The following is a 107407-nucleotide window of genomic DNA, read 5'->3' as shown; positions in this document are numbered from 1 at the left end:
AGCATGGTTATGTGATGTCCATGCTTCACAACTGCATTCCTTGCAATGGAAATACTGATCCCAATTAACGTTGTTCAGTGATTTATATGATAATTTGTGTAACTTGGGACACTTTTTACTAAAGATTTGGAAATGGAGAGATCTTGATATGCAAATGCTGATGGAAAGATAGGAGATAGTATTATACCATAGATTAATAGAAAGAATATTTATAGAAAAAAGTGAAAATGCCTTTATACTGGAAATCAGGGGTCACAAACTCAAGGTCTGCGGTGTGGATCTGGCCCGTAGGGTGCTTAAATCTGACTCGCGGAGGGGTCTGTGCGGCCCGTTTTTGGCCGGTGGAGTGCTGATGGAGGCCGTTTTGGCTGGCCTTTGATATTAGAGCTGGTCCTCGGGTCAGATTTAAGCACCCCACGACCCTTGTTTAATTTAATGGGTCTGAAGGTAGGATAATTTGAACCAGGTCATTTCTGCTTCTGGATTGATTTGCTCAATAATCCATATTTTTTAAATGTCCATGGTATTCTCAGGTGTCTTCTCTAACACTAAAGTTTGAGTGTCAATACTTTTCCAATCCTGCTTCTTCAAAATCCAACTTTAGCTTCCAGCTAGAATCAAAGGTAAATAGCTTTGCTTTCAGAGTTCTGGTCTTTGTAGGTATAAAGACATGTCATATGAATACAGGGTAGGTCTTGATTAGTACAGATAATGAATCCCATGAAAGGGTAGCGTTAGATACCAGAAACATTGGCAATGGTTTACACCAGCGGTTCTCAAATAGTGGGGCGCGCCCCCCTGGGGGGGCGCGAGGCTCCGTAAAGGGGGGCACGAAGGCTCCCTTTCCATCTGGGTGCAACGGTGGCGGCGGCGTGGGCGAGGCATAATATATCCCGCCTGGAAGTGGCAGCACTTCGGACTGTGGATTTTCATTGGAGCCGCGGGCTGGAGCTGTGCAAGAAGCCTGCTCAGGCGGGGGTGGGAGGGAGGGAAGCATGGCTGTCCCAGGCTTCCCTCCCTTCCCCCCCCCAGCCCAAGCAGACTTTTTGCACAGCTCCAGCCCGCGGCTCTGATGAGTCTCTCAGCAGTCCCCAGCGCTGCAACTTCAAGCCGGGATATATTCTGCCATGCCCTTGGCGGCGTCTTTATGCAGGTAGCTCGCCTCCCCGCCAGCAGCTCCACCGCCAGCATTCTGTCTGGAAGCGGAAGCGCAACAGCCGCTGTTGGGGAAGGGACAAAGGGGCGGCGGTCGCCCGATCTTGCCACCGCCACCCCTTCACCCCTGGTAACGGCGACTGTTGTGCTGCTGCTTCCAGCTGGGATGCTGGAGGAGCTGCTGGCAGGGAGGGAGGGAAGAAAGGGAGGAGGGAGTAAGGATAGACAAGCAAGAGGGAAAGAGGAAAGAAGGCAAGCAGGCAGGAAGGAGGCAGAAGGAAGGAGGGAAGAATGGAACTGGAAGGGAGGCAGGGAAGGAGGGAGGGAGAAAGGAAGGATAGGAGGATAGGGAAAGAGGAAAGAAGGCAGGCAGGCAGGGGGAAAGAGGAAGGAGGGAACTGGAAGGGAGGCAGGAAGGAAGGGAAGGAGGAAGGGAGGGTGGAAGGAAGGATAGACAAGTAAGAGGGAAAGAGGAAAGAAAGCATGTGACTACGGTGGGAGACGAGGAAAGACCGGTGTGCTATGTTATGCAGAGGTGTACTTATAACAATTTTATAGACAAATTATACTATTTACAGTCGCGCGGGGGGGGGGGCGCGAAATGTTTTCTTCTTCCGGGGGGGGCATGACAGAAAATAATTGAGAAGCACTGGTTTACACCAAGGTCTTTTGTTCCGGCGGGAACAGAGATTCAATCTGATTGGTCGAAGGGTCTGACAGCTCCCTATAAAAGGGCTGCTGTCAGACTGGACCTTCGCTGGGTTGTACATAGTTGACTTGTGCTAATAAAGAGCTGTTTGTTACTCTGAAGCCTGAGTGTACCTTCACTCATCCGATCTAACAGGTAGCATTATTCAAATCTGTACCAAGTGATATTTCTATGGAAAGTATGGTAATTGGTTCCAGCTTGACATAAATAGGCAATGAAAAATTGTAAACATAAATTTTATACATATATGAATAAAATATGACAGTAAGGAATAAAAGGAATATGTGTTTAATTTAAATTCATGGTTTACAAAATCACAGTGTAGTTATAGAAAGCAAAATAAAAATTTAAAAAATCTACCATGGATTCAGGCATTCCAACATCTCGTCCTATTTTCGTGTTGCTATGACCACGTTCAACTTGTTCAATTGCATCAAATTTTTGCTCTAATGTAATAAGCCTCTTCTTTTTTTTAAAAAAAACTTCTATTCTTTTTGCCTGATGGGAGTCTGCCGTTTCTCCATTTTGTTCAGTAAAAGATTAGCAGTGTCTAAAACCCCAAGATCAACTGTGGATGCCCTAGCCTCAATTGCACATGTAGAAGCCTCGCATCCATTGAATCCGGGTTGCGTTAAATGAAACTTGGCTTCAATTTACAATTCATATTAAATCAAATTCAGGTGCTCGACCTATGACCATAATTGGGCCTGCAATAAGTTGTGATGGTTGTAAAGCGGGTCATCAAGTGACCAATCCAATTTTATAACCTTTTTTGGGATGGTTGTTAAATGAATGCGATGGCTGTAAAGCAAACACAGTGATGGTTGTTAAATGAATGCGATGGTTGTAAAGCAAACACAGTGATTGTTAAATGAAGCCATTGTTCATAATGGGTGGTTTTTGCTGGAAACTAGAAATAAACATTGGTTTCCAGCAAAAATGTCATAAATCACAGTCACGAGATTGTAGGACACTGCAAAAAGGTGGACCAGTTGCTAAACACCGAAAATGTGATCATGTGACTACTGGGGGTGGAGTGGGTGGCCATCAGAACTTCAGAACCAAGTCGTAATTACTTTGGGAGAGGGAGTCTGTTGTAATCCTCGCTAAGCAACTGGTCCTAAATTGAGGATTACCTATATCACATTACTTGAACTAACACCAATCACAAGCATCATGTATCTTTTCCAATATCTTTGTGGATACTCTGACAAGTGCTGATCTGCCAATTTCTTGACTGATTCTTCCTTTACTCTTTGTCACGATGTTAAAAAGTTTGCTAGGCCTGAACTGCCTGAATTGACACTCAAGAGTTAAACTAAGAAAGCTTTATTGCGCAGGTCATAAAACAAAAAAGGGTTCTTATCTGAAAGTGATTTATTGCGCACGCGTTACACATTCCAAATTCCTCTCTTCTTTGTTCGGCAGCCAACTTTGGCAAACGTAGCTTTCATTATCAAAATGTAACCAATTAGTTATTTCTGTTTTCATTTACTTTATTTTATTATTAAAGTTTGTTTATTAATTAGAATACTTTTAAAGAGTATTTCTTTTCTAAATATCTCAAAAGATATGCGGAAGGGAATCAGCCACGGTCCATCGATCTCCAACAGGGTGTTTTTTCCCCTGACAACTTGGTAGCAGAGTTTTGGCTTTTGATGATACAAGCTGAGATGACTACAATTTATGGCTGTATTTTCTCTTCGCGCTATCTTAAGATAACCGACTAAGCCTAATTAGCAATGTCGAAGAAGAGAAAGAAAAAGAAAGATGGGGCGAACACAGATGAATCAGCTTCCTCTGACAAAGAGGCTCCCTCGGACACAGAGAAGCAAGATCAAAACGTATTCCAGGAGCAACAAGGTGCCGAGCCAGAAATGGGGGAAGGAGTTACAGAAGGCAAGATCTACGGACTGAGGTCAGTAAATGTCCCTCATTATCAAGATACAATTAATGAACGGCAAAAGTCTAAACGGCAACTGCCGGCACAGGAAAAATCCTCCCACGCAGAAAGCAGATTTTATGAAATTCCCCCAGATGGTGAGCAAGAAATGCAAAGCTATCTTGATCAAATAGAACGTTTAGAAAGATATGCTAAGGAGGCGAGAGTGTGTTTTGAGGAGATAAGGCGAAGTAGAAGAAGCTCCCCCACTCCCAAAATGTCTGAGGACGCCATCTTGTCTTCTTCAAAACAACAGCCTAAGACACACCCCACAGAGTTCATTGGTCAATTAGAACAAAGAGACATGTACACGTCACCGAGGTCACGTGGTCCCTTTGAGCCCATTGAACTTCCGCATATGTATAGAGGGCTGCAGTCAAGAAGTGAAGCTGCACTGCCATCTGCTGGCGGAGAAAAATTATTACAGCAAAAGATTAAGCAATTGGACCAGATTTTCAGAGATATGTCTATGAGTTTTACAGAAGCCCAAACTTTGCCATCAAAGGTTAAGTCTTCAACACCCCCTGGCGGCGTTGAATCCTCCCTAGATGAAAAAAGGCAAAGCCAAAGGCGAATTCGAGGAAGCCAATTTGATGTTGCCACGCAAAGGCCAATGATGCAACCCCAGCATCCCCTGGTTCAACAACCAGCTTTGCAACCAGAGCAACAAATTGTTCCTCAGCAGGTATTCACAGTCACCCCCTTGACTGGTGAGTCCAAATTAAAGGAGTCAGGAGAGAATTATAAAGCCTGGGTCAGTGAAATTGCGCTCTTGCTTCGAAGAGAAGGCACATATTCCATGGTTTTTAATCCTCCTCCTCCACCGTGGACGCCTGCAATAAGAAACCTCGAAAACAGAGCTATCACGACTTTACTCATGTCAATGGAAATTGAGATCCAAGGTATCTTTCCACCTGATGCAACTGCCCAAGAAATATGGGCTATTTTGGAAGATTGCTACAGGCCCGTTTCAATTGAATCTTCATGTTTGCTCATGTCTGAGTTCCATGGTTCGAAGTTGAAACCTGGTGAACGAATTGGTGGACATTTGACCAAACTGAAAAGAATGAGAAGTGAATTGAGACAAAATGGCCATGTAATCGATGATATCCAAATGATTAGCATCATCATTAACTCATTGAATTATGAATGGAAAGATGCTGTTGCAAAGATTAACTACGTGCCTATTGCTCAACGCACAGTTAACCACGTTTGCAGACTTTTAGTGGAAGACGAAGCTATCAGGTTAGCTACCCCACATCTGCAACGGCCTCCAGCACCAAAGGCTCCAGCCAGACGTCCCTTCCGAGGAAGAGGCTACGCTCCAAGGATGCCAAAATGCTACACCTGCAACCGTGTGGGACATGACACCCGGGATTGTCCCCAACGAGTTCCAGCTCCCGCCACGTACCAGCCCAGAGGAACAGATTCCAGAGGCAGAGGTAGAGGCGGAAGACAAGGTCGTCGTGGTCCAAGGCGTGATTCACAAGCTCCGCTTGCAACACTGGCCATAACTAACGTTCCACAACCTGATCCAAAGTTCGACAGACGTCTTTTGTGGACTTTAGATAGTGGAGCAGCTGTGCACGTTACCCACAGAAGGGAACTTTTCACAGAGATGGGCGAACCAGAGCCCGAGTATCGAGAACTGTATTCCTTCACCAACCACACTTGCAAGGTTATGGGAAAAGGAACTGTTTACATTGAAGAGCTCGATACACACATCCCTGATGTTTATTACATACCTTCAGCAACCAGTAATTTGCTTAGTCAAAGTCACTTGTCTAGAGATTTAAAGTTCCAGGTTCACCACCTCGAAAAAGCAAGTTACTTAGTTAAAGATGGTGATATTGTTGCTGAAACTATGCTGATTGGTGGTGTTTATTACTTAAAGCCAAAGCCTAAAGGGCAAGCACAGGCAAGTATGCAAACTCCAAAAAGGCACAACGCAGACCCAGAGAGAGTTGTCCCAGAGAGAGAAAGCGTTACTGTGCCAAAGGCTCCTAAAGCCAACAAACAAAGAAAACAGAAACAGATTGCTCAGAGTAAGCCTGAGGGTCCTCATGAAACTGTTAATGTTGAGAATTCACTAACTGGTAAACCTTTGCATTCCAGGTGTATTCACAAGTGGCACAGAAGATTGGGGCATGCCAGTTTCCGTGTTCTTAGAAAGATGCCGGAGTTCGCAAAAGGTTTGGATCTAAAGGGGTGTGAGGTGTTTTTGGATTGTGCGGTTTGCAAAAAGGCTAAATCCAAGGCGGCTGCAATTCCCAAACACGCTACACGCCGGTCAACACGCATTTTTGATTTGGTACACACTGACATAGTGGGTCCTTTCCCACCAACACTTGGTGGCAGAAAGTATTTTTTAACAATTGTAGATAATCATTCTAGATATGGATTTGTATATCCTATGAGAGAGAAATCTGAGACCTTTCAGATCTTTAAAGACTTTGCAGCGTTTGTTTCTACACAATACCAAGTTCGCATCGCTAGAATCCAGAGTGACCGTGGTGCAGAATTCATGTCTCAGCGTTTCCAGGACTGGATGCGTAAGAATGGAATTCTTCATCAGACATCTGCTCCATATACACCGGCTCATAACGGAGTCGTAGAAAGAAGACAAGGGGTTCTACAAACCATGATGCGTTGTCTTCTAGAAGATGCCAATCTCAGTAACGCATACTGGGGTGAAGCAATCAAATATGCAAATTACATTGTCAACCGTACTTGGAGCAGTGTAATCAATCAAACTCCTTTCTACATGCTGTATGGCTACAAGCCTGATCTCAAGAACCTCCATATTTTTGGTTCATATGCTATGGTGAACACTCCTATAACTCAAGGACCAAAGAGACTAAGATTTATGGGTATTGATGATAATTCAAAATGGTACAAATTCATTGATACTAAACATGTGATTGTCATTTCACAATCTGCTAATTTTGAGGAAGACATTGGCTGGTCCAGGATTCATTCCAATGATCCTGAAGTTTATTTTCCTAGAGATGGTGTTCCAGATGCCACGCAGCCTGATGACAATTCGCAGGCAGATATTCCTTCTACCAGTTCTTCACAACCTGATGTTCCGTCTTCTCAAGCCGCGGATGCTGATGCTAGCGACGAACGTGAGGACGAGGATGATGATGAAGAAGAAGAAGAAGACTGGTCTGTTGTTCCTAGACGCTCCAAGAGGGCCACAAAAGGAATCCCTCCACAACGTTATTCATGGCTACTGACAAAAACACCAGTACCTTTGATTTGCAACGTTACTCTTCCTCCAGAGACATTCACACAAATCAAACAGCTTCCTGATTCAGAACAAGACAAATGGTATGATGCAATGCAGGATGAAATGGACAGTTTGAAGAAACTTAATGTATTCACACCTGCAAAACCTCCAGCAAACAAGAAAGTCATTGGCACCCGATGGGTCTACAGAATCAAGAAGAAACCAAATGGTGAGTCTTTATACAAAGCCAGACTGGTAGCTCAGGGTTTCGCTCAACGTTATCCTGAGGACTACACAAATACTTACTCACCAACAGTCAGAACTGAAAGTGTAAAAATTGCCTTAACCACTGCAACTATTCTTGGTTTAGAAGTTTTTCAATTTGATGTGGACACAGCTTATCTACATGCAGACCTAGATGAAGAGATCTACGTGAGAAGCCCTCCAGGATTCCGAAAGCAAGAAGGGGATACCTGGTTCCTGAACAAAAGTCTTTATGGTCTGAAACAGTCAGGTTTAATGTGGTATTAATGCGGTTGAAGCTAAAAGAACAGATGCATAAAAATAATAATGAATCAAATAGGAGAAGACTTTCATGGTGGCATGAAAGAGACTGGTGGGAAGAAAAGGCAATGCATAAATCAACGTACAGATATTTTGAAAGCAAAGTTGGTCAGAAAGGTATGGAGATATATATATAGTCCAGTGATGGCGAACCTATGGCATACGTGCCACAGGTGGCACACAGAGCCATTTTGTCAGGGCATACGAGGCGCTGCCCTCTCAGCTGGCCAGCACGCTTGTGCGCACTGGCCAGCTGAGTTCACCCTTTTTAAAAGCCATTTTTCGCCCTCCCCAGAGCCTTTATAGGAGCCTGGGGAGGGCGAAAAGGGCCTCCCCTGCCCCCCCGGAGGCCCTCCGGAGGCTTCATGAGCTTCCCTGAAGCCTCCCGAGCGCAAAAAACTGGCCCTATGGGTAAACCGGAAGTTCAGGAACAGACTTCTGGTTTGCTCGGAGGGTGGTTTTGACTGCTCCGGAGGCTTCAGGGAAGCGTCCTGAAGGTCTCTCAAGCCTTTCAGAGCACTCAAAACGACCCTCCGAGCAAACAGGAAGTGATTTCTGGTTTTCTTGGAGGTTCGTTTTGACTGCTCCGGAGGCTTCAGGGAAGCGTCCTGAAAGTCCCTCAAGCGTTCGGAGTGCTCAAAACGACTCTCCGAGGAAACCGGAAATGACTTCCAGTTTGCTCTGAGAGTCGTTTTGACTGCTCTGGAGGCTTCAGGGAAGCGTCCTGAAGGTCTCTCAAGCCTTTCAGAGGACTCAAAACGACCCTCCGAGCAAACAGGAAGTGATTTCTGGTTTTCTTGGAGGTTCGTTTTGACTGCTCCGGAGGCTTCAGGGAAGCGTCCTGAAAGTCCCTCAAGCGTTCGGAGTGCTCAAAACGACTCTCCGAGGAAACCGGAAATGACTTCCAGTTTGCTCTGAGAGTCGTTTTGACTGCTCTGGAGGCTTCAGGGAAGCGTCCTGAAGGTCTCTCAAGCCTTTCAGAGGACTCAAAACGACCCTCCGAGCAAACAGGAAGTGATTTCTGGTTTTCTTGGAGGTTCGTTTTGACTGCTCCGGAGGCTTCAGGGAAGCGTCCTGAAGGTCCCGCAAGCGTTCGGAGTGCTCAAAACGACTCTCCGAGGAAACCGGAAATGACTTCCAGTTTGCTCGGAGAGTCGTTTTGACTGCTCTGGAGGCTTCAGGAAAGTGTCCTGAAGGTCCCCCAAGCCTCCGGAGGGCTTCCGGGCGGGGCGGGGGAGTCTGTTTTTGCCCTTCACAGGCTCCTATAAAGCCTCTGGAGCCTGGGGAGGGCAAAAAAAGCACGCAAAAAATGGGGGGTCGCGCCTGTAGTGAGTGCATGCGCACTGGGGGGGTTGCACATTGCATTATGGGTATGGCACCCTTGCACACACTACCTCCCTGCGCTCCCCCCACTTATGGCACGCGAGCCAAAAATGTTTCGCCATCGCTGATATAGTCCCTAATGTTAAATACTTTTAACTATTTCTTTCTTCCCACTAACACTTCCTAATCTCAAAACAGACATCCATGTAATTAGAATACATTCTAAGAAATTGCAAGAGAGAGCCAATTTTGTGTAGCATTTAAGGTCCCAAGTTAGAAACTGGGAGATTGTGAATTCCAGTCCAGCTTTACCCAGCAAAGCTCACTGGGTGACCCTGAGCAAGTTGCTCTTTCTCCAAGGTATGGGAAGGCGCCAAGGGCTAATCACTTTTGAAATCATGCTGAGAAAACTTCAGGTAGTAACACAAGGAGTAAAAAAAAGAACTGCCGGGGGGGGGGGGGGACCAACCTCAACCAATAAGAATGTAAATGGCAATCATGCCAAAATTCAATGAAAATCTTTTATGATAAATCCTCCTTTTTCAGAATTCCCTATTTAAATGAAAACTGGCTTCAGGAGGTAAGCAAACGCTAATGCAAAATATTTAGGCAGCCCAATGTCAATTCAAAATATTTGTTAATAAAGGCTACTTTTTGGGAAGGAGGACTACTTGAAGAAAAATACGGAGAACAGAGTTTTTTTTTACAGTGGAGCGTGATAGATAAAAACTACAAGAGCTCCAAGCTAAGGTGTGAACAGCTTTGAGGAGAGCATTAAAATTACTGGTTTATCTGTACTGCAGTATTGAGCAATATTGGTTGGATGTATACATTGTGCAAAACTAACTAAGCAAATAAGATTATGGCTAGTTAAACAGATATTTTGGCTTACTATTGTAGTTTATTCATGGTTAGATAAAACACAGCTAAACAAGAACTGAATCTATCCAGCACTTACTTGGGATTCAATTTGGTCAGGACAATAGCTTTCCTATTATCAACTTTATTTATAAATATGTTTACATACACATACGCATCTCTGTGTTTCTTGTACACGTTTCTTGGATGTCACAGAAAATCCTGTCTCGCAGGGATAAAACAAAAACAAGAATCCCTCAAACTGATTCCCCAACCACCAATCCTACAGACTTGTCTGAATTCAGTTTCAATCTGTTAACAAGACTAAATTCAGAGAAGACTACAGCAGTGGTGAGTTTCATTTTTTTTTACTACCGGTTCTGTGGGTGTGGCTTATTTTGTGGGTGTGATTTGGCAGTCATGTGATCAGGTGGGAGTGGTTTAGCAGTGATATTACTGGGTGGGCATGGGCAATTTAGCCATCCATTTTGCCAATTTAGCAGTCTATTAAGCAATACACAGCAGCCCCCTTTTCTATTCTTTTTAATACTGCATGAAGTTTTTGCTCTAGGTTTTTTTTTTACTAGGGAGGAGAGGTTGGCAATGCCTGGGAATTTCTCCTCTGTGTTAGAGGCACTAAAATAACCAAGATGATATAAGGTCTGCTGCTGCAGCAGGAGATTAGACTAGATGACCTCTGAGGTCCTTCCCAGCCCTGGATTGCTATGCTGTTTCAAAGCAGCCTCTGAAGCTGCATCTAATGCCAGGTTTGTGGTCCTTCCTTCCTCTCCTTTTTTTCTCTCTCCCTCCCCTCCCTCCATATCACATTCACTTTCCCTTCTCTTTTTCTCCCTCCCTCCCTCCCTTCCACTATTGATTAGCTTAGCCCAGTGGTGGGCAACCTTTTTTTTCAACTGAGCCAAATCTCGCCAAAACCACGATTGAAATTTATTTTGAGAGCCACATTTTTAAAACTGAAAATACATAGGATGGTACACTGTTTTTAGTTTCAATAAACTCTGGCATTTGAAGCACGCAAGTCTTAAAGCTGTCAAGTTACAAGATCCTTGCATCCCTAACCCTTTAGGAAAAAAACCCCAAGGGGTCTTCAAACCTGACAGCTTGAAGACTTGTGGACTTCAACTCCCAGAATTCCTTCTCCAGTCATGTTGGCTCAGGAACTCTGGCATTGAAGCATGCAAGTCTTAAAGCTGTCAAGTTGCAAGACCCTCGCACCCCCAACCCTTTAGAAAAAAAAACCCAGGGTCTTCAAACCTGACAGCTTGAAGACTTGTGGACTTCAACTCCCAGAATTCTGAGAGTTGAAGTCCACCAAGGGCATCAATCATATTAGCCCAGGCAGGGATCTGCAAAATTGGCTCTTAAGACTGGTGGACTTCAACTCCCAGAATTCTGAGAATTGAAGTCCACCAGTCTTAAAACAGCCACCTTTGCAGACCTCTGTGTTAGCCCAAAGCCTGGCGCTGGGCGGGCCTTGCTCCTCCATTGGTGGAGCCCCAAGAAGCGAGGAGGGAGAAAAAGAGACGGAGGCCAAGGAGCTTCCCCCGCCCCCCCGCAAAAATCTTATCAGGGAGCCGGCGGGCAGTAGCAAATCAGCTGATCACGCGGCGTGATCGGCTAATTTGCTACTGCCCGCCCGGCTCCCCGGTTAGATTTTTGCTGGGAGGAGGCGGGGGGAAGCTCCTTAGCCTCCGTTTCTTTTTCTGCCTCCTTTCCCTTTTTTCTTTTCAAGCACCCCTTTCCCTTTTTTCTTTTCGACCCACAATGATTAGGGAGGATCCTGAAGCGAGGAGGGAGAAAAAGAAACGGAGGCTAAGGAGCTTCCCCCCCCTCCTCCCAGCAAAAATCTAACCGGGGAGCCAGGCGGGCAGTAGCAAATTAGCCGATCACGCCGCGTGATCAGCTAATTTGCTACTGCCCGCCGACTCCCTGATAAGATTTTTGCGGGGGGGGGGAGAAGCTCCTTGGCCTCCGTCTCTTTTTCTCCCTCCTCGCTTCAGGATCCCCCCTAATCATTGTGGGTCGAAAAGAAAAAAGGGAAAGGGGCGCTTGTTTTGAAGTGCCCGAGAGGAGGGAGGGGAGCGGGCGCCCGGCACACAGAAGAGCCACATTAAAGTGTGTAAAGAGCCGCATGTGGCTCGCGAGCCGCGGCTTGCCGACCACTGGCTTAGCCTGAGCAAGGATAGCTAGCCGTACTTTCAATAAGCTCTCAACTCCATGTCAGAGGTCTAGAAACTTGGCAACTTTAAGACTTGTGGACTTAAACTTCCAGATTCTCCAGCCAGCAGAGCTGAATTCTGCGAGTTGAAGTCCACAAGTCTTAAAGTTGCCAAGTTTCCAGACCTCTGTTCCATGCCAGTGGTGGGTTCCGGATCCCGTTGCAACCGGTATGGTGCAAAGGGCACCCGCCGTCCACCACATGAACGTGTGCAGCATGCGCATGTGTCCTTACCTGTTGCGATGCTTCTGCAAGCTTCCGTGACACTCCAGCTGATCGGCGGAGCATTGCGCAGGTGCCGTGCGCTCCATACCCGTGCACAGAAGCACCGAAGAGCTCAAATACAGGAAAGGAGCTCAGGCGGGTGGGTGGGCCCTCCGAACCACCGTACCAGAACGGTACCCATACCAGGGCGTACCGTCTGCAACCCACCACTGCTCCATGCACTTAAGGATCCCCAAAAGGTGAGGATTTCTTTCTCTCTTGAAGCCCCCCCTGCTTTTGCTCCGGGGGGGGGCTGCAGGGAAGCTTGCTAGCCCCCCCCGCTCTATTTTGGGCCTAGCAGGCCTCCCTGAAGCCTGCTGGGAGCCAAATTGGGTGCACGTTCCTTCTGCCCCTCCATGCTCTACTTTGGGCTTAGTAGGCCTCCCTAAAGCCCGCTGGGAGCCAAAATGGGGCTGGTGGGGATTCTGGAAGGGGCGTAGGAAGGGAAGGTTGTGAGCCCTGTGGTGATGGTGGGGTGGTGGTGCAGCAAGCTTCGGGGAGACTTACCTGTAGGCAGGAGGAGGCAGCTCAGTTGGGGCGCAGGGCAGGCACCACGTGGCAGCTTAGGCAGGGAAGCCACCTGGAAGGTGAGGAGTGACTGGGTGGGGCGGCATTTGCAATTAAAATGATCTGCGCATGTGCACAACAGTAAAAAAGGGAATAATTACATTTTTCCATGAAGATTGTTCTGTGCATGTATAGAACAGAAAACCAAGATGGCGCCGCCACCGAGGATAGTACCGGTACGGTCACGTGTCTGTTGGAGTTACTACCTATTCGCCTGTACTGGACTGAATAGGTAGGAACCCACCTCTGGACTACAGATGAGTCCAGGCAGGAAGAAATGTGGGAGTTAAGTAGACCTGTTGGAAGGATGGAAAAGGGAAGCAACCATGCATTGCTTGGTAACAGGATAATATTCCGCTTCCCTATCACTGACATCCTCCCTCCGCAATCAGCTGCATAGCTGGACCGCTCAGAAAATGTTCAGCAAACAGCTTGAGGAGCTTCACATTAAATCAGTCAAGTTGCCAGATTGGAGAGAGCCAACAGCTGTTTGGCAGGCGGAGGGAAGGGGGGCTGCCAAAGTTTTGAGACAGTGGACTCGCCTGCCTTATCACTCAGCTCCTTGTTTCAACTGGCGCATGCTCCTGTTTAATGTGCTCTGTAAAGTGGGCCAGATGACCCGCCTGTCAGAACTGACCATCTCCCCAAGCCTCCTTCCTGTACCTACATCACTGTTGTAATTGGTGGCAGATGGTTTCCGACGGGCTGGTGACATTCCTAATGAGGACAGCAAAACCACCAGCTTTGCTTGACACTCTCCTTCACGTATAAACTCAGGACACCACCATTTGGTGGCAAGCCAAAACAGCGACAATGGAGACGGCACACACATTATGCCGATAGTTTCCCCCCAAACCAAGAACAGGTTTGTATGTTTACTCAGCAGCAGAAATAGGCAGGCCCTAGGAGTCTTGAGTGCATGTACTTGAGTGAGGAAGAGGTTGATTTTCACAATTATCTTGGAGCCTTAAGACTTCTTGCTTCTTCTGGAGAGCTATATTACCAATCTCCCCCACCTCACAACCATTTTTCCACCTGTAGGTCATCCTTTCATGAAACACCTGAAAAATTACTGCTAGGAACACCGCTCTTAAATAGAAGATGGAGGACACCACTAGAATCTTGATTGGAGTGGAGATGTCGACCTGACATAAGCATATTTAATTGAGAGCGATTTCAGAAGCCTGTTGTCTTCTCTCTCCTCGGTTTCAATACCACGCGAAATGTCTTTTTATAAGCATTGCTGGCTTGTCTGCCTGCTTGAATTCTCTCTCTCAAGCGCATGATGTCCAGTCTGGATGCAGTGGAAAATCTATGCCAGTTACGAGTTTGAGAAGTATGTGCATTTGGCCCACTAAAATGGACTGTGAGCAAAGGAATCAAATGAATACTTCCTATACAGATAGTAATGGATAAATGATGGAACTGTTGAGGTCTTTGTTTGCATGCGTTTTATAGTACTTTTTTTAAATTCAAATTTCTGATGTTTTTCTAGCATTATGTTGTAATTAAAAAATAATAAATTTTATTTTCTAACAGCAGCTAAAATATTAATATTTCAAAAGCTTTTTTGAGCTTTTCTGTAACATTTTTGGCTATTGATCTGAAGATGATTTCTGAAATGCAAAATTTTGGGATCTTCGATACTGAAGTTAGTTATTTGGGCTTTTCATTTCAGAAACAATCTGGATTAGTGCATATACCACATTGTCACAATAGAATTTGCTTGGTTTATGGCTTGATTTATATGTTAACTCAACTAATATGATTTAATCAGTAAATCGTAAATATGGCTTTTTTCTTCATGCAGCTTTGAGCAACGGTTTAATAAGTGTCTATCCTGCAATAAAACTGTCCTTTAAATGCTATATGGCTTAATTTTGTCTGTGTATGTACATTTGAATATTACTGTTTTTTCAAAAATTACAGAAAATAGTGCATTAAGGAAAGCATACAGTGACTAAATATCCATCTATATATCTAAATCTTATCATTAAAGGATGTGGAATAGACAGTGATATTCCAATTCTAATTCATAATGCTAAGACAGCCTTTGTCACATTGGTTGTGAAATAAGACTTGTTAATCATTTAGTTTGAATTCCAAAAAGGTGCTTCAGAGTACAGGGAGGTGTTTTGTTCACACCTTTCACACTTTAAAGTACCTTTTCAGAACTGAATTCAAACTAATGCCTTGATCTATTGTGCACCTATTAGTTTCTTTCCAGTTCAAGGAAGTAGATAATCTACAACAGTTTCTAGCTCTTTGGTAAAATAAAGCCTAGCTAGTATGTATGACTTTGGTCCAGGTTAGTGGTGGGATTCAAATAACTTAACAACCAGTTCTTTGCCCTAATGATTTCATCCAACAACCAGTTCAGCAAACTGCTCAGAAAATTAACAACTAGTTCTCCCGAAGTGGTGCGAACTGGCTGAATCCCACCACTGGTCCAGGTGTTGCAGAGGAAGAGTCCTGGCCTACTTCTTTTTTCCATTTCCACGAAGAAAGGTAGTAAGGTACTATATATTCTGAGACCTCTTAGGAGAAATGGCAAATGAAACAGAGTTTATAGTTGTATTTACTGCTCATGTTTTCATTTAGTAAGAGATATTTTGGAAACATCTTTAGTAACTCATTTATCTTTCAGGCTATAATAAGCCCGTGCAAAGGAAATATCATTTTTCTCAACACACACAGTGAGGATGAGTTTAATATCTATTAGCTGTGATAAAACAAAAAGCACCATTCAGATCAAGCACAATACATGTGGTATTTGGTATTCTCTGTTTTAAAAGCAATTTGTGTAAATGCACACTGGATTTTCCTAGGTATATCTAAATGCTGGCTTTGAGGTGGCCTCTGGGCAACGATGGCTTATAAAATGGTGGTAGAAGTAATGTTTCCTTCAGCAGCTGCTACTGCTGAATAACTTTTTTGTGATTCTTATTTACAGATAAGGGCAATAACAAGTAAGTGCAAAGGATAAAATAGTTGTAAAATATTTGCAGCTTGTAAACAGAGTAATGCTTTATATTCTCTGTTCCTGGGTCAATGAGGGAATTGATTGGTCAACAAAGAGAGAGGGTTGCTGGAGTAAGATCTATGGATTTCTTGGTCAAAGTGAAAGGGGGTTTAAAAAGAGGTTTAATTAGCTCGATTTATGAATATTAGAAAAACACCATTAAAAGTATGTCTATAGGAGGGTTAAAAGAGCTAGGACAGGGGCCTCCAACCCGCCCCCCCTTGGGTCCATAGCCTGGCACTGGTCCGTAACATGCCAGAACCCAGCCACTCAAAAGATGCAAAGTGAAGCCCCATCCATGGGATGCAGGCAGCACACGAAAGCAGCCCCGGTCTGGTCTGCGGAAAAACCTCTCCACAGAACCGGTTGGAGATCACTGAGCTAGGAGACCGTATACAGCTAATAATATCAGCAGAGACTGCTCTGTTGAGGCCATTGACTGATGAAACCAATTGGTTGATTTCCCTCATTATTCTGCCATATCAGAGTTTTGCTGTGAAAAGCACCAGTAGGCTTTAACAAGATCCCTGATTAAGTAAGTTCCTATAAAATTCCTTTTTCTGAACTATCAGTGATTCTGATCCGTGTTCACACTTCCTTATCTAAATGTTATTTGCGATCTTAAAAGTTTGTAAGTTCTTTAGCAGTGAAGCCTATCTTCTAGATAAGAAAGCCTAAATTCTGCAGTTTATCCAAGTATTACTAAGGCAGAAAAATGACAAGATGGGTTTCAAAACTGTTTCTTCTGATTGTGGAAATGGTATAAGAGGTATTTTATTTTTATCCTGCTTTTGTTATTATTTTTATAAGTAACTTAAGGTGACAAACATACCTAATATTCTGTTGTTGCCTGCCAGCGGCCAGCAGAGCTAGCAGCAGATTCAGACAGTGAGGAGGTTGGAGAGAAACATGGCCCAGTCCTAGAATGTGCGGAAGGCTCTAATAAGGGTTCTGTGTCGGAGGCAGAGAGGAGACGAGAGCTGTATGCCAGTTATCAGATGCCTTCAGTTAGACACCAGTGAGGCAGATGAACAGCTGGAGCCTGTTCCCAGTGTGTGCATGTGCAGAGTTGCCAGACGAAAACAGCTAAACAGGGATCATCTTGGGAGTAAGGTCACAAGTGGATGATGAATGGCACCTCGGCCTGGCAGCTCTCTATGCCAGATAAGGTCTGTGACTATAAATCCCCCTTAAAACTTTGCTGTATGTCAATGAGCAGAATTCACAGTAAATTAATAAAAGGAGTTTGCTTCATGCTCTTGGGAAGCCTAGGTCAGAACATATTCTTTCTTTTCCCCCACAATAGCAAACTGTGATTCTGTGCATGGCAAGCCTTTGGCCTTTCATGTCTTCATGTATATCATGGTAGCTATTAATAATTAGAACTAGAGCTTAATTACAACATATGCCTGTGTGGATTAAAGGTGAAATTCACAAGACTCTATCTACAGTATATCTGTTGTCTTTTTTGTGCCCTATGTAAAGGTTTCCTTCTGCTTCTTTTGAAAACTGTGTTTCTTTGAGAGCAGTGTTGATTAAAACTTTCATTATTGCATGAAAAGTTCCCAAGACTTTAAGCAGGAAAACATTGAGGGAATATCATTTTGGACCAGGCTCAACCCGAAGATTTTCCAAACCCACAAGATTGGAATCTTCTTACTGGACCCAGAGAATCTTCTTAAATTTAGATTGGAGACCAAGATTTTAAAAATATTTAACAGATTTGTATTTGCAATAGTGGAAAATATCTGTAGTTCGGGTATAGGATGTGGGTGAAGGTTTGTTCTCTGAGCTTGTGGGCTGGTTTTCGGAAGTTTAAACTCTGCTGAAGATGTTACGTAGTTTGGTAAAGAAACGTTTGGAAACCAACCCACAAGCTTAGAGAATGAACCCTCATCCTCAGCTTCCTATTTCCCAATTTAATTATGAGTCACGCAGGCCTACTGTAGAAACCACAGCATAGAACAGTGACACATTTATATAAACATTAAACCATACATGGTAAATAAGCTGATTATATTTTATGTAAACGATCTACAATACTCATACATGAGCATTTGCATTTGTGGGGCCAAATGGAGTTGAATATCTTCCTTGCAATCTAAATTAAGCCATAGGAATTTTTTATACAAGTGATAATGGAATTCACCCCTTCTAAATTCTTTTACTGGACTGGGAAATCTAGGTTATGGGAAGTCATGTATGTCTGCAGTGGCAGATGCTCTCCCCAGGAGTCTGCATTCAGGGAAGATTGAAACTGAAGTAACCTCTATTTTGAACCACCAAGGAGAGAGGGATTTGAAAACATCTAATAAATGATTCTAAAGTCACTCTGAAAAGTATTAATCTGAGTAGAAATTGTTTGCTAAGATTGTTATGGTGAATTCCTGAAAGTTGCTGCTGTGGAGAGGAGTGGGGATTGGTGTCCTTTATGCCTAATGGTGCTTACCTGAGAGGTACAGGGATGGGTGGATGTAATTAGATCTTAATTTCAACTAATAAAACACTCCTTGGGATATTAATCATTGGATGTGGAATAGCTATGCCTGTTGTGCAAATTTATACTGGAGCTTTTGAAATGGAAAACATCTTAGCAGATTTTGAGAACTCTAATTAAAAATACAGATCATTATCTCTATGATGGGCGGTTTTGGCTGATTGTATTATATCATTCATCCACTTAGAATGATTCTGGGAAAACAAAGCTCTCTGCTACCGTGAAGCCTATGTATTATTTGGGGGCATTTTCCTCCCTCAAGGAAACCATACAACTATACTAGTTTTTCATTCTGTGGAATGCTTTTAAAAAAAATATGTGTCAAGTGTTGTGTCTTTTTTGAGGTCTAAACCATATTGACTAGTGTCAGTACTCAGTGACAGCAAAGTAGTTTGTTGATTACCCTTCTCCCCTTAAGCTTTATTTGTAAGCAATTATATGCTACACATTTGCAGGTTGTAAGTGGTTTATAAATCATAAAATTACAAAACCAAACCACCCTAATAAATATTAATAAAGCTATTAATACATTTTGTTATCTCCATTTGTCTTTCTGATTTTGCAAAATGTCATCGCAGTTGGGAAACATCTGACTTGGGATGAAGCTGTTCTAAAGTGAACAGACTACTACTTTATATTCAGTCTTTTACCCAGATGCCTAGTTATCCCACACACAATTATGATTTCATTTTGACTTGTGGGGATATGGTTCAAATGCACAAGGCATTTCAGAGCAACTGAAGTTCATAGTGCAAATAACAATATATAGTTTTACGTATTAGAGGTTATCTTATCTGTCAAGTGTGACTCTTATATAGTCCAAAGTGCATTATTCACAAAGCAGAACAAGGCTATTGAATAGTGCCTAACTATTTCAAACTGCAAGTCTTTGTTGCATGTTCTAAACACAGTAAAGATGATTGCGATATTTTAATCCATCACATTACATTACCACGCATCACATTAACCGATAATATATTTTATTTGGTTTTGAATTATTGTGCTCTGTGATCTCTGTCATTCTGGTTTATGAACCAGTTTCTGGCTTAGCATGATTTGTTAAGCAGACCATTCCTACTTATTTAAACTTACTTAAGAAATATGAGAATCAATTATGGCTTAGTATGTTGTTTATTTTTAAAGTGACAGAAACATCTTATTTTTGCTACAATGGAATTACACTTTTATCTCCCTACAGAAGGGGTGCATCACTTGTGGCTCTTTAGGGAACGCTAATAATGCCTACTCAGCAGGGCAAATGGCGGTGAATTTTTCATGCTGGGCCACAGGTTAAAACTAGACCTTGTTCTACAGCAGGGGTATCAAACTCACATCGTCACGGCAGCATCACATGACATATTGGGAGTTTTTTTTCCCTTTCACTAAACTGGAGTGGGCATGGTCAGTGAGTGACACATTCAGCCCATGGGCCGGGAATTTGACAGCCCTGTTCTAGATCTTCAGATTATGTCACATGTTGACAGCATTCACACTACATACAGTAGATATTTACCCAATGAACATTTATCATTCCCTTGTTTTTGGATAATGCTCAGTATCTTTTTGGGTCTGCCTGCCTACCATTTCCTTTAAAAAAAAAACACAAAAATAACAAATGGTAGCAAAATATACACAAAGTAGGATACGCCAAAATATATTCTGTCTCCATCTGAGGAGTGAAGAGGAATTAATATCCCATTTGGAAATGGATGCTGTAGGAGACTCAGAGTTAAAACAACTTAATCTACAACAAATCTTTGTTAATATATGTAATCTGAAGTCAAATCTGAGTTTAGGTGATATACTAAGCCAAACCATAATATTGTATAACTTAATCCCAGTGTAGTGTCAGTGCAGCTATTACTTTTAATTATATCTATTTGGTCAGTGTGCTGTTTGCAGATAGATCCATTTATGTTGAGAGGCGCCTCATTTTGGAGTGAGACAATGTTTGTGCAATCTGAAGCCATTTGTGGGAGGAAGCTCTCTTGCATTTCATGAGTCTTACTTCTAAGTCAATATGCATCAGAATGTATTAGTATTGAAACTGTCACTGGATGAATTTACAGACATTCATATCTATTGCATTATGCCAAATAGAATCTTAAGAGTGAAAAACCTCTGTACCAAAAACTTTTGAGAACACTGCAAAAATTGAAAACTCTGTTCCTGACTAAGGAGATTAATACTGAATAATTAATTCTGTATATATTCACTAAGCATACTTGCCAATCTTTCCCAGTCTATATGAATAAACAGTCTTGTTCTATATTTGTTTGTATATTGCACAGATTAGTACCTCTTCCAGTCTAAGTCATTCGGTGGCTATTTCATCTGCACTCCTTTTTCTATTCAACAGCCGATCCAGGGCCTCTCATACTGTACCTCATTTTCTAGTGGCATCAGGCTCCTGAACATATTCTTGCTACAAATGATTCTGTCCTTATAGAATGACATTTGCAAAGGAATCAGTTAGTAGTACCTGTCAATCACCTTAATCCTCATTTGCTTTTGTAGATCTCTTCAATATCTGCACTTCCATATTCCTATTATAACTCTAAATTTTCCTGTGACTTACCTGATGTTTTAAAAGCATCTTTCCTTATTTTTCACTGTGTTGTAACATTCTTAAAGGATTTTTTGTCCTTTCTTGCTTGATAGTTTGGCTGTCATATTTCCTTGCACAGGAGTTTTACCCTACCTGAAAGTCACTGTAATTTTTTTTTATTTTTTGCTGAACTTCATTTTTTCTTTTTCTAATTCTTATCATGTAGTTAATTTGAATTTGATCTCATCTGTCAAATAATGTTTGCCTGTGCAATTTGTGAAAAAGTGCTAAAAATAAACAAATTTTCCTGCAAAACTAATCAACCATTGCAATTACCCAATCCAAATTTTCTGGTAATTCCAGGTTTTATCTTTCAAACTTTCACCTTTCTTCCCCATAACCCATTACTTACCCTTTCTGAGCTTTGGATTGAGAAACTTCAATGTAATTCATGTACATGTAACACATATATAATTAATATGACAATTTCACTTATTCCATTATAAAGTGGGACAGATCCTTAACAATATCCTGTTCTTAATATTACTGCTATTGCAGTTCTTGATGTGGTTTTATGCCATAAATCATTTCTCAACTAACTCAACCTGCTCAAACTATCCAAGTTATCTTATTCCTAACCATCCAATTTATAATGGTTTATTTTATTTTGACAATTTTAGGTTTTCCTTGGTTCATTGCTACATTGTGCAGTGTAGATAAATGCTTCTCATATTTCATTCCCCAGTTGTACTGGTCCTCATAAAATAAGGGTATGCCCTTTCAATATGAACGCTGCGTACATGTCCTTGTAGCTTCAGTTTGACCACATCAACTTCCAGGTATAACTATGAAAGTTCAACATTTCCCCTCCCATCCCAAATAAACCTTAAAATATTCCAAGTTTACAGGGAAGGATGACTTGACTAGGAGCTCATAGTCTTGCCAGCATCATTCTCAATGAAGATACTAGGTCCTCTCAAAATTGTAGATTTTAACACATAGTTTCATTGCAGAGGTTGGTTGAAGATAGTCGCCTGTTTGGATAAATTTTATAGAATAACAAAAAAAAAAAAAAAACCCAACTGCGCTTAACTATAGTTACTCATCCTTCAGCACAATTCCACATTGCAACATACTAAAATAGCGGAGGGAGCAACAATTCTTTCGCCCGGGGAGGAAAACAAGAGTTCATGCCCGAGATGGGCGAATCTTTCCCGCCTCTCCCTGCAGGTCTCCGTATATTTACTTGCGCGGGTGCCTTATAATCCCCGTGTCCCACAGAGCCTCCGAGGACCGTCCCGCTGACCGCACCTCGGTTATGGTTGCCATGACGTCGCCCTGCTAACACCCCCTCGGTAGGCTTTGGCTCCGCTGGTGCCGCGTGCAGCTCGCTCGGACGCGCCCAAGCACGACTGCGCGAGACGGCCGTGGGCTTCGGCTAATTGTAGTGGCGGACGCGGTCACGTGCTGCAGCGCTCGGGGCCGCGCCTCTCCTCCTCCCCCCCCAGTTGGCCCCAGCCAGGCTCGTGCGCGCGCGCTCAGGTCCGAATGTTGTGAATAAAATGCGCTGTTTGTTACACCCCGGCGGCGCAGGGAGCTCTTAAAGGACCAGAGACCCGGGGTCGCCGGCGCCTTCTTGGACCTCCCCGGCTCTGGGGGCAACTCTGAGGAGGCTGCAGCTCCTCTGCAAGCGTGAAGGAAAACAAAGAAGCGACCGGAAACAGCCGTGGGGGGCGCGGGCACGGGGCTCGGAGCCGGCGCCCAGGAACCACGGCAGAAAGGACGGCTTATGTGGGGTGCAGCTGCACCCAGAGAAGGGGAGCCAGCAGGCAGGTAGGCAGATAGGGGCGAAGAGGGCTCTCCTTGTATGCATCCACAGCTGCGAGCTGGAGATGCACGGGGAGGGAGGGGCGCGCCGCTTGGACTGGGAAGCTTAAACGGTCCTCCGGATGGTTAAGGCCCTTTTTAGCCATAATTAAAACCGCTTTTAAAAAATGCAATCTGGGTGGTGTTCGGTTTCTGCTAAAGATAGTTATGCGAGTGATGCTGCTGGGTCAAATGGGCGGGCACTGCAAACTGCGGCTTCCCAACAACAAAAATGCAGTTCGGGGCATTTCCTTCCTCCTCCTCCTCCTCGATTGTCGTTTGCACCTGCATCGCCTTGGATCCCCTCGCCTGACCTTTGAGAGCAAAAAGCCGAGAGAAATCCCCAGAAAACCGCCTTCTTCTCTTAGAGCAGAGTGGGATGGGAAAGGAAATTGCGGGCGACCCCCGGGTGAAGATGAACGGCCACTGCCTGACCGAAATCAGGTCCGGCGTTTTGCAGCAAACGCAGAGCAGCTGTGTGTCAATTTATTCCGTTTGTGATTGGCGGGCAATGACAGATTTCGAGACGGGGGGCTCCGAGTCGCTGGTTTGTGTTGGGAAACAAATTTCTGAAGGTGACTTGTGAATGCAAAGGACATGTGGAGGCAACAGGAACCAGAGTGGTAGCTCTTGGGGGAGGGCTCTTGGTTGCAAGTAGCTTGCCTCCTTTTCTCTCTTATACAGAGGGGATGTCTTTTTTGAGCGTTTATGGCCCTGGTGGTTTCCTGTCATGAGCTCCTCTAAAGCTGCTAGCGCTTTTCCTTTGCTGCTGCTCTCCAGATGTCTATGACTTGAACTTCATGAAATCCTGATAGTATGACATGGGGAGGGGGAATTGTGGGAGGCGTGTTCCGAATGATGGAGCCTGCATGTGGCAGATGCAACCTTATAGGTGTTTTATTTCAAGATGCCAGTTCTATGAAGAGCCACCTCTTGAACAGAGCCCGTCTCCTTTTTGATTCTCCCCAAGTTTGCGAAGCTCTCTTACTACCTGGAAATACTGGAAACATACTGCAGCTTTTTCCATGAGAGCGAAACATTTTCCTTCCTTGGTTTCTCCAAATGGATACAGAACTGAACGGTTTGAATTGAAATGGAGGAGAGACACAGGAAGTGAAAGCAAAGTAATTGGTTATTAGGTTTGGTTTTAGAAATGAGAGCAAATAAAATGGGAAATTTCTACAAAAGGAGAAAAATCTTAATATTGCTTTGAAGAGTTGTTGGCGCTGGGGCTGTTGTTATTCTAAAATAATTAAAAGAGAATATGAGTAGAAATCAAAATTGCTATTTAATTTTGTGACATAGTAACTGGTCTACCAATAATTTCTGATTGATCTATCAGTCAGAAAAATATAGCTCCTCGATGAATTCATCTGTCTTGGATTTTGCATAGCTTGTTATATCTTGGGACCCATTTTTCTTCCTTCCTATCTGTCTTGTTTCTCTGTTTAACTTGAAGCATGTGGTATTGACATGCTTCACAAGGAATGTGCAATATTAATGTGATAGTACTGCAATTAAAAATGTGAAATACTGCAATATTAATGCAGTATCAGGGGTTTTCAATTCAATTGTGTAGAATGTGAAGAATGTGTTTTGTTTTATTTTTTATTTTTTTCTTATGTATGATGTACACTAAAGATGGCATTTAATTTTGTTGTACGAGGTGCAATGACAAAGTAAACTTAACTTAATGTAGAGAGATGGGGCTGGCACACTCTGAGCTTTCCCCAGTATCTGTACTGCCATGATGATTTGGTACATTTTTCCATTTAAAACTAGTGTTTTATAGGAAGCACAATATTATTTTCTGTGTCATGTCTGGTGAGGCCTGAAGGCAAATATGCATTATATATGTTAGCTGATTGCCACTCTGTACAGTTAGAGGTCACAGAACTCATGAGATTTAACATAATGGAACAGCTAGAAGGCTTGGATGATGTCTGAGAAGATACTTGGCTTAGGTGCGGGAAGATTTCCCCAATCTGTATTTGGATTTCAGTTCCCACAATTCCCAGATAGCTTTCTTTTGAGAATCAGGATCCCAGAGTATCTGGAGGGTCCCACGTTGAAGAAAGCTGTTCCACTAGATGCCCTATTATGTTATTCTGAAGTTTTTTCTCAGTTGACATAGCAGTGCAGATCAGTGAAAATAATTGCTTTATTGTGTCAGTTAACTCCACTTGAAATGGAAAGGTTTTATAGCAATGGCTAGCCAAGGAATGATTAGATGAATTGACACATTGTGAGTTGCCAGACAGTTTTTATTTGCCACTAGTAGATATGCAGTAGAGTTAATAGTTATGATGAAAAGAGTACCTTCTCCTAACCTTTAGGTCTCCTGCTGAGTGTCCAATAATAACATTATTTGAGTCAGGGGCGGTGTGATTGCCATTCCACTCTAAGTGGGAAAGTACCTTGGGCCTGTTCTGATCTTTTATTTTGCATTTATATGTGAAATTTAATGTAGAAAAAAGTAAAGTCTTACACTTTAGGCAGGAAAAACCAAATATAGATTGGGAGAAACCAGGTTTAATAGCAGTAACTGTGAGAAGGATTTTGGAGTCTTAGTGGACAACCAATTAAATATGAGCCAACAGGGTGTAGCAGCCACCAAAAAGCCAATGCAATCCTAAATTGCATTAACAAGATTCAATCAAGATCACATGAGGTACTAGTACTGCATCCAGTTTTGGTCACCACACTATAAAAAAGATGTTGAGACTCTAGACAAAGTGCAGAGAAGAGCAACAAAGATGATTAGGGGACCCGAGGCTAAAACATGAAGAACGGTTACAGGAACTGGTCATGGCTAGTCTAGTGAAGAGAAGGACCAAGGGAGACATAGCATTGTTCCAATACTTGAGGGGCTGTAACAGAGAAGAGAGGGTCAACCTATTTTCCAAAGCATGTGAAGGTCAGACAAGAAATAATGGGTGGAAACTGATCAAGCAGAGATTCAAGGTAGAAATAAGGACACTTGTCTGACAGTGAGAACAGTCAACCAATTGAACCCCAATTCAGAGGTTGTGGGAGCTTCATCACAGAAGCTTCATCACTTATATACATTTAAGGAATTTAAATTGAAACTGCTGGATTTTTCATTCAAAAAATGCCAATTTTTCTTTAACATAACCATCTGTTTTTGGAACCAAATTGTTTTTAGCTTCATCATCTGTTCTTCAGGTCTAGAAAAGTGTCGTTTTAAAAAGTAATTAGGAGCAATAAAGGAAATTATGAGCTAGTTAGATTATAATCTCTATGTGTATGCCTTCAAATCAGTGTTGACTCCCAGTGATTGTCTGAATAAGTCCTTGTAGTTTTCTTGGCAAGATTTTTCATAGTAGTTTGTTTTTCCTCCTTCCTAGGGTTGAAAGGCTGAGTGCTCATGGTCACCCAGCTGACTTTGTAAATAAGATGGCACTAGAACTCACAGTCTCCCAATGTCTAGGTTGTTGCCTTAACAACTACACCAGATTGGCTCTCCAGATTATTATCTCATTTGTTGGATATGGTTGAAAATATTAGAGAAAAATAGGTGAATACATAGCCGTGCAGAAAATTGTCTTGGCTTCTACCAAGATGTTTTCTTAAGAATATTCTATCCTTTTTTGGTGAGTATCATACCACCTTTATAATACGGTAGATGCTACCTACTTGGATGTTCAGAAATCCAATGTTGAACAAAAATTATCTCACCCAAACCCCTGAGGATAGGTGTTCTCATAGAGTGGCAGCTAGCTACAAAAAAAGGAAATAAGATAACAGATAATTCTCATATTGGCAAGATGTGCAAAGTGGGTTTCATGTTTGGACCTGTTTTTTTAAACTTGTGTCTAAAATATCTCAAGAGGATGATTAAATTACGAACTCATCATCTTTGCCTATGATACCAAAAAAAAAAGGGGGGGGGGATTGAGAAGAGTTCCTAAAGGCTGCTTCTAATTGTGTGGATGGGCTTCAAAACATCAAATGTGCTTCAAGATCAACAAATGCAAAGTGGTGCTTGCTGACATAAAAGATACAAGTTTCACCTACACTTTAACGTGGTCTGGACAAACAGTAACTGGCCAGAAAGAGATTTTGGAGTCATGAAAAACAGTTTGAGGTAACTATCAATCCTCTATGCAGGTGCTTTTTAAAAAAGGACAAATTTTATGGTTGGAATCATTAATTTGAAAATAAAACTGCCAATATTCTTTCACAAATCTTAAATGAGGCTACAGTTGGAATATTACGTATGGGTCTGATCATCACATATTATGAAAAGATGCAAAAAAGGCAAATAATTTATTAAGATGAAGACTGTCTCCTCTACAGGAAAATCTGTAGCAAAGAGTGTCTCAGTCTTTTGATCATAGTTGTAGAATTTGAGGTCATCCAGTGAATAAATGCAGGATAATTCAGGAGTCACAGAATTAAATGGGTTTCTTTTTACACAGTTAAACTATGGAATTCACTGCTAGCAGTTGTAATGGTTTGAATTCTAATTTGAATGGTTTTTAAAGAAATGTTAGTATATTCTTAGGTTTTTAAAATGAGACTCTGGATGTAGCTTAATATATACTTCATCCAGATGGTGGAGTTAATAATGGGTGTGTTTATCATTGCAGGATTTGTATGACTTTCTTTGCTAATTTCATTGTATGGTCAAACATGATCTATTAATTCTTTGTTGGATCTAGATATTAAAAGTTTAAATCTCTTTCAGCCACAGGCTTTCTTGGCCTATTTGCTGTCTTATATCGTTAAGTTATGTGTCTTGGTTGTCCTGTGGATTAAGCTGGAGTGCTCTGAGCTTCTTAAAAGAAAGGAAGAGATAAAATTGGATTCACAACTAGATTTAATTAAAAGTGGTAGAAGAGAATGAAAGATAGGAAGCAGAAAAGGCATAGAAATGAACAAGCAAGTCAGAATTACTACGTTAGATATTCAGGGAGAACTTTTAAATGGAGACCACGTAATATGAAGAAAGTCTTAGTCTATCACTGAATATGTGGGAATTTTTTCACCTCTTGCTGTTGTGTTTCGGCCTACCAGTGATGTCCCAGTAGCATAACTCTTCTAGAGATTGTTCTGATTTAACACTTAAAACCCTTTTTATTACAGAGCTTGTGTTCAATAGCTGTTTCACCACTTTTTGCAGATCCCAAAGAACCAGTGAGGAACTGTGTTTGGCGTGTGAGATCCAGCATCACCTTTTGCCTTGTGAACATCCCCAATGCGACCATGGGAACTGGCAGTGAATAGGTGGCCTCCTGTCCCATTTGACCAGCAACAATTCCCAGGGGAGAGCTGTGGCAGCCCAGCACACCTCAGGAGAAGGTACAGTGCTTCCTCTTTTAACTAATGTTGATAATCAGTGCAAACCAGCACTCTTCCTTTGGGCTTGAGGGGATTCAGAGGCTTGATGTGCCTCCTTAAAACATGTCACAGGGATTGTGCTGCAGGGCTACAGATGACACCTCTGGTTTTTAAAGAATTCATATGTGGTTTAAAATAGCAGCACTCCATTCCATATTAAAATAAATGTAAATTTTGCCTCAATTCTTGACCACTTAGTGTCCATATTAGCTTCTCAGCAACATCATGGAAGTGATTTTTCACTTTCTCTTCTGAGATTTGTTTGGATTATCCAGTCGAGTCAGTGGCTCTTATATTTCTTCACAATCCCACATGTCGTATTGGGCAGGTCCTCTCTCCAGTTGTTTCGAAATAATCTCGGTTCAACTAGGAACTCTCACTTGCTGTGACTGCCTTCTATAAGGAAGCCAATATAGCCAAGAAAACGTGTTCAGTTTCTTGGTGAACTTTATAGAGCTTCAACAATAAATCTTTTATAAGCTTATGGACAGGTTTATTACGGTCACATTACTATTGATGTGGGACAGATATCAGAAATGGTTGGAAATAAATTTTTACTCCATGGTATAACATTCATAGTAAGTTTCTGTTTGATGACCATATCTACTTATAGATTAGAGGTATCAAACTCAATTTCATTGAGCGCTGCATCATCATTGTGGTTACTCTCGGGGGGGGAGTGGCAGGGATGGTCGTGGCTGGGTGGTAGCAATCGACGGGATGGGCGTGGCCAGGGTACTGTGGCCAGCTCAACGTCGGTGGCTGCCTGTGGAGGGGCTGGATAGGCCTGGGGAAATTTCAGGTGCCTCCGGTGAAGGGAGGCAGGATCAGGGCTGGTATCAAGCCTGATCCACTTTAGGAGCAAAGACAGAGGTGGGATCATGGCAGGGCAACCCAGCTGGTCGCTGTCACTGCCATGCCACAGCCCCTGCATGCTCGGTCCTCACTGGCCAACCTCATCTTCCAGCTCTACCACACACATGGGATGAGCCTTCCACCCACTGCCCCACCAATGATGGCCCCAGTGAATGGGAAGGGTGGGAATCCCTGTCCCCAAAAGGTAGTCGGGACTCTGCAACCCATGCAGCACAAGTGGGTCTGAGCTTCGAAATTGCCGGGTCGACCCTCCAAAGAATAGGTGGAGGCAGAGACGCAGTAGAGGAAGACTGTGATCCGGTCTGCCAGATGTGCCGGGCAGCTGTGTGGCCACTGGCTCCATCTGAGCTGTAATGGCCGCAGGCAAACAAGACAGACAATGGGATGGAGCAGGTAGACAGGCAGCTGTCTGGTGGGTCAGATAATGTGCCTCCCCCCTCCCCCTGTACCACTTCCTCTGTCTGTTGCTTTGAAGGGCTGGCCCAGCAGTCAGTGCCCTGTCCCCAGCTGTGCTGTGGAAACTGAGGAGCCCCAGAGTGCGCTGGCTGGTGGTTTGCTGCTGCTGCCAGACACCGTCAGCCCCCACGCATTCACTGCCTCCTGTGTGCATATCTGAAGAACCCTGTGCTTCTCATCTCTGCTCTAATACTCTATAAACTACATTTCTTTCACACAAATATGTTTCTGGCCTTGCTACTAGAAATGTGTTGACTGATACTGATTAGTCTCCTTGCTGGCTGGCATCATCTTTCAGCAAGTTGGCAGCATACAGTTGTTGTACACTGGATTATGAATGTGTGTTGGTTTAGCTCAGAGGTGGTATTCAGCAGGTTCTGACCAGTTCTGGAGAACCAATTGCGGAAATTTTGAGTAGTTCAGAGAACCGGTAAATACCATCTCTGACTGGCCCCGCCCCTATCTATTTTCTGCCTCCGGAGTCCCAGCTGATTGGAAGGGAATGGGGATTTTGCAGTAACCTTCCCCTGGAGTGGGGAGAGAATGGGGATTTTGTAGTATCCTTCCCCTGCCACGCCCACCATGCCTCGTATGCCACGCCCACCAAGCCATGCCCACTGAACAGGTAGTAAAAAAATTTGAATCCTACCACTGGTTTAGCGACATTAAACTCCCAACAACATCAAACATTTTTTTAAAAAAAATAGATATTGTTTCTGTAGCAGTCTCTAGGCCAGTAGTGTGCTTGACAAGAGTTTATCTTCCAACAACACACAGGAAAAGATTTAACACTTTTTAGACTATGCAGTTAAAGTTCCATCATAAAAACATTTTAGATTAATGGAATAAAATGTTTTCAAGAAAAAGAGAAGAATAATTCTAGGTTGTGCTGCTGTTTGCTTTTGAGCCTAGTGTTTCTGAAATATAAAGCTTTCATAGGCATTGTCTATACATAAAAGGAAACTGAATAAGTGACTATCTAACCAGTCTATAAGAAATAAAGATAAAAAGTACTGCTTTCAGGACAGGCAACAAAGCATCCTGGAGATGGATTGTTATTGGTTTAGTGAAAATGCAGGATAGACAATTTACAATTTACAGGGTCCAGTCAATCTTGCTGGATCTTGAAAAAAAAACTAAGTGGAATTGGACCTGATTAATACTTGGATGGAAGACCTTCAAAAAGATATACTATAGAATAGAATAAGTTATTTTTGAAAAGGTCCAAGGTCCAGAAGTGGTAAATCACTTTTAAGTTTTTTGCCAAAATATTTTTAAAAAACCTCTTTAGGTATATAGGTAGTCACTGGGGACTTTGCTCATCTTTACATATAGCTATGTGACTTCTCAATTCTTCTGTTCACACCATTATGCATTAGTGTGTGGCACTGCAATGTTATCTATGATAAAATCAATTACGTAATTGGAAAGAGTATGAAATACCAATCCAGACATTTTAATGGAGAATTTTTAAAAAACATCTTTAAAAAAGCAAAAGAAAGACAACATGGTCATTTAACTGCACCTTAAAACAGTTATTGAATTGGACAATATTCCTTTTCCACATAAATTATTAAGGCGTTTTAATTAGAAGCAGCTGAGTAACAAGTTGCTTGTGCAATAAATGTCTGAATGACTTACATATAGCGACATCTTGGCATAGGAAATACCAGTCTTAACACGCTGAACATTAGTTTTATGAAGTTGATTCCACCCATTGTCTGCAGCCATGACAGATATACCCAAAGTCCTTTCTTTGCTCTGAAGGGACAGCTAAAGGGATGGCAACATAAAGTTGCTGTTTATGTTGAACTATTGGGTTGTGTTCACAGATGCTGCATAAAAGACAGTCAGCTGAAATTATGATTACTTCTCCATGAGCAGAAGATAATCCCCACCCACACATACCATCAATCTTCTATCTTCCTTCATCTGAATTTCTTCATATCTCCTGCCATAGTTCTTCATATTTCCCAACACTCTATAAACTAAGTCTAGTGGACTTAATGCTACCCTTAATGGGAGGTCCAGAACAATCATGGTCTAGTCTTAGCAAGTAAGACCGTGGAAAATGTACAGTTCCATCAACCTCCCTTCACTTTCTTCAAAAGAAGTTGAATACCAAGATGCTTTCCTGATTTATTGTATCTTTACTTCAATGTAAATCCTATATTTCTCCATGAGCAATTGTAGTGCTGGTTGTAATTATCACTTGAGGATGTTCTCCCATACAATGCCAAGCCTCAGTAATGTCTCAGCAGACATGAACAGGCATAGAGGTGTGGGAGGAATTTTTCTACAGAAAATCTTACCTAATGTCAGAAATAGAGGGGAAATTACCCATGAAAGCCACAGCATCCTGCTGAGGCAAGATCTGCAAATACAACAGAAAGGAAGGATTAATTATCTTGAAAATAAAACTGCTCACCCTGCGCAGGGCCTGGTTGTTTGTAAGATCACATTTATTGCTAAGAAAGTTGTCCTTGGAAAGCAGGAACCGTGTACCTTTAAAAAATTTATCACAATGAAAAGGCAACAATTGTGTGCTATGTAGATTTACTCATATGCCATGTTTTATGGCTTTATTATGCCTCTCAAGTATTATATAAAAAAATATGTTTCTGAGTGTAGTGGCTAGATAAATGCTAAATTACATAAGCAACAAAAAATTGCTGTCCTATCTAAAGGAGTGGTGTAAAAGGGAAGGCTTTGGTTTTATTAGTCATGATGTCTGCAGCTGGTCCATGAAAAATTATACAAAAGTGATGGTTTGCATCCATCAAAGAAAGGGACCAAGTTCTACTTCCGGTTTCTGTGGACGACGGACACAGAAACCGCTCGCCATCCTGGTGGGGCCAGGAAGACTCACGGGGGGGCACAGGAAGCCTTGTAGGGGCGTCCTGCCGAGGGGGCGGCTTGCTGGAGCCCCCTGGAGCGGCGGCGGCTGCAGGGGGGCTGCCAGTTTTGCCCTAGGCATCGGGAGGCTTTTGGGGGGTGCCATGTGCACCTTCGTACTGAGGAGATCGGAAGAAAACGCTCCATGTGAAGGCAACAGCAGAAATGCGGTGAGCTGGGGATTCCCCCGGGGTCTTTTTCCTACCCCTTTGAACAACTGAGTAAACAAGGATTAGCAGCTCTCTTAAGACTCTTTGATCTTGGTAAAGTGTTGAGATTGGAGAGGGGGGTTTCCCCCCCCTCTCGGAAAAGCGGCTTTAAACGACTTCTCACTCTCTTGGAGGAGAGAGAGAAAACTGGGAAAAAAATCTTTGATATTCACTTCTTTCAAGCAATGGGCTAATGGCTTTCCTGAACAATTGCGAAAGAAAGAAAGTTAACTGAAAGAAAGTTAACTATGAATGGAAACTTTCTGAATGATTGTCCTCCGATCTCCTGAGAGCTGAGCCAAAATGGCATCCCCCCCCCCCCCCCGTCTTTGCTGCCGTTACAAATGAACTGTTGTCTTTGAAAAATCTCCTGGGTTGGAATTATAAAACCCTGGTGAACCCTAGAGGGATCTCTTTATATAATCTTACTTGGATTGGGGAAAATTGACTACAACCAGAGGGGAGCTGTATTGAAGACTGATATCCCACACTGGATTTTGTGTGCCTTTAGACCCCGCCCAACAGCGCGCTCCTGTAGACGCCATCTTTTCTGTCCAGACTTATAAACTTTCTCTGAACTTCACAATGCCTGCGAAAAAGGCTCCTATTCCTAAACCAGCATCGGCTCCATCTTCTTGTGTTTCAAGTCCTGTTCCACAACAAACACAGCTATCTTCCTTTTTACAACCAAAGGCCCCGGAGGGGGAACAGCAATCTCAAGAAATGTTTCAACAAATGTTCCAGTCAATTTTAAAGGGACAGGATGAAATAAAAAAACAGCTGGCTGACTTAAGGGAAGAACTCAGAGAGAATAAACAACAGACTTTACAAAATAGCCAGAAAATAGAGGCTCTGGAGGAGGGGGCTGTGGGGGTGGGAGAAGAAATGAAGGCTTTACAAAAAAAAATGTTGGAATTGAGAATTATATGGAAAAAATGGAATTTGAAAGAATGTCTCTTTTTCTTAGATTTCAAAACATACCTGAAATGGAGGGTGAAGACTTAAGGGAGATTATGATAACAATGCTAGCCAATTATACTAAAAGAGATAAGCAACAGCTAGGGTGGGATATGGATTTGACATACAGAATCAATTCAGCATATGCTAGAACACACAATGTTCCAAGGGAAGTTCATGTTAAATTTTTTAGAAAGACTACAAGAGATGAGATTCTAGGAGTTCAAAGGGGGGAACCTTTAAGATATAAGGACAAAGAAATAACCATTCTGAAACAGATACCAAAAAGAATAAGAGATAAGAGGAAGAAAGCGTCCCGAGATGAGGAGATTGTCGGGCTTCCTGGGGAGTTCACACCCTTCACGCCACAGAATTACTTCTGGGGCCGCTGGGGAACTCTACCCTATTCCAGACAGCTCACCTTCCCCTCTTTTCCCGAGGGGGGTTTTCAAACTGCTGGACAGCTGATTTATGCTGTCCTAGCAGCTTGTTACTCAAACACGGGGCTGGCGTTCCCGAAGGAGCGTCCTCCAAGGCTAGCGGCGCCACCGGAAGTCACCGCCCCGAGTCCCTTTTTGGGAGAGGGGGCGGTCTAAAAATCTAAGAAATAAATAAATAAATAAATAAATAAATAAATAAATAAAATGTTTATATATCAATGCACAGAGTATGAGGAATAAACAGGGTGAATTAGAAATTCAAGTAAATGAGGGCAGATATGATATTGTTGCCATTATAGAAACTTGGTGGGATGAAACCCACAAATGGAACATACAGCTAGAAGGATTTAAATTATTTAAAATAAATAGACCAAATAAAAGAGGAGGTGAAGGTGCACTATATAAAAGAAATAACTATATCCCTATAGAAATAGAGCACAACAATGATGGAAATTATCTTGAATGCATTTGGATCAATGTTAAAGGGGGGGGGGGGATGACATTGCCATAAGTCTATACTATAGGCCACCCAACCAAACAGAGGAAATAGATGAACTTTTTGCTAGTAAGCTAACTAAGGCATGTAGGAAGCACACCACAATAATAATGGTGGATTTTAACTAGTCTGACATCAACTGGGAGACAAACTCTGCACTAAGTGGAAGATCCAACAGTTTCCTAACAAACCTAGCAGACAACCTTGTTTTCCAAAAAGTAGAGAAGGGAACAAGGGGATCAGCCATATTGGACTTAATTCTCACTAACAGAGATGAAACTTTTAGCTACGCCCCTGGTGCTGACCAGTCTCCAGTTTTTTTCAATTCAGTCAGCCCAGTGGACTTCAAGCTTCAAGTTTCTCTTCAATCCTAGTACATTGCTTGGACTCTCCATTGTTTCTTTTAACTATTTTTTTTCTTATTCTAGAGAGCAGACTTGGTGAGATTTCTTTCTTTTGCCTCGTTGGGTTTTCTTTTGTTTTTGTTTTTCCCTTCCTCACTCTTCCTAGTCTCTCTGGTGTCCTGGGCTTGCCCGGGTGCTGCGGGGCTACAGGCAGCTGTCAGCGGAGGTGCGTGGGTCAGCGTTCCGACGCCCGCGTGATCGCAGCAATCCCCGCTGTGATTGGTCTCCACGCTGTGGTCTTTGCGCTTGCCTAGAGGAGTAGGCGGCTGGCACGGAGCCTCAGGGAATCTCAAATTGAGTTCCGGCAGCCATTTTGAGGAGGTCGGAAGTGACGGCCACCATTTTGGTTGCTCATTTTCCTGTGCGAATCTCTGCAGCTGCCTGGTCGCCTGGCTCTCTGCAGGTCGTCACTCGGAGCTCTCCTGTCCGGCCCTCCCGCGAGTCTGCCTCTCTTTGTGACTTGTGATTCAGCAATAGTGGCAGAGGAGGTTTTGTTGGCCATCCTGAGTCATACTCCTATACAATCGACCTGCGTGGGTGCTGCTGAGGCTCGCACCGAAGGTTCTTTGACCTGATTTTACCACATCTTGCTCCTGCTGCCCTCAGTGCCTCTCATTCAGAGTGCTACGGCCAAGTCCTTCACAGCTGTGAAGGTGGTGAGTGGAGGCTTTCCCTGACTTGATCAATTACTCCTGAACAACATCAGTCATGGTAGATCGGGCCCCTGAGGATCCAGCACAGCCGGGCCCCTCCACCGGCAGGACCTATTCTAGATGAGCTAGCAAGGCAGCCTGGGAGGTCATTAAAGGGAGCAAGCCCTATTCCCGGCAGGGGCAGAAGCAGTGCTCAGGCCTAGCCAGGGACGCCATCCGGCACCAGAAGGCCTTAGAAAAGCAGTTCAGCATAGCCCAGCAGCAGGCCCAGGCCTCCAGGCAGGTCTCCCCTAGGGAGCCTTCACCCAAGGCCCAGCCTAGTCAGGGGCATCCTGCATCTGATAGTGAGGAGGAAGGGCAGGAGTTTTCCCCTACTGCTTCCCTCACCATGGCAAATTCTCCAGGGCCTTTGATGGCTGACCAGGCCACCCTCTTTGCATGCCCTTCGGAGCCGGAGGAGGAGTTAGCGCCTGTGGGTCCCCTAGCACCCCAACAGCCGATCGTTCAGCCCCCCCATCAGGGCCTGGCCTGTGGAGGATCGGGGGCCCGGTCTCTCTGCAGAGATGCAGGAGGTCATTGCCAGGCCATTTCCCAAGGGATAGCAACAGGCATGCAGCAGCAGGCCAAATGCCCACCAGGTCCCGCCCTGATGCACCCCACGAGGCCCCTCAGGACCAATGCCCTTTTTCTCCACATTCCTCACTGGCCTGGGAGGATTCATCCTGGGAGGAGGACATCCCTCCTGACCCAGAACCTGAATTCTTGGGGGACGAAGGGGCTCTCCCTGACAAACCTGCGTTTACTGGTTTCTTTAAGCAAGCTCACTTCAAGACTATTTTAAATAAGGCTAAGGCCTTGACCCGTTTGGGTTCTTCTCCCCCAGATCAGACAGCCCCAGATCCCAGGGACCTTAGTAAGGGTCCCTTTGAGGAACCGGTTCAGCACAGGAAATTGTTCCTATTCCAAAATTGTTCCTCAACATTGTGCAGAAGCAATGGGCACAACCAGGCACCCTTGCCACCTCCAATGGTAGCGACAGGAAGTTATACACGGTGGATGTGAGTCTGGAGGACTTGCTGAAGTTGCCTCTTGTGGACACGCCCGTGGTGGCACTCACCTCTTCCTCAGTCCTTCCCCCTGACCTCCTGGAGGGGCTCAAAGCAGAGGACAAAAGAGCAGAAAAAGCCTGCCATAAGACTCATCAGGCGGCGGCTTGGGTGGTTAAGATGTCTACCTCTGCGTCCTTCCTCTTCAGGGCCTCTCTCCTGTGATTGAGGCAGCTGCTCGCCAAACTCCCGGCCGGGGATACCAAATTGAGGCAGGATGTCAACAAGATCATTGCGGCAACAGAGTACATGGCTGACGCCACCCTGAACGCCGCTATGTTTACGTCTAGGGCTTTAGCCTCCAACGTCACCACCCGTCGTCTCATGGCTTCGACACTGGAATGTGGACATGAGGTCAAAATGGAAGCTTGCTTCTGCACCCTTTAAAGGGGGCAAGCTCTTTGGGGACGCCCTAGATCCGGTCCTTATTGAAAATAAGGACAAAAAGAAGGTCATGCCTTCAGTCACTAAAAATTCTGATCATAAGCGTCCAAACTTCCACAGAAGGCAGCCCTTTCAGAACACGGAGCCTTCCTGCAGCTCCAGTTCCTTCCAGCACCCATACTCTCAGGGCATGGACAGGTCTCAGAACCGTCAGCCCTTTTGTGACGGGGGGCCAGCAGAACTTTTCCAAATGTCCCTTTTGCGGGGTGGTGGTGCTGGCTCCAGGCCCTTCAGGCGGTATAAATGACCATCAACGGAGGGCGTCTTCAACTGTTCCACGCCCAGTGGGAGCGGATCACATCGGACCAGTGGGTCCTCCAAACAATTCACATAGATCTGACCTTAGAGTTCCTATCCCCTCCTTGCCATTTCATTTGGTGCCCTACCCCCTCTTGTCCTGTCAAGAATGTTTTTATGGAGCAGGAAATCCTTCATCTCAGGGACATAGAACCGGTTCCACCCGGTCAGGAAGGGACAGGGTTTTATTCCATACTCTTCCTTATCCCAAAGAACTCAGGTGGATAGAGGGGAATATTATATTTAAAAAAGCTAAACCATCACATAGCATACAAAAGATTCAAGATGCAGTCCCTCCAGTTAATCCTGGGCTGCATCAGGCCAGGAGATCTTCTAACATCAATAGAGCTCAAAGAGGCTTCATGTCCCCATTCGTGAGGCTCACCGCAGGTTCCTGAGGTTTTTTTATGCAGGCAGCCACTACCACTACAGGGCCCTTCCGTTTGGCCTGTCATTGGCCCTAAGGACGTTTATGAAGATCCTCGCAGCGGTAGCAGTCTTCCTCAGATCTCGTCCAGTGTGGCTTCAATGCTACCTAGACGACATTCTCATCCAGTCATCGGCCCGCCAACAGGTGGAGCAAGACCTGCAGTACACAATGAGAATCCTCCAGGACCACGGGTTCTTGGTCAATCTAGAAAAAAGTCATCTAGAGCCGACCACCAGGCTGCAGCACCTCGGCTCCATAATCAACACTGTTTGCTGCCAGGTCTACCTCTCACCGGAGCGGATAGCGAGCATCAGGGACCGGATTCAACAGGTACAGTTGTCTCCTCAAGCCATCATTGTGCAATTGTCCCAGCCCTTAGGCAAAATGATATCTTGCCTGTCCATCGTGCCTTGGGCGAGGCTCCATTCCTGGCGGCTCCAATGGCATCTCTTACCTTATCAACGGGCCAACGAGAGCAATTCTCCAGCATTGATCCCGGTCTCTTCTCAGGTGCGTCAATCCTTCAAGTGGTGGCTGTCCCCCACCCTAGCGAAGGGCACCTTCTTCAAGGAGCTGGACGGTATAACTGTCACGACGGACGCCAGCCTCTTCAGCTGGGGAGCCCACCTACACAGCCAAATCGCGGAAGGCAGGTGGTCGACTGCCGAGGCAACACACAGCATCAATTGGCTGGAGTTGAGGGCGGTGAGACTCGCCCTTATTCAATTCCACAACAGCATCCAGGGGCACCATGTGATGGTTCTTACAGACAATGTGGTGACAAAGGTGCACATAAACTGCCAGGGGGGCATGCGATCCAGATCTCTGATGGCGGAAGCCGAATGCCTGGGAAAGTGGGCAGAAAGACACCTGTGCTCGATTCAGGTGGAGCACATATCCGGGGTAAACAACATCCAAGCAGATTGGCTTAGCAGGGCCACAGCGACCACTTGGAGTGGCGCTTGCATCCGGACTTGTTCCACCAACTGTCTCAGAGTTTGGCCGGCCGCTAGTTGACCTATTCACTACCTTAGAGAACACACACCTTCCCAGGTTCTTTGCCAGGTTTCAAACCCTGCAAGCTGAGGGGATCAATTCTCTTCAATGTATGTGGCTATCAGGACTCCTATAGCGTTCCCGCCATTGCCTCTTCTCCCCGGGGTACTTCAGAAGATCCTGTCGGAGGGAGCGGAGGTCCTGCTCATGGCACCTTTCTGACCCAGAAGAACCTGGCTCGACAACCTGGTGAGTCTCTCCATCAACCCTTCTTGGCGGATTTCCCAACATGAGATCTCTCTCAGCCAGGGGGTGCTTCAACATCTAGAGCCCCAGTGGCTACAACTAGCCGCCTGAGAGACACTTGAGAGGGACCTCCTGAGTAGGGGCAGACTCTCCACCAAGGTCATTCACACTATTCAGGTGTCCAGATGGCCTTCCATGACCAGGATATACGACGCCACCTGAAGGTCTTTCAACAACTGGTGCAGAGTTCATGGCGTGACGGCAATCTTGGCTCCAGTTCCACAAATATTGGACTATTTGCAAGACGGACTGGACCAGGGCCTGGTGCCTAATACACTCAGGCATTAGGTGGCTGCCTTGTCCATGATTCTAGCCCCTGAAGAGCCTTCGTCTCTTGGTCGTCATCCCATCATCCCTAGTTTCCTGCAAGGAGCAACCAACTTGAGACCTCTGGTTGTCCACAGATATCTGTGGTGGGATCTCAATGTCGTGTTACGGGCCCTAATTGGCCTGCCATTTGAGCCACTATGGTCCACCAGTCTTAAGCATTTGACATTTAAGACCGCCTTCTTGATTGCCATCACTTCTGCGCAGCATATTTGGAGTTGGCAGCCCTGTCGGTTTGGGAGGATTTGTGTCTGATACAACTGGACAGGGTTGTCCTTTGACTGGACCTGACATTTATTCCAAAGATAGACTCCTGGGCCCATGAGGTCATCTTCCCGGATTTTTGTTCGCAACCCAAACATCCTAAAGGGAAAAGATGGCACATGCTCAATGTTCGTAGGGCGCTCTGTAAGTACATCAAGTGCACGGCTGCATTCTGGCGTTCCAAATCGCTCTTCGTATCTTTTCAACTGACATCCCAAGGCCGCAAAGTTTCCTCTCCTACCATTGGGCATTGGCTGCGGGCATGCATTACCTTTGCCATGTTCTCCAGTCCAAGCCGGTGCCATGCCATATCACCGCACATTCTACGAGAAGCGCCGCCACAGCGGCCTGGGCAACCCAGGCATCATCAGAGGAGATTTGCAGGGCGGCAACTTGGACTTCCTTGTCTCCATTTTTTCGGAACTACAAATTGGAGAAATTTGCTTCTGTGGAGGGGGCATTTGGGAGACAGGTTCTTCAGGCATTTATACCAGCGGAGAGACCCTGGACTCGACAGTTTTCTGCCCTAGTGACATTTAGCTTGGGTATGTCCCATGCTTGGACTCTCCAAGCAGCGCCCAGGAAAATGACCATTGGCTTACCTGAAGGGTTGTTTTCTGGGCGCTGCGAAGAGCCCATCCTGGGATCTATCTCCGTTATTCGTTGCAGACTTTTCAGACTGGACATATGGACATAGTTGCAGACTTGTTTTGGATTTATCATATGGACTTCGTTCTTTGACTTCTCAGCGCACAACAGTTCCACTCCTTCATTGAAAAAAACTGGAGACTGGTCAGCACCAGAGGCGTGGCTAAAAGTTTCAATTCAGTCCTGGGCAGATTGGCTGTATTTAACCACACTTGGACTCTCCTTCGTAGTGCCTAGAAAACAACCCTTCAAATAAGCCAATGGTCATTCTCATTCTTTTTAATTAAGATTTTAATTAATAACTGCAAGCAAATTTCAAATATGGATTAGGAAAAATAATGGCTTGAGATTGGGTACAATACGTTAGTGTTAATTTAATGTCAATTATAATAGCTGTCATGGGAAAATAGTTTTCTCACAATATACTAAAGTGAGAAATCAATAAGTAAATGGAAACAAAAAAGTTAGTCATGCAAACTACAAAATATTTAATAAAACAGAATAGAAAATTCAATTTTTCTAAAAATTAAGATATAATACTGCATATTTTTCCTGGAAAGAGTCTACATGGTGAAATCTAAATTCACAAAAATATGACTTGGATTTTTATCAATTACTAGAATGACAGGGCCTGGGAAAGTACAAAGGGTTCAGATCCAAGAAAACCACAATTCTGCTGTGAAACCACATTTTATCCCTGACCTGTGCCTTTCCTGGAAGAAAGCTCCTGATAGTGTTTTACTTTCTCTACAGTTAGACAAACTGAAGGATTGTTTGGCTCCTAGGAAGATAATATGAAGACTGAAGGATTAATTTACATAGGGACCATAAATCAAACAATAATCAAATGAATCAGAACAAGTCCAAGCATCAAAACAATAATAGAAATATATAAATAGGAATAGAAAACAAATGATGTAAGAATGCCATTGGAACAGGCTAAGGGTCTTTTCTGGTCTAGTGCTATTTTCAGATGGGATCAATTTCCCTAAGAATAAATGGGAGGTGATATAATTGTCACTTCTTGTTGTTTACCTTCAACATTTATTGATCACGGATATAAATTACCTGAGATCAAGGCAGCTTCATTTGTCCATAGGCTTATCTTCTACAAAGAAGCTTCGGTATTTTAAAACAATCACTTAAGCTGGTAGCCATCATATTTTTTGTTTCATAACAAATTATTGTGTTTAGAAAATACTAAATTTGTCCAAAGTGAATTTCATTAAAGTACATAATTATTAAAATACATAAAGATCAAATGCTATAAGGTGGGATGTGGGGATGGAGAAGAGAGATACAACCTGGCACCTTCTACACCTGTGCTAGGTAATATAATCTAAGACATAGAAATATTAGCTATTCTGTTGGAAGAGAGACACAGAATTATTCTATGGCTACTATAGGGCTGCCTGGTGTCATTCTCGCCCCACTTTCTCCAGGCACAGCTCTGAGGGATAACTGTCTACAGAGCCCCGTGGCTTTAACAGCCTTACCGTGGCTTCAAAGCTTTGCCGCAGCTTCCAACAACCTTGCTGCAGCTTCAAAGTCCTGCCGCGACCCCAAGTGCCTTGCTGCGGCCTCGAAAACCCCGCCGCAGCTTCAAAGCTCTGCTGCGGCTTCAAGAGAGCCGCGTAATTAATTGAAGAACCTGCCGCAGCTCGGAAACAGCACTCTGCGGCTTGAGAGGGCAGCTGCGGCTTTAGAAGGCCTTTCAGAGAGCAGGGGACTTGGCTCGCCGTGAGGCCATTGCCTCAGAGCCAACTTCTCCAGGCGGCCTCTTCTTTTTGCCACAAGGTGCGGTGGCCATTTTGGAGCGACCTCATGGAGGTGGCCATTTTCTGCAGCAGAGGCCTGCATCGCGGCCATTAATCGAGGCTGGCAGGCAGCTATCCAGTGCCTTACGTCCACAGCGCAGCCATTAATTGAGGCCGGCGGTCCCATGAACAGTCTACCACCAGACTTGAGACAAGTGAGTGAGGCATAGCCTCCACAATTCCCGAGTCAGCGCAGGCCCCAGTGGGGACCCACAATGAGATGGCAGAGGAACCCCAGGGCAGAATGAGAACCAGGGCAGCGGCTACCAGACCATCTGCTGACCCGGGCCCCTCTACAGCTGCTGTGAGGGATGAGCTAAGAAGTCAGAGGGCCTTGGAAAAACAAGTAGCCAGGGCAGAAAGACAAGCTCAGGCTGCCAGGCCCAATTCTCCTGACAGATCCAGATCCCCAGTAAGGCCCAGTTCTCACCACTCTGCCTCACCTCCCAGAGGCTTCAGCCCTTCCTCTCCTTCTGTCTCCCCTGCTAGGCCTCGCAGACAGGTGGCCTCACCTTCCCCCCCATCTCTCCGAGATCGTATAGGGAAGGGGTTAGGGATCCATTGGAAGGGGGGTCTAGAGATTATCTCCCGGTCTCACACCTGGCACCCCAAGGTCATGCAGCCCTTAGGCCCTCGGAGGAGGAACTGGAAGATTTTGAGCTCCTACCTGAAAGCATCAGGACACTCATTTCCTCTGCAATCTCCAAGGGTATTACCTCAGGTCTTTCCCAGAGAGAGCGTTCTCCACAAGGGGTGGCAAGACCTCATTCTGACTCCAGGCACCCTAGGTCTCCTTCCTCTTCCCATGGTCAGGGTCCACCTAGGGCCTCTTCTCCATCAGTGGTCAGCGAGGGCTCAGTACTAGAGGAGGGGGCACAACCAGGGGTTTTCTGTGGACGAGGACACCATCCCTCCTGATCCCCCAGCCTTTCCTGGTCTCTGCGCCCCCGGCATTTAAGCCTCTTCTGCATAAGGCAAAGAAGACTACTCAGATTGGTACTGGGGTCCACCTGTTTCCCAACATAGGGATCCCAACCTCGCTATGTTTATCAATCTCAATATGGATAAGGAACAGGTTCCAGCCCCTCCTCTCTTTCTGGAAGTGGTTAAGAACCAGTGGGCTCGAACTTCCTCCTTGCCCAATCCTGGGAGTAATGACTGCTGCTTCTATAATATGGAGCAGGCTTTCTCCTAGGCCCTCCAATTGCCGACAGTGGACGCTCCCATTACCCTTCTCGCTAACGCTTCTACCATGGTCTCAGGTGATGTGGCTAACAAATTAAAGCCTGAGGACATCGTGTGGAACTTACTTTACGTAAGAATTTCAACGCTTCCGCCTGGGCTATTAAATCAGCCGCTGCAGCGTCCTATTTTAATTGCACCATAGTTATGTGGCTGCTTCAGTTACAAGACCGCATCCCAATTCAGGATGAGCGTCTTCACCAAGACCTCACCAAAATTATTTCGGCTACACAGTTTTCGGCGGATGCCACCTGAGACTCTTATCAAATTTGCTTTCCGGACTTTGTCCACCTCAGTAACATCGTGACGCCTCTTATGGCTCCGTAACTGGCAAATGGACAACAAGTCCAAATGGAATTTGGCAGTGACCCCTTACTCCGGCCCCAATCTCTTTGGGGAATGGCTTGACCCAATTCTCATGGAGAACAACGCCAAGAAGCAGGACTCCCATCCGGCTCCTTACCATAGGCCTTCTTCTTACCATCCTGAACCAGATTATCAACACCAGCGGTATGCCCCTTATAGGTCTGACAGGCAGGGCCATCATCCTTTTTATCAGAACAGGGGGAGGTACCAAGGTCAGTCTGAGCGACCCTTTCGCGGGGAGGGGGGCACCCCTTCCGCTGAGGGAAATGACTCCAATCCGAGTCAGCCCATCGGCAGCCGCCTAGCGTCCTTCACGGATCAGTGGGACCAGATAACATCAGATGCTTGGGTCAGGTCCACCATTAGGGACGGCCTTCGGTTAGAATTTCTCTCCCTTCCCCTGACTCTCTTCAGGACCTTTTCCCCATCTCTGGATCCCGAACGGCGCCATCTGATGAGTCTAGCCATCCAACATTTGCTAGTTATCCGGGCGGTGGAACCGGTCCCAGATGAAGAGTACGGGCTTGGCCTATACTTCAACCTCTTTGTGATCCCGAAGAGCTTGGGGGGATGGAGGCCAATCATGGACCTGAAGCGCCTAAACTCTTACCTGGTCTACCGGCGCTTCAAAATGTCCTCCCTCAGGTCCATCCTCCTGGGATCCAACAGGGCGAATTTATGGCCTCAATATACTTGACGGAAGCGTATCTGCATATCCCAATACTGCCTGCCCATTGCAGATTCCTTTGCTTCTCCCACAAGGGATGTCACTTCCAATATTGGGCCCTCCCATTCAGTCTAGCTTCTGCCCCTCACATGTTCATAAAGGTTCTGGCGGGTTTGGCGGCTCACCTGCCATCTCACCCGGTGAGACTCCATTGCTACCTAGACGACGTGCTCATTCTGGCCCAGTCCCGCACTCATGTAATTCACGACTTGAACCTAACCATCCAGACATTACAGTCACTGGGGTTTTCTATCAACTTCCCCAAGAGCCATCTCTCTCCCTCGACGAGAATCCTGCATCTGGGCACAGTGATAGACTCTGTGGCGGGATTTGTTCGACTTTCTCTAGAACATCTAACAAATCTTCGAACCTTAGCACGTCACGTCCGCACAAGTCAGTCAGCTTCCATCCTGACCTTGGCCCGCTTGCTGGGCAAGATGGCCTCATGCATAGGAATAGTACCCTGGGCCCGTCTACACTCCCAGGCACTTCAATGGACACTCATTCTTTACCAGTGCCAACTCATGAGCAACTCCCTACACCCAGTTCGCCTGTCTCCGGGTCTTCATTGGTCGCTGAGGTGGTGGTTGTCTCCGGCCCTGAGTCATGGATCCGAACTTTGGGAACCGGATCGCATCACGATCACCACGCGATCCTCTAGAGCTGGGGGGCCTTCATGGACTCCAGACTGTCGCAGGGTTGATGGACAGAGTCAGACTTGCGTCAAAATATAAATTGGCTGGAGCTGAAGGCAGCTCGCCTGGCCCTTCTTCAATTTCGGGACTCGATCACCAATCGCCATGTGCTCCTTTTGACGGACAATGTTACCACAAAGGCATACATAAATCGTCAAGGGGGGACTCATTCCAAGTGTCTCTGGCTGGAAGCTCAGAAACTCTGTCTCTGGGCAGAGAAGAACCTGCCTCTATAACATCAGAGCACATTTCAGGCATAGCCAACCATCAGGCCGACTGGTTGAGTCGGGCGACAATCGACGACGGCAAGTGGCAACTGATTCCAGCACTCTTCTGCAGGATTTGCCACCGCTTCGGCAACCTGCTGATGGACTTGTTTGCAAGCCCGACCAATGCCCAGCTGAACCGTTCTTCTCCCGCTTCCCAGCGCGCAATGCCGAAGGGACAGATGCCCTCAGACATCCATGGCCCCCGGGCCTCCTTTATGCCTTCCCCACTCTCCCTCTGATCCAGGGAACCCTGAAGAATGTAGTGATAGAGAGGGCACACATCATCCTGGTAACCCCGTATTGGCCGAGACGGCCTTGATTTGTAGACCTTGTCCAACTATCCATATCTCCCCCGTGGAGGTTTTCTCAGGAGGAGATTGTCTTGTGCCAGGGGGTATTCCTCCACCCGGAGCCCCAGTGGCTCCAGCTGACCGCCTGGCACTTGAGCAGTACCTCCTAAGGGATGCTAATCTGTCAGCCAAGATCATTTCCACCATTGAATCTTCCAGGTGCCCGTCGACAATACGAATCTATAACTCTACGTTGTCGACTTTCATTTCCTGATGCAGAAGATTCAATCTATCTCCGGCCAGCGCCTTGGTTGCTCAAGTACTTGAGTTCCTTCAACATGGCCTAGACCAGGGACGTTCCCATAATACCTTACGGAGACAGGTGGTGGCTCTCTCCTTGGTCCTGGCGGGGGATGGCCGTTTCTCCTTGTCCCAGGTCCCATTGGTCAAACAGTTGCTTAAAGGGGCGGCAAACCTATGCCCTCCTCCTGTCCATCAGTTCCCAATGTGGGATCTTGCCCTAGTTCTTAGAGCTCTCACGAGGTCTCCCTTTGAGCCACTGAGGACAATTCACCTCAGATTTTTGACCCTAAAGGTGGCCTTTCTTGTCGCCATTACCTCGGCTCGCCATATCTCTGAGTTAGGGACATTGTTTTCCAAGGAGGACCTATGCCATTTCCACCAGGATAGGGTCATCCTTAGACTAGATCCAACCTTTCTCCCGAAGGTCAATTCCCTCTTCCACAGGTCGCAGGAAGTCATTCTCCCTAACTTCTGTCCCTCTCCTTTACACGAGAGGGAACACCTTTGGCACCATTTAGATGTCTGCTGTGCTCTGCTTATTTATCTCAGTCGAACACTGCCCTTCCACAGGTCAAAGGCTCTCTTTCTGTTCTTTCAGCCCAGTACCCTGGGGGCTAGGGTTTCTTCTGCTACCATAGGCAGGTGGTTAAGACAGGCCATCACGGAAACTTATGTAGCTTCAGGTAAAGATCCTCCTCAAGGGATCACGGCCCATTCCACTCGAAGTGCCGCTACGACGGCCACGTGGGCAAGGGCTCCTCTAGAGGACATCTGTAGGGCGGCTACCTGGGCCTACCCAACGCCCTTTATCTGACACTATCGGCTGGATCGTTTCGCTTTGGCAGACGCGTCCTTCGGATGTCGGGTTCTCCAACAGGTGGTGACCTCCCCTCCCCCGGGGCCTATTTCCTGCCCTGGGACTTAGCTTGGGTATGTCCCAGCTGCAGTCGCTCCCGCCGTATCTACAGGAAAAAGAATGTTGGTCCTTACCTGAACGTTTCTTTTATGTAGATTGTGCAGGAGGGGCTATATCCCACCCTAGTCATTGTAGTTAGGCGGGGTGAGGGGCGGTTGGGGTGTTTGTTTGTTGCCTGCATTATATTTTCGCAGTTTTTCCATTCGACCTCGAGAAAACTGGGAGCCAATAGGAAAGGAAGGATACTTTAAGACAATTCCCTCAGTCTCTTGACCAATCAGGCTGTGACTAAACCCAGCTGTAGCCCCTCCCACCCTATCTACATAAAAGAAACATTCAGATAAGAACCAACGTTCTTTCTGACCTCCCGCTTAGCGCCTGCTACCTTCACCACTGCCATGGGATGCAGCTTTCAGGAGATTACGGATGACAAAAGGCTGCCTTCCACAGACTCAAATTTCTCTGGGTCACCAAGTCTTTTTTCTGCCCATCCCACTTCCCCTTCCTTTCTTTTTATTGCGCATGAGCTCTCAAGCAGCTGATGAATCCCTGGCTTGTGTGGTTATTTCAGCCATAAGCACCTAAAGAGCAGTATATTTCACAGGGTTGCCTTTCCAGCTGAAATGCAGTGCAGGTTGCGATTGATAGGCAAAACCAACTCTATTTTCAAGTCTTCCCATCCTTTTGTCCTCCTTTCTATAGCAATAGCATTTAAAATTATGTACCGCTTCACAGTGCTTTACAGCCCTCTCTAAGAAGTTTACAGAGTCAGCATATTGCCCCCAACAGTCTGGGTCCTCATTTTACTAACCTCTGAAGGATGGAAGGCTGAGTCAACCTTGACCCTGGTGAGATTCGAACTGCCAAATTGCAATCAGCCGAAGTAGCCTGCAGTACTGCACTCTAACCACTGGACCACTGTGGCTCTGTAGCTTTCCTCATGCCCTTTGGCAGCTGCCCCCATTCTCTGACTGCTATTAATGGTCTCCCTCCACTAACCCATCCCAAATAGTAGCCTTCTCTTCAGGGGCAGCACATTCTGCCTTTAATCACTTGCTGTCCCCCTTCCTCCACTGTGCTCTTAAGCCCTCATTTAAATTCTGTAATATGTCTGTAGAAATTAAAGATGGCCTTTAAACATTTTGATATTCTTTCTCCCTCCTCCATCTCCATTGTCCTTTCCTACAGTTGTGTTGCAAAAGACTTTCAATAACTCCTGTTTTCCTTGTAAGAGCATCTACAGCTAGCACCCAAACAGTTTCTCTTGTCACAGCACGGGTCAAATGATGTCAGTGTGACATCCCTAGCTGTGGAATTTTCTGTGGGAAAATGACTACCTTAGGCCAGATTCCTGTGCTTCTGCCTCATGGTGCTTCTCACCCGTCGGCCTTGAACGCTGAGCCCTGCCAAGGCCAGAAACACCAGCAAAGCGGCAAGGCAGATTTCTTCAATTTGCTGGCTTATTATGCTTTTGACTACACACTGAAGTAACTGACAAGCAAGAGGATTTGCCAGGCGGGGTCTCGTCCTGTTGTGCGGTGGGGGGGAGGGTAGCAAAGCTTCCCCAGTGACCTACTTTCAGGAACAAATGCAGATTGTGCAGTTTCCATTCAGGCATAAATTGAGGGAGGCCTGAGCAAATGAGAGGATTGGTGAATGTATCTTCCTACCTTCTAATCACTAATATTCTAGCATGTTATTAGCCACATATTAACCCAAATAAGATTCCTTAGAAGTCGGGGTTTCCTTTTGCAAAGCCCCAAGAATGAAGAATACAATACAGACAACAGAATATAACATGGCCTTACCATGGAAGCTGAAAAGTTTTAGAAAGTGAAGAAGTAAATCATCATGAAATCAAACTGCTAAATTTATAATGGCAAAAGTAAAAATGGGCTTTAAGCTGCAGTGCTTTGTCTGCTTATGTAGGTGGAAGCTCCATTAAACAAGCCTGATTTTGAATGACATGACTACTGGACTGCCCTGCTAGTTACTTTAAGATGAGGAGTGAGCAAAGCCAGTTTGACACTTAAGTGTAATTAATTAATAAGACAGGTTTTTTTTATATTTTGGTTTCATTTTAAATACCAAAGGGCTATTTTCTTCCATTTCTTAATCCAAGTGGGAAAGAAAAGCTTCCCATCTTCCAGCTATTGTAGGCCTAAACTCTTCTTTTCCCTGACCACAAAATGTTGGCAGAAGCTAACATCATCCAGAAGACATTTGTCATAATGGCTAAGTTTATGTGACACAATTGCCAACCTGAACGAATAGCATCTTTATTATTTCCCTCTTAGCTGTTTTGTGATGTTTTTGCATCTTATTCTCTCATTGTGGGAAAGAATGTGAGATGGGAAAGTTATTCACTGTTCTTCCTCCTGATGAACCTTTCATCTTCACCTTTGATGGGGTATAGCTCGCTGGCTGGAAATAGGAAATTGCCCTCACTGTTATCACTCAGGCTTGGAAGATTGACCATTTATTTATTTTGGCACACTTCATGCACAGCTTTGCTGCAGCACAGTTGGGAAGACTGCTCTTTAAAAATCTGCAAAGAAAAAAGAAACACCTGTGTTTGCTCTGACAAGTTACCAAGGGTGTTAAATCAGTGTTCTTTCAGCTGGAAAGGCAGATTTTTTTCAACTTTGAAAGGTGAGGATAGCTTTTAAGACACCTTTTAAGTATTCTTAAGGATGAGAAAGGAGACCAAAGCATTCACAAGAGTGAAAGAGCTCCAGAATTCCAGAGGAGCCGAGAGATCCAAAGGCAACTATGAGGGTACATAATTAACAAGGTACACCTCTATAGAGCAGCCTGGCTGCCAAAGGCCATGTTTTTTCCCCATTATTTCTCTGAGGTTGATTAAGTGACTTTCTTGGATTTGTCCTTCTGCAGTGCCCATTCCCTTGGAGAGAGTGAAAAATCAGGTGATGAAGTGAAAAACTGTTTTGAAAGTGGGTGAATTGGACTAAACAAGGAGCCCTTAGCAGGGTGAATCTAATGAAAGATAAAAGCGATGACGTGATCTGGGGTGTGACTGAAGCTAGGAAGTCCTGGAAGGAGAGTTTTAAACACTTGTCCATGAATGAAAGGGATCTGCCAAGGAATGGAAAAGAAACAAATACAATGAATATTAGTATCTGAATAAAAATGATGAAAACATAGAGTTAAATACTGTATAAATGTTGGCTGCTTATATACTGCAACTGGAAAATGTTAAAATATGGTTGTATTTTGTTAGTGAAGGTGCATCATATCTCACATACACTATATTGCCAAAAGTATTCGCTCACAACTGAGTCTGATTATGTGTATGGGTGAGCGAATACTTTTGGCAAGATAGTGTATGTACAAAGACTGCATTTGTGCCTGATAATTGGAAAAATGTCACCAGTATTCCCTTAACTAGGAGAAAAAAAGATAACAGTAAATTCAAAAACTACATGGGAGATTTTGTTAATTGCCTCAGAATGTGACAGAAAGGGTACAAGAAGTGAAAAGGAAGTGCAATGCAGTGCATATCAGGCAGGTGGTGTGCAGTCCAAATTTTTGCTCTTCAACTGTCATAAGAAATGTTAGAAAAGAAGGTATTTTGAATGTTTCTTGATTTAAAGAGCATGAGTAAGTGAATAGGATTGAATTAAGGAACATTTGGGTGAATATAAAGTTGAAGGCTGGTTTTGAATTTGTTGAACAGCCTCTGGTGAAAGTCAAACAGCCTGGCCTGTTAATTTTATCTAATTTTTTAAATGTTAGTGTTATATTAATTGGGTTTGGTTTTTTGGATTGTTTCTAATTTCCTTTTAACTTTTGTAATATGTGTTTTTTAATGCTGTACGCCGTCCGGAGTCCTTTGGGAGAAGGGCGGCATATAAATCCAATAAAACAAACAAACGTGCATGAGAAAAAATGAAATATTTTGCGAATGATCCAACACATAGAAGACATTTAAAAAGAATATGCCATCTTCCTATGGTTATTTAATATATTTTTTCAATGAATGCATAAAGAAAACAGAGTGATGTTAAAGATATGGTTGTTGGAAATATGCATGGGCATATAAATATAAATGACATTTTACAATGACTGAGAACCCAAACGATTTGCAGAAAGTGTTGAAAATTTGTGTTATGCAGCGAGAAGTATAGATTCAAAACTTAATATTTGAAAGATAGAGAAAACGATGCTTGATAAGAAAGATGGAGTGAATGATTGTAAATTATAAATGATGAAAAAATAAGTACCTGGTCCTCATTTAACTCTTATTCCGTGATTGTTCAAACTTATGACAGTGCTAAATGTGTGGTACTTATGACTCATGACTAAATGTGTGATACTTCAGTGACATCATTGTGGTCCAGGTGTAACCGGCCTAGATTTCTGCCCATTGCAGTGTCCCAAGGTCACAGGATTGCACTTTGCCACTTTTTCTCATGGTACCCCACAAACAAAGTCCTTTGGGAAAGCCAACAGAAATTCAGAACTTGCAATTACTTGAAGTCCCTGCTTAATAACGAGCAGTGAGTCGCTTCATGATGGTAACCAGAGTCTGCTGGAACAGTGTTGAGCAGCATGCTTATATGATGCCATGCTTCAAAACTGCATTGCTTGCAGTGGAAATTCTGGTTCCAATTACTGTAGATCATTGATTTATATCATAATTTGTGTAACTTGGGGAACTGTTTACTGAAGATTTGGAAATTGGGAAATGGGGAAATTAATATGCAAATGCTGATGGAACGATAATGGATAGTACATGGATAGAATATTTATAGAAAAAAGTGAAACTGCCTATATATTGTAAAAGTATCCTTCGGCCCCTTTGAAAAAAAAGTTGGAGAAATATAACAGTAAGTTAAATTCAGTGGGAATGGGAAGATGTGCATGTGGTAAGAAATAGGCTCAAGAATGAATGGATGCCAAGTTAATAAGAATGGAATACAAAAGTTGAGGGACCAGTATGAAAAAAGTAGATTGAGGTTATTTAGTCATATAAAGAGAAGGAGCAAGGATTGAATTGCAGAACAGATTAAGTATTTATTAGGTGTCACCAAGGTATTTTTGACTCCTAATTACATAGTTTTCTCCATGATAATCTATTCTTAACCTGGTCTTTCAGGTCTTCTCATAGTGCACTCATCAGCAGCATAACTGCATCCATCTACCTTGGTCTGATTGTCCTCCTCTTCTTTTTCCTTCTACCTTTCCCAGCATTAGAGCCTTTTCCTATGAGCTAAATCTTCATTTAATGGGTCTGAAGGTAGTATAAGTTGAAACAGGTCATTTCTGCTTTTAATGAAAATTCTGGATTGATTTGCTCAATAATCCATATTTTTTAAATGTCCATGGTATTCTCGGGTGTCTTCTCTAACACTAAAGTTTGAGTGTCAATACTTTTCCAATCCTGCTTCTTCAAAATCCAACTTTAGCTTCCAGGTAGTATCATAAGTAAATAACTTTCCTTTCAGAGTTCTGGTCTTTGTAGGCATAAAGGCATGACATATGAATACAGGGTAGGTCTTGATTAGTACAGATAATGAATCCCATGAAAGGGTAGCATTATTCAAATCTATAGCCAAGTGATATTTCTATGGAAAATATGGTAACTGGTTCCAGCTTGACATAAATAGGCAATGAAAAAAATTAAAGATAAACTTTTGTACACATATGAATAAAATATTACAGTAAAGAATAAAAGGAATATATATTTCATTTAAATTTATGGTTTACAAAGTTACAGTATAGTTATAGAAAGCAAAATAAAAATTTAAAAAATCTACCATAAATTCAGGCATTCCATCATCTCATCCTATTTTAGTATTGCTATTACCACGTTTGGGTTGTTCAATTACATCAAATTTGTGCTCTAATGTAAGCCTCTTTTTAAAAAACTTGTCTGGATTCGGTTTCAACCTGCTAAATAGAAAAGACTACAGATGAGTCCAGGCAGGAAGAAATGTGGGAGTTAAGTAGACCTGTTGGAAGGATGGAAAAGGGAAGCAACCATGCATTGCTTGGTAACAGGATAATATTCCGCTTCCCTATCACTGACATCCTCCCTCCGCAATCAGCTGCATAGCTGGACCTCTCAGAAAATGTTCAGCAAACAGCTTGAGGAGCTTCACATTAAATCAGGCAAGTTGCCAGATTGGAGAGAGCCAACAGCTATTTGGCAGGCGGAGGGAAGGGGGGCTGCCAAGGTTTTGAGACAGTGGACTCGCCTGCCTTATCACTCAGCTCCTTGTTTCAACTGACGCATGCTCCTGTTTAATGTGCTCCGTAAAGTGGGCCAGATGACCCGCCTGTCAGAACTGACCACCTCCCCAAGCCTCCTTCCTGTACCTACATCACTGTTGTAATTGGTGGCAGATGGTTTCCGACGGGCTGGTGACATTCCTAATGAGGGAGGACAGCAAAACCACCAGCTTTGCTTGACACTCTCCTTCACGTATAAACTCAGGACACCACCATTTGGTGGCAAGCCAAAACAGCGACAATGGAGACGGCACACACATTATGCCGATAGTTTCCCCCCAAACCAAGAACAGGTTTGTATGTTTACTCAGCAGCAGAAATAGGCAGGCCGTAGGAGTCTTCTGCATGTACTTGAGTGAGGAAGAGGTTGATTTTCACAATTATCTTGGAGCCTTAAGACTTCTTGCTTCTTCTGGAGAACTATATTACCAATCTCCCCCACCTCACACCCATTTTTCCACCTGTAGATCATCCTTTCATGAAACACCTGAAAAATTACTGCTAGGAACACCGCTCTTAAATAGCAGATGGAGGATACCACTAGAATCTTGATTGGAGTGGAGATGTCAACCTGACATAAGCATATTTGAGAGCGATTTCAGAAGCCTGTTGTCTTCTCTCTCCTCGGTTTCAATACCACGCAAACTGTCTTTTTATAAGCATTGCTGGCTTGTCTGCCTGCTTGAATTCTCTCTCTCAAGCGCATGATGTCCAGTCTGGATGCAGTGGAAAATCTATGCCAGTTACGAGTTTGAGAGGTACATGCATTTGGACCATTATGGGTGCTACCATGTGAAATTCTCTATACGGCCTAAAGGACCCAAACCTGCAGAGCAATAAGGTCTTTCGCCCAACCCTCCCTCTCTCTCCCTGCCATAAGTGCACATGAAGCCAGTGAGAAAAGAGGGCATTCCCCTTCCTACCTCTAGCGCACCTGGGTTGTGCAGCTGTAATGTAGCAAAGATGAACCCCTGGCAGCTCTTTCGTCTTGCAGGGAGGGGTTGGGGTTGAAAAGGAGATGGTTATTTTCAATCTAGGCTCTTTTCTTATACTCCCCATCCCCCTGTACAACCCAATTGCTTTAACGTTGGTTGATTACTTAAAACACTATATATTTTTTTAAAAAGAGAGGCCGCCTGTGTAGTTTAGGCCATCAAAGAACATTCATGCCATGACTATCCAGGCAGAAGGCACTTCCTGGCCTTAGGAGAAGCAGCTGCCTTTGCTGCTTGGGTGCAGACACTTAGGCAGCAGAAAGTAAAAAGCAATTGGTTTTGACTGTTGTGTTCTATGCACCTCCTTAACAATTACGAAATGGGGATCTGCTTTTGTGGGGTGTGGCCTGGGCCTCCAGTGTGAATGCCTGGTTTTATCCAACTGATTCTTGGTACTGTACCTGGCCCTTTGTTAGAAAAACACATTTTGGGTGGGTTCGTGTGGATTCTTTTTTTAAGGTTTAAGGTTTTTCAATGAGTGAATGGGTTGGACTTGGAGGTCTTCTAGTCCAACCCCCTGCTGAAGCAGGAGACCCTTTTAAACAGTTAGTGCCCAAACTCTGCAGGTCCAAACTGAAAGGTGTATGCAGCGCGCGCATGTGTGGACATGTGCATGCACGGATACACGTGCATGCAGACGTGTGTGTATGCACAGACATACGTGCATGCCTATGTGTGAGCATGCACACATGCACAGCAGGGACCTGAAGACCAGCCGGCCATCGAGAGGCAGGGCATCCCAACACTAGCAGCAAAGCAATTTTTTTTGTCTATGCTCATTCACCCACCCACTTTTATTCTGTATTTTGCTTAGCTCCAGCCCTTGTGTGCAGTCTTTTGTAATATGGCTTGTCTCATTTTGGAAAACAAGGCATATACAAAGGTTAGGGAATATGTCATGAGTTTTGAGATAATACAAGATGAGTGACTATAGATGAGGTAATATATTCTGTGACTTGATTAATTAAGGTTTGAAAATCTTTTGAATATTCAAAATTTCCCAAATTTGGCAGGGCAGCATATAAACCGGCATTTCTCAAATTTGACTTCTTTAAGATAGGAGAACTTTGTCTCAGAATTCCTCAGCCAGACATGCTGGGTAGGAATTTGGAGAGTTGAAGTTCATCCATCTTAAAATTGCCAAAGTTGAGAAACACTGATTTAGACTGTGTCCTGTTAATATGGCTACATCTATGAAATTTCTGGAAAATCTATTGCAGCACAAATGTGTACGTGCATGTAGATATTATAATTTTGTCATATCTTACAGAAGTAATATGAAAAGAAATCCTTATTGGGCTCACTGAAATTGAATTCCAAGTCAGGGAATGTTCTATAATTTTTATCTCTTCATCTATGAGGATGTTCAAAGGGCAGGGGCCATGGCAGAAAAGTCTTTTATTCTGGATTTAAATTTGGATGTGATCCATGACTTTATTGTTTTGGTAACACTCATTTCCTCTTTAAGTTGTAACTATTATTCTCCTTGGATATGTCCATCCAAAATAAAAAGGGTTTGCAATGGAAAGGCTTGTGAACCAGATCCATGGAATGATTTGTGATTAAGAATACTGCCGTACATGATTTTACTATCAGTTAGGTGACTACAGCAAAGAGAGTCAGATTGATGTAGTAGTTAAAGTAGAAAACTGGAAACAAGAAGAGCATGAATTCTAATTCTGCCTTAAGCACAAAGACAGCTGAGTGACTTTGGGCCAGTCACTTACTCTCATCCCTCGGAAACTGACAATGGCATACCATTTCTGGAAATCTTGCCAAAAGAACTGCAGGGACTGTTCTAGGCAGTTATTGAATCTCAAGACTCATTTGAAGGTGCACACATACACATACACACCACCATAGAGTAAACTTTTGTAATGCATTTGATGTCAAAGAGTTGTAACTATGAACCAAATAAATAAGATGGGAAGGAGAGGTGCATACAATCTAAAGATTACCTACAACCCAGGTGGCCTATCCACACATGCGTACTCCCCCACATGCTGAATGAGTGTCTTATTTTCACCATACAAAGGCCCTTTTCTGATGCTCTTAAATAAGACATAAAAAGAGATGTTACCTCTGAGGCCAAATCCTATGACTTCACTGAGGGACTCAATAGAATTATCTTGCCCCACAGGCACTTGGTAGCTATTATAAAACTAAATTGGAAACATACTTTCCCAGTTACCAATAAAATGGACTGTGAGCAAAGTGATGCTCTTCTCTTTATGATGAAGTCATCAACCTGGTGCCCTCTAGCTACTCCCAAATTGCCAGCCAGCATGTCCAGTGGTTGCATTGGCTGGGACTTCCAGGAACTGCAATTTCACCATAACTGGAAGGCATCAATTTGGGTAATTTATTTTGATATTTTGCAGAACAAATGTCTGTCTGTATTTTTACATTCATATAGATTGCTGACTTGTTTCAGCAAAAATTGACTTGTAGCAATCAAATAAATACTTGCTGTAAGGATAGCAATGGAGAGATGATGGAACTGTTGAGGTTTTTGTTTGCATGCATTTTATAGTACTTTTTTTAAAAATAGTAATAGTATTTAATGATTTTTGTTATCCTTCTCTACTGGTGATCAAGTAAACAATAAAAGCAGCTGCAACTCTGTTCTTTTCCAGCTTTTACTCAGAGGGTGGATATTCAAAATTTCTGATTTTTTTCTAGTATCATGCCTGTAATTACAAAATAATAAATTTTATTTTCTAACAGCAGCTAAAATATGAATAATTTCAAAAGCTAGTTTGAGCTTTTCTGTAACATTTTTGGCTATTAATTTCAAGATGATTGCTGAAATTCAAAGTTTTTGGATCTTTGATACTGAAGTTAGGTGTTTGGGCTTTTCGTTTCAGAAACAAGCTATTTTATATGGATTAGTGCATATACCACATTGTCACAATAGAATTTGCTTGGTTTATGGGTTAATTTGTGTGTTAACTTAACTAATATGATTTGTTCAGTAAATTGTAACAATGTAAAGTATGAATATGGCCTTTTTCCTTCATGTGGATTTGAGCATTGGTTTAATTCATAATTTATTAAGTGTTTATCCTGTAATAAAACTCTTTTAAGTGCTATGTGACTTAATTTTGTCTATGTACATTTGAATATTACTGCTTTTTAAAAACCACAGATTGGATTATATACACTAATATGAAACAGACATGCAACAAACTATAGCTACTACCCCATTGTATATAAAGCACACAGTGTGAACTAGGACCAAGCAAGGCAGAAGGTAGATTAGATCCTAAAAGTAGATTTATAGACAGTAGCTCAGGAAAGGGTTCCAACTACCAGTTGTTAACAACATCAGTTAAAATAGTACAGCCTCTCTATACCACTGATTACTGTGATAAAGAACAGGAAAGGAAGTTTTGTTTACTTGCAAACATTTCATTCTGATACTACTCACAAAGCTCTGAGCAAACTAATCTTATTGCATGTCCCCTGGTTATGCTGTTTGGAATTTGGAGAATTGTAGGTAATCAGGGCTAGATTGCTATCAGAAGGCATAACATATTCCTTCTAGTTCTGATAAATTAATTGGATGGAGAGGGCATCTATATCAGAAAATCCATTGGGTCAGGTAAATCATTGCAATGATGCAAATTATAATAATAGCACTTATATCACTTCACAGTGCTTTACAACCCTCTCTATGCGGTTTATGGAGTCAGCATATTGCCCCCAACAATCTGGGTCCTCATTTTACCGGCCTCGGAAGATGGAAGGCTGAGTCAACCTTGAGCCTGGAGAGCTGGCAGTCAGAAGTAGCTAGCAGTACTGCATTCTAACCACTGCACCACCACAGCTCATAATTATTTGCAATACATGATGCCGTGCAAATTATGTATGACACAAATATTGTAAATCTGTGATGACATCAATATGCAGATTCACATTATGTTATTTTCTATATACAGTGTCCAGAAATCCAAGGGTGGATAGTCAGACTGAGATACATTGATATATTGTTTATATTAGGATTATTTCAAAAATGTTCAGAATATTTTCATCTTATAAGTGAATTTAGTAACACCCATTGATAACAGCATCAAAAAGATACTCAGTTGTTTTTTAAATGCGTTTTAAATGTGCAACTGTATTTGTGTGTTCTAAAATGTTCTAAAGAGAATAGTTGATTTGTGTTATCAATCAAAACTTCAAAATGTGGCACAAATTATTTCTGCTCACACTCTTATGCAAAATTTAAAAATAGTGGATGGGCATTAGGCTTGGACCATTGCATTAACCATTTGCTCCTAAATAAGACAATCTGGACTCCTGTTTGCCCTAGAGGAAAAATGCCCTTTTCTTCTCTCTTTCAAATAGTAGGCTGAGAAACACTTTAGCAAAACCATGCCTGTGTTACTGAATCAGCTCAAAAGCTTTGTGCTGGGCAGGGATTTTTAGAATTTGAGGGAGGCTGAAACAGAAGGTTTTATTTCAACCCCGACTTTCTTATTCCTATGACATTTGTTCAAAGCTGCATCACACTCCCCACACTCACAAACCCTCCCCACCCTCTTTCATCTCATCTCACCTATGCTGTTCAAGCATTTGGTATATTTGTGAGTCATTTTCTGACTTCAGCAGGGCTGGGGGTGTGAAAAACAATAATTAAGTCGCCTTTGGACATTTGTATGGACCATTTGCCCTGAAGTGCCGTTTTGGTTTCAAATCTGATATGCCGCATACTCTATTGCCTGTTGCAGCCCAGGGGAGTCCTAAACAGAGTTATGGTTAGGAAGGTGCTCCTATTTTCTCCTTCAATGCAAGAGTCTAATAAAGCCTAAATAGCGTGGTCTCTCTTTAAACTGAATGTGGCTTATAAAATGGTGGTAGAAGTAATGTTTCCTTCAGCAGCTGCTACTGCTGAATAACTTTTTTGTGATTCTTATTTACAGATAAGGGCAATAACAAGTAAGCGCAAAGGATAAAATAGTTGTAAAATATTTGCAGCTTGTAAACGGAGTAATGCTTTATATTCTCTGTTCCTGGGTCAATGAGGGAATTGATTGGTCAACAAAGAGAGAAGGGTTGTTGGAGTAAGATCTATGGATTTCTTGGTCAAAGTGAAAGGGGGTTTAAAAAGAGGTTTAATTAGCTCGATTTATGAATATTACAAAAACACCATTAAAAGTATGTCTATAGGAGGGTTAAAAGAGCTAGGACAGGGGCCTCCAACCCGCCCCCCCTTGGGTCCATAGCCTGGCACTGGTCCGTAACATGCCAGAACCCAGCCACTCAAAAGATGCAAAGTGAAGCCCCATCCATGGGATGCAGGCAGCACACGAAAGCAGCCCCGGTCTGGTCTGCGGAAAAACCTCTCCACAGAACCGGTTGGAGATCACTGAGCTAGGAGACCGTATACAGCTAATAATATCAGCAGGGACTGCTCTGTTGAGGCCATTGACTGATGAAACCAATTGGTTGATTTCCCTCATTATTCTGCCATATCAGAGTTTTGCTGTAAAAAGCACCAGTAGGCTTTAACAAGATCCCTGATTAAGTAAGTTCCTATAAAATTCCTTTTTCTGAACTATCAGTGATTCTAATCCGTGTTCACACTTCCTTATCTAAATGTTATTTGCGATCTTAAAAGTTTGTAAGTTCTTTAGCAGTGAAGCCTATCTTCTAGATAAGAAAGCCTAAATTCTGCAGTTTATCCAAGTATTACTAAGGCAGAAAAATGACAAGATGAGTTTTAAAACTGTTTCTTCTGATTGTCGAAATGGTATAAGAGGTATTTTATTTATTTTTATGCTGTCATTATTATTATTATTATTATTATTATTATTATTATTATTATTATTATTATTATTATTATTATTATTATTATTAACTCAAGTTGGTGAACTTACCTAATACTCTTTCCTCTTCTCCACAACAATAGAATGTATATCATTGTAGCCATTAATAATTATAACTTAAGCTTAATTACAACCCGTGGCTATGTATTTGTGTGGGTTAAAGATGAATTTCTCAAGACTATAGCAGTGATGGTGAACCTTTTTGGCACCGAGTGCCCAAATCGGAACGCTGTGTGCACCAGAGCCCCAGAAATTCAAAGCCCACCTAGTCGTCTGGTTTCCAGTGCGCGCCAGCTACCTGGTCTTCTGGTTTCCAGTGCAAGCATGCGCACCAGCCATCTGGTCTTCACGCACGCTGGAGTCCTGGAAACTCGAAGACCAACTGGTATGCACACGCCGGCCACCTGGTCTTCGGGTTTCCGGGCCTCCAGCACATGCAAAGATCAGCTTGCCCAGAAGAGCAGCTGACAATAATGCACGTACCCACAGAGGGGTGTCTGAGTGCCACCTCTGGAACGCGTGCCATAGGTTCGCATCCCGGCTCTATAGTATATCTGCTGTCTTTTTTGAGCCCCTTGTAAAGTTTTCCCTGTGCATTCTTCTGAAAACTCTGTTTTCTTTGAGACCAGATAAATTGGCTAAATCAGGAGTGCTGATTAAAACCGGAGGAATTGCTTTCTTTTAATTATTTTTATATTGCACAAAAAGTTCCCAAGACTTAGCAGGAAAACACTGAGGGAATGCCATTTTGCAAAAGGCTCAACCCAAACATTTTCCAAACCTACAAGACTGGAATTTTTTTATTGGACTCAGAGAGTCTTTTTTAATTATATTGGACACCTGTAAATATTTATTTAACGTATTTGTATTTCCCAATTTAATTCTGAATCATCTAGGTATATAAGCAGCAGTATAAAACAATAAAACATTTATGGTCAATATAAACATTAAAACATCCATGGTAAATAAGTACGCATACATGAGCATTTGTGGGGCAAATGGAGTTGAAAATCTTCCTTGCAATCTAAATTAAGCCATAGGAATTTTTTAAACAAGTGATAATGGAATTCACCCCTTCTAAATTCTTTTACTGGACTGGGAAATCTAGGTTATGGGAAGTCATGTATGTCTGCAGTGGCAGATGCTCTCCCCAGGAGTCTGCATTCAGGGAAGATTGGAACTGAAGTAACCTCTATTTTGAACCACCAAGGAGAGAGGGATTTGAAAACATCTAATAAATGATTCTAAAGTCACTCTGAAAAGTATTAATCTGGGTAGAAATTGTTTGCTAAGATTGTTATGGTGAATTCCTGAAAGTTGCTGCTGTGGAGAGGAGTGGGGATTGGTGTCCTTTATGCCTAATGGTGCTTACCTGAGAGGTACAGGGATGGGTGGATGTAATTAGATCTTAATTTCAACTAATAAAACACTCCTTGGGATATTAATCATTGGATGCGGAATAGCTATGCCTGTTGTGCAAATTTATACTGGAGCTTTTGAAATGGAAAACATCTTAGCAGATTTTGAGAACTCTAATTAAAAATACAGATCATTATCTCTATGATGGGCGGTTTTGGCTGATTGTATTATGTCATTCATCCACTTAGAATGATTCTGGGAAAACAAAGCTCTCTGCTACCGTGAAGCCTATGTATTATTTGGGGGCATTTTCCTCCCTCAAGGAAACCATACAACTATACTAGTTTTTCATTCTGTGGAATCTGGTTTGTTTTTCAAATAACTATTCTGTCTTTTTTGAGTTCTAAACCATACTGACTAGTATCAGTATTCAATGACAGCAAAGTAGTTTGGTGTGATCAGACTACTGCTTTATATCCAGTCTTTAGCCATATACCTTAACTCTCACACACACAATTATGATTTCATTTTGGCCTGTGGGGATATGGTTCAAATGCACAAGGCTTTTCAGAGCAACTGAAGTTCATAGTACAAATAACAATATATAGTCTTACATATTAGAGGTTATCTTATCTGTCAAGTGTGATTCTTATGTAGTCCAAAGTGCATTATTCACAAAGCAGAACAAATTGAATAGTGCCTAACTATTTCAAACTGCAAGTCTTTGTTGCAGGTTCTAAACACAGTAAAGATGATTGCGATATTTTAATCCATCACGTTACATTACCACGCATCACATTAGCCGATATTTTATTTGGTTTTGAATTATTGTGCTCTGTGATCTCTGTCATTCTGGTTTATGAACCAGTTTCTGGCTTAGCATGATTTGTTAAGCAGACCATTCTAACTTGCTTAAGAAATATGAGAATAATTATGGTTTAGTATGCTGTTTATTTTTAAAGTGACACAAACATTTATTTTTGCTGCAATGGCATTACAATTTTATTTATGGAACTCTAATAATGCCTACTCAGCATGGCAAATGGCGGTGAATTTTTAATGCTGGGCTAAAGGTTCAAACTAGAGCTTCATGTTCTAGAACTTCAGATTATGCCAGAGATGTTGACAGTATTCACACAACGTATTTACCCAATGAACATTTATAATTCCCTTGTATTTGGATAATATGCTCAGTATCTTTTTGAGTCTGCCTGCCTATCATTTCCTTTTTTTTAAAAAAATAACCAAAACAACAAATGGTACCCAAATATATACAACAAAGTAGGAGATGCTAAAATATATTCTGTCTTCACCTGAGGAGTGATAAGAGGAATTAACATGTTAGGAAATGGATGCTACACCAGACTGGGAATTAAAACAACTGAATCTACAACAAGCCACTGTTATCCTCAATATACTTAATCTGAAGTGAAATCTGGGTTAGGGTGATATACTAAGCCAAACCATAATATTGTATAACTATTTTCAGTGTACAGTGTCAGTGCAGTTACTTTAATTATTTCTAACAGGTTCATCCAGTTGGTCAGTGTGCTGTTTGCAGATAGATCCATTTACGTTGAGAGGCACCTCATTTTAGAAAGTGAGACAATGTCTGAAGCTATTTATGGGAGGAAGCTCAATATGCATCAGAATGTATTATTATTGAAATTGTCACTGAATGAATTTGCAGACTAACATTCATATCTATTGCATTATGCCAAATAGAATCTTAAAACAGTGAAAAACTCCTCTACTAAAAACATTGGGAACGCAGCAAAAACTGAAAATTCTGTTCCTGACTAAGGACATTAATATTTTATCTATATACTTCCACTAAGTATACTCACCAATCTTTTCCAGTCTATATGAACAGCCTTCTTCCATATGTGTTTGTATATTGCACAGATTAGCGCCTCTTTCAGTCTAAGTTGTTCAGTGGCTATTTCATCTGCACTCAACTTTTCTATTCAACAGCCAATCCAGTGCCTCTCATACTGTACCTCACTTTCTAGTTTCCTGAACATAATCTTGCTACAAATGTTTCTGTCCTTCTAGAATGACATTTGTAAAGGAATCAGTAGTACCTGTCAATCGCCTTTATCCTCATTTGCCTTTTGTAGATATCTTCAATATCTGCACTTCCATATTCCTATTATAACTCTAAATTTTCCTGTGACTTACCTGATCTATTAAAAGCATCTTTCCTTGTTTTTCACTGTTGTAACATTTTTAAAGGATTGTTTGTCCTTTCTTGCTTGATAGTTTGACTATCATAATTCCTTGCACAGGAGTTTTTACCCTACTGGTTTTCCTTTCTATCAGGATGGCTTATCCTGAAAACCACTGTCATTGTTTTTGGCTGAACTTCATTTTTTCTTTTTCTAATTCTTATCGTGTAGTTAATCTGAATTTGATATCATCTGTCAAATGATGTTTGCCTGTGGAATTTGTGAAAAAGTGCTAAAAATAAACATATTTTCCTGCAAAACTAATCAACCATTGCAATTACCCAATCCAAATTTTCTGGTAATTCCAGGTTTTATCTTTTAAACTTTCACCTTTCCTTCTGATAACCCATTACTTACCCTTTCTGGGCTTTGAATTGAGAAACGTCAATGTTTCCTATGTAATTCATATATAATGAAACCACCCCAAACGAGGCTGTCGAAGTGATGTCCCGGTGTTTGGAGGCCGTCGGGGTCTGGATGGGGGACAACAGACTCAAACTCAACCCCTCCAAGACCGAGTGGCTGTGGTTGCCGGCACCTCGGTTCAGCCAGCTGACTCCATCGCTGGCCATAGGGGGCGAACAGTTGTCCCCTGTGGAGCGGGCGCGCAATTTGGGTGTCCTCCTGGATGCCCGGCTGTCAATGGAGGACCATGTGACAGCCGTGGCAAGGGGGGCATTCCACCAGGTTCGCCTGGTGCGCCAATTGCGCCCCCTACTGGACCGGAGTGCCCTGCGCACGGTCACTCATGCGCTGGTGACGTCTCGCCTGGACTACTGCAATGCTCTCTACATGGGGCTTCCCTTGGGACGCATCCGGAGACTGCAGCTGGTTCAGAATGCAGCCGCGCGGGTTATTATGGGAAGCACTCGTTACTCCCACGTAACACCTCTCCTGCGCGAGCTGCACTGGCTACCTGTAGCCTTTCGGGTGCGTTTCAAGGTATTGATTACCATCTTTAAAGCGCTCCATGGCAGAGGACCTAGTTACCTGCAGGAGCGCATCCTACCACACACGTCCCTGCGACCTATCCACTCACACAGGGAGGGGCTCCTCCTGGTGCCGTCTGCCAGGCAATGCCAGCGGGCGACACCTAGGAGTAGATCCTTCTCTGTGATGGGCCCAACCCTCTGGAACGACCTCCCCCCAGACATTCGAACCACCACCGACCTCCGCTCCTTCCGGCAAAAGTTAAAGACTCACCTATTTCAATCAGCTGGCCTGGCACCGTCTTAGTTTTACCTCCCGGGATTTATTTATTTTAATTGGGTTTTAAGGGTTTATAGGCTTTTAATGTATTATATTTATTATTCGATTACAGTCTCATAACCTCCTTCACCAGTATTAATTTAATTGTTTATGTATGTATTTTAGAATGTATTTTAGTGACTGTACACCGCCCCGAGTCCTTTCCGGGAGAGGGGGCGGTCTATAAGTGTGAATAATAAATAATAAATAAAAAATAAATAATTAATATGACAAATTATTTGTTATTCCATTATAAAGTGGGACAGATCCTTAACAATATCTGTTCCTAACATTACTGCTATTGCAGTTCTTGATGTGGTTTTATGCCATAAATCATTTCTCAACTAACTGAACCTGCTCAAACTATCCAAGTTATCTTATTGTTAAGCATCCAATTTAGAATGATTTATTTTATTTTGACAATTTTAGGTTTTCCTTGGTTCAGAATCATAACAGATTGCGGAAGGCCTGTGCAATGTAGATAAATGCTTCTCATATTTTATTCCCCAGTTGTACTGGTCCTCATAAAATATGGGTATGCCCTTTCAATATGAACAGTGAGTACATATCCTTGTGGCTTCAATTTGGCCACATCAATTTTCAATTATAACTATGAAAGTTCAGCATTTTCCCCCAATAAACCTTAAAAGTTTACAAGGAAGGATGACTTGACTAGAAGCTCATAGTCTTGCCAGCATCATTCTCAATGAAGATACTAGGTCTTCCTAAAATTGTAGATTTTAACACATAGTCAGATTTTAACACTTGCAAACATTATTTGAAGATGGCCCTTCAACCACACAGCTACCACTCCATCCCTCCCTTCTTTCCTTTGAGTATTACTCTAAATTTTATAATATTCAGAAGGCAAATACCTCTTTGGAGGGAAGACTGTTATTTTACTCTATTGAGCAAATGCTACAACTTTGAGGTCACAGGTCAAAGGAAAGAAAGGAGGGGTGGAATGGTAGCTGTGTGTGATTATCCAAACAGGAGGGCCATCTTCAACCAATGTCTGCAAGTGTTAAAATCTGACTACGTGTTAAAATCTACATTTTTTTAAAAAAAAAGCCTATAACAGTGATGGCGAATCTTTTCGGCACTGAGTGCCCAAACTGGAATGCATGTGCACACTGGAGAGCTGGAAACCAGAAGACCAGGTGGCCGGTGCACCTGTATACACCAGCCAGCTGGTCTTCAGGTTTCCAGCACACACGAAGACTAGCTGGCCAGCACAAATGCACACACCGGAAACCAGAATAGCAGCTGGCGACGGCGCGCGTGCCCACAGAGAGGGCGCGCGTGCCCACAGAGAGGGCTCTGTGTGCCACCTCTGGCACACATGCCTTGGTTCGCCATTCCATGCCTATAAGTTTATTGCAGATTCTTTGAGCAGTTCACAAATCAGGTTAAAATTGCAATAAAAACACATCTTACAATACAATACAATAGTAGAGTTGGAAGGGACCTTGGAGGCCTTCTAGTCCACCCCCTGCCTAGGCAGGAAACCCTATACCATTTCAGACAAATGGCTATCCAACATCTTCTTAAAGACTTCCAGTGTTGGGGCATTCACAACTTCTGGAGGCAAGCCGTTCCACTGATTAATTGTTCTAACTGTCAGGAAATTTCTCCTCAGTTCTAAGTTGCTTCTTTCCTTGATTAGTTTCCACCCATTGCTTCTTGTTCTACCCTCAGGTGCCTTGGAGAATAGTTTGAGTCCCTCTTCTTTGTGGCAACCCCTGAGATATTGGAACACTGCTATCATGTCTCCCGTAGTCCTTCCTTCTATTAAACTAGACATAGCCAGTTCCTGCAACCGTTCCTCATATGTTTTAGTCTCCAGTCCCCTAATCATCTTTGTTGCTCTTCTCTGCACTCTTTCTAGAGTCTCCACATCTTTTTTACATCGTGGCGACCAGAACTGAATGCAGTATTCCAAGTGTGGCCTCACCAAGGCATTATAAAGCGGCATCAACACTTCACGTGATCTTGATTCTATCCCTCTGTTGATGCAGCCTAGGACTGCGTTGGCTTTTTTGGCAGCTGCTGCACACTGCTGGCTCATATTTAAATGGTTGTCCACTAGGACTCCCAAGATCCCTTTCACAGTTACTACTACTGAGCAAGGTACCACCTATACTGTACCTGTGCATTCCATTTTTGTTGCCTAAATGTAGAACCTTACTCTTTTCACCATTGAATTTCATTTTATTAGATAGTGCCCAATGTTCAAGTTTGTCAAGATCCTTCTGTATCTTTAGCCTATCTTCTGGAGTGTTGGCTATTCCTGCCAGCTTGGTGTCATCTGCAAATTTGATGAGTTCCCCATTTATTCCCTCATCCAAATCATTGATGAAGATGTTGAAGAGTACTGGGCCTAAAACAGAGCCTTGGGGTACTCCACTGCATACTTCCCTCCATGTAGATGCAGTTCCATTGAGGACTACCCGTTGAGTGCGGTTGGTCAGCCAGTTACGAATCCATCTGGTGGTGATGCTGTCCAACCCACTTTTTTCTACTTTATCTAGTAGTAGGTTATGGGCTACCTTATCAAAAGCCTTACTGAAGTCCAAGTAAACTATATCAACGGCATTCCTCTGGTCCACTAATTTTGTCACATTATCAAAGAATGCAATAAGATTAGTCTGGCATGATCTGTTTTTAACAAATCCATGTTGGCTTTTGGATATTACTTTGTTTGCTTCTAGGTGTTCGCAAATTCGTTGCTTGATTATTTTTTCCAGAATCTTTCCTGGTATTGAGGTCAGGCTGATAGGTCTGTAGTTTCCTGGATCTATTTTTTTCCCTTTTTTGAAGATGGGAACCACATCAGCTCTTTTCCAGTCCTCTGGTAGTTCCCCGGTGTTCCAGGATCTCTGAAAGATATAATTCAGTGGTTCTGAGATCTCATCTGCTAGTTCCTTCAGAACCCTGGGGTGTAATCCATCCGGTCCTGGTGATTGGAACTCGTCTAGGGTAGATAGGTGCTCACTTACCATTTTCTTCCCTATTTCAATTTGTGTTCCTAATCTGATTTTTGTGGTGCTGCTTTTGATAGGTTGGACTGTTTTATCCCTTTGTGTAAAGACAGATGCAAAACATGAGTTAAATAGTTCTGCTTTCTCCCTGTTGCTTGTCACCTTCTTGCCACTTTCTCCTAGCAATGGACCAATTGTTTCCTTAACTTTTTTCTTGTTTTTAACATGTTGGAAGAAGCTTTTTTGGTTAATTTTTACTTTTGTGGCAAGCCTTTCTTCATTGTGAGCCTTAGCTTTCCTCACTTCATCTTTACAGGCTCGGGCTATTTGCTGATATTCTGCCTTAGTTATGTCCCCCTCCTTCCACTTGTTATACTTACCTTTTTTGTCTTTCAGTTTGTCAGATAGTTCTTTATGCAGCCATGCTGGTTTCTTTTGGGAGCTGTTATTTTTCTTCTTCATTGGTATTGTGCTAGACTGGGCTTTTGTAATCTCATTTTTCAAAATTTCCCAAGCTTCTTGAGTTGTTTTCCCCTTGAGGATTCTCATCCATGGAATTTTTCCCAAGCTCTCTCTAAGTTTATTGAAATTAGCTTTCTTAAAGTCCAAGACTCTAGTTTGACTTTGTTCTACTACTGGTGTTTGGATAATGTTGAATTCCAATATTGCATGGTCACTTGCCCCGAGGGTTCCTATGGCTTCAACACCTTCTATCATTTCCTCTCTGTTAGTGAGAATTAAGTCCAATATGGCTGATCCCCTTGTTCCCTTCTCTACTTTTTGGAAAACAAAGTTGTCTGCTAGGTTTGTTAGGAACCTGTTGGATCTTCCACTTGGTGCAGAGTTTGTTTCCCAGTTGATGTCAGGGTAGTTAAAATCTCCCATTGCTATTGTGGTGTGCTTCCTACATACCTTAGTTAGCTGACTAGCAAAAAGTTCATCTACTTCCTCTGCTTGGTTGGGTGGCCTGTAGTATAGACCTATGGCAATGTCATTTCCCCCACAACCTTTAATATTGACCCAAATGCATTCAAGATTGTTCTCATCGTTGTTGTGCTCTATTTCTGTAGAGACGTAGTTATTTCTTATATATAGTGCAACTCCACCTCCTCTTTTATTTGGTCTATTTCTTTTAAATAATTTAAATCCTTCTAGCTGTATGTTCCATTTGTCGGTTTCATCCAACCAAGTTTCTGTAATGGGAATAATATCATATCTGTCCTCTTTTACTTGAATTTCTAATTCGCCCTGTTTATTCCTCATACTCTGTGCATTGGTATATAGACATTTGAGTCCATTTTGATTGACCTTGTGTTTACTGTCTACATAACCTGTGTTATGCCTGACTGCCCCTATTTTCTTGCCATTTGTGTGATTCATGCACATGGTATGGCAATCACTATTAAATGCTTGGTTTTGCTTGACAGCGGGAGTGATAATCTTACCCACACACGCATCTATGTTACATGCACTTATAACCCTATGGATTTTAGTTTGCTGGGGACAGAAATGTTTTCTATCTATTAATTCTCTGTCCCCGCTCTTCAGTTTAAATGTTTATCAAGAAAATCTGTGAATTTAATGCTAAGTAACTCAGTCCCTTTCTTGGATGGGTGCAACCCATCTCTTTTGTACAGTTTTTCATTGGACCAGCTACAGGCATCATGACCAATAAAACCAAAGCCTTCCCTTTTACACCACTCCTTTAGCCAAACATTAAACTCTGCTACACGCTGGCCCTTCCCTTTTTGTTCCTTATATACAGGTAAAACCTCTGAAATGATAAGCCTACAACCCATACTATTAAGTTCATACCCCAAGTTCTGGAAATCATTCTGCACAGAAAGTACATCTTTCTGGGACAGATCATTAGTGCCAAGATGTATAATAGCATCAACGTCACAGTCCTTACTTGCATTCTTGACTATCTTAAGAATACGTCTCTTGTCTCTGCTGGTGGTAGCACCTGGCAGACACTTGACCTCTTTTGAAATCTCCGTATCCTCTCCTAAATTTACATCCCTTACAATTGAATCACCAACCAGAAGGTGACTTCTCTTTCTACATACCTTGATCTTCTTCTGTGACTGATGTGTGATACCTGGTTCCCCATTTCGCATTTCCGAAGAAGGTTCTTCGTTTTGGACCACGACCCCCTGCTTATTTGAGTCATCATCATCACAACTACCTTGATCTATCTCTTTAGTGTCCCCATTAAGGTCAGCAAGGGCACTATATCTGTTTTGCTGGGTCACAGCAAAAGCTGTGTGTTTATGGTTCACAGCTCTCAACCTGCCAGATCCCACGGTTGTCCAGACTGCTCTTCTCCTGCAAGATCTTTGTGGCAGAGGGGGCTGATAGCATGGCATCGCCATTGAGTGGAACGGCTGAAGTAGAGACCTAGTTTCTGCTTGGAGAGCACTGATTACAGATTCTAGATAGGTAATCTGTCTATGTAGACTAGTAATTTGTTTACAAAGGGGACAGTATCCAAATTTGAAAAGAGTACTGCGAAAGACAGGTGCAAAACAGCTATTACATTGAACTAAGCCGGTCATTTTGAAATAAAATAAAATCACAATCTCAAGCACACTAATCCAGAATGTATTATTGCTATTTTGGTTTATAGATATATGATTCGCGCGCCATTAGGCGCGCAGGCCCCCACCTCTGTGAGCTCTTTGTCTCTGTGACTCACCCCCCTTCTATCCAGCAAGCTCCAATCCCAGCTTCAGGAAGGTTCAAATGATCTTGAATGAGGAATGATTCTAGCGACATAACAAAGTAATATTCAGATGGAATAGATAATCCACAAAATATGTAAGCATTAAAATAAGTGAACCACTTTAGTACATATGCAGTATCCACTAAAGTTAACCAAAATTAGACTATTCATAACCAAAATGAGTAAGCGAATTATTTAATATTAATGGCAATACTTAGAATGAATTTTCTCTGAGCATTGCAACCAAATATTTAAATATAAACATCCTCAAGAAATAAAATCAAGTCTATAAAATAAAATCCAACATGTGGTGGTTCCAGGAAAAAGAGCATTGCCTGCATTTGTTAATCCAAAGTGCTGCCATAATACTTTATAAAATCAGAGCCTTGCTTATAATTGATGTTGTGGAACATCTGTTTGCTTATTTCTTCTCCTTGTTTTCATTGGATGGGTATTCAGAAATTGAAATGAGACAAGAAGACTCTCCTTAGAAGCAGTCATAGTTCTGGGTATCAAAACACCAGAATCTTGCAGTAGAAATAACAACTGCAATAACAATAGCACTAAGACATATATACCACCCCACATTGCTTTACAAATGAATTAAAACACTTTTTAAAAAATGAATAGCCGTCTGTTAACAGTGCTTCAGAGGACATTGGTTATTATAATCCAAAAATTATGTTTTAACTTTTTAACGTATCTCTATCTGACGTTGCACATTGTTTTGGAGTCCTATCAGTAACAGCACAGAACTACAAGAACTATTACTTCTAGCAATTCCAAATGTACAATTTTTCAGGTTTTGAATTTGCTTATCAAAGCTACCAGTAGTGAGTGAGTCACTGAAGCAAATTATTACCTCTTCACCTCAAAGAGGAAAAAAAATCATTCATCTCTCTATGATAAAGTGCCTTGTTAAGACACTTCCCATAGTCCAAGTAAATTATTAGAAGTAACAAGTGTCCTCTTTTCAAAGCTCTCAGATTAATTAACATTACATACATTTCTGGGCTTTCTTTCAGTTCCTCTTTTCCAAATCAGGTAAAAAATGTTCCTGACTGTAACATGGTAAAAATCAGCATTTAAAAAAATATTTTACATTTGCAATAATCTTTTGAAATAGAGATTTCTCTAGTGTAGTGAATCTGAAGACTCAATTGTTCTAATGTGTGTATATTGCTATTTAGACCAGTGTACAGCATGATAATACAAGTGGTTTTATGTAAGGCTTACTACAATATTCCTGGTTAACGTTTGACATGAGATATGTGATAAGGAGAAGTTCTTGCTCATTATAAAAATGGTTTTGGATACTAAATTATCAGGAGTCCTTAATAGAAGTTATACAGTAGTATTTTAAATATTAATGGTATTCCTAGAAGTTGCACTTAAATGTTGTTTACTATGTAGACAGTAGCATTTAGGGAGATGGCAAACATATCTGATCAGTTTACAGATGAAATGGTCTACTAAAAACTGAATGTCACAAAAACATTCTTATTCAGTCACAGAAAATAATTTGTTAAAATAGAGGCAATTGTCAAGTATGTTTTGTCCCCCTCTACTCCAATCTCTCCTATTACTGGAGAAAGTCTTTAGCAAAGCTCATTAGTGCTTTGCATGATTTTGTGTTGTTGGAGTGTTCAATTCTTGCAAAATCTTTGATATGCAGAATAGTTTTCTATCAGGCAGACCTGTAATATGGAATAGTATGGTCAACTGAATTGTTGACCATGGTTTGCTTTTTTTGCTTCCCTTGCTGTAAAGAATAATTTTCATTTGATAAAATTCATTTTTGTCTGTAGTTCCACTTATAAAAACCAAATATTTTAATGAGATACTTTAATGAGAGATACCTGATTCCTGTGACAGACTTACTGGCTTCACCTCTTCTTCCAGAGAAGCAATCCAAGGTTGCTAGTATGCTTTGGTGCTGATAGAGCAAGCTGAGACTTATTCTGAATTTGCAAGAAACATTGATGTAGATCCTGCCTCTTAGGCCAAAGACAGGATCAGTGTAGACAAGTCTACATTGTTATTTTTCTCCTCTCAGTAGTGTATGTGTGAAGTTGCTACAGTGAAAGCACTATAACATGACTGTTGATAACTGACATAACTGGAGGCAATCCAAACCTTTTGATATGAAAGACAGAAAACCCAAATGGTATTTCTTTTGCTGATAAAAATATAATAAAGTAATAGGTAGCTTGTTGCTCCCCCCATCTGTTTGGTAAGGAGGAAGTAGTTCTCAAAACTATAGGCTGGTTTACCCCACATAAGGGGTAAGGATAGCTCTGGTCAATCTTTTCCTTCCCCATTTCTACGAACTAGGGAAGGGAATACATTATAATGAACGGGAGAACACCTAGATAGATATATAAAAGAATAGGTTTGTTTGTAAGGCTTATGTTAATTTAAAGGTTCTGGAGAACCCAGTGTCCTCTTAAAGCTTATTTAATTATAAAGAAAAAGGGAAATTATATTGCACATTATAATTCTTGGGATGACATTTTCTTAAAATGAAAAGACATATAGTATGAATGCCTGGATTTTTTAAAAAATCAGCTTTAGGAATGTCCAAATGCTCTTCAGTTTGGTTAGACAGCAGCATTTCTAAACCACTCAGAATGCTGTAAAGCACTATGGAATGGTTTTTAAGTCTTAAGTGCTATTTCAGTCTGTAGCTTATTTGCTTGCTGTGTAAGTGGCAGATGTCTTTGCCTCAGTGATTTGGACAAGATGACTTTGGACAAGCAAAGTGAAATCACAGGGCTCCCCCCCCCCTTTTTTTTTTAAATTTATATTCTGCCTTTATTATTTTTACAAACATCCCAAGGCTGCGGACATATCCAACTCATCTTCCCCCTCCTATGATCCCGACAACAACCATCCTGTGAAATGGGTTAGGCCGAGAGAGATTGATTTGCCCAAAGTCACCCAGTTAGCTTTCATGTTCCAAAGTGACACTTGAACTCAGGGTCTGGACTTTAATCACTAGAGCAAACTGTCAAAGCTTTTAAAGAGCAGGCATTTTTAGTTCTTTAAGAGGTTTTTTTCCGGTTAGAGATGGATTAAAAAAAAGCTTTTGAGCCAGCAATGCAGGCTTATGCATTGCTGCCTTATGAACCCCAAATATGAGCATCCTTGATCAGACCCTCTCCCCAGGCTATTTGAAAAATAATCACCAGATGTGGCTGTATTGGTGTATCTGGTTTGTCCTGGTGGATGTTCATTATAGTTTGAAATAATATGAGTTAAAGTACTTACTCTAGTTAGTGAAGTTCCAGAAAGGTGCTATCTTTGAAAGAAGAGCTATAAATGGCATCTTCTTCACAAAATTGGACTTTATATTAAATAAATCACCATGTTTTTAAAAGTCTCCCTCTACTTCTCTACTATACATTTACAATGTGTGATTCGGATTATGCATTTATAATATGTATACTCTCTAAAGCAAAGATGGAATTAAAATCTTAAATTTTGATTATGTCCAAGGCTAGAAAGAGGGAAATGTATTAACGAATGTATTTACCTCAGTGAGCTGCACCGCACCAACCAACTGCGCTTAACTATAGTTACTCATCCTTCAGCACAATTCCACATTGCAACATACTAAAATAGCGGAGGGAGCAACAATTCTTTCGCCCGGGGAGGAAAACAAGAGTTCATGCCCGAGATGGGCGAATCTTTCCCGCCTCTCCCTGCAGGTCTCCGTATATTTACTTGCGCGGGTGCCTTATAATCCCCGTGTCCCACAGAGCCTCCGAGGACCGTCCCGCTGACCGCACCTCGGTTATGGTTGCCATGACGTCGCCCTGCTAACACCCCCTCGGTAGGCTTTGGCTCCGCTGGTGCCGCGTGCAGCTCGCTCGGACGCGCCCAAGCACGACTGCGCGAGACGGCCGTGGGCTTCGGCTAATTGTAGTGGCGGACGCGGTCACGTGCTGCAGCGCTCGGGGCCGCGCCTCTCCTCCCCCCCCATCCCCAGCCAGGCTCGTGCGCGCGCGCTCAGGTCCGAATGTTGTGAATAAAATGCGCCGTTTGTTACACCCCGGCGGCGCAGGCAGCTCTTAAAGGACCAGAGACCCGGGGTCGCCGGCGCCTTCTTGGACCTCCCCGGCTCTGGGGGCAACTCTGAGGAGGCTGCAGCTCCTCTGCAAGCGTGAAGGAAAACAAAGAAGCGACCGGAAACAGCCGTGGGGGGCGCGGGCACGGGGCTCGGAGCCGGCGCCCAGGAACTACGGCAGAAAGGACGGCTTATGTGGGGTGCAGCTGCACCCAGAGAAGGGGAGCCAGCAGGCAGGTAGGCAGATAGGGGCGAAGAGGGCTCTCCTTGTATGCATCCACAGCTGCGAGCTGGAGATGCACGGGGGAGGGGGGACGTGCCGCTTGGACTTAAAAGGACTAAGGCCCTTTTAAGCCCATAATTAAAATCGCGTTTTAAAAAATGCAATCTGGGTGGTGTTCCGTTTCTGCTAAAGATGGTTTTATGGGTGATGCTGCTGGGGGAGGGTCAAATGGCCCGGCGCTGCAAACTGCGGCTTCCCAACAACAAAAATCTAGTCCGGGGCATTTCCTCCTCCTCCTCCTCGATTGTCGTTTGCACCTGCAGCTCATCGAGACCTTAACGGAGGCAATTGATCATGTCTTTTGCAAAATGCGAAGGGCCGCTTTTGAGGTTTTTCTTCCCTGATCGAGAACCACGTCTCCTTTCAGCTGAGGGTGAGGCGGCTGCAAGCCCCAGAAAGGGAATGAAAAGGGAGAAAACAAAACGGCCGAGGTGGGGTATAAAGGAGGATCCGGCTGGTGGGTTTGTTCAGCGCGCGGTCACGGAAGGGGGGCAGCTTCCTGCTTGACTGACACGTGCGGCTTCTCTCGGCTGTTGTTGACGCCTTTGTCTTGGAGCGCGAAGGAGGCTCATCCCTTCCTGCGAGGCTCGAGGACCCGTCAGGCTCGGCTAACGAGGGTTGGGCGAGAGCCGCCCTCTTCTGCTTTTCTCTGGCTCACGTTTCCGTTTTGGCTGGGCAGGCCGGAGGACGAGGCGGTCTCCGCTCTCTTTGTTATTGCTTTTGTTTCGCGCGGAGCACGTGGCCCTGTGATCTCGCGGTTCTTAAAGTTACAGATCTCCAACCCTGGCTTCAGCGATCCATTTTGACTCCTTGGCTCCGGTCTCAAAAGAAAGAAAAGAAAAGAAAAGGAAAAAAAAAACAACCACAAGAGAAATCCCCAGAAAACCGCCTTCTTCTCTTAGAGCAGAGTGGGATGGGAAAGGAAATTGCGGGCGACCCCCGGGTGAAGATGAACGGCCACTGCCTGACCGAAATCAGGTCCGGCGTTTTGCAGCAAACGCAGAGCAGCTGTGTGTCAATTTATTCCATTTGTGATTGGCGGGCAATGACAGATTTCGAGACGGGGGGCTCCGAGTCGCTGGTTTGTGTTGGGAAACAAATTTCTGAAGGTGACTTGTGAATGCAAAGGACATGTGGAGGCAACAGGAACCAGAGTGGTAGCTCTTGGGGGAGGGCTCTTGGTTGCAAGTAGCTTGCCTCCTTTTCTCTCTTATACAGAGGGGATGTCCTTTTTGAGCGTTTATGGCCCTGGTGGTTTCCTGCCATGAGCTCCTCTAAAGCTGCTAGCGCTTTTCCTTTGCTGCCGCTCTCCAGATGTCTGTGACTTGAACTTCATGAAGTCCTGATAGTATGACGTGGGGAGGGGGAATTGTGGGGGGCGTGTTCCGAATGATGGAGCCTGCATGTGGCAGATGCAACCTTATAGGTGTTTTATTTCAAGATGCCAGTTCTATGAAGAGCCACCTCTTGAACAGAGCCCGTCTCCTTTTTGATTCTCCCCAAGTTTGCGAACCTGTCTTATTACCCGGAAATACTGGAAACATACTGCAGCTTTTTCCATGAGAGCGAAACATTTTCCTTCCTTGGTTTCTCCAAATGGATACAGAACTGAACGGTTTGAATTGAAATGGAGGAGAGACACAGGAAGTGTAAGCAAAGTAATTGGTTATTAGGTTTGGTTTTAGAAATGAGAGCAAATAAAATGGAAAATTTCTACAAAAGGAGAAAAATCTTAATATTGCTTTGAAGAGTTGTTGCCGCTGGGGGCTGTTGTTACTCTAAAATAATTAAAAGAGAATATGAGTAGAAATCAAAATTGCTATTTAATTTTGTGACATAGTAACTGGTCTACCAATAATTTCTGACTGATCTACCAATCAGAAAACATAACTGCCAGATCAGCGGCCCCCAATCTTTTGGGCATCAGAGACCAGTTCTCTGGAGAGAGGTTATTCCATGGACCAGAGGAAGCATGGTTTCACATGCTGCCTTCATCCCTTGGATGGGGCTTTGCTTGTTTTCTCCACCCCGTTTCTGGGATGCTGTGGATCGGTGTCTAGGAACCCATCCCAGATGAATTCATCTGTCTTGAAGTATATTGATATATCCTTTTTCTTCATTCTTCTCTGTCTTTGTTTCTCTATTTAACTTGGAATTAAGTTTATGCGGAATTTGAAGCATGTGGTAGTGACATGCTTCACAGGAAATGTGGAGAGATGGGGCTGGCACACTCTGAGATTTCCCCAGTATCTGTACTGCCATGATGATTTGGTACATTTTTCCTTTTAAAACTAGTGTTTTATAGGAAGCACAATATTATTTTCTGTGTCATGTCTGGTGAGGCCTGAAGGCAAATATGCATTATATATGTTAGCTGATTGCCACTCTGTACAGTTAGAGGTCACAGAACTCATGAGATTTAACATAATGGAACAGCTAGAAGGCTTGGATGATGTCTGAGAAGATACTTGGCTTAGGTGCGGGAAGATTTCCCCAATCTGTATTTGGATTTCAGTTCCCACAATTCCCAGATAGCTTTCCTTTGAGAATCAGGATCCCAGAGTATCTGGAGGGTCCCACATTGAAGAAAGCTGTTCCACTAGATGCCCTATTATGTTATTCTGAAGTTTTTTTCTCAGTTGACATAGCAGTGCTGATCAGTGAAAATAATTGCTTTATTGTGTCAGTTAACTGCACTTGAAATGGAAAGCTTTTATAGCAATGGCTAGCCAAGGAATGATTAGATGAATTGACACATTGTGAGTTGCCAGACAGTTTTTATTTGCCACTAGTAGATATGCAGTAGAGTTGATAGTTATGATGAAAAGAGTACCTTCTCCTAACCTTTAGGTCTCCTGCTGAGTGTCCAATAATAACATTATTTGAATCAGGGGCAGTGTGATTGCCATTCCACTCTAAGTGGGAAAGTACCTTGGGCCTGTTCAGATCTTTTCTTTTGCATTTATATGTTTAAAACAGTCCTTTAATTTGGGGAAGTTGCAAAGACTTTACTTTGTGACAGTTAAAATGGTGATACATTTGATAGACCTGGGATGCCACAGTCACCATAGAACCTAGTCAATCTTGTCAGAAAAGCTAATTAGAGTTAGACTTAATTGGCTGTGGGATAGGAGACCTGCATGAAATCTCATGGCTGTAGGCTGATTAAGAAACAACAAAAAATATTTGGGGAGTAGACAGTGGCAAACCACTTCTGATCAGTTGCCAAAAGACATGCATGAATGTCTCCATAAGCCACTAGTAGATGAGTTGCATTTGAGTTTTACTTGTTACTTTTAAGGAGCAGCAAGAGTCTCTTTAAAAATTGTGAAAAGATTCATCTGGTTTCTTGTAAAACTGCTTGTGGAATATCTCACCCTATAATTTAAGACAGAACAAGAAGTGGCAACTTAAGGTGGATAATGGACAAAGGCAAATATTTTAGGTGTTTGCATTTATTTTTAATGTTTAATCTGTCTTGAAATGAGTCTTGATGAAGTGGGAAAGTGGTGTTAAAACCCAAACAACAATTGAAATACTTTACAGTAGTGAGAAAGGGAGAGATACCTTCCTCAGCTCAGAGCCGGAAATAGAGAACGGTTAGGTTTTTTGTAGAAATACCACGTAATACTAATGCCTTCAAAATGAAAAGTAAAATCTTCAAGTTAACTTATGTCCTGATAAATCCATGGCCAATTATATAGTTGTTCTGGCAATAATGTGGAGGCAAATACCATTATACCCAGGCATGTTAAACTGGCAGCCCACGGGCCACATACATTATTTTACAGCCCGTGATGTAATTGGGTTTGATACCTCTGATTATACCAGTACAATAGGTACCAGTAGAATTTGTTTGGAGGTGACAAGGAGTTTGTCTTTTTGAGGCATACAACTCCTTGTACCCTTGTATATTGCAATTGGAAATTCCAGCTCACTCAGCATTGGCTTCAGTTGGCAGAGGTGGGGAAGTACAGCAGTGAATTGCTTTGTGTTTGTGCAAGAGTATTTATAAGTAATTCTAGCCATTTTACAAATATAGTTACTGACTGTTCTTGTTACCCTAAAGGTGGCTGCTGTATTTGTCCTCTCTAAAATATATTTTTTTCTTCAACAAGCCAGGCAAACAGATGACTGTGGAGAAATGATTATTGCAAAAGAACAGGAGGGCAATTCTGATCAGTAACACAGGCCATTATCTTTGTATACCAAATGCCGTGATGGTCTGCTCCTGCTGAGCCAGAATTAGAAAAAAATTGACTGGAGAAAGATGATTCTGTTTTTTCTAAGTCAATTGCCTTGACCTTTCTTGAATTTACTATTTGATTATGGGGTGTTCATTTAGGACATCACAATCTCCCATTGGAATAATGTAGCAAGTTCTAAATTATTTGGAAAGGAAAGATAGCTTATTAATTTGCTTTGTGCTGTCTGTTTTTAACATTAATATGGCACTGTTGCAATGTTTGGGTATTGTTCTGCTTTTTATACAGTTTAAACAAGGTCACTCCAAACTTGCTACTGGTTGTCCATTTTTTCTTTCAGCAATAAACATAAAGGATTTTCTAATACCAGACATGAAAAAAAAAGTTTAATTCATAGAGAGCAATGGGAATCAGTTGTCCCTTGAAGTATAAACTCTCACATTGCCAACAAGATTGGATATTTTTCTGTAGAGGGGGAGTTGTCGGCTACCATTTTTGTGTTAAATATGTGTTTAATTATAAACTACAATGTAAGTTGTCTTTAAAAAGTTACAGCGTTCCTAGGAGGGGAATTTATTTAGAAAACATGTGGAAATTATACAAATTCATGTGTAAGAATAATGAATTAATAGAAAATCATGATGCTTCAGCATGTAAAGAACCGAATACCTGCTTTTAAAATGAAATTGTAGGTAAATTACAAAAGTGACTATGCATAGCCACAGTGAAAACATTTGAGAAATATTTGTCCAATATTAGAAATAAATTTGCAACTAATAATGATACTGCTAGTCCTCAAGTTGTGATGGCAATTGGATCTGGAATTTCCTTGTAAAGTGTGACATCATGGGACTGCATCAGTTAGCAGTCTTGGTTGCCGTTTTAACCTCAGTACTGTGGATTGTTAAGTGGGAAGAGATTAAAGTTCCAGTCTAGGCTCACCGTGTGTTTATTTGTGTGGCATGGTTAGTGCTATGATGTATGCCCGTGATGGCAAACCTATGGCACGTGTGCCACAGGTGTCACGCAGAGCCCCCTGCGGGCAGGTGAGCCATCCCTCCAACTCGGCTCCACCGTGCATGCACGTGTGCCTCCCGCTGGCCAGCTGACTTTTCGGTCTCTGCCCCGCATGCGCGGGGGTCAGGTGCACATGCACGCAGGAAGAATGTGGCATCTCTCCCACACTCCGCTTTTGGTCCCAGGAGGGTTCAGGGAGGCCTGCTAGGCCCAAAACAGGGTGCGGAGGGGGTTGCAAGCATAAGCGCAGGGGAAGGGGGGTGCAGGGGGGGTGTCACACACACATTGCATTGTGGGTGTGGGCACACACGTGTACACTGTTGCACATTCACATGTTTTTGGCACGCGAGGACAAAAAGGTTAGCCATCTGCCCAGCTATGGAGACTGGGCAGATGATGAGGTCCTGCTCTGTAGTAGGGTTCTTCATGGGGGGAAAGTGGCAGGAATGACTTACAACCTTTCCAGATTTCCCATTCACTCTTCTTGTGGGAAGCTGGCAGAGAAAGTTGCAAATGATAGATCACTTGACTGTGGCTTGCTATGATGTCATAATTGCAAGGTGGGCCCTCGGATTGCAATCAAGTGGCCATGGGGATGTGTTATTTGTCAACTGGTGTTCAGTGCTATTGTAATTTTGAATGGTCGCTGAATGAGTGGTCACAATTCAAGGACAACCTGTAAATGGGCTTAGGTGGTGATCTAGGCAGAGAGTGAGCATGTTAATGACTGCTACAATTTGCACATGTAATCCTGAATTCAATTACGGCCATGAGTTAAGGACTACCTGTACACTCCTATTGGCCAGCCAGTGGTCCTGCTTAGAATGAGGAGATCCCTTTTGTGTAAAGGAGACACTAGGGGAGCTCTTGGAGGTCTGATGTGAGGAATGTTCTTGAATAAAATAAGCTGACTTCACTTAGAATTGGACACCAGCTGGCCTGGTCCAGTGAAGGTGACCAGGAAACACTGTGGAACTTAGTTATCTGACAGAAATTTGAGCCAGTTAGTCCCAAGGAAGTGGGCAGAGCCCTCAGGCTTTGAATTCTGTCATTTGGACTTGTGCGTCCTTCCTACTTGGTTAAAGTCCACAAAAGGTACTTTTTGTCTCTAGACAATGATTAATGCCTCATGGGTGGGGTAGAACTGCCTGCATTGAAAAGGGCTCTTGTATGACTCCTCTCAAGAGGCAATTTTTGGATCTGTTGGTGGGCAACTTTCATTTCAAAAGTGTTGGATGGTGTCGCCCATTGTTGAAAGGGTGATATGCACCAGGGGTGGGTTCCTGCCAGTTCTAACCTCTTCTATAGAAGAGGTTCCACAAATCTACAATGCCATTTAGAACCGGTTCCAGCTCCCTCCCCCCGCCTATCTGCACATCATCAAGATGAAGAGCGAGAGGAGGAATTCTGGGAGTTGAAGTCCACAAGTCTTAAAGCTGTCAACACCCCTGGGGTATTTTTTTCTAAAAGGGTTAGGGGTGCAAGGGTCTTGTAACTTGACAGCTTTAAGACTTGCGTGCTTCAAATGCCAGAGTTTCTGAGCCAACATTTTGGTTGCTAAGCAAGAGCGTTGTTAAGTGAATTTCACCACATTTTACAAGTTGGGCCACACCCACCCAGTCACATGACTGCCAAGCCACTCCCACTCAGTCACATGGCTGGCAAGCAACTCCCACCCGGTCACATGGCCGGCAAGCCACTCCCACTAAGCAGGCCACACCTACAGAAGAGGTTCTAAAAAAATTTGAAACTTACCACTGATATGCACCCAACCTTAAAGGGTCCTGGACATTATCTGCACATTAAAGCACACTATCTGATCCCTTTTCATGTAGGGTTACCAAAAGGAAACCAGATTAGAGTGCTTAAAATGCATTTGTTGTGTTTGTGGATCTTCAGTGGAGAGTTTGATATGGGGATGGTGTCCATTCCAGCCATTCTCGCTCAGCTTTATTAAGAGGCTTTGTTTCAAGGCGCTCATGCTGTGGTCACTTTCTGCTTGAATTATTGTTATTTGTTCTATGTGGGGCTGCCCTTGGAGGCCATCTTATAATAGGTCCACAGTGCAGCAGTATATGGCAATACTCTGTGATTTATCCATATTATATGACTGCTGCATAAGTTGCACTGGCTACCAGATACTTTCTAGATGTAGTTCAAGGTGTTATCACCTTTTAATGGCACAGGGCCAATTATTCATGGGACCACTACTCTCCCTGTTCCACTAGGTCTAATAGGGTGGTGTGTTTCTGGCCATACATAGATATACATATACATGTATATATGTATAATCTATTATCTATCTATCTATCTATCTATCTATCTATCTATCTATTTATCGTCTTATAAAGTTCAAGTTTAATAATGGCTATTAAATGTGATTAGCAATAATATTGAAAGAACATAAACTCCATTCAAAAATTTGAAGCCTTCCTCAAATTAGAATAAGAACCATAAACTTTGCCAAAAGCCATAGGAGCAGTTTATATACGTTCCAAAAGACATAAGAGCATATGGCAAACAGCATTAAACCATACAATCAAAACAGTAGGAAACAGCTGGGAGATTGGATGGTGGACATGTTAAAGAGGGACTAAATGAAGGTAAGAAAATACTAGCAAAACTGAACAAATTGTTTCTGGTTTTTTTTTTCTATTGAGAATATAGGACACTGATATTTGTACCTTTTCTATTAGGAAAATCAGATGGGCTAAGACAACTAGGATAACAAGATGAAGTTTTAAACCAAGCTATAATAAATCCCCAAATCCAGAGAATATGCACTGAAGACCTCTTAAAGAATTTAAATTTGAAACTGCTGGATTTTCATTCAAAAAACAAATTTTCTTTAACGTCATCATTTGTTCTTGGAACCAGATTTTCTTTAACGTCTTTAGGCCTAGAAAATTATGCTTGTTTTACAAAGAAGAGTTGGAGAACAATAAATGAAACTATGACCAAATTGGATTAAAATCTCTATGCGTATGCCTTCAAGTCAGTGTTGACTCATGGTGATTGTCTGAATAAGTCCTTGTAGTTTCCTTGGCAAGATTTTTCAGAGTTTTGCATTGTTCTGGCCTCTATGGTTGAAAGGCTGAGTGCTCATGGTCACCCAGCTGACTTTGTAAATAAGATGGCACTAGAACTCACAGTCTCCCAATGTCTAGGCTGTTGCCTTAACCGCTACACCAGATTGGCTCTCTAGATTATTATCTCATTTGTTGGATATGGTTGAAAATATTAGAGAAAAATAGGTGAATACATAGCCGTGCAGAAAATTGTCTTGGCTTCTACCAAGATGTTTTCTTAAGAATATTCTATCCTTTTTTGGTGAGTATCATACCACCTTTATAATACGGTAGATGCTACCTATCTGGATGTTCAGAAATCCAATGTTGAACAAAAAATATCTCACCCAAACCCCTGAGGATAGGTGTTCTCATAGAGTGGCAGCTAGCTACAAAAAAAGGAAATAAGATAACAGATAATTCTCATATTGGCAAGATGTGCAAAGTGGGTTCATGTTTGGACCTGTTTTTTTAAAACTTGTGTCTAAAATATCTCAAGGGGAGGATTAAATTATGAATTTACCAGCTTTGCCTATGATACCAAAAAGGGGGAATTGAAAAGAGTTCCTAAATGCTGCTTCTAATGGGCTTCAAAATATCAAATGTGCTTCAGGATCAACAAATGCAAAGTGGTGCTTGCTGACATAAAAGATACAAGTTTCACCTACACTTTAACGTGGTCTGAACAAACAGTAACTGGCCAGAAAGAGAGTTTGGAGTCACGAAAAACAGTTTGAGGTAACTATCAATCCTCTATGCAGGTGCTTTTTAAAAAAAGGTCAAATTTTATGGTTGGAATCATTAATTTGAAAATAAAACTGCCAATATTCTTTCACAAATCTTAAATGAGACTCCAGTTGGAATATTACGTATGGGTCTGATCATCACATATTATGAAAAGATGCAAAAAAGGCAAATAATTTATTAAGACGAAGACTGTCTCCTCTACAGGAAAATCTGTAGCAAAGAGTGTCTCAGTCTTTTGATCATAGTTGTAGAATTTGAGGTCATCCAGTGAATAAATGCAGGATAATTCAGGAGTCACAGAATTAAATGCGTTTCTTTTTACACAGTTAAACTATGGAATTCACTGCTAGCAGTTGTAATGGTTTGAATTCTAATTTGAATGGTTTTTAAAGAAAAATAATATTACTGTTTATTACAACCTTTCCTAAAAGCTGACTGCTGTGTAGTGACGTTAGAATGTTAGTATATTCTTACATTTTTAAAATTTGACTCTGGATGTAGCTTATTAATATATACTTCATCCAAATGGTGTTGGAATTACAGTATTTTTCGGGGTATAATACATACTTCCCCCCCCCCCAAAAAAGATGTTAAAATCTGGGTGTGTCTTATACACTGAATACACCATTTTTGGCCTACCTAAATCCTGTCCCCTTTCCAAAAAATAGATGTGCAGAGGGTTTGGGAGGCTTGCAAAGTGCTCCTGGGGGCAGGGGAAAGCAAAAATGAGTAAAAAACAGGCCGGTCGGCCTCCCCAGCCTCCAGGAGCACTCTACAAGCCTCCTAAAGCCTCCCCATTTTTACAGAAAAACGGGCCTTTTTTGCTCCCACAGTCCCCAGGAGCATTCTACAGGCCTCCCAAAGCTCTGCATGCCCCCCCCCTTTTTTTTTTTTGCAAAAAAACCAAGGCGTGCAGAGGTTTTGGGAGGCCTGCAGAGTGCAAAAACTTTTTTTTTTAAATTTACCTCTTCAAAATCATGGTACGTCTTATAATCCGGTGTGTTTTATAATCCAAAAAATACGGTAATAATGGGGGTGTTTATGTTTATCAGTGCAGGACATTTAGGACTTTCTTTGCTAATTTCATTGTATGGTCACATGTGATCTATGGTTTGTCGGATCTGGATATTCAAAGTTTAAATCTCTTTCAGCCACAGGCTTTCTTGGCCTATTTGCTGTCTTATATTGTTAAATTATGTGTCTTGGTTGTCCTGTGGATTAAGCTGGAGTGCTCTGAGTTTCTTAAAAGAAAGGAAGAGATAAAATTGGATTCACAACTAGATTTAATTAGAAGAGGTAGAAGAGAATGAAAGATAGGAAGCAGAAAAGGCATAGAAATGAACAAGCAAGTCAGAATTACTACGTTAGATATTCAGGGAGAACTTTTAAATGGAGACCACGTACTATGAAGAAAGTCTTAGTCTATCACTGAATATGTGGGAATTTTTTCACCTCTTGCTGTTGTGTTACGGCCTACCAGTGATGTTCCTCTAGCACAGGGGTGTCAAACTCGATTTCCTTGAGGGTCACATCAGGGTTGCGTTTGACCTTGGGGGGCTAAAGTGGGCATGGCCAGCTCGACATCATTCATATTGGCAACGGATGTGGTGGCCTGAGTCCTATGCTAGCAAAAATGGGCTCCCGAGCTACGTCTTTGGCTGAGACAGCCTCCTGCAACCCTCTGCCAGCAAAAATGGAGCTCAGAAGGGCTGCCAACAGCCAATGCATGCTTCGTTTTCAGCTGCGATGGCCTCCTGCAACCCCCTGCCAGCAAAAATGGAGCTTTCACTAGCTCCGTTTTTGCTGGCAGAGGCACCTCAAGCCGATCCTTCTCTGTTTCCAGAACAGCCGCAGTGGCCGGATCCACTCCCCTGGCCTTGAGTTTGACAACCGTTCTCTAGTATAACTCTTCTAGAGGTTATTCTGATTTAACACTTAAAACGCTTTTTATTCTAGAGCTTGTGTTCAATAGCTGTTTCACCACTTTTTGCAGATCCCAAAGAACCAGTGAGGAACTGTGTTTGGCGTGTGAGATCCAGCATCACCTTTTGCCTTGTGAACATCCCCAATGCGACCATGGGAACTGGCAGTGAATAGGTGGCCTCCTGTCCCATTTGACCAGCAACAATTCCCAGGGGAGAGCTGTGGCAGCCCAGCACACCTCAGGAGAAGGTACAGTGCTTCCTCTTTTAACTAATGTTGATAATCAGTGCAAACCAGCATTCTTCCTTTGGGCTTGAGGGGACTCAGAGGCTTGATGTGCCTCCTTAAAACATGTCACAGGGATTGTGCTGCAGGACTACAGATGACACCTCTGGTTTTTAAAGAATTCATATGTGGTTTAAAATAGCAGCACTCCATTCCATATTAAAATAAATGTAAATTTTGCCTCAATTCTTGACCACTTAGTGTCCATATTAGCTTCTCAGAAACGTAATGAAAATGATTTTTCACTTTCTCTTCTGAGATATGTTTGGATTATCCAGTCGAGTCAGTTATATTTCTTCACAATCCCACATGTCGTATTGGGCAGGTCCTCTCTCCAGTTGTTTCGAAATAATCTCGGTTCAACTAGGAACTCTCACTTGCTGTGACTGCCTTCTATAAGGAAGCCAATATAGCCAAGAAAACGTGTTCAGTTTCTTGGTGAGCTTTATAGATCTTCAACAAGAAATCTTTTATAAGCTTATGGACAGGTTTATTACGGTCACATTACTATTGATGTGGGACAGATATCAGAAATGGTTGGAAATAAACTTTTGCTCCATGGATGAACCATTCATCATAAGCTTGTGTTTTATGACTATATCTACTTCTAGATAATGAGATGGTTTTGCCCAGTTGCTTGGACTCTTGTCATGCCCAGAACGTTATCCGTGAAACCGAGTGAGGTTGCAGAGCTTTGTGCATTTCTTCTCCTGGCATTTTTTTCTCTGCAGAGTGAAGGAATGACACATAGAATCCTGGCAGTTATGCTACAGAATTCAGTGTATTTGAATGCACTAATTGCATTTACGGCCTAATTTGCTGCATGAGCATCTAAACCTGGCTCCACCCCATATAATATTACTATGTTGACCTATCCTTGACATTAAAAATTGGTGTAGCTAAGAGGTCAGCACATATAAGTGGCCAGCCCCTACGGTCACCCCTCTATATTTCTCTCCCCGCAACTGGCAACACAGCCCTCCTTTCCGGCACCACTGGGGCCGACGTGAGCGACCTCTACAAACTCTCCTAGCCCAGGATGAGAACTACTTGCACCCGGCTTTTTTCCAGCAGCAGCAGCCACAGCCACAAGTCTCTGTAGATGAGCACCCAGCGTATGTTCTGGCCACCACGCCACCACGAATGCTTCACCCAGCGGCACACACATCCCACCAGCATCCATTCATGGTGGATCTCCATGACCAGGTAAGGTGGATGTTGTGTCATAAATACTTTTGAAAACCTATGGCTGGGATATTGTCCCGCCTACATTTGGAAGAGTCTATTGGCCAAAGATAGTAAAACCATAAGAAGTTACCGCTTCTTATGTACTGAAAAGGGTAAATTGTGTTATTGGATGTACCGTAGCCAAGACAGAGCATTCTTTGAAAGCTTTTGCCTGTGAAACACTATATAACTGATAGTGTGAACCATCCTTTAAAACTGTTTGAGATATAGCAGTTATTGGATCCAGTTGTTGACTGAAAGAATGGCAATGCAAGACCATGTGGGGGAATATAAAACTGCTCCTAAGTGCAGCACATGCTGTGTAGTTGCCTGGCTGTTTTACTTGCAGGTGATGATGAGCGAAATTATAACTTCATAGGAAAGAGCATGCTTTTGTACGGGTAACAATCTAAGCTGATTCTTTAATATCTTCAACTGAAAGATTCACATCTTTTGGTTGGGAAGCACTTCTGCTTGAAACCCTGAGGTACATTTTCCTCATTTCATTCACAGAATTTCCCCTTTTTGCTGCTAGTGATGGAATGCAAAAAGCAATGAAAGTTTCTGTGTCGGCCATTAGGACCATTGTGAAGTCAAACTTATCCTGCTTTTGAGATTGAATTTTCCTTCGCACAAAGAGGAATATACAAACATTTTATAATTCTTTGGATGTTTGCCAGGTATCATATGATGGTATCTTAAAACAATATATGTAAGGGTGATTAAATAGTTTTGTTCCTCTCATTTTTATTATATTGTTCCATGTAATATTGTAGGGATTTAAAATGTGATGCCTGAAATTGATTTCAGCATGAAGGCATTGCGCATACTTTTTAAAAGTATGCATCGGGGGGGGAAAAAAAGCTGACCAGAGTGGAGGTAGTGAAATCGTAACCAGTGTAATGTGCAATCAGTACCTTAGACCAGTGTTTCCCAACCCTGGCAACTTGAAGATGTCCGGACTTCAACTCCCAGAATTCCCCAGCCAGCGGATGCTGGCTGGGGAATTCTGGGAGTTGAAGTCCGGACATCTTCAAGTTGCCAAAGTTGGGAAACACTGCCTTAGACATTATGGGAAAAGCCATCCAGGCCAGGGGTGGGCCCGGCTGCTGCTACTGCCGGTTTGCTCTCTGCGTTTGCGCATGCACAGTACTAAAAAAAAAAGCTGTGCATGCACAGAAGCAAAAAACAAGATGGCGGCACCTATGTCGCCCGCCATAAAACTGGTTCGGGGGCATGGCAGGCCGAGTTACTACCTACTCTGCCAAACCGTTCCGAACCGGTAGAAACCAACTTCTGATCCAGGCCCTTTAAAATCTCTATTCGTTCCAACAGTGAATCTGCAGTTATGTTACTGCTATAATTGCGGGAATGTTGTTACTATGGCAACATGTACACTGCTGCTCCTGAAATTGTGAAACTTCCAGCAGGTCCAAGCATTTGACTTTTGACTTTCCAGTTAGGCTTCTGCCCTGTTAATCTTGTTTGTCCTCCACTTGGTGAGGCAGCATCAAACAGTCCTTGCAGAGGATAGGTCTCTTAAGAATCCATTGGTTTGCAGATATTGCCGGACTGTGATCAGACACTTCCATGGCAGCCAATAATTATGGCAGCTGTAATCCAGCAACCACATCTGAAGAACCTTGTGCTTCTCATCTCTGCTCCAAATACTAAATCCTAAATTTCTCTCGCACAAATATGTTTCTGGCCTTGCTACCAGAAATATGTTGACTGATACAGATTTAGTCTCTTTGCTGGCTGGCATCATCTTTCAGCAAGTTGGCAGCATACAGATGTTGTACACTGGATTATGAATGTAATTTGTACGTTGTATGTGTTGGTTTAGCAACATTAAACTCCCAACAACATCAAATTATTTAGCAGCCTGAACCTCTAGGCCAGTAGTATGCTTGACAAGAATTCATCTTCCAACAATGCACAGGAAAAGATTTAACACTTTTTAGACTATGCAGTTAGTGCTCCTTCATAAAAACAGTGGTTCTCAAACCTTTTTTGGCCATGCCCCATCTAAGTATATCTAAAATCCTTCCCTGCCCCCCTGGTGACATATAATTCTTACTTTACTCAAAAAGTGAACTCTACTCATGCGGAGGAAGCCTAAAAGGCCATTAATTTGGTTTAAACAAGGCTCAAATTGCTCCCATTAAAGATCTTTTTTTTTTTATATAACACGTTGGGAACCACTGTGTTAGACTGATGGAATAACATGGGGGAAATGTTTTCAACGAAAAAAAAAAGAATGATTCCAGTTTGTGCTGGCGTTTGCTTTTGAGCCTAGTGTGATATATAAACTAATGAAATAAAGTGGAATATAAAGCTTTCATGGGCATTGACTATACATCAAAGGAAACTGAATAAGCAACTATCTAAGCCAGGGGTGTCCAAACTTGGGAACTTTAAGACTTGTGGACTTCAACTCCCAGAATTCCCCAGCCAGCCATGGCTGGCTGGGGAATTCTGGGAGTTGAAGTCCACAAGTCTTAAAGTTCCCAAGTTTGGACACCCCTGATCTAAGCAATGTATATGAAATAAAGATTAAAAAGTACTGCTTGCAGGAAAGGCAACAAAGCATCCTGCAGATGGATTGTTACTAGGACACTTTAGCTTGTTAAGGAATAGTGAACATGCAGGCTAGACAATTCACAAATAGAGAAAAAACTGGGCTAATTGATTACTAAACAAAGTTGGGGTGGTGGTTTAGACTCAGCAATGTATGAATGAGAATCTGGGAAGAGAGTATTTTTCAGGAGAAATTTTCCCAGTACTATTTCAACTTTTGGGTCATGAACACTCAGCTTGAATTGTTTATGATTCTATGTTGTGGTCATCTCAAACTTGCATCATCAGGTTTATATGCCTTTGATTTGTTATCCCTAATGCTCCATCTTTATTCTTTGGTGTTTGTGCTGGTTTGAAATCACTTCCTTTTATGGTTTGCATCCGACCAGCACTTCCTTTTTTTTATTATTGCTTAGTGTCAAATCTACACTATCACATATTAAAAAGATTAGTGGGAAAATATATAATACTTTGGATGTGATTTGATTATGCTTTATCTCCCCTTCCCTTCCAGGTGCATCAGGGAGCTGTCCCTCTCTCCTACACGGTGACCACAGTAACAACACAAGGCTTCCCCATTCATACTGGCCAGCACATACCTGGCTGCAGTGCGCAGCAGCTCCCAGCATGCTCAGTGATGTTCAGTGGACAGCACTATCCACTCTGCTGCCTCCCACCCCCTGTGAGTCCTTTGGCTTAAAAAGAGCAGGAATTAATTATGGATGAGAGGATGACCTGGCATGAATTACCAATACTTGTTTGTACATGTGGTGGGGGTTCATGACAGCTATGGACTTGACCCAAATAATTAAGGGCCTGGCTTACAGAAGACGTCACATCCTTGATTCATCTTGGGATACTAGTCAAATCAGATCCCTGCCATAGTCTGATCACAATCTGGTTGCTTCGGAGGTTTTATGGCTGTTTCCTGCGGCGGAGGGAGTTTGGAGTTTTTTCCTGAGGCTCTAGGATGCACAGGCAGTCTTGATCATTGCTTGGAATAAGAATGCAATGATGACCATAGATTGGATTGCATCTATACATCCCCTCACTGCTTGTTAATCCTGTGCTGCCCTCTGGTTTTTCAAAAGAGTTGCAGGAGATGGAATGACAGAACAAGTACCCAGAGCACTACTGAAAAAATTAAAACAGGGTGTATCTGACAGAACATGGATAAGAGATTTTATGAGCGGATTACCTTGTGACAATGGGAGCAGTGAAATTTATAATTATTTTTCTGCCGTTAGTAGATCTAGAGGTAACTAGTTCCCGGCCCTGTTTATTTTATTTATTTATTTTATTAAATTTATAGACCGCCCCCTCTCCCTGAAGGGACTCGGGGCGGTGTACAGACACCACATTAAAACCTAATATAAAATAGATACACTTAAAAAACCAATTAAACAATAAGGCTGTACAGGGTAATAAAAGTTAAAAATCAGCTTAAAACAACCCCCAAAATTTAAAAGTACAGAATTGAGGGACTAGATTGGGATTAGGCCAGGCCCGCTAAACTAAACAGGTGGGTCTTGAGCATCTTACGGAAGGAGCAGAGATCAGCGGTTGTTCTGATGTCACGGGGGAGGTCATTCATCATGTTCATCATGATCCAGACCATGCTAGGAGGCAGGGCCACTAGGAAGAGTAATGAAGGCATCTGACAAATTAAGTTGCCAAGCTAGGGTCCTGTGAATTTGACTGAGGCATGTTCATGGGCTACCTGGGAAAGCTTTGAGCCTGGTGATCCTGAAGAATTATACATATTTCTTGGACTCAGTCACCTTGATGTTATATCCATGTCCTTTTGTTTGGTTATGGTTATCCAAGAGATGGTGATTAATTCATCTTTGAATGAAGGGGTAGACTTGTTTGTATTTAAGGAAGCAGTGATTCTCCCACCACAGGTACTCAGGAACTATTAGTCTACCCCAGTAATACTGAATAATTCATGTTGAGTTTCCAATTTTGACCTTTTGGGAGGAACATTGTGAAAAAGTAGCTGGTGTGATAGCCATTGCCAGGAGAGGTTTGGCTCAAATTCATTTTGTACACCAATTGTACCTGTTCCTGGAATGTGAACTTCTGCTCAGTCAGTTGGGTCTGAGTCACTTCCCATTGGATAATTGCAAAATACTTTACATGGGACTCTTGACGAGCACTCATAGAAGTTGCAGTGAGTCCAGAATTTGGCACTGCAGGTAGTTACAGGCATGCCTTGGTACCACCATGATATACTGTTATTTCATCATTAGTTTGTGAGCTGCTGGTTGCAAATTGAGGTGTTGGTCATGACCTTAATGGATAGAGCTATATTTTGAGGATGTCTGTTCTCAATTTTCTACACATATCCTGTGAGATCCAGTTAAACTAACTGAAGAAACCAAATAAAGCCCTCTGAGACATCTTAAGAAACCAAAATATTAAGTAAACCCAAAAGAAAAAAAAGCAAGAGGCATTTGTAGCATACAGTTTAAGTCCTTTGGCAGGCAGCTCTTTCAGCCAGCTCCCCTGAGAGGGAGTCATTGTGGGCAAGAAGCAGCAGTAGCTTTCAATCGTCCCCGCTGGCTTCCCCATTTACATTCTGGGGAAGCCAGCAGAGATGATTGCAAATGATGATCATATGATTGTGGGGTGCTTGGCAATTGTAAGTGTAAACAGGTTGCCAAGCAGCCGGATTGTGATCATGTGACGGTATGTCGGGGTTGGGTTGGTTGGTGCAACATTTTGCAACTGTCAACCATCAAGGGTATTATGATTCCACACTGTTGTTAAAAGGTTGGTTGTAAGTCAGGGACTACCTGTAAAAAAGCTAAGAAGGAACCCAAAAGACCAGGACATACATTTCCAGCACCCAGGTAAGCAGGGACTAATGTCAGAGAAATAAGCAAGAAACTACCAAAAAGAAAACGGCACCCTCCTCAAGCTGGCACGGCAAGCTACTATATATGAACAAGGAGGAAATACTATGCTCGCATTGATGAAGTTACCTAGTTGTGTAGTGAAACATCTGCAAGCAAGCAACCAAACTCCGAGAGTATCAAGGACTCCAGAGTTCAACTCTGAGTTATGCATATTCTCTTCTATTGGAGAGAATAAATAACTTGGTTTCCATTTAAAGGCCTTTAGGTCCTTGCTAGTCTTTGGAGATGGCATTTGGCTGCCAAATGGATTCTTCCCTTTTTGTTCCCTTTTTAGGCTGATGTCAATTATTTTTCAAGTAGACATGTTGATCTTAAATGCACTGAAGGTAGCTTTCTTTTGAGGACACCGTCTTTCTGTTTTCGTCTTACAGCTGATCCAGGCCTGTGCCATGCAGCAACTCCATGTCTCTTATCAAACATTCCCACCACTCATTTCCAGTGATCATTATATCCTGCACCCTTCGCCACCTGTGCCACCACACCAGCCTCCTCATATGACAGCCCTCGGCCAGTTTGTCCCACTCCAGCCACAGCATCCTCGCATGGTAAGTTTCTTGAGATGGCATAAATTGGCTCAGAAGGAAGAAGTGTCAGTGCTCTTATTTCCCAACACCTGCATCTACTATTGTGCAAAAACGTGTAGCGTACCATCTACTGATTTCCTAAAATCTTGGAATTTGTCTAACCCTAACCTTGTAGCTCAGAAGAAGCTTGCACTTGGTCACTCATGCCATAGTCATTTCCTGTCTAAAGGACTGCAAAGTCCTTGACCAGGAGCTCCTCTTGAAAACCAAATGTCGAAATTGGTTCAGAAGCACAAATAATTAGGGAAACACCTCAGTGTGCCCACATCACCCCATGCTTTGCAAGTTACACTGACTCCCTAAAAGCTTCTTGATGCAATTCAAAGTGTTGTTATCTATAAAGCTCTTTGTGGCACAAAGCAGGGTTACTTGGGGAACTGCCTGGCTCTGATTGTCTCTGCTTATCCTGTGAGATACAGCAAAGTGGAAATGTTTTGGTTCCCTTCCACAAAATAGTGTCGCTACTGGGGGTCCAGGGATGTGTGTTTATTTTTTACACTTCTGGAACATAATTTCCCCTGAGGCTTAGATGGTCTCGGCCTTTATGTATTCTCACAAGATCCTAAAAGCCTGGTTCTTCTCCTAAATGTTGGACCAGACATAGGCTCAGCCTATGCATAATGTCAGACCATTGAATAAGATAGGTGCTCCTTAGCTGCTTAGCTTCTTTCTTTTGTTGTTACTGTTATTAATGATACTGTCTCCTGTTATTTTATGTTCCAGTGTATTTTTTTCATATTACATTCTAATAATTAATTCTTTTGAATTTTAAATTGCCCAGAATCCATCTGGTGAATTGGGTGGCCATATAAATCTAGAAGGAGGGAGGGAGAGAGAGAAAAGAGAAAGAAAGAAACAAACAAACAAACTTGGAGCAAGGTTTGAAGAAAATGTCAGGGCAGTGAGTAGCCATAGTTTGGTTAATGAGAAAGATGAAAAAGACACTAGTAGCTCACAGAATAAGCCTTCTTCCCTAAGGAAGATGATAATCAAACGAGTCAGCCAAGAGTAAAAAGCAGATTTAGAATATGTTTTTCATCCAGCAACTCAGAAGCGGCTTTCAGATCTTAGTGCAGAAAGAAGCTGTGAGCCTTCAGAGAAGAAAGCAAGTCCTGTGGAATACAGTGGCTAATTCCTAAAGAACAGAGGAGATGTGGGTTGGTCCTCCCAGGAAACATGACTTACTTTGTTGATCGCTTTTTTTCTACAGATAATGGAGGAGGGCACACACAAAAAATCAGCTGTTTTTGGCTCTTTCCTTTTGACCACTGGATAAAACTTAGTTGAGCAAGGGGGAGGAAGAGGAACCGGGGGAGGAGTGGTCAAGACCTGTTGCCTCTCATTTCAGAGCATACACCACATGGAATAATAGATTTGCATTACAAGAAAAATCCGTTCCAGTTGAATGTTAGGAAAAGCTTCCCGAGTAAAGAGTTGGACTCTGTGGCTTAAATGGCTTCTCCCCTCATTCTAGATATTAGTTCAACAAATTAATCTTGTGGTGGTACAGTACATGGTAAATTATCTTATTGATGGCACACAAGAGTTAGCCATCTTTGGGTTCCAGTTCTCACTCTTCAGACATATTGGGGAGCAATTGCCAATGCAGAATGTGTATATCCTTTTCCCACAGCCACTTCAGAGGATAGAAAACGAGGTAGAGCTTCGGGGTGAACAGCACTCAATGGGGGGCTTCTCGTATTCTCCTTCCCATCATACTCCTACCTTGTCTCCCTCTGTACCATTGTATCTTCCACACACACACGACCCACTTCACCAAGAACTGCCGTTTGGAGTGGTAAGTGCCATGTTAAAAAAAAAAAAAAAAGCTGTTCTCTGTGGCCTCTGAACCAGATAGAAGAGGGTGTCTTTTTTAAAAAAACACCCTTTTGTTCGGCCACCAAGAGCCATAATACCCTGGAGGGGTGGGGTGGGGTGGGGTGGGGTGGTAGCAGTGTGATGATTCGGTGATGGATCTGTTGGAGGATAGAAACTAGGTACCTCCTGCCAACTTATATTCCAGAAGAGTAAGGAAATTTAGAGAGGGGTTTAGAAGATGCAGATGGATAGGCAGGTCTAAGGGAGGCTCAGGTTTAGACCTAATAGTACCGTATTTTTCGGATAAGATGCACCTTTTTCCCCTCAAAAAAGAGGCTGGGTGTGTCTTATACACTGAATACAGCATTTTTTGCCTCCTGAAACCCCACCCCCCTTCACCAAAATGGCCGTGCATAGCCTTTAGGAGGCTTTCAGAGTGGTCCTGGGGGTTGGGGAGGGCAGAAATGAGTGAAAAACGGGTCATTTTTTGCTCAATTTTTCCCAGCCCCCAGTAGCACTCTACAAGCCGCCTAAAGGCTATTCGTGCCCTTTTTTTGAAAAAAAAATGGGCCCGTTTTCATGAAAAATGGGCTGTTTTTAGGAGGCTTGCAGAGTGCAAAAACTTTTTTTTTTAAATTTGCCTTTTCAAAACCTTGGTGCATCTTATACTCCAAAAAATACGGTACTTCCCCTTGTCAGGGAGACATGGTTAGGAATAGTGTTAGGGCTAGAAAAGGCAGTTGATACAATGGAGATGAGAGTTTATAGAAATAGGTGAAGCCATTGAAAACTTTAGGCACAGGTAGTCCTCGACTTAGTGTCCGTTTAGTGACTGTTCAAAGTTACCACAGCTGAAAAATGTGACTTACGGCCGCTATTCAGAGTTGCAACATCCCCATGATCATGTGATCCAAATTCAGATGCTTGGCAGCTGGTTCATATTTATGACCGTTGCTACGTCCCAAGGTCATGTGATCTCCTTTTGCGACATTCAGACAAGCAAAGTCAATGGGAGAGTCAGATTCATGGGTTACTTAACTTGCCAACTGCGATGTTTCACTTAACAGCTGTGGCAAGAAACTCACAAAAATGGGTCACAAAACTCAATTGTCTCCATGGTGGAAATTTGGGGCTCAATTGTGGTCGTTAGTTGAGGACTACCTACTCAATAAAAGCCCATTTGTTCCTACGTTAACCAAGTGTCTATGTTGTCTTCAGTCTGTCTTATGTCCCTACCCTGTTACACTACAAGACAAAAATGGAAAAACAAAAGGATAATGAAAGAAAAGACACTCGTTCCCTTCCAGAGGGTGTAGGAAGGGCATCCCAAATGATGGGCCAGTGTCCTTTTTTACAGGTGGTCCATGGGCTACATTCAGAACTGCCATCCTTGCAGTCATGCAGCGCAATGTTACATGATTGCATCGCGTGGCAAGTCCCAGCTATAATGGCAGTTGTGGTTGCCATCATAACCCCGAGACTTGTGGGTCATTAGGTGGAAATCTGGGAGTTGCGAATAAGGATTGTGAGTATGTTACACAGGGAGAAGTGAGGTGTCTGGAGACCCATGTGTGAACACAGGAAGGCTGGAGGATGGATGGTGCATCTGGGTGCTAGTGCAGGAAGGCCAGGGGACGCAGGGTGCAAACGTAGGAAGGTGGCTGGGATTTCCCGAGTTACTTGTGATTTTGACCCTTCCTGTGAGAACAGGCCCTCAGGAAAGGTCACAAATAGTGAGTCTGTGCTGTGGGAATACTGTGGTGACCAGAACTTTGAGGACTGGTCACATGTCATCTTTTGCCCCTCTCCTCGTAGCTTGCCGTTTCCTAAGATTGCATAGATTTGTAATACTGCATGGTTTCAGATGTGAGAGAGGTAGCCAACTAAGATTACAGTGACAGAGAATGTGGTTTCTGGTGCTTTCCATAACTTCTTTCTGTTCTCTGTTACTAGGACAACAGGAATAAATGATGCAACATAGTAAAGAAAAAAGCAGAATATGTTCTTTTTTGATTTGCATAACAGATTATGCTAAAGGACCCAGCTTTTCTTTGTGCAAACTTTTGCTTGGCTAGAATATGTTATTTCTTCTTTTTTTTACATGGCATGGAATGTATGCAGAGCTTACAGATTAGACAGCATTGACAAAGCTTGTGATATTCCCACAGCCATATCCACATATGATGCCCCGGCGGCTGAATTCCCAGCGATACAGATTACAGCAACCACTGCCTCCTCCGCCACCTCCTCCACCGCCATATTACCCAAGCTTCCTGCCATATTTTCTGTGAGTATTTGCAGTAACAGTGAGGAGAACCCTGAGTCGAATATTCTCACTTCATTGGAATAAAGCATGCAGAATTAAAAGCTCTGCTTTCCCTAATAGCCTCTCCAGGAGTATGGGCCACCATCTTTCCCCAGCAGTATCCTCCATCAAAACATCCCTTTTGGTGTGCCATGGGTGCACGTGTTACTTCCCATCTGTTCACTGCTATCTATTTCTTTAAAATTGCAGTTCAATGCTTCCTGTGTCGCCAACAGCTGTGGGACCCACAATAAGTTTGGACTTGGACGTGGATGATGTAGAGATGGAAAACTATGAGGTAGGTTTGCTTCTTTGTGTTGATTGTTAGGATGGAGAAGGGCTCTTGGGCAGAAAAAATTGGATGTGGAAAGGGGGGTTACAACAGACAGGCAAGGATATTAACTCCTGAAAGACTTGGGAGGACGAAATGCTTTTCCACCAGGAGGGAAAGAATTATGAGCTCCTATCTGTTCTGGTACTTAGATTTCTTTCATTGTGACTTTCACTACTTGCTGCTGGTGGCGAGAGTATGTGTGGAACAAGTTCTGGCTGGTAGATCTTGAGTTGTACTAGTAGATCCAAGAAATTTCATGTCTGCCAGCTCTGCCCTAGAGTCCACAATTGAGAGAAGACAGCTGAAATTATACTTAAGGAGTGGCAGTAGTTGGAAAATGCAATTGTGCAGCAGTTCTTTGTGGGGCTATTTCCTATGGCAGAGGAATACAAATCTGATGGAAGGCTCATTTAATGTTTTTATGGCATTGAGGACCAAGGGTGACATTTTTAAAAAGTGGGCAAGGAAGGCCAGACAAAGATGTAAAGTATAAAGCTAATTAAAGTGGATGGATAATCAGAAGAAAAATGAGTTGTCAGGGAACATTAATGCTTTCTAAGTGTTAAAGATAATTCACTGTCTCTTATTTCTTCAAAGTTTTTACGGCAAAAGATTCGTCTCTCTGCCTTTTCTTGAAGTTTATAAAGGATTAAGGGCGGGTATTCTCAGCAATGGAATCACTTGCTTTGTATTCCTTTCTGTCATTTTGTTTTCTATCAGGCATTACTGAATTTAGCTGAAAGATTAGGGGAGGCCAAGCCACGGGGACTCACCAAAGCAGATATTGAGCACCTTCCATCCTACCGCTTTAACCCAGAGAGCCATCAGTCCGAGCAAACCTTGTAAGTTCTCCAAGAAACTGCTTTACTGTGAAGTATCTCTGTATGCCATGCTCTCCTGCTCCCTTACTGGTTTGATTTTTCACCTTTCCCAGGTGTGTGGTGTGCTTCAGTGACTTTGAAATCAGGCAGCTGCTGCGAGTTCTGCCCTGCAACCACGAGTTCCATGCGAAGTGCATCGACAAATGGTTAAAGGTAAAATTCACTGGTTTGACTGAGTTCTCTAATCAGTCTCCAAGAAAAGTTATTTGGGTACTATCTGTCTTCTTTAGTGGGTCCAGTTAATTTCTAAAGTGACTGTAAAGGCAAAGGCTTCCCTGGTTTCACAACATAGATACATCCCTGTCGTTTTTCTGGCAGTCATAAGGTAGTACAGGGGACAGCAATCTGTGGCTCTGGAGCTGCATGTGGCTCTTTCATCCTCCTGTTGCAGCTCGCTGTCACCAGCTGGCACCACAATTTTGAGAGGAGCTTCCAGGTGTTTGTTTGTTTGTTTTGGAGGAGAGGGGGAAGCAGGGTGCGCCAGGAAAAGATCCTATTGCAAGGGATCGGTTTTCCGGTCAGCTCCACAATTGATAGGGCTTTCGGTTAGTACAGGTAGAGGAAAAAGAATGCCACTCTAGGAGGAGAGACTATGGTGGGGAAACTGGACTTCCGGTTGGCTCCAGAATTGAACAGGGGGCTTTCTGTTAGGACCTTTGTGGTTCTTTGAGTGTTTTAAGGTTGCCGACCCCTGGGGTAGTGGTTCCATTAATCCAGCTACTTCCACTTTCTAGCATGTGAATATTATCAAAGCAACTGATTGTATAAAATGCATAAGACATTGTATATTAGCAGTCTCAGCTAATCTTTACTGGTCTCCAAAGATGGGTGGGTGGGAGCAAAGCTTGATTGGGCAGACTACTACTTAGGTGGGCAATATGAAAAACTGTCCAGAATGAAGACGGTAATCTCATTGATATTGTTGCCAATAAAAGCACACAGGCATATCAACGCAGTCAACAGAAGAACTGTACAATAATGCTAATTTGGTATCTGAGCACAGAAGAGACAGCTGGGGGGGATGGCTTTTAAAGCAGTTAGGGGAGCCTTTAACTCTTCCAGGGCAGGTGATTCATTCTCATTCCAATGTGTTGCAAAGCACACCTCTTTTTGAGGCTTTGCACAGCGCCATTGCACATTATTCGACAACGACTGTTTTCTCCTGATGGAACCTAATTGTGCTGCTAGCTACATTACATGACCATGACTTCTAGGATTATGTGAAAAGGAGAAATATTCTTCAGCTGTTTTCACAGCATATGTGAATATGCTAAGTATCTGTAGAGTTCACCCTTCATTGTCATTTTTCCTTCACTAATAAAAACTCCAAGTCCTTTCACCTTTCTTGCTCTCATTCTCATTTTTCTCCTCCGTGATTCCCTTTCATAGAGTGACTAAAAAATGTATACAGATTTCTCCAAATGCAATAATTTAACAACTTAAATTGGAAAGTTCCTAACTGGTTACCGCTGTTGCAGTGGACCCCATGATCATATGATCAAAATTTGGGTGTGTGGCAACCTACTCATATTTATGACCACAACATTCGCTCCACCTGCCTATCCTCCATTCCATCTCTGCCCTTCGTCTGACTTGCACGCTACCATTGCGACCTACCTCTGCAACTGAACTTTGCTTTCACCTCCCTCCTGCTGCTGCCGAGGTGCACCTAACTAATGGCAATGCATCCTTCTGACACCCGGTGAGGCCTTGCGCTTCTGCAGGATGACCAGAAGGGCAGAGATGGGAGGGATATAGGCGGGTGGGAGAGTTGAAGGGGAGGCAAGTATGGTGTGGCAACAGAGCATCATCTGCCAAAGGGAATTTGCCAGGCACAGCCAGGGAAGACACAGCAGGTCAGCACTGGAAGTCTGTATAGAGTAGGAGAAGCATGAAGTCCCCACCTAATAACAGTACAGTCCTCAACTCATGACCGCAACTAGAAATATCGGAACTGCCATTGCTAAGTGGCGCAGTCATATGATGTTTCTCAACCACTTTGCTTAGCAACAGCAGTAAGGTCAATGACTGTCTATACATACAATACACAATCCTTTTGAGCATCAGTACCAGTTCTATGAATGAATCGAATTGAATTCATCCAATTCACTCATTGCAGAGGATAAGACTATTTTGATAAACGCTCTTGGGTTGCTTAATGAATTGCTTGGGCTTTGTGACTTTCCCTTCAGGAAGGGATGAGACCACCTTTCAATGGAGTCCTTCTGAAACAGGCAACCCTCAAAGCAGAGAACTCCTTTTAGTGGAATTGGTGGAAATTTTCCAGTGGGTGAGGTTGCCCCAAAGGCCATATCCAAAGTCATGCTTTCGTTGATCGTTGCAGGCAAACCGCACATGCCCCATCTGCCGAGCAGATGCTTCAGAAGTACATCGGGAGGCCGAATGAGGTTCGTCAATGCACTGCTGCACAAATTTACTCCAGGATACGGACCTTGGACCAGAGGCACGGGCCAGCCTGTATGCTTAGCCTCTGGGGCCTCTCCTGGGATGCGGTGAGAATATAAGCAATGTATGACACCCCCTCCCCCTCACCCCATGGCATGGACCGGGCCTGGTGGTTGAGCCAGCTCTGCGGTGTCATGCTTTGTAGGGGGAGGCATCCCCACGTGCTCTGCACTCCAAAGACTCGCCATCCTTGCACCATTGTTTTCCAGGTGTTTGCATTCCTTCTTGGTTTGGGGTTTTCCTTCCCTATTTGGTTTCGTGGCTGTCTGACCTAGATTTTTATCCGAATTCATTCCTTTCTGGCAGAGCCAGATTTGGGGGCCTTGAAAGCAGAACAGCTCCAAGGGAGAGGGGAAGAAGTGCCTGCTTCAACCCCACCACCTGCTTGCCTAGAGTACAGTGTTGCAAGATAGTAGCGGGGGAGTATGTTGGTTGCAACACTGATGTAAGCCACTTGAGGCCTTGCCAAAAAAACATCTGTGGCTGTCTCCACGCGAATCATGGCCCACTGGCCCAGGACCACCCTGTGTTTTTCCCTACACATGCACAGAATAGTCCCACCAGCATCTCAGACTCTCCCTCCCCTTGCATGCCTGCAATGTTGGGTGGAGTTCAGGGTTGTTCTCACAAGTTGCACAGTGAGGTAAAGAAAAAAAAATGGGCCTAAACTTAAGTCCAGCAATATTCTGCTGCAAGGCAGTTTTGGGGGAAAAGACCCATTTCCCCCCCAGAAAGCTCGAAAGAGGAGGAGTATGCAAGTGAAAATCCCTACAATAAAACAGCCGGCTCTGTTTATTACATACTTAATGAAATGAAGGCTTGTGGCTTGTGTTTTGAGATACAGAATCATGTAATAATTGATGTGTCTTCCTTTTATTTTCCCTTTGCACACTCAGACCCCCAGATAACTGCCCTAGTAATACGTTTGGGTTGCTATTCCTTCTCGGCACCCATCTCCAGAAAGCACCTCCATCCAGTTTTTGAGTGTCCCCAGCAGTCTGCCTGCACCTGCTCTTTCTCCCCTGGTGTAGGGGAGGGAGAGATGCTCAGCAGACTGAGGCAAAAGCCTTCAGCTCCCCTCCCTCAGTTCTCTGTCCTGACTCCTGGCTGTAAGCCCTGAGAGTTGTTGGGCAGCTCCAGAGGACTCGATGATAGGATCCCGGGCAGAGAGAGCAGGCAGGAATTATTATTTCTTATTATTTACCCTTGCACTGGCTGTTATGGAGAAAGCCTTTCCATCCTCCACAGGCTGTATGCAGTGATGCGCATAGGCTTTCATAGGGCCAGGAAGGCTTTTTCATCCTATCTTTTTCAGTCTCTTCCATTCAGCAACGTCCCTCCTCCCCTTCTTCACCCTTGGCCTACTGATGCTCATCCTAATGAGCTTTTCTGTACGGCCCGATGCTTGTGCGCTCGGTCAGGAACTATGGCCGATTTGGCCATGACACTCAAGCTGTGTGCCTTCTTGCGTCTGCACACACACACACACACACACACACACACACACACACTCCTACCTAAAATACCTGCTGATTTGAAGCAAGAAAGCAACCAACCTGCCACCCTGTTACAGAAACCTGTTATCGTAAAAGTAATAAAATTTAAAAACTGTTTTGCATGATTATACCATGGAATAAGAGAGAAGCCCTCGCCGTTTAGTTGGTTTGTGTCTGAAGCCTGGAAGAATCAGAGAAGATGATAAAAATCTAATGTAAATGTTCACAAATTATGCATGCATGTTATGACCAGCTTGGAACTTGGTATTGGCTATCTCTCTAGCCAGCTGTGGGGTGATGGGGTGGGTGGGAATGAGGGGGTTCTTTGTGCTCAGCTGATTACTGCCATGCACTGTACTGCACATGTCCGCAACCGCCTCACAAGGACCGTTAACGCTTTTCAGGGCATTTCTCTCCCCTCCCTCCCCTCCAAATTAGAGATTGGTTTGAAACCAGGTTAGGTTAGGAGGCAGCATAGTTTTAGTAGAGTCAGTTTGGTGTAGTGGTTAAGGCATCTGGCTAGAAACTGGGAGATTGTGAGTTCTGCTCCTGCTTTATATACAAAGCCAGGTAGGTGATCTTGGGCCAGTCCTGCTCCTCAGCCCAAAGAAGGAGGCAATGGCAAACAACTTCTGAAATCTTACTAAGAAAATTAGAGGGCCTTGTCCAGACATTTGCCAGAGTCCACACTAACTTAAAGATGCACGCACATACTTACACAGACGGTTTTAGTGGACTTAATTTGAAGTAGAGTTGCAAGGCTTAGGGGCAGATCTCTTCTGCGTTAATAGCTGCCTTGGAAGGAGGACTCTGGCAGGGTCACTTTCTCCTTCATGGTGCTGCAGAAGTAGGAGAAAAGGGACCTGCTGACCACTCCTCTTCCTCCCTCCCTCCCTTCCTTGCCTGGTTTATCTTGTCCTGCGTTCAACTAGTAACGCTCCAGGGTAAGTTTGGCAGTGTCGTAATCGATCTCTGCCTATCCGCAGTAGTGTATTTGTGCTATCTTTCAGTTTGATGGCATCTTCTGCCCTCCCTCAGTGACACTCCTCCAAGTGGTAGACCCAGATGGATGGTTAGATCTCGACTCTTTCCCTTCAAAGTGGGGGCAACGGATAGGAACAGGGACTGCAAGGGAGCCAAGGCCCTGAGCCTTTCTGCCATCATCTTTGTGTGCTGACATCCAATTGTTCTTGGTAAGAGGGCCTGATGAATGTAGGGAACAACTAAGCAGGGCTCTACTTAGGGCCATGTGGATGCAAGGGAACAATGACAAATAGATCAGGCAGCGTGATATCCCACAAGTCTGAGAGGGGTCAATCAGCCAAGAAGAGAGAAAGGCTAGTAATGAGAAGAGCAGCTTCTGTGTCCGCTTTTTCCTGAGAAGATGGATAGTGGCTGGAGGGGGCGTGGCTCTGGTGCCACGTAGGTGTCATTGTTTTCTGAACATGCCAGCTCTCAGCAATATATTTACCTCTAAAAGTAGGAGAAAAACTTTGGGATGTGGCTGTGGCCAGTTGGCCTTTTGCCACTCGTCCCGATAGCCATGTCTGGTGAGGCGACCAGTTTCTCCCCCAGCAGTTGAGATTCCTCACCCAGCTGAGGAGAGGTGATCCTCAGGGTGCAAGGAGGAGGAAAATGAGAAGGAGGCGCGCAAACTTTAAGTTTTGTGGCTTCTTTTGTCATAAGTGGCAGTAGTAGTGCTTAATAATAGAGTTCATCCGTGATTTGCAACCATTCGTTTAATGACCGCTTGAAATTACGACGAAACTGAAAAAGATGGGGCTTTGTAACAAATCCTGATGCTCAGTGACTGTTGTGGTACCCCAAGCAGTCATTAAGCATGATTTGTACGCTCAGCAATCAACATGTATTTACGATGGTTGCAGTGTTGCTGGGGTCACTGGCAACCTTCCCAGCGGGCTTCCGACAAGCAAAATCAATGGAGAAAGCCAGATTCACTTAATGACCGTGGCAAAAAAGGTCGTAAAAGCGGGTATGACTCAGTGACCTCATTGCTTAGCAACGGAAGTTAGTCCCAATTATGGTCGTACATGAAGGGCTGCTGTAAAGATCCTCAGACCTTTAGTTCCTGCAAAGACACAACAAAGCAGGGCGGATGGACTGGCAGCCCTTGATTTGAAAGTAGCAGCTGGCTTGCAGATCGTGGATTAGAAGCTCTGGGCAGGTCCCAGGTTTTTTTCTCTTGAATAACAATCAGTTGTTTCCATTTGTTAAAATGAAGATCAATGCTACTTTTTAGAAGTCTCTCTCTCCTCCTGCTCTGCTCGCTCCACTTAAAGTTTGGGGGGGGGGATGCAAGTTACAGATGCATCCCGCTCTTGGATACCCCCAATAAAGAATTTCCTCTTTCCCCTCCTCCTCTTCAGAGGGGGAGACTAGCTGCAGTGGGACATCTAAGCCAGGTCTTGGCCCGGGCACAGGCAAACCCCAAGGAACGGGCCGCTTGCCATCCTCTCCAACTGCACAGACACCAGCAGCTTCTCCTTCCCAGTCCTCCCGCGACGCATCACGCTCCCTCTCTCCTGCCATGTCAAGCCAGTGCCTTGTGTCAGACCCACCTCTTCCCCACAGCCTTTCCCCTTGTTTCACAGCTTCTGAAGGGAGAGAGAGGGAACCAACCCCTTATTCCATGTGATACAAATAACCAAAGGTCTTTACTGTATATATATATTAAAAAGTTAAAGAAAAACAAACAAGCACGGGAGGTGTTTCTATATTTATAGCCAATCAGAACAGTGCCGATGCCCATCTGTTTTTCAGTGTCTCTTCTCCTTCCCCCCGCCATCTTTTCAGAAAGGTTATTTGGGGCTGGGGAGGGAAGGAAAGCCTTACGGTTCTTCTGACGGTGACTCAAAAGCTCACAGCTCGTGTGCTGCCCAATTTATTCCAAGGAGCAGCTAAAAGTTATCATGAAAAAAAAAAGAAAAAAATATTACTAAAACATTTATTTAGGATGTTTGTGATTGCTGATTGCGCTGTAGATGCCACTGTTTACCAATGATTTCCTGTGGTGGGATAGTGGGCTGTTTACTGTTCTTTTATACCAGTCCCGTGCCCTCCAGAAGGATAGCTCAGCTTCACCCTACAAGGAGAGGGGCCTCCCTGTAGGGCACCAGGGCATTTGTTCTGTGTTAGAAAGTTTATATATATATATATTATATATATATTATAAATATATATATATATAATTTTTTTTTGCTCTGTTACTTGCACATTTACAGTTACCTCATTTTTCCCATGTATGTATTTGGAAAAAAAAAGGCTAATATATAGAGAAGAAGAAAAATATCTTAAATCTCTAAAGTGTTTGTTTTGTTTTATTCCATTCCATTGGAATCATATTGGTTTGTAGCATTTAACATAACTAGTATGTTGTATTATATATGTGTATTATACTGATTGAAATTTTTAACAGATTTGTACTTTTTTTAAAATGAAAGTTGCTAGTTCTGCTTGACCAAGTAGTGCAATCATTATTTTTTTTAATGTTGTGGCTGATTTTGAGAGGGATATTCACTAATAAATGTATGATGTATACCAAAGAGGGCAGAATGGTCTCTTCTTTTGGCAAAGACAACGCTCGCAAAAGGGCATATTTGCCCCACATGCTGTACAAACGCACACACGCACCTTGAGTTGGTTGGAATATCTTCGTCTTATCCAAAGAGCTAAGGATGAATAACTGTACAATAATTTGAACATGAAGCTGATATAGTTGAGAAAGATTGTTAATAGTGATTGTGAATGCAGTAATTAGGATCCATATACCGTATTTTTCACACAATAAGATGCTCCAGACTATAAGACACACATTGGCTTTAGAGGAGGAAAACAAAGGGGGAGGAATCTGCCTCCTAGGATCCATCCGCTATTCATCTGGCTAGTGTCCTTGTGCTGCTGCCGCCGGCACCAGGGAACACTAGAGCCTTCGCTGCCGAGCAGCTGATTGGTGGTTGGATCAGCCTCCTGGAATACCACCGATCAGCTGTTCTAGACGGTGGCGATTACCCTTGCCTCTGCCATTCACTGCTGCTGCTGATCAACATTTGGAGGTGGTAATTGACAGAGGCAGCGATAGGTGGCAGCAATTCCCGCTGCCTAGAACAGCTGATCAGGAGGTGATCAACCACCAATCAGCTGCTTGACAACAAAGGCTCCAGCGTTCCCTGGCAGCGGGGAAACAACCCCCTCCCCCCCCGCCGCAATATTAGCTCCATAAGACACAGACATTTCCACTCACTTTGCGGGAGGTGGGGGAGTACATCTTATATAGTGCGAAAAATATGGTAACTAATTTAGAGGATTACAAAATAATCACAGAGATGACTAAGTTCTTAAAATTGATGATTAAGCTAATGAATTCCATATAATCACAAATGGCTCCATAACAAATTTTCTCTGTGAAGATCAGGGATGGGGTGGGGGATATACTGTGAAATGATTCTCCTCTTAAAATTAATTTGAAATCCAGTCTTTAAGTGATGGATCAGTAAAACTAGAGTATGAGCAACATCTCCTTATAGTTTTTTTTAAAAAACTAGCATACAGTGCGAGAGTAATGAAGTTCCACCAGCCA

General features: G+C 43.1%; 1 protein-coding gene across 7 annotated transcripts; it reads left to right on the top strand.

Annotated features, from left to right (window-relative positions):
• The first annotated feature begins 22451 nt into the window (after positions 1-22451).
• RNF44 (ring finger protein 44) lies at positions 22452-106373 on the top strand. Of its 7 annotated transcripts, none has more exons than XM_081967895.1 (12): positions 22452-22753; positions 27933-28111; positions 85984-86162; positions 87176-87404; positions 90520-90687; positions 93298-93471; positions 95144-95308; positions 97497-97615; positions 97844-97931; positions 98688-98809; positions 98902-99001; positions 101193-106373. In XM_081967895.1, exons 3-12 carry the CDS (start codon positions 86059-86061, stop codon positions 101253-101255), a joined length of 1332 nt encoding a protein of 443 aa, XP_081824021.1. In that variant the 5' UTR covers positions 22452-22753; positions 27933-28111; positions 85984-86058; the 3' UTR covers positions 101256-106373. The 7 variants fall into 7 exon arrangements, with proteins under 7 accessions (XP_081824021.1, XP_081824022.1, XP_081824023.1 ...); XM_081967896.1 differs by lacking the exon at positions 22452-22753 and adding an exon at positions 23162-23230; XM_081967897.1 differs by lacking the exon at positions 22452-22753 and adding an exon at positions 26871-26894.
• Positions 106374-107407: the final 1034 nt, after the last annotated feature.

This window comes from Natrix helvetica, assembly GCF_964273705.1.
Source record: "Natrix helvetica genome assembly, chromosome: 1".
Classification (NCBI taxonomy): domain Eukaryota; kingdom Metazoa; phylum Chordata; class Lepidosauria; order Squamata; family Natricidae; genus Natrix; species Natrix helvetica.
The sequence above is the reverse complement of the archived record's forward strand: the minus strand, read 5'-3'. Positions and strand labels throughout refer to the sequence as shown.

What these genes read in the sequence shown, in the direction of transcription:
- RNF44 (XM_081967895.1), top strand. Translation starts at nt 86,059, where the DNA reads ATGCGACCATGGGAACTGGCAGTGAATAGGTGGCCTCCTGTCCCATTT. An exon ending in TAGAGATGGAAAACTATGAG is followed by an intron (nt 97,932 to 98,687) that starts GTAGGTTTGCTT and finishes GTTTTCTATCAG; the next exon opens with GCATTACTGAATTTAGCTGA. An exon ending in CATCAGTCCGAGCAAACCTT is followed by an intron (nt 98,810 to 98,901) that starts GTAAGTTCTCCA and finishes CACCTTTCCCAG; the next exon opens with GTGTGTGGTGTGCTTCAGTG.